This window comes from Phascolarctos cinereus, unplaced genomic scaffold (assembly GCF_003287225.1).
Source record: "Phascolarctos cinereus isolate Bilbo 61053 unplaced genomic scaffold, phaCin_HiC Scaffold_3;HRSCAF=262, whole genome shotgun sequence".
In the NCBI taxonomy this organism is placed as follows: domain Eukaryota; kingdom Metazoa; phylum Chordata; class Mammalia; order Diprotodontia; family Phascolarctidae; genus Phascolarctos; species Phascolarctos cinereus.
The window spans coordinates 72,103,231-72,225,126 of NW_027555736.1; the positions used below are offsets into that span (position 1 = coordinate 72,103,231).

At 41.4% G+C, this 121,896-nt stretch overlaps 2 protein-coding genes across 2 annotated transcripts; one reads left to right on the top strand and one right to left on the bottom strand.

Annotated features, from left to right (window-relative positions):
- The first annotated feature begins 13,187 nt into the window (after positions 1-13,187).
- Positions 13,188-44,412, top strand: GOT1 (glutamic-oxaloacetic transaminase 1). The gene is made up of 9 exons (XM_020996758.2): positions 13,188-13,630; positions 25,708-25,889; positions 29,471-29,594; positions 30,013-30,125; positions 30,473-30,577; positions 31,233-31,383; positions 31,515-31,680; positions 33,039-33,181; positions 40,090-44,412. The coding sequence occupies exons 1-9, from the start codon at positions 13,372-13,374 to the stop codon at positions 40,227-40,229; spliced, it is 1,383 nt and encodes a 460-aa protein (XP_020852417.1). The 5' UTR covers positions 13,188-13,371; the 3' UTR covers positions 40,230-44,412.
- A 7,373-nt stretch (positions 44,413-51,785) lies between these two features.
- CNNM1 (cyclin and CBS domain divalent metal cation transport mediator 1) lies at positions 51,786-121,675 on the bottom strand. Its single transcript, XM_078150931.1, is given in 14 exon segments — positions 51,786-54,239; positions 56,711-56,833; positions 59,590-59,739; positions 59,903-60,084; positions 73,912-74,101; positions 83,184-83,246; positions 87,692-87,739; positions 87,982-88,081; positions 96,215-96,384; positions 97,329-97,469; positions 103,116-103,259; positions 119,925-120,552; positions 120,554-121,141; positions 121,143-121,675. Coding segments are annotated over 14 exon segments (2,976 nt in total). The 5' UTR covers positions 121,512-121,675; the 3' UTR covers positions 51,786-54,159.
- Between the last annotated feature and the right edge of the window lie 221 nt (positions 121,676-121,896).

The window sequence follows — 121,896 nt, forward strand, 5'->3', positions numbered from 1 at the left end:
AATTCTAGAGCGTGAAGGGATATTAGAGATCACCCAGTCCTCAGTTCTCCAACTCTTGTGTCCTCAGGCCCCCTTTACACTATTAAAATTATTAAGGAACCCCCCTCCCCCAAGAGCTTTTGTTTATTTTGGTTATGTCTATCTGTGTTTACCATTGTCTGGAATGAAACCCAGAGAGACAGTTACTAGGTATTACTAATCAATTTATTAATTAGGCTAGCCAATAATCAATAAGTATGATGGTCATTGTTTTCTCCAGGCAACCCAAGATCCCAAGTGAGACTCTAAGACACCTTAAATCAAGTGTGTTCCTTCTGAGGGGAAGTCCCCTGACAAGTAAGACTTGACCCTGATTGATGCACATTTAATGAAGAGGTGGCCTAAAAGTCTTATTCTGTTCCTCCTGCTGAGAATGTGGTTTGATCAGAGACTCAGCAGCCTCTAGCAGTTTGGGCCTCCCACCAGGTTCTCTCTGGTTTGTCTTCTCCTTCATAAGCTAAACTCCAATGAAGGGGAGCAAGGACAGGAGTTCTTTTCTCCCATCCCCCCACCCCAAGGGAGAGACTAGATTCTATTTATACCCCAAACAGAATTTGGAATTGTGGTGAGTCATTTTGTTGATCAGAGTTATTAACTCTTTCATAGTTAATCATCATTACAACATTGCTGTTACTGTGTGAATTGTTCTGGTTCTGTTCACTTCACTTTGCATCATTTCATATAAGTCTTTTTTCTGAAATCATCCCCTTCATCAGAACATTATATATAAATATAGATATATGTATGTGTGTATATATGTATGCATGTGTTTTAAGTCTTTTTCCAGACTCCTGAGAAAAGCCCCTTGGATGATAGGTCAAGTACAAAAAGGCTTTTCTTAGTAAAATGGATTGAGTGATACCCAATCTTTTTTCAAGAATATTTGGCAGAATTCCCCAATTGATAAATGGCCAAAGGATATGAACAGACAGTTCTCAGACGAAGAAATTAAAGCCATCTATAATCATATGAAAAAATGCTCTAAATCATTATTGATTAGAGAAATACAAATCAAAACAACTCTGAGGTACCACATCACACCTATCAGATTGGCCAACATGACAAAACAGGAAAATGATAAATGTTGGAGAAGATGTGGGAAAATTGGAACACTAATACATTGTTGGTGGAGTTGCGAAATCATCCAACCATTTTGGAGAACAATTTGGAACTATGCCCAAAGGGCTATAAAAATGTGCATACCCTTTGACCCAGCAATAGCACTTCTAGGGCTATATCCGAAAGAGATCATACAAATAGGAAAAGGACCCACATGGACAAAAATATTCATAGCAGCTCTTTTTGTGGTGGCAAAGAATTGGAAATTGAGAGGGTGCCCATCAATTGGGGAATGGCTGAGCAAGTTGTGGTATATGAATGTAATGGAATACTATTGTGCTATAGGAAATGATGAACATGCTGACTTCAGAAAAACCTGGAAAGACTTTATATGGTCTGATGCTGAGTGAAGTGAGCAGAACCAAGAGGACTTTGTGCACAATAACAGCCACGTTATACAATGACTAAGAATATTAAACTGAACCCTTCTCAGCATTACGAGGATCTAAGACATCTCCAGAGGCCTCATGATGGAAAATGCTGTCCACATCCAAAGAAAGAACTATGGAAGTCCAATCGTTATCACTTATTTTTACCTTCTGTTGAGTTTTGTTTCATCTTACTGATGGTTCATCCTATTGGTTTTAATTTTTACTTACAACTTCACTAATGTGAAAATATGTTTAATGGGTATGTAAATATAAAGCCTATGTCAGATTATGCACCGTCTTGGGGAAGGTGGGGGGGAGGAAAAGGGAGAAAAATTTTCAACTCAAAAGCATATGGAAAAAAAAAAAAATAAAAAAAGATAAAAATAAATAAAAATAAAATGAAGGTATTGGGGGAAAAAAAGAATATTTGGCAGAGAGGATTCTGGGAAGATGGCAGGGTAGGTCAGAAAATTTCAAGCTCAAGATTTTCCTCCACAAAAGAGATAAAAGAGTGCCTCCGGATGAACACAGAGCCATGAAAACAAATAAGAGTAAGGGGCAGAAATGGGGTCCTTCTGAAACCAATAGGAGAAGATCTGAAGAAAAGTCCTAGATGAGATTTCTTCCCTATGAGGAGTAAATACCTCCAGTCTAGGGTTCACTTTAACAAAAAGCAGCAAGCCCTGGGGTTAGCTGAGTTGGGAGGCAGGAACCTTTACCCCCAGGATAGTGAGAGGAGTTGGGCATCTGACCTGGCGATCCAGGGAACCTCTGCTGATAAGGAATGCCAGACATAGCTGTTCTTCAAGAGAGGCCCAAGGGAGAAGGAACCAGCACACACCCAAGTGACTGCAGAAGCAATGGGATGGGACACTCCTGGCTATGTGCACTCACTGGAGGTGGGAGGTCTTGGTTTGGGTTCAAGGTCAGAAGAAAGAATTGAAAAGGATTAGAGGTACCATCTCACATACCTCAGGACTAGAGGTCATTACAAAAACTAAATTATTGCCAAAAAAAAAAAGCACAGGCAAAGGAGAAAGAATCCAACCATAGAGAAATACTATGTGAATAGAGAAGATCAGGGTTCATCTTCAGGGGAGGATACAGAAGCAAAGAAACCCTCTTCTACCCCAAAGATTAATGTAAAATGGTCACCTGCCCCAAAAGAATTCATAGAAAAACTTAAAAAAGACTTTAAAAATCAAATGAGAGAGATTGAAGAAAAACTGAAAAGAAAAATAAGAATAATACATGAAGATTATGAAAAGAAAGTCAATTAGAAAAGGAGATCCAGAATCTTAAGGAACAAAATGAGTCCTTGAAAGTCAGAATCAGGCAAGGGGGAAGCCACAGAAGTTATAAGAGATGAAGAAATAAAAAATAAAATATAAAGAATGAAAAAAAAGAAGAGAATGTGAAATGCCTCATAAGAAAAACGAAGGATATAGAGAACAGATCAAAAAGAGAAACAAGAATAATTGGACTACCTGAAAGGTCTGATCAGGAAAAGAATCTTGATACAATAATACAAGAAATAATTAAAGAAAACTGTCAGGGGCAGCTAGGTGGCACAGTGCATAGAGCACCAACTCTGGAGTCAGGAGGTCAAATCTGGCCTCAGACACTTGACACTTACTAGCTGTGTGACCCTAGGAAAAAAAAGAAAGAAAAAGAAAATTGTCCTGAAGCATTAGAACAAGACAGGAAAGTAGAAATAGAAAAAATCCATCAATCACTGCCTGAAAGAGAGATCCTACAAAGAACATTCACAGTCACATTCCAAAACCTCCAGATCAAGGGCAAACTATTACGAGCAACAAGAAAAAAACAATTTACATATGGTGGTACCACAATTAGAATCACACAAGACCTAACAGTGGTGACCCTAAAAGATCAAAGGTCTTGGAACATATATATCGAAGAGCAAAAGAACAGGGCTTCCGGCCAAAAATATCATACCCAGCAAAGCTAAGCATAACTATGAATGAAAAAAATGGACATTTGCTCAATTGTTAGACTTTCAAGTCTTTGTTAAAAAAAAATCCTGAACTCAATAGAATTAACATACAAGAGCCAAGAGAAATATAAGGTACATACCAATGACCAATCACAAGGGACTAAATAAGGTTAGAATGTTTACCTTTTATGTATGAAAAATGTAAAACCTATGTCTAAAATTGTTACTGGTAATTAGGCAATGTATAAGGAAGATTAGGGTAGACCTGAGTATGATATGACTTCTAAAAGTAAAACCATTCAAGTACAGCTAAAAGACTAATAATCTTTTACAAATGAGGTGCAAGAGGAAGAACCAATACAGAGGAATTAGATGGGGGTGGAGTGCTGTTGGTTCTGGAAACCTACTCTTATGGGGAATGGGTTGAAGAGGTGAAAATACATATACATTTAGAAGAATATAAAAGTCTTCTAAATTTAGAAAGAAATAAAACCCTAAGGAAGGGGGGAGAGGATAAAGGAGGGATCTTTAGAGAAGAGGGTATGGGAATAGGTTAAAAGGGGGATATAGAAGGGAGTTTAGATTTAGGGGAATGGGAGAATAAGGGATGGATTGCTGGAGTAAGTTAAGTAACAATGATGGGGTATCACCCCAAGTCGAGACCTTCATTCCTCACCCCAAAAAGAACTTGGGTCCCATTTGTCTATAGGCCCCAGAAAATCCTTAAACTTTCTTTGACCCCACTCTGGTCTCAAATGTACCTGAGGCTATACTCCAGTCAACTGGCCTTTCCTCATTGACTCTCCCTATCTGCCTTTGAAAACCTAATGAAGTTTAGTCTTTGATCCCACCGTTGATCTCATCCAGACCCCATTCAAACCTCTTCCTTCCAGTTCCCTTCATTATCTATTCAACCTCCCAGACATTCCCATTGGAACTCTCCCTAAACTCATCTCAGCTTCAGTATCTTTCTCCCAGCCTCTCCTCTGAACACCCAAAATTACTTGAGTATATGTAAGATCTACCCTGGCCTCCATTTAAACACTGAGATTTCTTCATGCCCCTCATCCTTACAGGCGTCATTAATGTTCAGATTCCTTAAGAGTCTGGCATGTATGGCCCATCCCTAATAAACTTTGTCTCTGGCTGAAAGAAGATTTGGGCCAAATTCATTCAGGCAAGGCCTGCCGTGCCATGATTTTGGGGTCCTAGAACCCCAAGAATCTAGACTTCATGAACAAGAGGGTAAGATAGCAGGTAGAAGTAAAGTAGATGAGTTAGGAGAGATAGGGGGAAAAAAGATATGCACAAACATAAAAACAAAGATTAGAAGTAGAATCTCTTAGGGAAAGTATATGTTTATATATGCATGTATATCTATATATATAAGTATATGTATATATCAATACCTATATATAAATATATCCAATGCTCAACTGTAGCCTTGGAGTGGTGGGTAGGGGGGAGGGAGGGGGAAGAAAAGAACAAAGTAAAAAGTGTATAGCAGAGAACAAAAGAAAACCTATGAGGAAGCAAAGATGGGCAGCTTTCAACATAATGCACATTATTTAATATATAGGCTTTCTTAAAATGAAAAGTTATTGTTATATATTTTTGAATCCTTTCCTATGTTCTGCTGTGCACATGACTTTTTTTCCTTATTTTATATTTGTTTATAATGGTTCTTTTCTTTTCTTATTATGTATTTAAGTTTTAGCATTTGTCTAAAATTAAAAAAAATTTAAGAAAAAAAATTTGTCTTCTTCATATCTTTAGACTCTCTAATCACTTGAAATGATAGGATCTAGGACCAACTCCTCTTTAGGGAAAGAATTAAGATGTCAGTGATAGGGAAGAAGGGAATGGGACAGACTCGTGTTTTATGACAGTCTTCTGGCATAAGGGAGCCCCTCCTAGGAGGACACAGGGTTCCTCTATTGACACTTGCTTTTTACAAGTGGGCTTACAGTGCCATACTCCCCCAGTGTAGATGTGGTTATCAATAGGTTAAGTCCTCGGCTCGGTACCCAGTTGAAGTCAAAGGAATAGCCCTTGTGCCAGCCAGAGATGTTGGGAAGAACAACCCCTTACAGAGTGCAGAAGCTGAGAATAACATGTAAAACAATGGGAATCAGTTCAATGCAAACTTTTATTGCAAGAATGGGGAAGAGGAAGAAAGGGAGAAAGAAAATGGTACCTAACATACATTCTGCCTATACTACCCGCTAACATAAAGTATAACTTAAGGGCATTCAGCAGAAAGAGAATACTTCAGTGGGGAAGATATACTCCAAAGTGCCCCTCTGAGAGTGGGGCTCTTATACTCTGATTTTGGGTGGGTCCCAATGGAGCTGGCCAATTTGCATATTGGGGGTCAGAGCAAAATATTATTTGAGGGGTTTGTTATCAGGAAGAAAAACAAGCTGGTGGTAAACAAAATATTTGGAGGACACATCTGTGTTAACGTTTAAAAATATTATTCTCAGTATTTTTCCCTAAATATGTTCTATAAGCTTACACCTCCTGTAAGAAGAGACCATCATGGTGGCCTCAAGGCCCATGAGGCCTAATCTTATAACAGTGGCTTCCATGTATAGATTCTACAAGCTACAACTTCCCTTAAGGGGAGTCCAATCTTGTAACAATGTGGTTAGTCAATTATTCTTGAATATTAACCCAAACTGTCATCTTTAACATACTGTGATCTTTTCCTTGTTCAGATTCCTATAAATGTTACTTGAAATCTTCCTGGGACAGAGTCAGATGGAGGATGTGGGGATCTATAACAGTGTCATCCCTCCCTTTCTCTAAGCTGTAAATACTTAAGTGTTCAATTAAATTAAACTCTTTCTGGCAGATTTGAGCCCAATTTTATAAATATTTTTCCTTCAGCAGGTATTAAGTACTAGAGACAGGATTCAAATCAAGTCTTCTGACTCCAAATCCAGGCCCTTTCTACTATGCCATGCTAGAAAATTTTGTTAGCTTGGTCCCAAAGAATATTAATAACTGCAGCTTTTTTCTTTTCCCCCAATTCTGCTTGTCATTTTCCTTAGAAAATATTTCCTTAAGTTCAAATTCAAGTCAGGTTCTCCAGAGATGCAAAGTAAATCCTCTCATAACTTCAGTAGTTTGGTCACTCGGCATATCTATGTGATCTTTGGGTGTTGGCCACAGCTTCAGTTACCAAAGGCGAATGGCATATGAAGAATGACTGTGATTTTGGTTGACAAAGGTAGCACCCTCCCACCTACCCCCCAACCTTTGGAACGTTGAGCTCATGAGCTATAATTCAGCACCTGCCCTTTTCCTTTCGTAAGCCTATAAAGTTCACAGTGTTATTTGCACTTCAAATCTTTGGCTACAACTTGTAGTTCTCCGTGGAGGCAAACATAAAACTGTTGCTGAAATGTTTTTGGCAGGACCCCCAGTCCTGAAAATCAAAAGTCAAAGTTTTCCACAAGAAATTATGACTAACACATATATGGAAACATAAACATGTATTTGCCAACATGGATTACACACATTACTAACCTATATACAGTTATACACTACGGTTTATTTCCTGATCTGCAGGTCAATGAGTTAATCAAAAACCATAAACACTTTCTATTGTTGTTTTGGGTTTTTTTGTCCTTCCTTCTCAAAGAAGACCATGACATCAGGAAGATGCTGCCATGACTTGCAAGTAAATTGGATTTGAGTGAGAGGGCTGTTCAAAATCACCAGCCTCACTTTCTCTGTCAGAACCATCTAGATCCAGCGGCAAGATATAGATCAGGAGCTCTGAAGATGGCCCAGGATGCAGTGGGGAGACCTTGGCCTTTTTAAGCTAAGGTCTTTCCCAGTTCTCACTTTGACCAAGGCAAAGCCCAGTCACTGATCAGGCCTGTTTAAGTGAGTCAAGGGATAGTCCCATTAACTAAAAAAAAACAAACTGGGAGCAGAAGACCCTCAGGGTTTCTGGCCAAAAGAGAAACAATTAATACATTCACTCTGACACATCTGGGCCTCCCAAAAATAACCATTAAGTGGTGCTTGGGCAGGGATGTATTGTTGGCCGATCAATGAAAACCCAAATGATTTGGTTTAAGGCATGGTCTTTAAGAAAGTCTAGCCAGTAAACCCAAAGATATCAAGGTAGGATTCAGCCAGCAAAATTTACCTCCCTTTGGGCAGAGCACCCTCAGATAAGGGCATGATACCCCATGTGGAAGGAGGAGAGGAGAGCAGGAGCTTCATTGCTCAACTGTAACTGGCCAGTTCAGTCCCCTGTGGGGTAGCTAGGGCTACTCACAGATTGTGATCTGTCCTTGGTTCTCAAAGCATCAGGAAGATGATGCCATGACTTGCAAGTGAATTGGATTTGAGTGAGGTTGGTGACTTTGCACAGCCCTCCCTCACTCAAATCCAATTCGCTTTCTATGTATCATTTATACAAAGCCATAAATTAAATATTTCCTGCCCTCAAAAATCTACATTTAATAGGAGAAAACAGGAGCATCAGTGATTCAACTTTTTTTCCCCCAAAGGCATGGTATTATTCTTGGCAGGGAGGAACTGCTGCTCGTTATGGGAGAGTTGAGGGACTTGTCCATGCATATATGCTTAGTCTCATACATTTTGGGGAGGACTCTGTGAATGCCCCTTGAGAACCACAAAGTATCTATCAAAGAAGTATCAAGTATGGAACACTGGGCCTGGAGTCAGGAAGACCTGAGTTCAAATCTAGCCTCAGACACTTAACCTCTGTCTGCCTGTTTTCTCAACTATAAAATGGGGATTTGAATAGCACTTGTTTCTTGGATTGTTGTGAGGATCAAATGAGATAATATCTGTAAAGCATTTAGCACAGTACAGTAATAATACCAGTAGTGTTGAGGTTTAAGGGTGCTGGGACCCCGAAATAGCGACACACGGACCCTGCCCGAATGAATTTGACTGAAACTGTCTTTCAGCCAAAGACAAGGTTTATTGAAGTTTGAGAGATTGGATGTAGGCCAGTGGATAGGATTATAGCCTCTGGCAAACACCACAGACTTACTTGATCAAGTGGGAAAATTCAAGGAGAGTTCAAGGTGGGGTTTTCCAGAGCCTGTACCCTGTCATTCCCCCCTCAAACAAATGGGACCTAAATTCTTTTGGAGTAAAGAGCAAAGGTCTCGACTTAGGCCCCATATTCCAACAGTAGTAGTAGTAGTAGTAGTAGTAGTAGTAGTAGTAGTAGTAGTAGTAGTAGTAGTAGTAGTAGTAGTAGTAGTAATCATAATATAATAGCTAACATTTATATAGTGCTTACTCCGCATCAGGCATTGTGCTAAGCACTTCACAACCATTACCTCATTTGATCCTCACAACAACCCTGGGAAGTAGCTGCTATTATTATCCCTATTTTACAGAAGAAGAAACTGAGGCAGACAGAGGTGAAGTGATTTACTCAGGGTCACACAATTAGTAAGTGCCTGGGGAGAAATTTGAACTCAGGTTTTCTTCCCTGCAGGCCCACACTCTATTGACCTGCTCCACCTAGCTGCCTCAAAAAAGAAACAAATTATACTGAAATATAGTTATCAAAATATTTTTTCAAAACAAGTTAACAGACCCCAGATGACGAGCCCCTGCTCTGGTTCAACCTTCTCACTTTACAGATGAGGGAATTTAGGTGGATGGAAGTAAAATGATTTGCCTTAAAGTCCTTTCCCTTCCCCCACCCCTACCCAAAGAGGTGAAGGTGAGAAGGGAATATACTATTGGGAGAAGGAGAAAGGGAAAAGTAGAATGGGTAAATTATCTCACATAAAACAGACAAGAAAAGGCTCTTACAGTGGAGGGGAAGTGGGGGAAGGTGAGAGGGAATGAGTGAATCTTATTCTCAGAGGATTTGGCTTAAGGAAGAAATAACATACACACTCAATTGGGTATAGAAATCTATCTTACCCTATAGGAAAATAGGGGGAAAGGGATAAGAGAGCAGGGGGACAATAGAGGGGAGGGCAGATTGGGGGAGGGGATAATCAGAAGCAAACACTTCTGAGGAGGGACAGGGTCAAAAGAGAGAATAGAATAAACTGGAGGCAGGATAGGATGAAAGGAAATATAGCTTTCCACAGCAAGACTACTATGGAAGCATTTTGCATGACTATACAAGTATAACCTGTATTGAGTTGTTTGCCTTCTCAATGAGGGCGGGTGGGGAAGGGAGGGAGGGAGAAAATTTGGAAGCCAAAGTTTTAAAAACAAATGTTAAAAAATTGTTTTCACATGCAACTGGGAAATAAGATATACAGGCAATGGGATATAGAAATCTATCCTGCCCTATAGGAAAAGAGAAGGGGAAGGGTATAAGGAAAGGGAGGGGAGGAAATAGAAGGGAGGGCAGATTAGGGGAAAGGGTATTCAGAATGCATGCTGTCTTGAGGCTGAGGGAGGGACAAGATGAGGAGAAAATTTGGAACTCAAAATCTTGTGGAAGTGAATGTTGAAAACAAAAATAAATAAATTAATGAATCTTTTTTAAAAGAGAGAGAGAGAGAGAGAGAGAGAGAGAGAGAGAGAGAGAGAGAGAGAAGGGAATATACTCCAGACTTTGCGGACAGTCTCTGCAAAGACATGGATTGAATGTCATCTGTGAGGCACAGCATGAATAAGAAATATGACTGGAAAGCTGTGTTAGAATTAAATCATGACTGGCTCTAAATGTCAGCCGAGTCAGTGTCTGATCCTAGGAGAAGCACCAGCCTGCAATGCCAATCTATCTGTAATTGAAACAGTAGACAAGTCTTTGGCTTGCCTGAGGATCAGAGGGTTTAAGTGACTTGCCCTTGGTCAGGATCCAAACCCTGGTCTCCTGATTTCAAATTCACAGCAGTATAGTTGAAAGGATGAGACAGCCTGCCTGGACACAAATCCTACTTTTACTGTCTGATCTGTAATATGGAGGTGTCATCTGTGAGAAATCTACAGTACAACAGAATTGTAATGTAGTGAAGCACTTTAAAATATACACTATTATTATGAGAGAAAAGGCAGCTAGGTAGTATAGTGGATTAAGCTTTGGACTCAAAGTCAGGGAAAGCTTAGTTCAAATCCTGCCCCAGACAAATACTAGCTGTGTGACCCTGGGCAAGTCACTTAAATGCTCTCTGCCTCAGTTTTCTCATCTATAAAATGGGGATAAGAATAGCACCTACTTCGAAGGGTTGTTGTGACAATCAAATGAACTAATATCTCTAAAATGTTTTATAAACTTTAAAGCACATAAAAGTTATATATTATTAGTAGTTATTAAGAGATGTCAGAGAATGGCAAAAGCCAAAAGTTTCCTTAGTCTTTGGGATCTGTGTTGGACAAGCTGGCTTTTAAGGTTTCTTCCAGTTACATGTCCTAAGATCCTTCTTGTAACTTTTCCAGAGAAGAAAAACACCACCATGCGGAAAGGACCAATGCATTTGAAGTCAGATAACCTGGATCTGAATCTTGGCTCTGTCATTTATTACCCACATGACCTTAGGCAAGTCACTTCTTTTTTTTTTTTAAAGCAATTGGGGTTAAGTGACTTGCTCAGGGTCACACAGCTAGTAAGTGTCAAGTGTTTGGTCTGAGGCCGCATTTGAACTCAGGTCCTAATGACTTCAGGGCCAGCGCTCTATCCACTGCACCACCTAGCTGCCCCGAAGTCACTTCTCTTTGTGTATGGTTATCTTCTGTAAAATGAGGGGGTGGAATAAGATAACCTCTAAATTTTCTTCTAGTCCCATTTCCTATGCTCTTTCTAGGAACTCTGCCAGAGAACAAAAGTCAATACCAATTTATAAACTCTGAGTTTAAAGCCCGCCTGACACTTATTAGCTTTATGACCCTGGGTAAGTCACAACTTCCATCCACCTCAAGTTCCTCTTCTGTAAAATGAGGATAACAACAGCACCAAACTCACAAGGTTGTTGTGAAGAGCAAATGAAATAATGTATGCAAAGCATACTTTGTAAATGCTATTATAACAATAATTATTATAATTATTACTATTGCAAGGAACAATGATTTGGAGTCAGATGACCTGAATCTGAATCATGGCTTTGTCAGTTTTCAGAGGAAGAAATCCAAGGTACCAATAACCATATGAAAAATACTCTGAATCACTAATAGAGAAATGAAAATGAAAGTAAATAGGAGGTTCCTTGAGGTATTCATCAGATTGCCAAAGCTGACAAAAGGGTAACATGCCAAATGCTGGAGGGACTGTGGGAAAACAGGTAAATTAATGTACTACTGCTGGAGCCATGAAGTAGCCTAGCCATTCTGGAAACAATTTGGAATTATGACTAAAAAGCTATTAAATTGTGAATACCCTTTGACCCAACCATACCACTGTTAGTTTTATATCCCCAAAGAGAGCAAAGAAAGAAGAAAGGCACCCATATGCACAAAAATATTTATAGCAGCTCTTTCGTGGTGGCAAAGAACTGGAAACTGAAGGGATGCCCATCAAACAGAAAATGTGGCTAAATAAGTTATGGTGCATGTATGGGATGGAATACTATTGTGCTGTAAGAATGATGAAGGGGACACTTTCAGAGAATGTGGGAAGACTTGTATGAACTGAGACAGAGTGGGAAAAGCAGAAGCAGGAGAACGATTCATTTAACAAGAACAATGTAATTAAGACAAACCACTTTGAAAGACTTGGGATCTCCCATCCATCTAATAGAACCAACCACAATTCCCAGGCACAGAAGTAGAATCATGCAGCCCGCCTACTGATAGAAGGAATGGACTCAAGTGTATGGATGCATGTGTTTTTGTTTTGGACTTGGCCAATGTGACCCAGGAGCTGGTGGAGTACAAGGCCTGGAGTCAGGCTCATCTTTGTGTGTTCAAATCTAGCCTCCAACAGTTACTGCCTGTGTGACCCTGAGCAAGTCCACTCGGTTTGCCTTAGTTTCCTCATCTGTAAAATAAGCTGGAGAAGGAAATGGCAATCCACTCCAATATCTTTGCCAAGAAAACCTCAAATGGGGTCACGAAGAGTCAGACTCGAATGTTTTAATGTAGATATTTGTTTTGCTCAACTATACATATTTGTAACCAGCCTTGTTTCTCTTGTCTTCTCAGTGGAGGAGGACATGGGAGGGGGAGGAGGTTGAAGGGAAGTTTCTGAAAATAAAAATTAATTTAATCTTTAAAAAAATCTTAGCCCTGGCACGACCTTTCTGTGCCTCGGTTTCCTCATTTAGAAAACGAGGGGTTTGGCCAAGCTGGTTCCTAATGTCCCACCCAGGGCTAAATGACCTTTCATTCCCCGGCACGGACTTCATGTGCCATAGCAGACATTCGCTGTAGCCCGCGGACGACGGCGCAAGAAGGGGACGTGCCCAAGGTCGCCGGCCCCCGCGAGCCCCGAAGTCCTGGGCCCCTTTTACTGGACCGTAAGCGTGCTGCCCGCAGCGGGCGAAGTCGGCCAGCAGCTGCTCCCCCGCCGGGCTGGGAATGCCAGACCCTGCCCCAGATCTCCCCTCCAAGGTCAAGCACGCCTCCAGCGAGACGCCCACACAAACGCTCGCTCCCTGCCGGGGTTCTGGCGGCGCATCACACAAACCCTACCCTCTCACGCTCGCCTTCCACCCCGCAGCCCCGACTATGTCGTCATCGCCGCCGGGCATGACGTTTGCAGCTATAGGAGAATCTTGCTGCCACTCGGCACCAGCTCCCGCGCGCACCTAAGCCGGCTAGGGCTCCTCCTCCCCTCCCGACTTCCCAGTAATTGGCCGCGATCGGGTTGGCGCAGGTGATCGGCCCTCCCCGGAGAGCCGCTCGCGACTGGCTGAGTGAAGGCGCGGGTTCCCGCCTCCCCCTCTACCATTGGACCGCGGCTTGCACCGCCCAGGCCCAATGGCTGAACGCGACAGTCTCCTCCCCACCAAGCCGTCTGCGCAGCGTCTTGGGCACGATAAACCTTCTGTCAAGGACTTCAGGATCGGAACAGGACCTGGAGCCGGAGGATTCCGAGCCCTTGTCGCCGCCCTCGGCCTCGCCATGCCGTCTTCCATCTTCGCCGATGTGCCCCAGGCGCAGCCAGTGCTCGTCTTCAAGCTCACCGCAGACTTCCGGGAGGACCCAGACCCCCGCAAGGTCAACCTCGGAGTGGGAGGTGAGGATGCTGCGGGGGCGGCCGGGGGGAAGCATCGCCCCATCCCGCAGCGCCTCGCAGCTGGGCCTGGGGTCCGGCCCTCCTGTTTGTAAGGGAAACAAACTGAGGCGGGAAAAGGGAAAGGATAAAGAGGGAGCCCTACTGAATGGGAATGCAGCCCCCGACACATCCGCCCTCGGAGGGACCTTGATCCTGAAAGGGGGGAGGGTCAAGGCTCAACCCCGACCGCGGTAGTCGCCGCCCGGGCCCCGGCTGGAAGCTGGGTGCGTCTTACTGTACTCCTGCTGCCCCACCAGGGTTTTGGCTTAAGGAAGAGCCCTGGATTTGGAGTCCTTGGGTCCGGCTGGGTGACCTTTTCCTTCCTCTGATATTAGCATAATAATACCCTCATTTTCTCGGGATCGAAAGGGAGTGGGCTCTGGAAATGTTGATGCAGAATGTCCGCGTGGATTGTGGCGGCCCATTCCGCCGGCACTCGTTTACCGGGAGAATGCCTCTTGTGTTCTGGTGACCTTGAGCAAACTCACTTTGCAAATAAGGGCCAAGGACACCCTCCTGGTGTCTGAGAGACTTGGTGAGCTGACTGCGGCCAGCGGAATGACCTCCTTGAGTTGCAGCGTCCGTCCTTGCGTGTGAAAATGAAAAAGGTGGCCGTGATGGCCTCCGAGGTCCCTTCTTGCTGTAACGCGACGTGATTTATTTGCTATTTCAGCATCACCACGTGGATGTTTGAGCTTTCGTAGGTAGTTTCTTGCCCTGTCTGTCCAAAAGGCTGCCAAGTAGAGGGAGAAGTAACCTGTGGGAAGAAACACAGATTAATAGGGTTGGAGATGCGAGGGAAGAAAAGTGGCTCAAGCCAAGGGTGACTCGAAGGAGGGTTGGTTTTTCTCATTGTAGCCGTTCTTTGTACAATACAGAAATGCCACCTGTACACAAGGAGGATCCGTTTTAGGGATAAGAGATGGCCAGAGACAAAATGCTTTATCGGACAGTAGAGGGGAGGAAGTGTTTGTTTGAATTATCCTGAATGGTGGTGGCATAATCATCTGCAGACAGTTCTTTGCCTAACCCTATAATACATACATTCTGCTGTGATTTTTTTCTATTCTAGAGAAATGATGTTCGTCTGAGGCAGGGGTGGGAAGCCTGCGGCTTCAAGGCCAATGTGGCCTTCTAGGTCCTGGGGGTGGCCTTTTGACCGAGTCCACGTTTGGATTCAGTCAGAGGGCCGCACTTGAGGACCTAGGGGGCAACATATGGCCTTGAGGCCGAAAGTTTCCCACCCCTGATCTAAGGATAATCCTCTTTAAAAAAAAAACACCTTATAGGAAGTTATTTGGGTTTTTCTTCATATTATAACATATTAATTTCTTTGGTTCTAAAGTTGTAAGGCAAAACAGTTATCTCAGTGTTTCTTGTTGATGTGGAATAGATAGATTCTGCCTTTTCTAGTCTGAAACCCTTGAGTTAGGGTCTGATAATAGTGGTGGGCACATCTGTTTTTGTAATAAGAAAAAAAGCTGTTGGGACTGAGCTTTGTTGTGATGTCTTTGTAATGTTCATTTTAGGGGACAGCTAGGTGGTGCAGTGGATAAAGCACTGGCCCTGGAGTCAGGAGGACCTGAGTTCAAAATAGGCCTCAGACCAAACACTTGACACTTACTAGCTGTGTGACCCTGGGCAAGTCACTTAACGCCAATTGCCTTAAAAAAAATTTTTTTTTAAAAAGAATTTCAAGTAGCTCTCTTTTTCCAAAGTTTTCAGAAACATTTTATCTGCTGAGGGGGCAAGTTGGGGACTCCCAGTGTGGAAATTCCTTCCACCATGCAGACCTGCCGCTTCTCTTAGCATTGCCTGGCTGCCCTGAGAGGTTTATCAGTTTACCTGTGGTCACAGAGCCTTGTCAGAGGCAGAACTGAAACCCAGCTTTTACTGACTTCAAGAACAGGCCTCTCTCCACTTCATCATTAGGATTCAGAAGCAAAGAATCTTAGGTTCCCAAGACCATCTAGTCTCATTTTGCAGATGAGGAAACAGACCTAAAGAGGGAAAGTGAACTGGCCCCAAAGTCACATTCAACAGCGTTACAGTGGCATTTTTAGCATGTCATGTGAAGTTTTCAGAGGCATTTAGATTCTGGGTGCTAAAACTATTCATTACCAAATCTTCACTCAGGGCAGCACCACTGTCTTAGTGATCTAACTGGTTGCATTAGTAGCCTGTACACGGCCTCTTTGCATCATTGCATCTGTGGATTATTGTCTATTTGTTTATTTGTACTTTGCTACTATACTTTCATAGGCCTGAGAATGTAAGTTTAACAATTTCCTTTATGGAGAACTTACAACTGTGTAAGCAAATTGCTTCAAGGGAAACCCAGGGGAGATGCCCAGCCCATTCTACTGTAATTGTTTGCTTATTATTGTAAATTTGTCAATGATTAATGCAGTATAGTTCCAAGAACCCCTACTACCTAGTCTTTGAATCAGAACGACTGCATTTGAATTCTAGTTACTAGGCCTACTTACTTGACTGTGCAAGTAGTTATGAATCTCTCTGGGGACTTAGGAGTCCCCTAATTTGTAAAATGAGAATAATAATACTACGCCACTCATGTTGGGGGTGGGGGGTGCTATGTAAATCTTGTTTGGCAGATTGGTCTATAGTGGATAGAGTGCTGGGCCAGGAGTCAGGAAGACTCAACTTCCTTAGTTTAAATCCTATATCATACACTTAGTAGCTGTATGACCCTGGGCAAGTCACTTAACCTTGTTTGCCTCAGTTTCTTCATCTGCAAAATGAGTTGGAGAAGGAAATGGCAAACCACTCTAGTATCTTTGCCAAGAAAACCCCAAATGGGGTTACAAAGACTCAGACATCACTGAAAAAAAATGACTGAACGTCAATAAATCTTTTTTTGTGTGCAAGTCACAAAAGAATTTTATTAGGAAAAGTATTTCCTGCAATTGACTACTAGATAATTAATCCTATTTAACTAAAGGATTTAGTTTTTAATGTACAGATCCATTAAAAAATGACCCTTTTATTTTCCAAAGCAAATTGCTTTTGTTTTATTCTTCATGGCAGATGAGAAATGGTTTTACTTCTTTCCATTTAAATATTCAAGAGAAGTTCTAAGAAATATACTTCCTCTTCCTCTTCTACCAGCCCCTCACCCCCCACCCCCAACTGTCTAGGATTAATGAAATATTGCCTTGTCTTTTAAAGTTAACATCTGATATGGAAACATGGGAAACAAACTATAAGCTTTAACACTAATTAAAATGAAACCTATATTAAATATTGTTTAAATATTAAACAGTAAACTTTTTTTTCTTTTACTTTAAATATTGACATCTTAGTTTGTCATTAATGGGATCCTGAAAAGACCTCGGCCTGGATCACTCAACGCTAACCAAATCTTAACAGTGCCATTTAAATGACCTATTGTTGTTATAATCTATTTAGCCAAACTCATTCTTGTACTCAAATAGTTTCTTTCCCCAGATATTTGCTTCTTGCCGAGATACTTCAAAATTTGACCTTTTAGTTTATTGCTAAAGGGAATTTATGATAAGGAAACTCCCTTAAATAAAATAGTCTTAGATTTAGAGATCTGCCTGGGGGTCCTGAGGGATTGAGTGTTTTTCCCTGTATTGTCCTGCCAGCATGTGCCTGAGGCAGATTTGAAACTTGGTTATTGAGTTAATGAAGTTTCGTTTCCATTTTTTTTTTGATGTAAATAGTGTTTTATTTTTTCCAATTATACATAAAGACAATTTTAACATTCACTTTTTATGAGATTTTGGATCTCTCTCCTTGACCCTCCCCTAGATGGTAAGCAATCTGATAGAGGTAATAAATAGTTTGTAAGGGCCGCCTATTATGTGTAGGCTCTGTGCTAAGCACTGAGGATACAGAGAAAGGTAAAAGACAGCCCTTGCTCTCAAAGAGCCCACAATCTAATGGGGAGGCAACGTGCACGCAAACTATACACAAACAAGCTATCTCCAGGATAAATTGGAGATAATCAAACTAGGAAGGCATTAGCCTTAAGGGGATCTAGAGAGGTTTCCTGCAGAGGATGGGATTTTAGTTGGGATTTGAAAGAGGCCAGGAGAGTTTGGAGGCAGAGATGAAGAGGGTGAGCATTCCAGCCACTGGATGGCCAGAGAAAATGCCTGAAGTCGGGAGGTCTTGTTGGAGGAGCAACAAGAAAGTCAGTGTCAACTGTACCAAAGAATATATTTGGGGTACAAAGTGTGAGAAGATGGGAAAAGTTCTTCCTGACCTACCTCTCATCATAAGTTAAAGAAATCTTAAATACGTATAGTGTAAGAATGCAGTATTCTTAAAACCCTAGTGTTTGTTGGGTCATAACCATGTAAGAAGGATCGTGAGAATTATTTAATTTTCTGTGATCTTCCCTTAGTTTATATTCAGCGTAGTTCTGAGTTGTCCCTCTGAGGGGGAGTAGATAGAACAGGAAAGGAGTAGGTTGGGACTTGCATGTCTTTGTGGGTACCCTTGAGCTAATTCATCCTCTGGGCCTTGTTTACTGCCTCCTTTGGACTCTCCTGGTCTTAACAGGGTGTCTTAGTTTATAAAGTCCTGCAAAGCTAAGATCCCTGAGACAAATCTACCAGGGGGCCAGGAACAACTGACCACAGATACTCAATTTCACTGGTACAACTGCCTCTTATTGAAACCCTTTAGCTCTTTGTTAAAGTCATTAGGCAAAGGGCCCTGATAATAGGGTCAGACCTGCATATATGTGGGCCACAGTTTGTGTGGGAAAAAGAGGAATCAGCAAAAGGTAGCATTAGTCAGTTTTCCACGTGCAAATTTGTATTCACTCTCAAAAAATGCAAAAGGTTTTTTAGGGCACACTGAATGTACTAGAGATTAAGTAACCATAGCCATTTCTAGATTTCTCTACAAAAAGAGAAAATTTCTTATTTTACTCTTCTTTTGGACTCAACCATGTTATTCAATTTATCATCCATTTTATTCGCCAGTCTTGGCTCTGAATGAGTTTGGCCTGCTTCCAGAAATGAAATCTACTCTACAAAGATTGAAGACTTGCTATCACCACACAGGAATGCCCTCCAAGCTCTTAAGGAGAGCTCCAAAAATAGAATGAATGGTAGCAGCTTCATTGCGGTAAATATGTACCTTCCTTACAGTGAACCACACTATTGGCATTTTTTAAAAATCAAGCATCTTATTTTAAAGTTATACTTCACAAATTAACCTTTCTATTTTTGATAGGGGTACTAGATTGGTAACTGGTCCATTGAATGAATGAAGAAAAAGGTCTTCAGGTATTTTACCATGCAACAAGTATATAAAAGTGAGGCAGTACAGGCCAGCTAATTGGTGGAGATAGCATATACAGCACATATAGATTGTACACAGTAGCAGCTGGGAAGGGAATTTTGATCTGGGAAGTTAAAGGGAGGGTGAGAGGAGCCATATTACAGTTGATTGTCAGGCATGGTGTGTCTCTCAGTTTCAGTCAGCATTTGACTTCCGTAATAACTTTGTAGATAAAATGATGAAATATGGACTAGGTGAATGGGCTGTTGGATGGTTTCATGGATCAGCTTGGTATAACAGAAAGAACGATGGACTTGTGTGTTGTTGTAAGCAAAGTACTTTGTAAACCATAAAAGTGCTCTGTAACTATGAACTGCTGTTCTTATTATTTACCTTCTCAAAGAGTGTTGACTAGTGCCTTGGTGTCAACTTAATGCAGCTCTGGTGGAATTCCACAGGGACTTTGGGCCTATTCTTTTCCTTTTCCTCTCTTATCAGTATGTTTACTTTCATTAGTCAGCGAGAGAAAACACTTCCAAGCAAAAAGGCTCTTAATGGAGTAATGTGGTTTCCAAAAAATAGCAATAGAACATTGCCACTCTAAATCTGGGTCATGCTGTCCCACCACCAGAGACACATACCTATCACTGGGAACAGTGTACTCACCTAAGGAACATGCACAGAGGAGTAAACATGCCCCTGGCTGGGCATACATTTGGGGGAAGGAGGTCACACAGGTAGGGAACAGATTGGTACATTCAGGGAAAGGCAACTTGTGCCTCCCATGCTGTAGGCCCTATTCTTTTCAACATTTTAATCAATAATTTGGACAAAGGCATGCTTCTAACTGTGCTGGTAACAGAACTGGGGAGAAGAGCTAATTGGATAGGTGATAGCATAATGATTCAGAGTGGTTCTAACAGGCTGAAACCCTGGCTTGGGTTGAGTGAATTGAAATTTAATAGGGATAAGTATAAAAGACTTCATTTAGGTTAAAAAAAAATCGGTTGTATAAGTACAAGGTAGGACATGCATGACTACTCAGCTGTTCATTTGAAAAAGATTTGAGGGGTTTATTTCATCACCAGCTTAATGTGAATCAGACTATAATGCAGCTACTAGGAAAGCTGATGCAATCTTAGGCCACTGCATCTAGATCATGGGGAACAGTAGTCCCTTTGTCTTTCGTGCTGCTCAGTGCACATCTGGAACATTGGCCTCAGTTCTGGGGGCTGTACCTGAAGAGTGACATTGCTGAACCAGAGGTGGAAGATTGGGATGATAAGGAGATCTGGAAGAAGACAAGAGCAAGGGGAACAGGATGACTGGTTTTTAGGTATCAGAAAGGGAGTCACACAGGAGGATGGTGTGTGCTTGGGTTCTGTATTGCTGTAGATGTCAGAATTAAGGACAGAAGTTATGGGGGGGACATTCTCAAATTATATTTAAAAGAATTTTTTCTTATAATTACAGTTGTCTTAACAGTGCAATAAGCAACTTCATAGAGCCTTAGGACTAGAAGGAACCTTGTTCAGTAGTTTCATTTGTGTCCAAGTCTTCATGACCCCTTTTCTTGGCAAAGATGCTGGAGTGTTTTGCCCTTTTCTTCTCCAGCTCATTTTACAGATGAGGAAGTGAGGCAGATAGGGTTAAGTGACTCGCCTAGGGTCACACAGCTAGTGACTGAGGCCAGATTTGAACTCTGGAAGAGGAGACTTCCTGACTCCAGGCCTGGTGCTCTGTGCACTATGGCGCCACCTGTCTGCCTAAGAAAGAACCTTAGACCAGAGGTTATCTAATTCACCCCCTTCATTTTTACAAATAAGGAAACTGAGCCTCAGAGAACTTGAATGACTTACCCAAGGTCACACAGGTTGTAGGTAGTGTGAAAAGCTTCTAAAACTTAGAGGTAGCTTGGTGCACTGAAAAGTAGCTGGACTTGTAGTCAGAGAACCTGGGTAACCCTGCCTCTACCACTTATACTTTTGTGACCTTGGGAAAATCACTTCTAAAATAAGGGCTTGGACTAGATGACCTCTGCAATCCCTTCTAGCTCTGGTCTTGTCCATCACACTCCATCATGTGAGGTAATGGACTATCGCCTTTAAGGCCTCACAAGCAGCCACTAGAGTACCATTTGTTAGGATGCTCCAAAAAAGATCCTGGCTGTCATCCAACTCTAAGATATGGTCATAGATTGTATAAATCATAACTGTCACAACTACTCTGGAAAGTAAAGTAATAAGCAGGAATTTGCCCTAAGGCAAAGATGATGAAATAAATGTAATTTAAATTAACAAATAAATAGCCAAGGATCAACAGACACTGGAATATAAGAAAATGCAGCAGGACCAGAACTGTTTGTGGCAGTGAAGCTGTTGCTGTCTGAGAGGTTGTGACCCCTCAAAGACTGAAGTACATGATGGGTCATCTGGAATGAATTCACAGACTCAAGCATTCTTTAAGTCAAGTTGGCAAAAAGTTTATTGTTACGCTTTTCAGCGGGCAAGGATTCTTAAGGATCCTGCAACCTTAGAGTGGTACAGTTAAAGTTTATATAGGATAAAATACAATAAAACATGTGCCAAATATGCTAATTAGATGATTCAGGTGAGATTAGGGAGTGGTTAAGGAGGGGTCAGTTCTTAAAAGAACATGCACTTCTTATACCTACTGCTCAGGCATTTTACCCAGAGTTCACTAGGAAAAGCCCACAAGGGGGGGCCAAATGGAGGTGTGGTTTTAGGCCTGCTAAGTCACTAAGTTAACTAGAGTTCAGGGGTAACTGAGAGTTGTCCAGTCTGCCACCAATCAATGTCTTGTTTGACAATATAGATGTAGGGAGTACCCGTATGTGTTAAGTCTAGAATACAGTTAATGAGGAGCGCAGGATGTAGATAATGAGGTAGGGCGGTAGTATAGATAGTCCAGTGCGTAAGAATGTCTTTATGACCCAGTACAAAGCCAGTTTTTTAAACTAGTAATTCCTTTAGGTGCTGTTTGAAACTGTACCTGGGAAAGAGAGAAGGGTCTTGCTGGGGCCCACTCATGAGTAATTGCTAGGCACAGTGTCTTTGGGCTAGGGAGAAACTGTCAGGGATAGTGTTTCTGAGGCTAGGGAGAAATTGGGGTCCAAGTACAAGCACCCCATCAAAGCTTTGGATAATTGAATAATGCTTCATTGGAGGGTTTTTGCCAAAGGGCTTTGCTCATGATTGATTCTAGCAGGTGCTAGCTGTGTATGGCCAACAGAGTTGGTCATTGGCCTTCTGAACCTTCTCTGCCCCCACCTGCTGTTTTCATATTCATAGGAACAAAATCCACCCCAAAAAGGTAGCAATCTTTTTCTGAAAATTGGAAAGCTTTCATTTCAGCGAGGGTACGCCTGAACTATTTTATCATATTCATGCATATTTTCTCTATTCACCCCAAGTAGGTAACATGTCTGGTGACTTATTATCATCTATACCTCAGAGTAGTCATGGGAAATTTCTAATATATTTGGAAGAGAGTATGGAAGTGAAGATTTCTCTTATTAAAAGAGTTCCAGGTAGTTGTATTAGGCTCAGACAGGGGGTAAGAGCAAAGATAACCAGTGGAGAGTCTTTGTGCTCTGACAGTATCCTCATAAATCCCCACAAGCAAGGCCAGGACTTCGGAAGCCACTTTGGCTGCAGATCTGGTTGGGGCTGGTTTTGTTTACAGGTGGGGTGGGGTTTAGCGCAACCTGATTGAGAGTAAGTGCCGCCAGGACTAGGAATGCCAGGACGTAACCAGAATCCCTGACATTGCTAGGATTGTGCTTTCTCTCTGTGTCAGTGTGGCCTTTGGACGGAGAAGGTAATATCACATCTGATGTTAACAATATTCCTGTCAGTAGCTTCCCATAGTACCTGGCACAGAGTAGGTCCTTCAGAAATACTTGTTGACTGATGCCTCTGCAATAAAATGCAGACTGTCATTTAAGGCAACTCACAATCTGGCTACCTTTCTAAACTTTTTTCATATTACTACCTACAATGTACTCTACCTTCTCACCATGTTGCAAGAGTGATTTTCCCCTAAAGGTGTTCTTTGGGCCCACCTCCGAAGTGCCCTTCACCCAACTAGCCTATAGTGCTTTCTTTCTTCTAGATATTCCCTAGGGCACTTTACTACTTATCTGTGAACTTTTAACCTTCCTTCTGTAGAATATAAGCCCCCTGAGAACTGGAAGGAGCTTCTTTGTCTTTCTGTGTCCTTATACCCCTTAAGAGATAAGAATTGAATGGCTTTGCTTGTCCCTCAGACTCTTGCCTGACTTTCTGTGCTTTTGGTGTCCATTAAGGCAGAGGTGTGGAACCTGCAGCCTTCAGGCCACTTGTGGCCCTCAGAGTCTTCAAGTGTGACCTTTTGACTGAATCCAAACTTCACAGATTCTGTCCAAGGGTCACACTTGAGGAACTAGAGGGCCACTTGTGGCCTTAAGGTTCCCCACCCCTGCACCAAGGCTTAGTGACTAAGCCTTTGGACCTTGGTTCTGTCAGGTGGAATGAGCGAGTTTCATTAAGCTGCCCTTAATTTCTTAGGTGTTTGGGTAACATCAATTATATGTGGCTTTTGAGGGTTAAAGGGGTTGGTATAGTATTGATTAATCCGTGGTACAAATGCAGCCTGGAGGAGAAATGGGAGTTATATGGTTAGAGCGGTTCAGGAGTCTTTTCCTTTTGTCGTGGGTACTCAGCTCTAAGGAGGGTTTCTTACTTAATGACAAAAAAATTATCCAATGTCATTGATAGTATTCCTGCCAATCATACTTAGCAACACACTGAAACATTTTTAAAAACTGATTTATTACTGTGCTCAGAGCATAGGCCCATGGTATAAAAGATCCAGTGGGCTGGGAGCAGCAGTTTGAGCAACATTATATAGGTCTCAGGTACATCTGCAAGATGAATACCATGGAATTTGACCTGGGATCAAAGGGGAAGGCAAAGATTTGCACATCAAAGAACAGAGAGCAGAAAGGGAAGATCTTTATCAGGTAAAATTATGAAAAGGAATAACTATTGTAGATGAAACTGGAATCTGTAGACTAACCATTGACACTGGAGCTGTCACTAGTTCCTTGACATCATAATTAAATAGAGGTAGTAAAGCTGATCCAGAAATTCTGGCATCCTAACCATTTAATCACCTGAGCTAAACTTTTGAGGTCTCACCTAAATTCTTCAGGCTCCAGCTAGTAATGTGATCTGCTGTTTTAGGCAAATGGAGGTAATAAAGCCAAGCCAGAAAGATTTTCTTAAGACACTAACTTGCCTCAGCCTGGAAGTACATGTAATAGGGGTAGGTGGGAATGAATGGTATGAATTCTTGGAGCGTTCAGACTTTGGCCACTCCTCAGGTGGAATTAGGTTTGCTGAAGACTCAAAGAGGGGAAACTTGAGTTGAGCCTTAGGGGAAGTTGGAGGTTCAAAGAAGGAATACATTTTTGTCATGAGAGACAGCCTGTCCAAATGAATGGAGGTGAAAGATGGCATATTTGTTTTGGGAACAGCAAAATAGGCTAGTTTAGTTGGAACAAGAGTGAATGAAGGGGAGTAACGTGAAATAAATCTAGAAAGGTAGATTGAGAGAGTATTGGTATATTGTAAAGGATTTTATATGCCATGCTGAAGAATCCATTTAACTTAGAAGTAATGGGGAGCCACTGAAGAATCTTGATTAGGAAAGTGGTGTGGTTTGGTCTAAGATTATTTTAACTGCTATATGGATGATGGATCAGAGAGGTAAAGAAAGGAAATAGGGAAACCAATTAAAAAGCTATCGGAATAGTCCTTATGAGAGGTTACGATGGCCTAAATGAGGGTAGTGACTGTGTGAGTGGAGAGGAAGGTAGGTGCAAGATTTGTTTCATAGGTACAATCAACAAGACCAGTAACTCCTTGGATGTGGTGGTTTGAGGGAGAGAGGAATTGAGAATGATTCTGCGGTTGCCAAGCACCATACCTGGAAGAATTGTGATATCCTCAAAAACATGTCGCAAAGTTTGGAGGAGGGGTGGGCAGCCTTAGGGGACTGGGCAAGGGGAGAGGAGGGAAAACGTCTTCTTTTTTCACATTTTAAGATGCCTATGGGATATCCAGGAGATTTCTGTTCATGCACAAGTTGGGCTATTTTGAGACAGCCCTTCCAACTCTGCAGTTCAGTGATTCTAGGAGTTTTTGTACATTGACCCTTACTTGAAGGAGCAGTTGATGGCAGTAGCAGCTAGCTACCTGTTTTTGAAATGTAGGTGTATTCCTAAGTTATCTTTGGTTATTAACTAGTAATGTGTACTCTAGAGAAATGAGATACTGCTTCTTCTACCCCTTTCTGCATTCGCATATAAATTTGTAGGAGCAGAGTGTATCTGGTGCCTGAATTTTTCCCTATATAGGCAAATTTCTTAGGCACATTTGGCCCAGTTTGAGAACATTGATTTTGACCGCTAGATATAAGGAGAAGTTAACTGGATATGAGGGGCTAGATAATATACAGAAGGAGAAAAGACTGATTTTTAATGATAGGAATGAAACATCAAGAATGTAAACCCATCCCAATGACACTATGGCCTCAGCAGAATGCATAAGGTTTCTTTATGGTGATCACTTTACTGTAGGACTTTATTAATGGTTTTCTGTACTGTATTGGAGAAGGAGGCAATAAGCCTCTTTGTCGTGCCAAATTTTCATACAAAGGGGGATTCTAGTAAGATACTCCTCTCTGTCTTGCAGCATATCGCACAGATGATTGCCAGCCCTGGGTTTTGCCAGTAGTGAGAAAGGTGGAACATCAGATTGCTAGCAATGACGCTCTAAACCATGAATACTTGCCTATCTTGGGATTGCCAGAATTCCGGAGCAATGCTTCCCGCATTGCTCTTGGGGATGACAGCCCAGCTATCAAGGAGAAGCGGGTAAGTTCTGGGTAAGGAATCATTTATCCTTTAACAGCTTGTGCAGGAAATTCACATAAGTGATACTTGGAAGTAAACCAAATGCTAATGATAAGCAAGACCAGGTCAATAACTGCAGGCTGCTCACTGTGTAGAAAGCATGTCCCTGCTATACGTTCTTGGCTGACTAACACTGTATGTGCATTAACTTGGACTATACCACTGCCTTCTGATTTTGCAAACATCCAGTTCCATTTGGTCACCTAGCTGTTAATTCCAACACGTTAGAAAGTTCCTAATCAAACAAGTATCAGACGGTCCCTATTTTGTGTTTACTGTGCCGAGCACTGACGGCTAGCTAGGCGGTGCAGTGGAGAGAGTGCTAAGCCTGGAATCAGGAGGACTCATCTTTCCGAGGTTCACATCTGGCCTCACACACTCACTAGTTGTGTGACCCTGGGTAAAGTCACTTAACCTTGTTTGCCTTAGTTTCTTCATCTGTAAAATGAGCTATAGAAGGAAATGAAAAACCACTCCAGTTTCTTTGCCAAATGTCACAAAGAGTCAAGACGTGGCTGGAAACGACTGCATAGCAACAAATGTGACTTTACGAGTTCCAAAGTGGAAGAAATCTGCAAGAGCTGATTAAAAAAGACTTAATACCAGTGGAACTCGAGGGCCTGTGAGGATGGGCAAAATATAAGAGATGAAACAGGATCTGGGTTCGAATCCCGTCTTTGATGGCTGTTGTATGACTAGCTGCAATTGTTGATGACAATCTGCTTTTCTGGATGGAGTTTCCGTGCTAGGCATTTCTCATGCTGACAAAATAACAAATCCAGGGCGCGCCCCCCCCCCCAAATGAATGAATGAATGAACAAATAAAAGATTTGTATAGAAAAAGAGAGAGCATTTCCAGTGAGGGGAACAGGACAAATTAAGTCAAGAAAGCAGAACTAAACATAGAATAATTGTGGGATAATGTACTACTGTCTTTTGCCTAACTGGAGTTTATAGAGCATGTTATCGAGGTAGTTTGGGGAAATAAGTTTGGGCAGGTAGAGTAGTGCCAAGCCTTGGGAGGAGCTTTGTTTTTATAACCCTGGTGCCTGGTCCTGTGCCTTGCACATAGTAGCCACTTAAATGTTTGTTGAAGTAAATTTACTAAAGAATTATTAATTGAAGATTTTAATTGAAAAGGATTGTTAAATGGGTTTGACAGTACATATAGAGTACACTGGAGCGTGGGTGTACAGCTCAGAGGCTTTTGCAATAATCTAGTTATACCTGTTGCCATTTCTGGGCTGCCCTTAACTTTTCTGTGTGGGGGGGAAGGGAAGGGTTGGGAAGAGTTGCCAGTTCTGGGCATGGAGTACCTACAATGCAGCATCTAGCTTTTTCCAGGTCAGACTTAGGAATCCTGCATTTGAAGCACCAACATGCTCAGCACTCTCTAATTCCCTTCTTGATAGGCAGTTGTCCACAGAGTAATAAGCAAAATTTCAGGGTAGCTCTGCTTTCCTTCTTTAAGAATCTGGTGAGCTCTGAGGAAGGAGGGTGCTTGGGAACCAAGGTCAGTGAGGATATTTTGCATTTCTTATTAGGAGTATTGGCTTAGTTTAAATGTGATTTATTTGTCTCATGGGTACAAGACAATACAAGTAAAAGCTAGTAGTGCGTGATGGATAAGATAGGGAGGTTGTTACATAACGTCACTGTCTGAGAAGCACGAGAAACCTACAGAACCAGATTGGGGATTAGGCATCTTGGCTCTTCTGCTGCTGCAGTGACTGAGCTGCTGAGTAGGTTTAGAGAAATCACTTCTATCAGGTATGGGGCATCAGCCAAGAAGTAAATACCTATTGAGGGACACCAGCCAGATTGTTTTCATAGCCTGAATTTGAAAGCAACATTTTCATTGTAAGAAGAAATCAGAGATTGTATGATTTGAAAACACGTATCAGGTTAAGACTGTGGCTATTGCCAACAGCAGATTCTTCTGCTAAGTATATTAAATAGACATAGAGCTGGTGTTGCTGTTTCGGTCCATTGGGGTCAGTGAAAATTAGTGAAAGGGGAACAAGCTGCGTGGTTTTTGTTAGTATCTGTATACTTTTCAATACAGGCCTATCAAGGGTCAGCTTATCTTAGTGGAGAGGGGCTCATTACTAGCTTAGCCACAGGGTAATTAATTTTTTCAGCCACAGCAATAAAGCCTTAATTAGACGATAGCAATTTAAGATATATACGTGCACACACACATCAATATAAGAATTTATGGGCTCAGACCCATGTTTTGGGTCATTCACTTTTTCCTGGTTTGTCTTTCTGGTTTTTCAATATCTTTCATTTTTATAACACCTATATTTTCTCTTCTCCCAGACCCATCATCCCTTATTGCAAAAAAAAAAAGGTCAGCAAAACTACCTTACACATAAAAAAAGTCTCCAGCTTACAGTATTTCACACTCATAGGCCCCTACAGTACTTCACACTCATAGATAGTTTTCTCATGCTTATTGTAATTACGGCAGTAATTGTTTCTTACAGAACATTAATGATCTGTTATATTCCATGCGCCCCAGCTTGTTAACTATTTTCCAGTCAATGGGCATCTACTTTGTTTGCAGTTTTTTGGTACTATAAAAAAAGTACTGCTATAAATATATTCTTGTATATGAGGTCTGTCATTTTGTCATTAGCCTCCTTGGGGTCATGCCTATCAGTGTAATCTCCAGGTCAAGGGATATGGACGTTTTAGTCACTTCACATAATTCCAGACTGTTTTCCAAAAGATTGGACCAATTCATAGATCCACCGGCAGTGCATTAATGTGTCAGTCTTTCTGTAAGCTCTTCAAGATTCTCTTTTGTCATCTTTGCCAATTTGCTAGGTGTTAGATGAAACCTCATAGTTGTTTTCATTTATATTTCTATTAGTGATCTGGAGAATTCTTTTGCATGGTTGTTAATAATTTGCAATCCTTTTGAGAACTGTGTGTTCATATTCTTTGACCACTTATCATTTGGAGGGTGGCTTTGGCTCTGTGTATGTTCATACACATTTAATTTGCAAATACTCTAATTCAGGCTTGTTAGCTTAAAACATTAGGTAGATTTAATTCTTAATCTGTAGTATTCTACCAATAAAGATAGACTTAGGCAGCAGAGCTTTTTCCTTTCTCTGCTAAACAGTTATTGGTATTCTGGCATCTCAGAATTAAAGGATCCAAGCATCAATAGGAAAATGTGTGTGTGTGCATGTGTGAGGATGCTCAATCTGAAAACTAATCCACCCTATATTTCACTGAACTAATGTGACTTATGATGTGACTCTTAAGAGGAGATGAAGCTGATCAGAGGGAAGGATTAAATGAGTATAACATATGGTGTCAGAATATCTCTGAAAAATATGGGACACATTAGTACAAGATGGATCAGTCTGACAAGTTGAAACCATTTCGTTTTATGTGTTTTCTAAGGAATTGAGAAATCTTGGTTCAGATTCTGCAGCAGAGAAACATCCCACAGAGATTTTGAGTCTCTGGAAAATATGAATAGAACTTCACTACCCCCAACCACTGATCATCTTTCTCTGTTTCAGATAGGAAGCGTGCAGACTTTGGGGGGAACGGGCGCCCTTCGAGTTGGAGCCGAGTTCTTACGCAAGTGGTACAATGGAACAAACAATGCAGCCACTCCTGTCTATGTGTCTTCTCCAACCTGGGGTGAGTTTTTCCTTGTCTGGGAAGGATGAAAAGAGAGAACAGGAAACAATGATCCTTTTGACTTCCTTATTGATCACAGAGAGAATATCAACAAAACCTTGAGTTGAGTTGTGGGTTATATGTGAGTAACCTGATACTAGACTTCAGATTTCACCAAGAATAAATGGTAAAAATGTGAAATCAGAATATTGGACAGGCAGGTAACTTGGTAGCTGGATATACCACTACAGTAAATTGCAATTGCAGTTATAATGTAACTAGTAGAATTTATATCAAAAATTCTTATAAATGACCTTGTCCCAGGAAGTCTCATAATAAGAAAGAAGTCTTTAAGATCCCTAAGAAAAGGTCTGTATGTATTGTGGGATTTTAAATTATAGCAAGTAGTGAATGAAACACTCTAACTTTATATTTTCAGAAAATCATAATGGTGTATTTGGTGCTGCTGGGTTTACGGACATCCGAACATATCATTACTGGGATGCAGCTAAGAGAGGGCTTGACCTTCAGGGCCTGCTGCAAGATATGGAGGTGGGAGACTTATTTATTCATTCACTCATACACATTTATCTATCTATCTATCTATCTGTCTATCTACCTATCTCTCTATGTCTTATCTACTACATAATGGAAAGTTACTGGGAGCCCTGTGGCATTAGGAAGGCTTTCTAGGAGGAAGAAGGGAGTCTTGTCTTTGGGTTGAGTAGGGCTGAGCCACTTTCCTCAAATGAGGTGGTGTTTTCTGGGGTTTAATTACAAGTATGGAACGAATCCAGCTTCCTCATTTCTTTCATTGGCTTACCAAGCCAGTACTGATTCTACTTCCTGATATTTCCTGTTGATGCCAGTCAGAACTGATGTATATTACTTTTCCTCAGAATGCTCCAGAGTTCTCTATCTTTGTCCTTCATGCCTGTGCACATAACCCCACTGGCACTGATCCAACTCCAGAGCAGTGGGAGAAGATTGCTTCTGTCATGAAGGTAAGTGCCACTTTCAGACATCTGTCCATGATGCTGTTGATAACGACCAGATACCTTTTTAATGCATGTACTGGTATGATTCCAGAACCCACTTGATTGATGGCACAAAGGCATCAGTCAATCCAGAGAATCATCTCTCTCAGTAAGATCCATCTTAATGTTTTTAAAACCTTGCTGTACTGATGCAGTCGGCATTAAATATCAGCATTGAGGGATACGCCTTGTGCACTAAAGTTGGGCTTGGGATCATCTCCTTAAGAGCTCCTGAGAAATACAGTGTTAAAATGTGTTGACTAAGAGCTAGCCAACTGGGATTCTCTGAAGAGAATCAATTGCAAGAGCACAGAGGATTTCCCCTTTAGTGTTCTCATGTTCCGATGTATGTGGTGGGATGATCCTCTGGTTTGAATATGTTCTTATGTGCTAGGGCCCTCTCCCATATTGTCCATGGGCCTGTCCAGCTCCTGAGTTCTGGCTTGCTACTCTGCTCATAGATGAACAGAGGGCACCAGTTATAGCTATAGGAGTTTAGGGAAAGAAATTGATAATCTGTAAACATAGTCAGGTGCTCATTCTGAGAAGATAGGTTGTTTTGGTTGGGCAAATTAAGACTAGGGCAAGTTCCCGTTTTCTAACTCTCCTTCCCACCTTGCAGCGCCGATTTCTGTTCCCTTTCTTCGACTCAGCCTATCAAGGTTTTGCATCTGGGGACCTAGACAAGGATGCCTGGGCTGTCCGCTATTTTGTGAATGAGGGCTTTGAGCTCTTCTGTGCTCAGTCCTTCTCCAAGAACTTCGGGCTCTACAGTGAGTGCCCCCCTAAAGAAACACCGTTAGCACGCTGGGCCTGTATCACACAAGTGTCTTGGCTGGGTTGGAAGCTTTTGTGTGGGGGAAGGATCATTGGATTTAGAGTTGATAAATGTCTCTCTCTTTAGATGAGCGGGTGGGGAACCTGACCGTGGTTGGGAAAGATGGTGATAACGTCCTACGTGTCCTTTCCCAGATGGAGAAGATTGTGCGTGTCTTGTGGTCCAACCCTCCTGCTCAAGGAGCTCGGATAGTGGCCACTACCCTTTCCAGCCCTGAGCACTTTACCATGTGGTAAGGTTCCCAGGTAGAAATAAGAGAATTAGAGAACATGGGGCTTCTTTATACATAACCTATCCCATTACATAAATTAGATGATTTATGTTAATAAGTAATAACCAGACAAATAGTTATTAGTATTAAGGATTCATTTATCAAGTATTTATTGCCTACTGTTAATACATGTAAGGTATTAAGTGCCTGGTTGAGGGTAAGGTTGGGGTGGGGAACAAAGATGTTTACATGCTTCTTGCTCTCAAGGAGCTGTGTCTTTCAGCATTTCTGTGGACCTGAGAATCTCTTAGGAAGCTGAAGCAGGGGGATGGGCTGATCAAACTCTCAAATTCCCTTTCATCCTAAAATCCAGTGTTCTAGAGAATAGAGGATACATGGGGCATCCTAGTACTTCATTTCCTACAAAATAGACTTCTTGACTCTCATCTTGTTTGGCTCAACATCCAAAAGGGATATGTTTTGAACAAACATGTAACTGAATTTTTAAAAAGTGAAAATATTACCTAAGTCAAATATTTGTTGTTGTTCAGTGGTGTCTGGCTCTTTGGGACCCCACTTAGAGTTTTCTTGGCAAAGATACTGGAGTAGTTTGTCTTTTCTTTCTCCAGCTCATTTTACAGGTGAGGAAACTGAGGCAAACAGGGTTAAGTGACTTGCCCAGGGTCACACAGCTAGTAAGTGTCTGAGGTTTGATTTGAACTTAGGTCTTCTTGGCTCTAGGCTCAGTGCTGTATCCATTGCACCACTTAGCTGCCAAGTCAAATATTAATTACTACGAGGTTAATATAGGCACTTGGCTGTGGGACCTAGTGGGAAGAACTTTTGGTGGTCTACCGACTTGGCCAGTTGAGAAATAAAATGTTCTAATATCTCGTGGTATTCCACTACCCCTGGTAGCAACATTGATTTGCTCTTTTGATCTATGCTTGGTCTATCCATACTGTCGTCATGGAGTTGAGAAGTCAGGAAGAAACCCTTAGTGGACCAGAACATCTAGTTGTATCACATGAGAGTGATAATACATAGAATTTTTACAAAGTAATTAAATGACCAAATGCTTCTTAGCTTGATTAGTGCCCACTGTGAGATACAGGGTATTAAATCTTAAGACTACGCTAAGACTTTTGAGACACCTTATACAACCATTTTATGGAGTCAATAGTTGTCAACATTTCCTGTTTAATCAGGTCTGTTTTTAATCCATTGCATAAATTAAAGCATTATCTTTACAATAAAGCGGACCAATCCTCCTCTGAACCCATTTTTAATGTTTGCTAGCTAATTTTTAGTTGGTAGGAGTGTCTAAAATGTTTCCTTTTAATCTAGATAATAATTTACTTCATTTCTCACTCTTACAGGAAAGAAAATGTTAAGACAATGGCTGACCGAATTCTGTCAATGAGAGCCGAACTCAGATCTCGCCTGGAAGCCCTCGGCACCCCAGGAACCTGGAATCACATCACGGAACAGATTGGAATGTTCAGTTTCACAGGGTTAACCAGTAAGTACAAGGCAAGCCGCCTCCTGGGTTGTCCATTTGTAACCCTCGATCTCTGAAGTTGACTTTATAGGAAATAAGTTTGCTAAGCCGCTGTTGTAACCTACCTCCTCCAGCTTTGTTCCTTACTAACCTTTATTCATCTCCTCCAATTTCCTTTCCATTTCTTTTTATGCACACTTGTCCTTTATTCCAGTACTCCTTCCATCATAGCCTCATATAATTCATCTCCAATAGACTGCCTTTTTAATTGATCATCAACTAAGCTGTTAAAGCAGCCTAGTTGGTCAGTGTAGGTAAACTCTAGGGAACTCAGTGACCTAGAACAAGTACAGTTTTCTCATTGTTTGCTGCTTAAGTCTTTTGACAGCCATGAGGGTTCCAGTAGCCTGAGTTGGTATCTTAGCAGCTGACAGATGGTTGGGCTTTTTTTAACCATGTGGGCTTGGAATAGGTATAAGCACAGGATATAAGCAAATTAGGAAGGATATCAGATTTCACTTCTAACTTTCAGGCTAAAGTCTAATGTTGAACCCTTGTACGTGCTTCCCATTATCTTTTAGCTTCACCACATTTCTCTATAAGATTTGTTTGGAGAAAAAAATTTCATGATGGAGCTTCACTGGTCATAGAGATTTTTAAAAAATCACCTTTTGAGATATGGTAGAAGACTTAACCATTTAAAAACATAACAATCAGTTTTATGGAATTTTTGTCAACTAGCAGGTAGAAAGAGATCTCTTTAAGTCCTAGAGATTCATGATAAGAAGGAAAGAGTTAGGAGAGCTAATATTTACTTGCCCTAGAGGCACTCACAAAGTGTTATAGTGAAAAGAAACTTGGACTTGGGAATTGGAAAGACCTTTGCCACTTAGCAGCAATATGATCCTAGGCAAGTTCTGTACTATATCTGGGCCTTTGTGATCCTGGGAAAGCAGTTTCACCTCTCTTAAGACTGTTGCTTCATTTTGATATTTTCATTGTTGTGAGAAAGGTGCTTTGTGAACCTTAAAACACTAAAAATGAGCCATTAATATTGGAGGCAGGGTAGTATTATGAAAAGGTGCTGGGCTTGGAGTCACAAGACTGAGGTTAGATTTCTGGCTTTGCTACTGATTTCCTGTGTGACTTTAGACAAGCCACTCATACAACTTTAGTTTACTAATCTATAAAATGAAGTGGTTAGACTATCTCTACCGTCCCTTCCTGGCTCTAAAATCCTATGATCCTTTTAGCAATAATAATAATAATGATAAATGAGATTTTGTAGAAAGGGCTTCATAAGGTATTATAGAAACCTCAGTTCTATTATAAGTAATGATAACAAGCATTTCTAAGGGTGATGGGGTGTGGCTGCCAGTGTTAATAGTTTACTGGGAGATAATGGATTCAAGGGAAGGGGAGTATTGCTAGATGACGTTTCAATTTAAAGGCATAGGATAAACTTTAAAAAAAGCAAAAGACAACTATTTTATTGTTATAGATCACAGGAAGTACTTGGATCTTGAGCCCACTAATACTTTATATGCTTCAGATAAGCATCTGTTAAGTATAGTAGTTACCTATTTTCAGGGTTCTCTTTTCATTTGAAAATTAGGGAGACAGAGAAAATGCAAGTTATTTCATTAATATTTGTGCTTACAAAACCAAGGTAGAATTTTTATTATCTGTTTCAGCAGATTCCATCATTGTTTACCTTTCCAAAAAATTATATTTTTTAAATTTATTTACTTTTCTAAAAAATTTCTAATAATTTTCTTTAAAAAAAAAAAGGGCTTTTTTTCTTCCAAAAATAGTAGTTGCATCTAATTACTTAGAACTATACCTCCTAGGGTACAGTGTCACATTGCTTTGTGTGTATAAAGCGAGTACTAAAATCCAGGTCTTCTAACTCCTAGTCCAGTGCCATTTTTCTACACTATATCACTTAGAAGCTTGATGTGACTTTTTCACATTTTTATTTTCTAAGAAGAATCATAAAGCCTTATATTGAGCTGGAAGAGACCTTGGAATTCAACCTTATTTTGTAGATTAAAAAAAGAACAAGTCAGGGAGCGTAACATGCCCAAGGTCACGTGGTATTTAATGGCAGAACCAGGATTTGAAATCAGGCCTTCTGAGTCCAGAGCCAGCATTCTTTCCATTATGCCAGGAAGTATCAATGGAAATGTCTTTGATTCTTACTTGTGCTTAATTTCCTTCTAATTATTCAAACAAAACAAGAAATAAAAATAAAAATTCACACATATTTTACCAAAGACATTGAAGGAAATAATTCTACCTTTAAAAATGACATCTGTATTGTTGAATATTTTTGTCACTACTTGCCCTTGGAGGCATTTTGGGTCCCAGCTGTTATTCTGCATATAAATGATAGTTAAACAGATAAATGGAATTCTGCTGGTCCTTAATTTCACGTGATAATTTATAAATGACATTTTATAGTCTCCTGTTTCAATTAGTCTTCATTTTTCTGTGTTTTAATCAAGCAGTTATTGAATATAGAAATTAGGCCTTTTGCTATCAGATCTTCAGCAACTCTGGCCTGTGAATTCTGCACTCAAAAACATTAGTTTATTCAAATGCAAATCTAGGAAATACATTGGGGTGAAGCAAAGGAGCTATTGGAAGTATTTTATCCTAAAGTGAGGTGGCCTGCCACTGTCTTAATGAGCATAAAACCAGAACTCTCCTAAAATAGCTTCTGTTGTTTTGAATCTCTTACTTAAGATTTTATAGAGTTTTTACAGAATTATCAGAATTCATTTTTAATATCTAGGGTCCAACTTAAATTTAACTTGTGAAAGACATTAAGCAGTTATACAGCTAAATAGGAAGATCAGTTCAATTGTAATAAATTTCCTAATAAAAGAGGCTTCTTTGGGTCAGAGAAGCTTATGGCTGACTACATCTCAAGAGTTCTGGGAAAACCTGAGGAGGCTTGGGGAGTTTGTTACGGGAGAGAGGACCTAGTAGTTGTAGCTGTATCTGTTGATACAATTCTCTTTGCTGGCTAATAACTACATTGCATCTTATAATAAGGAAGAAACTTCACCTTTATGTTTTCTGGAAGACAAAGCCTAAGGTCAAGTAAGCTTTGGGCCATTTTCAGAACTAGCTAAAGTGCAGTGGAGGCAGTCTCCATCTTAAAAATAGCTTTAGGGGCAGCTGAGTGGTGCAGTGGATAGAGCACCAGCCCTGGAACCAGGAGGACCCTAGTTCAAATCCAGCCTCAGACACAACATTTAGCTGTGTGACTCTAGGCAAGTCACTTAACCTCAGTTGCCTTGCCCCCCCCCAAAAAAAATAGCCTTGTATTCTAAAAGCTAACTTGGAAGTCAAATGTTTTGAATCAGCTCATTTTTTTCCTATATGCAGGTACTTAGCAGTGGTGACTTGGTTCCTAGGCTGTCCTACAAAAACTGGTTTAACCCAAAGTGTGGCTCTGTAATGGTGGAAAATTGTTATAAGACTAGTAAATGCACTACTTTCTGACCCATTTTGATTAATAGATGGAGGTTTTTTGGTGAGTCTAAAGGGTATTTATGACTATTTCTAGGGTGACTAGAGGTTGATGGTACTGCCTCTCAGGTCTTAATTCCTTTCTCCTTGAGGCAGGTGTGATCTTTAGCACTAATTTTATGCTTATGGCCACAAAGAAGGTAGTTTAGGGCTCACAAACGGAATGAAGAAAGGGACAAAAAGGAAAGAGTATTTAGTAACTTAGGCAAGAGTTAGAAATGTGGGTGGATAGAAGGATTGCCTGACTGTGTAGCTAACTTTTCTGTGAGCGATAAAGACAACAGAAAAGTGAGGAAATTAATGGTGGGTTAGAAAGAGCCACTGCATCATCATCATCATCATCAGAACATTTAGGTAGCACTTCATAAATAATATCTGATTTTTATTGAGAACTTCACAAAGAAAAAATCATGCCAAATAAACCTTATTCCCCTGTTTTTTAAAACAAGATTACTTAACTGGTAAATCTGAAATAAGCTGTAGCTAGAGTTTATCCAAATTTTAGCAAAGCATTTATTAGAGTATTTCATGTCATAGGAATAGGGACTAAACTTGTGATTTATTTTATATAGAGAATTTTTTAAAAAAAGGAAATTACCTCTAGTGCTGTAGGTTGTCAACTTTTCTGCAACATAGAGTCTTAGAGAGCTTCCTAAAGCTTGGGAGGGTGGGATGGTTAAGTGACTTGCCCAGGGTTACACAGCCAGTATATGTCAGAGGCAGGTCTTGAATCTCGGCCTTTCTGGCACTGTGCCACAATGCCTCTCATATCCTATCTCATCTTATATTTGTGCAAAAGAGAAGAAGTCATGGGACTAGATGATAATAATACATTTAGATGGCAATAGAACTACTTGAATGACCACACAAATGTCAACTTGGCAGGAGATCTCCAGTGAAGTGTCCCAAGAGTAAATACTTGGCCTTGTGTTTTCTAACAGTTTTATCAGGGACTTTGGTAAAGCCTAAATCATGTGCTTTTCAGATTTGCAGATGACACAAATCTGGGAGGGATAATACGTGCAAAAAAAAAAATTTGTTCCACCCCTTTTTGTGTTAGCAAAAAATTGGAAACATAAGTAGATTCCCATCTATAAGGGAATGGCTGAACACATAATATATTAATGTGATGGAATATTATTGCTCTGTATTAAACAATGAATACAAAGAATTCAGATAAGCTAGTATGAACTGATGAAGAAAAGAATAAAGCTAAATAGTTCCAAGAAAATAATCTGCTCAGATAATCCAATAATGTAAAGGAAAACAACATGAAAGATAGCAGAACTACAGTGCAGTGACTTCCGATGACTGAGGAGTAAACCTATTTCCCTCCCCTCAGTAGCAAAATGATGGACTATAGATATGGGGATGAGACATTTTATCAAATGTGGTCAGTGTATTAGCTTTGATTAACTACTTTTTGGGAGGAAATGAAAAGTGTTATAAAAAGGCATCAAAACATGTTTGTTTTTTAAAGCTGGGAGAGGTAGCTGTTCAAAAAGATGTTGATATAGACTAGAGTGTTGGGCAGAATCTAATAAGATAAAATGTAGTAGGGACACATTTGAAGTCTTACACTTGGATTGGGGAAGTCAACTTCACAAGTACAAGATGGGGGAGGCACTACTAGATACACAGTTCGGGCTTGCTAGAACCTTATACTGTAATAGGCAACTAAAAGTTATAGCTAGAATCAGTTTGAAGTGCTGTTACTGCTATACAGGCAGATAGAATGTAAGCTGCAGGGGGGCAGGCATTTTTTCCTTTTATTTTGTGCCTCCGTGCAAAAAAAAAAAAGCAAATTTTTAAGCATTTTTTAAAAATTTTGAGGGCAGCTAGATGGCACAGTGGATAGAACACCGGCCCTGAAGTCAGGAGGACCTGAGTTCAAATCCAGTCTCAGACCAGACACTTGACACTTAGTAGCTGTGTGACCCAGGGCAAGTCACTTAACCCCAATTGCCTAAAAAATAAATAAAAAGAAGATAATTTAAAAGTTTGAGGTGCAGCTAGGTGGTGCAGTAGATAGAGCACTGGCCCTGAAGTCAGGAGGACCCGAGTTCAAATCTGGCCTTAGATACATAACACTTACTAGCTGTGTGACTCTAGGCAAGTCACTTAACCCCAATTGCCTTTAAAAAAATTTTTAATATTAAATAAAATTTTAAAAAATTTTGAGTTCTAAGTTCTCTTCCTCCATCTGCCCTCTTCCCCACCCACTAAGAAGGCAAGGAATATGATAGTCATTACACATGTGAAATCATGCAAATCATATTTTTATATTAGCCATGTGACTTGAAAAAGCAAGAAAAATAAAATGAGAAAATTATACTTCAGTTTGCACTCAGAGTTCATCAGTTCTCTTTCTGAAGTGGATAGCATTTTTCATCATGAGTCCTTCTTTATTTGTCTTGGATTATTGTGTTGATCAGAGTAGCTACATCTTTTGCAGTCAGTCATCATTACAATACTGCTGTTATTGTGTACCCTGTTCTGGTTCTGCTCACTTTACTTCACGTCATCAGTTAGTGTAGGTCTCCCCAGGTTTTTCTGAAACCATGTAGCACAGTGGTATTCCATCACAATTATAGACTACAATTTGTTCAGCCATTCTTCAGTGGATGGGCATCACCTCAAGTTCCAATTCTTTGCCATTACAAAAATAGCTGCTATAAATATTTTTGTATGCATTGGTCCTTTTCTTTTTTCTTTGATCTCTTTGGGATACAGACCTAGTCGTGGTATTGCTGGGTCAGATGGTAGCACGGTTTCATAGCCCTTTGGCTACAGTTCCAAGTTGTTTTCCAAAATGGTTGGACCAGTTCATAACTCCAGCACTCACTCATTTATTAGTGTAGCTGTTTTCCCACATCCCCTCCAGCATTTATCTTTTCTGATAGGTGTGAGATGGTACCTCAGAGTTGTTTTAATTTGCATTTCTCTAATCAATAGTCATTTAGAACATTTTTTATATAACTAAATAGCTTTGATTTCTTTTTCTGAAAACTGCCTGTTCGTATCCCTTGATCATTTATCAATTGGGGAATGGCTCTCATTTTTATAAATTTGACTCAGTTCTCTATGTTTTTGAGAATCAAGGCTCCATCAGAGAAACTTATTGTAAAAATTTCTTGCTGTAAAAATATTCATTGTCTACAGTACTTTTTAGCAAAATGTAGTTTCCTGGGGGTAAAAATTAACAAAAGGCTACTTCCTCAGAGACTAATGCCTTCAGTTTTTCTTATATAAATTGAATAGATTATGTCCTTTGTCATTTGGTATCTCTGCTGGAGAATGGAGGAAGGAAAAATGACAATGTCCTAAATACTCGGCTTCTTTTGTGAACCAACTTACTATTTTAACTATGAGTTTTGTCTTTTCAACAGCTAAGCAAGTGGAATATCTGATTAATGAAAAGCATATCTACCTACTGCCAAGTGGCCGGATCAACATGTGTGGCCTGACCACAAAGAATCTGGATTATGTGGCTACCTCCATCCATGAAGCCATCACTAAAGTCCAGTGAAGAAGCACCAGCCCAACCAGTACCACCAAAGCTGCTGTTTATTATGTGTGTGTATCCCCTGCTTGTACAAACCCATTATCTATATAGTGTAATAGTGACAATCAAAGGACTGAAATGACTACAGTGGCGGGATACCAATGTTTGGAGTTGACATGATTTGAGATTGCTCAGGATTAGGGCCCTTCTGCTGACCCATGCAAAATGAACAGTCTTTGATTTAAAGGTTAAAAAAAGAAGAAGAAACTCCCATATTATTTTTATCATTATGTGAGTTAAGCATGTTGACCCACCCTCCCCCAATTAGTGTGTACATAGTTCATTTGCTTCTGTGTGAGTGTTGTAAAGGATAGATCATATCATATCATTTATTCTTGGAGCAAAACCAAACCCCAAAGATCAAGTTAGCAGAAGAGCTATATGATTGTAGCCATCGGCAGTGCCATTAAAAAAAAAAACAACCACCAACCTCTTATCTCTGCAAAGGCTTTCTTTCTGTTTCTTTTCCTGTTGTTTTCTCCCCTTGGTTATTCCTGCACCTTAAGCTCTGATGCCTTGGTGGTTTTCCAAGGTGAAAGGAGTGTTTCTCCCCTTTGTCTCATAGTACCGCTACATCCTTAAACTATGTCAAGACCCAGCACACTAAACTATGGTAGCCTTGTCAATTTCAACTGATACAAGTATGATTTCCTTGTGCAAATTAAGATACTGAAACCAAAAGAAGAAATGCTATCTTTCAGTGTGACCATGTTGGGGCATCTAGAGAAGGGAACCCTTTTTCCATTGACAGCCAACATGTTTCTCCCAGAGACTATGGCACCACTTCTTATCATTGACTCAAACCCAATTATAGCTACCTAACCTATAGTCCAATACCATAATTACATCAGACTCCATAAATCTCAGTAAGTCTAATCTTCTAACTGATAAACCTTCTAATTCTAGGGAATTATAGGATTTGGAATGAGTGGAGTTCTTGGAGAGCCAAATTACCCTTATTTTATAGATGAGGGTGTCCGGTTCCAGAGGTGAAGTGAAGGCCATGGTCATATATACCTAGTAAATAGTAGAACCAGTGTTCAAAACCAGGTCTTCTGACTCCAAATAAAGTGTTTTTCTCTGAAGATAACTGTCCTCCCCCACCACTTTCCTTTTCTCCTCATCCTCTGCTTTAGGCTAAACATTTACAGTTCTTTTAAACTTTTCTCAAAGGATGTGGTTTCTAGACAACTCACTAGATGGGTCATACTAATTTATCAGTGTTCCTCCTAAAATATGACACCCAGAACACAGTATTCCCAATGTAGTCTCATCAGTGCAGAATACTGTAATTACCTGATTTTATATCATCTATGAATTCAGCCTGAGTATGTTTTGGTTTACTTTTCCCCCCAGGCACATCAAGCTGACTACTCACCTAGATTGCCTCTATCTTTTTCAGTTGAATTTTTTTCAAATTATATCCTCCCCCATTCTGCATTCATGTATTTTTTTTTTCATTTCTGAAAAACTTTTAATTCTCAAATATTGTTCTTTAAAGCAGTGCAATTTTACACATGACATAATTATTTTCTTAAAGTCAAAATGGAAGACCTTACACTTTAACTCTTAAAATTTTTATCCTCTGCATTTTAGTTTGGCATTTCTACCTGTTGTGATCAATTTAAATCTTGTTTTTTATTATTTCCCTACCTAATAAGTATATCTTTTAGAACTTCATAATGTTGGTAAAATTAATTCTACACCATAAACTCCTTGTGTGTAGGGATTATGACATGTATCTCTGTATCACCTTCAAAACTTAGCACAGCATAATGCACACCATCTTTTATTTCTCCTCTTCCCTATTGACAAGCTTCTTGAAGGAGTTGTCTGCACTTATTGACTCTTACTTGTCTATCATGTACTCAACTTCTGAACCTCTTGTAATCTGGCTTCTGGTCCTACCACTAGTGAGCTCTTAAATCCAGTGGTCTTTTCTCAGTCTTTATTGAGGTTTTGGCTGCTTCTGGCACCATCCTTCGCTTGGCTTCTATGATATAGCTTTCTCCCAGTTCTCTTCCTATGTGGAACCTTGAGCTACCTCTCCCTAAATGTGGGAATAAGGACAATAATAACAGACGTTTATGTAGCACTTAAAAGTTTGCAAAGCACTTTACAGAAATTATCATGTGAGATCAGTAGTAGTGAAAGATGGACTTCCATTATCATCAGTATTCAGTATTGTACTAGAAATGGCTAGCAATAGCAATAAGAGAAGAAAAAGATACTGAAGGTATCAAAGTAGGCAGTGAAGTGATAAAACTATCTGTTTTTGCAGACAATGAGATTAGGGTATGCTTGGAAAATCCTAGAAATTCAACTAAAAAGTTAATGGAAGCAATTTTAGCAAGGTAGCAGGATATAAACCAAACCCACATAAATCATTATTTTTATATATTACCAACAAAGCCCTTCAAGAAGAGATAGTTCATTTAAAATAACCATAGGAAATATAAAATACCTGGGAGTATATCTGCCAAGACAAACCCAGAAACTAGATGAACATAATCATAAAAAACTTTTTATACAAATAGTCAGATTTAAATAATCTAAATAATATTGTTCATGGGTAAACTGAGCCAATATAATAAAAATGACAATTCTACCTAAACTAATCAACATTCAGTGCCATCCCAATTAAGTTACCAAAAAAAATTTTATTGAGCTAGAAAAAATAATTCCTTTGGAAGAACAAAAGGTCAATAATATCAAGGGAATTAATGGGAAAAAAAAGTAAAGGAAGGAGGTCTAGCAGTACCAACTTTTAAACTTCTTATAAAGTGCTAATTATCAAAACTATCTGGTACTGGCCAAGAAGTAGAAAGGTGGTTCAGTGGAAGAGAGTAGATATATAGTACTCAGTAGTAAATGATTGTAGTAACCATATATTTGATACATTTTAGGTTTGGGGATAAGAATTCAGTGTTTGGTTAAAAAAAATTGTTGGGAAAACTGGAAAGCAGTCTGCCAGAAACTAGGTGTATATAGACCAATATCTCATCATATATTAAGGTCAAAATGGATACATGACCTACCCATAAAGGGAGATATAAGTAAATTAGAAGAACATGGAACGTAATACTTATCAGATTTATGGATGGAACAATTCATGAATAAACAAGAGAGCATTGTGAGATGTAAAATGGATAATTTTGATTACATTAAATTAAAAGGGTTTTGTACAAATAAAACTAATATAACCAAGATTAGGAAGGAAGTAGAAAGTTGGAGGGGAAATTAGTTTCTCAGATTAAGGTCTCTTCTCAAATACATAGAGAACTTTGTCAGCTTCATAAGAATATGAGTCATTCCCCAATTGATAAATGGTCAAAGGATATGAGCAGGCAGTTTTTGGGAGAAATCAAAGCCATACATACTCATGAAAAAATGTTCTAAATCATTATTGATTAGAGAAATTAAAATATGTTTGAGATACCATCTCACACTTATCAGATTGGCTAAACTGATAGAAGGGGAAAATGACATGTTGGAAGGGATGTGGAAAAATTGGGACACTAGTAGATTTTTGGTGAAACTGACTGATGCATTTTGGAGAGCCATCTGGAATTAGGCCTAAAGAGTCAAAACTGTGTATACCCTTTAACCCAGCATTACCACTATTAGATCTGTTTCCCAAGGTGTTCAAGGAAAAAGGAAAAGAACCTATATGTTCTAAAATATTTATAGTAACACTCTTTGTAGTGGCAAAGAACTAGAAATTGAGGGGATGCCCATCAAATGGGGAATGGCTGAACAAATTGTATATAATGATTAAATGCTATTGTGCTGTAAGACATGATGAGCAAGTTGATTTTAGAAAAACATGGAAAGACTTGCATGAAATAATGAAAAATGAAACAAGCAGAACCAAGAGAATGTATACAATAATAGCAGTATTCGCAGAATAACTGAATGACTAATCTATTCTGAGCAATAAGAATATTAAAATCAACTGCAAAAGACCTATGAAGGAAGATGCCATCTACCTCCAGAGAAAGAATCTATATATGAAAGTGTGTAATGTATGGTTTCACATATATGTCTGTGTCAAATGTTGGCCTTCTCTAGTGGTTGGGAGGAAGAAGGGAGACAAGTCAGAACTCAAAATGTAACAAAAAATAAATAAATGTGAGCCTCACAACAACTCTGTGAGGAGGTGGTTATTACAGGTAATAAAATTCTCCATTTTATAGATGAAACACTCAGGTTAAATGACTTCCCCATAATCATATAGCTGGTGAGGAAGGTGGCATTTGTACTCAGTTCTCTGTTCTAAGACCACCCCCTTTTCCACTATAATGGGTGGATAAGTGACAAAGGCCCACGTCTTCTTTCCTCTGTCTTCCTTGGTGATCTCCTTTGTTGTTGTGAGTTCAAAATCCTTTCTAATTAGATGATGTCATAACCACTTTAGTAGCACATTGCCAATTGCCTCCTGGATGGCCCATGGATATCTTGGTTTCAACATAGTGATGTTAACATTTACATAGTGTTTTAAGGTTTGCAAAGTGCTTTGTACAGCATTTCATTTGATCTTTGTATTTACTTTGTGAAGTAGATGATGCTATTATCCACATTTTACAGATGAGGGAGCTAAGACTGAGAAAAGTTAAGTGACTTGGTTAGGATCACATAGCTAAGTCAGAGATAGGATCTGAACTTAGTGCTTCCTGGCTCTAAGCCCAGTACTCCATCCATCATGTCACCTAGCTGTCTAAGTGCCCAAACATTTCCAAAATGGAACCACCCATCTTCCAGCTTTATTAGTTCCTTCCAGTCACCCAGGTTCATAGCCTCACTGTCATCTTGGGCTCTTCCTTTGTCTCCAATTGTCATACCTAATAATTTGCCAAATCTTGATTTTAGCTATGTAACATCTCAATACTTCCTTTTTTGTGGCCACCATCCTTGTTCATACCTTTATCACCTCTTACTTCGACCATTATAATTGCAATTTTATTGGCTTTCTTGCCTTCAAGCTTTCTGTCAAAGTAATCTTCGGAAGGCCAATAGGTTGGACCGTGCCACTACCTGGCTTAAAACCCTTCAGCTTCTCATTGCCTCTAGGATAAACTGTGAATTGGTATCTAAAGCCCTCCGTAAACTGGTTCCAACTTACCTTTTCAGTTTTACTTCACATTCACTTTAAAATTTTCTGTGTCAAACACCTGGACTTGTAGCCATTCTTTAAACTCAATTCCATCCCAAGACTCCATGCATTTACACAAACTTCTGCCTCTCATAATCCTCATTATCCTTATTTAAGGCTCAGCTTAGGCATTATTCCTTCTATAAATCCTTTCCTGACATCCTTAGTGATTAGTGTACTCTCCTCCCTTAAGTAAACTTGTATTTACTTACCTTTGTATACATGTAAATTCCCTAGTAAGAATGTAAGTTTCTTGAGGGCATAGACTGCTGCTTCATTTTTGTCTTTCTATTACTAATCCCTTAGACATATTAGACATTTGTTTAAGATAAATGAGCTTAATTGAAAAACTTGAACGAATCACCAGAGAACTTTGTCGAGGTTGATAGTTCTATTAATAAACGTTGGAGTAGGGTTAGCGATTAAACTACCCAGCAAACCCACGTTCCACCATTTTGCCTCCAAAGATATTGCACTTGAATGAAATCAAAATTTACTGTCTTTAGCGGTAGCCTGATGTACTAATCAGTCCCAGTAACCCTATCTAAAAAGAAAATGAAGTTATTTGATGACTTATTTTGAATGAACCCATGCTGGCTCCATCATTTTCTGTTTGTATACATTCCTTTTTAATAACATAGTCGATAGAGCTTGCCACCATCTAGAATTGGCATCAGACATACTTATCTGTAGTTTGTCTCTGTTTTTTGTCCTGTTTTGAAAATTAGCAACACTTGCTTTCTCCAGTCTTCTAGTATTTCTCCCATTCTTCATGATTTCTCATAATACTTTGGTTACATCTAGCTGCAGGTTCTTTCAGGTATTCAGATTTACTATGTTTAGGCCTAGAAGTTTGAACTCTAAATGTCATAAAGTGGCCAGGTGATTTATCCACTATCCAGTCACCTTTCTCAGCCTTTAGTTTTGATTTTTAGTTTTGTTTTTTTTCCTACTTATCCAGATTAAAGATTGTTTTCCTTGCTGAAGAATATGGAAGCAAAATAGTAGTTACATAATTGTGCCCTCACTCCATTTGAGAATGCTACATAAACTTCCTCCCAATAGCCAATCCTTTCCCCTGTGTCTTCTCTTATTGTCTATAGCATCTCTACAAGTCCAGACTTAGCTCATTGGTCCTTGAGCTTGGAGCTTACTTACATCATCTTTAGGGGTTCATGCTACTCTTGCATTGGTCTTAGGCTATAAGCCCCTCTTTCCATTTCTTAAAGAGTGCCTTTTTAGAAGTTTGAGGTCATACGAGAACTCTCCATGTAGCTATATTAGTTTCTTTAGATTTTCCTTTTTTTTTTTTTGGCATTAGGATTATTCACAATTGAAGTTAGAACTTTTTTTTTTTTGAGCCCACCTATCCCTTTCAGGGACAGTTAGGTGGTGCCATGGATAGAGTGTTGGACTTATATCCTGGAAGACCTGTGTTCAAATTCTGCCTCAGATACTGTCTGGGCAAATCACAACCTCTAAACCTCAGTTTCCTCATCTCTAAAATGGGGGTGATAACACCTACCTCACAAGGTTGTTGTGAAGAGCAAACAAGTACTTTGCAAATCTTAAATGTGCTGTATAAATGCTATTATTTTAAGCAGAATTCCCTTTTAGAGACGTTGGCCATTGGATCAATTTCTGTGAATTGCTGGCCACCTGCTTTTTTAAAGTTGAGGGTACACACCTAACTACATCCAGTATTCTCTTCCTTCACAGTTACAAATTTCAAGGAGATAGAATCACTTCATCCTAGAAGTCCCATTCCTTTCATGACACCAACCTTAATGGTCTGAATTTTAGAGTTCATTTCTCCTCTTAACCTATTGATGGACCTTTTCAAATTTGGCTTGAACATATATTCTGTACTTGAAGCTCTGACTTGGGAGAACTTGCCAGAGCTTCCTGGTCCATTGTCCTAAACTTGGAGTACTCAAGGTCACCTTTCCCCCTGACCGAGTATTGGGATAGGACTTAAGTGATTTCTGCACCCGAGTGCCTTATGCAGTACATTGTTTTTCTTCATAGAATCTATTTGTAATGTGCCAGATAGGATCTTCCCATTCTTGTTTACCATGTTTGCACATGATACAAAGCTAAAAAGGATAGCTAATATGCTGGATTTCAGAATCAGGATCCAATAAAGATCTCAGCAGGCAAGATTACTGGTCCATATATTTAAAAAGATTAAATTTAGTAAACATAAAAGTCTTTAACTTTTTTTTCCCCAAAAGCATTTTCACAAGCACAAGATGGGGAAGGTATAGATCTAGATTGCAGTTTGGCTGAAAAGGATCTGGAGGTCTTAGTGTCCTTGCAAGGTCAATATGAATCTAGAATATGATAGAGCCACCAGAAACCCTAATGTAGTCTTAGGCTACATTCAGAAAGCATAATGTCCCAGGACCAAGGGAGGGCAACAGTCCTGCTGTATTCCTCCCTGGCCAGACTACTTCTAGACTATTGGGTTCTGTTTGGGGCATCATGTCTTTGGTCAGACACTGATAAGCTGGAGAGAAGCGAGAGGAAGGCAACCAAGATGGTAAAGGTTCTCAAGAAAATGGCGCATAAAGATTGGTAGAAAATTGGACACTCTGGGTTTTCATGACACTCTTCCCTCCGATTCTATTCCTTCTGTCTCCTTTGCTGACTCATCCATGTTATGTCCCCAAGTCTGGGTGTTCCTTGGGGTTCTCTGTCCTAGGCTCGCCTCCCTCTATATACTCTTGCTTAGTAACTCATCATCTCTGGTCGCTTTAACTATCATCTCTTTGAAGATGACTCAGATCTGTATATTCAGCCCCAGTCCCTGCTAAGCTGCAGTACTGCGCCATCGTTTTCCTATTGAACATTGCAAACTGGATGCCATCTCAAATTCAACATGCCCAAAACAGAACTTATCTTCTAAACTTCCCATTTTCTGGTAAAGGCACCACTGTCCAGTCTCCCAGGTTTGTAACCTTGACATCATCCTTGACTCCTCATTCTTCCAAACCCCAACACATTGAAACTGTTTCCTAATATTGCCATTTCTACCTCCACAATTTCTTGTATCCAATCTTTCAACTAGATTATTACATCAGCTTCCTTAATGGTCTCCCTGCCTCGTTCTTGTACCATTCTAGTCCATCCCAAATGCCGTTGCCAAAATAATCCTTCTTAAGCATAGATCTAACCATGTGATTTCCCACTCTTTCAACAACTGTTGCTTCCTATTGCAGCTGGGATAAAATATAAACCCCTCATTTCAGTTTTAAAGCCAACTTGCCCAACCTGTTTTTTCCGGCCTTGTTGGACATTATTCTCCTTTCCACATTCTACAGTTTGGCCAAATCAGCCTTCTCTGTTCCTCAGACTCCACTTTCTGTCTTTGTACTTTAGCATTATCTAATTTCCACATGCCTGGAAAGCTCTCCCTCCTTTTCCTTTAAGACACAGCTCAGGCAAAATCTGCATGAAGCCTTTCCTAATTCCTCCAACTGCTAATGCTCTTTACCTAAACTACGTGTATTGGAACTATTTTTATATTTATTGATAGTGATACATATATATATATATATGTATACATACATACACATATAAATATGGCACGTGTCGTGTATGTATGCAGGTACATGTGTTTCTCTCCCCTATTATAATATAAGCTCCTTGGGAGTACGGATTGTTTCATTCCTTATACTTGTACCCCTAATGCCTAGTACAGTGCCTGGTACATTGTAGATGCTTAAATGCTTGTTGATTGATTGATTGAAAAAAAAATTGCAGTAGAAAAGTCTTCCTTGATAGGACCCATGATAGCTATTTTCAAGACTTTTAAAGTTTGCCCTGTGGGAGAAGGGTTAAGCTTCTTCTCTTTGCCCAGCGTTCAGTACTAGGAGTAATGAGTAGACATATAGCAGGGCAGGCATAGGCTTGTGGGAAACCATTTTCTATCAATTATAGTTATCCACGAGTGGGGCAGCCTGCCTTTGAATGTTTGAAGGCTGGATGGCCACCTGTTGGATATGTTTTAGAGGGGTTCTTATTCAGATATAGATTGGAAAATGCCTAGGTCTCTGAGGTCCCTTCTTATTTGGAGATCCTCATTCTGTCTGTTCTATGTATTTTTCTTTGTATTTTTTTTTGGGGGGGAGGCCAGGCAATTGAGTGACTTGAGTGAGGTTAAGTGACTTGCCCAGGGTCACACAGCTAGTAAGTGTCAAGTGTTTGGTCTGAGGCTGGATTTGAACTCAGGTACTCCTGACTGCAAGGCCAGAGCTCTATCCACTGCACCACCTAGCTGCACCTGTTCTATTTATTTTTATCTAATATGTAAGGTGTGTTCCAAGAAACCAAATCCTGTTCTTTTTCACTACATAGCCAGCAGTTCCCTTCCTATAAGGTCATGACCATCTGACGGAAGAAAAGAGCTGGGTCTCCAAGTGCTTTTTTCTCCAGGACTTCTCATTTGCTCGTTCCAGGTTCTTTCTGATTGACCAAGTGGTGGTCATTGTGCTTGATGAATTAGGTTCTCAGCCCCATCTTGGGTAATGGCTCGAGAAAGACAATACATTTCCTGATATCAGTAGCTGGCCTAGATCTGATCACCTCTGTGCACTCAGTGAGGTCACCCTGAGATTGTTGGGGAATTTCTCAACCCAGAAAGTCTAAGGCCCTCTTGGGGAATAATTACTCCAATCTTGGTCCATTTGGGTGGAGGTCACTCAATCAAAAGCAAAGCTAAAATATAAGAAAATGGGTTTTCATAGTGTGACCAGCTGGCGGACCACTTGGATGGCAATGACTAAGCCAAGAAAGAATGCTTGTGTAGACTGTTGCACAGTTCTGGGTGACATTATATGGGAAAATGAAAAGTTTTAATTGGCCTACAAAGTGGTGAAGTTCTGTTACTTTATTTGGGAAGTTGAGTAATAGGGACAGGATGTCAGGTGATTTGGGGGAGGATGTGCTAACCTTGGTGCTGTAATGTTAGTTAACCCTGGGGCTTTCAGGAGTTCCCCAAGATCAGGTCCATTAGAATGGGGATATTTTCTTTGCAGTTAATCTCATCAGAACGTCCTGGTAGGGCAGGGAATGTCTAAGATAGTAGAGGTCTCCCTCAGGATAGAAACCCAGGGGGTTTCTCCTGTGCTTGACAGCTAAGAGGGTCTCTTACACAGCCACACAGTTCCATTCTTTGATCTCTGAGGTTCTTTTCTTCTTGAGAGATGTTTTGCCCAGACTCCTAATATCCAAGCTCATCTACTTCTACAAAGTATCCTATGTTTCTCTTGAGGTTAGCTGCAAGATTCCTTAGGTTTGCTAGTCACTGTGTCTGTTGGGTTAGTGTCTTACAAAGCAGACAGGACCAGAATCATTACTCATAGAGAGGAACCTCATCCCTAGGATATCCAGGGGTGGTGCTTTTATTTCTCTGCTGTGTCCCGTCTCCCTACTTTTAACAATGGTTTGGATTTCCCTCTGTTCCCTTGTAATCTTTTTCTTTCTGGATTGCTTTTTGTATCCTGAGAAGCCCTGGTACCCCCTAATAAATCAGAGTGTTAAGAAGTATTTTTCACTTTTTCACCCAACTGGTGACCATCTCACGAAGGAAGACAAGCTTAGTCCTTACCTTACAAGTCACTTGATTCCCGCTTTATGCATCCTTTGTGGCTCTTCCACTCAGCTGGGGCCCTTGGGAATCCTTTTTCAGCTGGATTGGCCAGGACAAGTTCTCCCCTTCTCTTTCTCCTTCCCCCTTCAACTCTCCTTCCTTTTCCCTCCCCTCCTTTTCATCTCCTTCAAACCTCCCTATCTCTTCTCTCCCCAATCCTTCCCTCTTCCCCCATTCTTGTCCTGTCCTTCTTTCCCTCCCTTCCCTTCCCTTCCCTCTCCCTAGGTAACTAACCCAGTAGAGTATTAGCAATTAGGACAATGAGCAGGTGTTAAACCTCACCTAACAATGGCAAACGGAGCAGGCAAAGACTCCATCCAGCCTTAATTGAAGAGGTGGATGGATCCATTCTAGCATTCTCAGGTGTCCTTAGAACTAGAGTTAGAGTAGCTGTGTGTGCTCCCTACTGGCAGCTTCAGATCCAAAGTCATTCAAAAATCATATGTAGGAACTTGATGCAACTTGACTTGTTCTAGGAGGGCCAGAGCATGGAATTGCTTTAGGAAAGCACTACTCTAAGAACTTCAGGCATAATCCCCTTGTGGGATATTGGGAGCACCCAAATCACTTTGTTGTTTGGGAATTTTGTTTAAATGTACACACAACGGACATTCCAGGTCTTCCTGTATACTGCAGTCATGGACTTTGCCCACCAGTGTGGCCTACTCTTGAGGTTACATAGATTATAGGGAAGCATAATCAGCTACAACTCAGGGAAGGCATTTCCATTTTATTTAAAAACTATTTACAATTTATTTGACCCTTCATAAATACTTCATCTAAAATCTTCGCACAGAGTACTTTTACCTGAAGAAAAATGAACTGTTGGCTGGGGAGTTGGAGATGAGGAATGAGGTCAGAGGAGGGGATTGATGACAGGCTTTCCCTCTGATCTCGTCAGTGGAGTAGAAGCATAGCCAAGAGCTGGGACCCAAGGCCTGATTGGTGAAGGGAAGGAGGGAGTGAGGAGCCAGGTGGATGGTGTGTGAAGGGAAGAATTTGTGGCCTAGATCTAGGTCCCTCTGGCCCATGCATGAAACATAAGAAGAATGGGTAAATAGCTGCTCTGACTCAAACCTCCTGACAGACCTAAACAAGGTCTTCTAGTCCTGGCCAGTGAAAGCTCTGGGATAATTATTAGACACTACATGTATTCTTATGAGGCAAGAGGGTTTATTCGAGGTCATGCACCACTGGGCTGCCAGCCATGCTTGGAAGGAAAAGATCAATGCCACATTGCGTAGGGCCATAGCTCACACATTGAGGCTCCTAACTCTCCTTCACCTCACTTAGAGGTGAGGCTTTCATGACACCCACTGCACTGGGAAATTGGTCCTGGTTTGGGGGAAGAGAGAGGGAGTCTGGCAGTAAACAGGCTTGTGACCTCTCTGGCATTTTCCAGGAGTCCCTTTCCCAAACTCTCCCTCAAAGCTGATGAAATCCTTTCCTTCATTTTGCCTTATGGTTTCTGAGGTCTTCACAGTGGCACATTTATTTGGGTGAACTAGCACTCTTTAAAAATGCACATACTCAGGGCTACTTACAAGCACTTTACATTTTAGTATGAACTAGGTAAATCTGATTGGTGTCCTCTTAGCACTCAGCTGAGATCATCTGAGGGATGAGAAGTTTTGAGTGGATGGGTGGTGTGGGAAAAGAAGTAAGGAGAGGTAATTCTGGAAAATGGAGCACTTAGGGAGGGCTAGTGTTGGCGAAGAACTTAAGGAGGGGGTAAACTTTGGGCACCTTAAGGGCACCAGGCCCCAGGGCAACAATTAGGAAGGAGATGGGCCAGAACAGAAGAAGGGGACCAAAGACAAAAGACCTCTTTATAGGCACACTTATTTCTGACCTGGGATGCCAGGGCATACCAAGATATAGTCTTTGCACCGCCATATGGCTATTTCTGAAAACTGCCCTTCCTCAGCATCCCTTGAGAAAGAGCAGAAAATGATCGAAGTTACTAAGCTGGCCAGCCAGTCTAGCAGTAAAAGGAGGAGGAGGAGGAGGAGGAGGAGGGAAATAAAAGAAAGGACAGTGCGAGAAGCAATTCTCCAACATTCTTGGGGATGCACACTGCAATTCCTTGAGAAAGAAACATACCTATGGGTCATTGTCTTTGACTGACCTGGCACTCTTTGGTTTCTCAAATAGCAAAACTCATTCCCATAACTGTTTACAAGTTTCTAGCTACTTTCCTTAAAGGCTGAAATTTCACCACTTGGCTTCCACCTGGGATTCGGCCAGTCCACATAAGCCTGTCTCCCAGCACAGGCCTACAAACTGATTGGTGACTGCTGGGTGCTACACCAGGTATACAGAAGGGGTGGCCCAGTCCCAGCCCTCTATTCCTAGGAGCAAATAGTTATTCAAGGATCCTTCTCTACCATGGCCCAAACCAGCTTGGATACACACATATCTCTACCACCAGAATCCTTCATAAGCAGGAAATGGACCACTGGAAGAGGTTTTAAGTACTCGAAGACTATATTGAAATATATAAATATAAATATATATACACACATATACACATGCACATATGTGTATATATATTATATGTATACATAAAATTTATTCAAATAATGCTTTGAAACCTCATCTACACCCTCTCCTGGGCCAATTCTCTCACCTGCCTTTCCAGCCCCTGACCTACCTGGAGCTGAGTCATGTGCAGATGTTTCAACTGGGTCAACAATGGCTTTCTTTCCTAGAGAAAGGGCCGATGAAGTGAAAACAGATGGCCTAACCTAGCATCAGGGGATCCCAAAGATCCACCAGGGAACTGGAAAAGAAGGGTCGCGAAGGGAGTGCTGGTAAGCTGTGGTCGCTTCTTCATGGTGTCAGAACCATTTCCATAATATTCCATTCAAGGCACTGGTTTCCTTTATAAAACAGCAAGGCTCTGAGCCAGAATGGAGGTGAGAGGAAATATTTGCTGAAATTGACATCTAGGAAACATGGAGGAAAAAAACATGGTGCCTTATTGCCTTTGGCAGGTCTCTGGGGATGGAGGAGATGATAGAAGGACGGTCTTTCCCAAAGCATGTGGAAATCCATCCACCCACCTAATGTTCAAGCATCACTTCCTGTCATGTGATTAGAGGTGTTAAATTGGAATTCTCCTCTGGGGTCCTTTCCCCATCTGGCGACCTCTTCCTTTTCCCAACACCTGAAAAGATATTACAAGATTCAGGATCCATTTGTGAAGCATTTCAAAACCTTATTTTAAAAGAATCCATATTTACATTCCATAATACATTCCACTTCCCTCAGAAGATAAATAAAAGAAGTGAAAAAAATGGCAGGTTGGACTAGAGTGAAATAATCCTAACTTGGGGGGGGGGGAAGTTAAATTCCAGTTCAGTGAAATAAGGAAGCAATCATCACATTTGCCATTATAAGTATTTTGGAAGGGGGATGGGGGGGTTCTTCTTAGGATTAAGAAGGTGCTTCTCTCTGAAGAGGAGGAGGACAAAATGAAATGACCCCTAGTTCAAGAAATGGCAGCTGCTCATCACTGAAATGAAATTTCATGGGCGAACTTAAAGCCCATGGAGTACCTTATAATACCTACTTCCCTCCCAATTAGACTGTAAGCTCCTTGTGGGCAGGGATTATTTGTCTTTCTGTACCTGCTGAGGTTAGCACAGTGCCTGGCACATAGGAAGCTTGCTGAATTGACTCTCCCTTGGAGACCATTTCCCTGTTCTCAGCCTTCACATTCCATGTTGCCTTTTTAGGGTAATTGCTCTAACACATATCTTGCTAAACCAAGAGTCCCTTGTGTTAGTGGGAGCAGCTGAGACTCGTGCCTAGTTGCCAGGAGTCTGCCCAATTAGCAGTATCGATAGGGACAGTAACTGGACCAGACATTTCATTGGGAAAGGGAACTCCTACCAGTGTTAGCACATTCTCTGCAACATATAGCGTTACCAAGTTGCTCCAGTCACCTAGAAGTTATGTATCTTGCCCAGGGTCATATGGCCAGGGTGTATCAGGGCCAGAACTAGAACCCAGGTCTTCCTAACTCTCAGGCAAACTCTATCCACTATGACATACTGTGGGAACAATAAAGTAAGATTCTTGAGGAAACAAAAGTAAGAGCTCTACTGAAAAAAATCAATTTGGGTCAAGGGTAGCTTGCTTTATACAATGGACAGAGTGCTGGATTTGAAGTCAGAGGGGGATCTGAGTTCAGATGTGATCTCTGCCATTTATTGATGGAATCCTAATAAAGCTGCCCCCAGTACAAACATTCTGACTTCCTTATGGGCCTCACTAAACAGTAGGCATGTCCTGATTTGACCACATAATCTAGCTTTAACTACACTGCAGGCCCCTGACTCAATCATAGGCCTCATTGAAGAGCAGGCCCATTGCCCCTACCTAGCCACCTCCCACCCCCCACCGACTCAGTATCCTAACTCCTTAAAAATGCCTCACTGCCTTAGCAGAACAACAGATGTGTCTATGAACTCACATTTCTCACAGAAACAGCAAGTGTGTCCATGTGCTAGCTAGCCACTGCCCCCAGACCCATTCCTCATATTTCCCATGGAAACAGCAGGTGTGTCCACACACTCAACCACAACCACATCCATCTAATCTCAGACAGGACCACAATAGTCAACCAATCAGAAGCAGCAGCACCACCAGGATGCCCAAGCAGGATGTGGACCCCAAAACAGTAGAAGAGACTTTCCCTAAGTAGGCATTTGTGCTGTGCTAGCAAAAGCTGTCCTTTAGGTGAACTTATGATGTAGAGAGGCTTATTATAATATCATTATCATACATACTTGCCCCCCAAATGGGTTATTCTGTATGCATTGTGGGCAACTGCAAGCGAAGTTCCACTGAGGCTGGGACCCCTCCCCTATTACCTAATCCCTTAACAGACCCCTCCTGTCTTTTTCATATTCATAATTTCTGTTACCTAATTGCATCTTTACCCTATAAAAATCCACCCTCTTAGAACTCAGACACTTGGAGGCATCATTCCCAATAAATGCCTATATTTGATTAGAGGTGGTCTGACTCTGAACTCTTTGAGACGACCTCACAACACACCACAACACCACAACATTACTACCTGTGTGATCTTGGGCAGATTATTTAACCTCTCTGGGCCTCAATATCTGTATCCATAAAATGGGATGATTGGACTACATGACCTTTAAAGTCTCTCCCAGCTCTAAAACTGTAATCATCATTTATAGGAATGGACTGTATTTAACCTTGGTTTTTACTTTATGTTGAATTTATTTCTTTTAGTTTGCTTGGCAAATTGGTTAATGAATCCTGGGTACTTACTGAATGAGATACTTCCCCAATGGAACAGCAATAGTCCTGAGCCCACTGGTGAAAATAATGGTCCTAGTTCTGGCCCACTCAAAGTCATCCAATGATTCCATCTTTTTTTTTTTTTGTCGAGGCAATAGGAGTTAAGTGACTTGCCCAGAGTCACACAGCTAGTAAATGTTATGTGTCTGAGACTGGATTTGAACTCAGGTCCTCCTGACTCCATGGCCGGTGTTCTATCCACTGCACCACCTAGCTGCCCCCAATGATTCCATCTTGAAGACAGCACCTCCTGGGCTTTCTCTGCCTAGAAACTTTCCAGATGGGTGGGGATCTACTCACTTAAAGTTCTCAGCAACTTCTTGCCCAGCGTCTCCTCAAAGTCACTGCTGGAGGGGCTGGTCACACTCCCCAGGTTGGGGTCGTCTGAGTCCAAGATGAGATTACAACATTCACTGTCTGTTTCTAAGAAATGAGGAGGGAGGAGGAAAAATGGGAAATAACTTTAGGATGGCAGATTTAGTGCTGGAAGCAATCAATCTTAGACAGCAGCCACTACAACCCCCTGCCTTCTTTATGAGGAAATGGCCCAGATGGATGAAGCGGCTAAGGTTACATAATTAGTAAATAGCAAGGATGAGTTTCTACTGTACTCCGCTGATTGTCTTTCCCACCAAACCCACTCCACTCTGGGAACCAAACAAAATCACCTGGCTCTCTTCTGGTCTTAGCCAGGTAGGTACTTATGACCTGGAGGAATGCACCTCAGGGTTCACCTTAAAATATAAAGGTCCCCATGCTGTGGATTGGGGTCAGTTTCAAAATATGAGGGAGATGAAATCAGGTTCATGAGCTGAATCCTAGGAGCTTAGGCACTGGGGTTAGGAGTTCTAATAACAATGGGCAGATTTGGTGGGCACCCACCCCCAGAGAAACTGACACAACACTCATCCCATTAAGTATAGGAAAATGACTGGCCAGAATAATCTCTGTCAGCAGTGAAGGAAACAAGGTCGCCTGTTGTGAATCTACAGGGCTGACCTGTGGGTTGGGTTGAATTATTCTGAAGGAGAAAACTTTTGCAGATTCTTTCCTGTACTCTCAAAAACTTTAACATCAATGAAAGCAGGGTCTTGCTTAAACTTTCTATGTCCCCAGGGCATAGCAATAGTCTGTAGCCTGGTAAATGTTTACTGAATTAGCTAAGTGATTATGTAGCTGCAATATGCGTGGAATACCAAACCCTGCCATTGAATCAGGACTTCCTGTTTTGCTGAGAGGGAACCTGGGATTAGAAGAATGAACCAAAGATTTTGATCTAAAGAGTCCAGATGGAAGATTTCTGGATGGGTGCCATTTTCCTGGGGGTCCCTAAGACCCTTTCAAGGGGGTCAATGGGATAAAAATGTTTTGTAATAGTACTATGTCCAATATGGTAAATATCAATAGATATAACACACATAAACACAAACTCTTTGGTGGGGGGGGCTCAATAATTAAGAGTATAAAGGGGTCCTGAGACCCCTGAGTCCTACAAGCTTGGGAACCATGAATAGACCACCTCACCTAGAAGGGCTAGGTTAGGGTTGGGGTTGGACAATTCTAGTTAAGGAACTCAGGTCCTCCTGACTCCATGGCCGTGTTCTATCCACTGCACCACCTAGCTGCCCCCAATGATTCCATCTTGAAGACAGCACCTCCTGGGCTTTCTCTGCCTAGAAACTTTCCAGATGGGTGGGGATCTACTCACTTAAAGTTCTCAGCAACTTCTTGCCCAGCGTCTCCTCAAAGTCACTGCTGGAGAGGCTGGTCACACTCCCCAGGTTGGGGTCGTCTGAGTCCAAGATGAGATTACATGTAGTCCAATCATCCCATTTTATGGATACAGATATGTATATATCTATATATGTGTGTATAGGTGCGTATGTGTGTGTCTGTGTGTGTGTGTGTGTGTGTGTATATATATATATATGTATATATATATACATATATATATATACATATGTATGTATGTATTTTTTCTGAAGCCTGCTCTTTTCTCCTTACCATGCTGATGTATAGTCAGCAACATGGTGAAAATCAATATTATTTTTCTACTTGCACAGCATAAGTTGTTATGTGGACCAAGTAGATAACTGAAGAACCTCTCACTTGAATTATTCCGATTTATTTTATAAACTATTATACTTACCTCTTCCTGATGTATTATTTCTGAATATATGTATGTGCATATATAGACATGTATACATGTGCATATGTATATTTAGGTAGTGTAACACTATACATATATCTACATGCTGTTTTCCCTTCTAAATAATCTGGTGGTCTGGATCTGTGTAAGGGGCGAGAATGTCAAGGAGGAGGTGGACTTTGGGCCAGATACAGTGGTGGTATTGACATCACTGATCAAAAGTGGCTGAGGGGCCAGGCAGGTCTAGGAGGCCTAGTCTCAGGTTAGGGTTCTGTGATTACGGTGATTTACAAAGTAGAAGTGGAAGCCCTATGGGTACAAGTCCCCCGGGTGCATTGCAGTCAGAGGAGCTAGTGTCTGGAAGGTTAATTCTGGGTGGACAGCACCTTTAAGAGCCTGAAGAAGGTCCAGGGCTGGGCAGGTCAGGATAATGACCACCTACAGCACCTGCAGAATTAAGGGAAGTGAACTTCTCCCCTGGGCATCAGAATCAAGCTCCCCTGGGCATCAGAATCAAGTCAAATCCGAATGCTCCCTTTGCTCAGCCTCACTGGCCACTCTCCTACTAACAGGTGAGCATTCCCATATTCCTTTTGCGGTAGAAAGACCCCCAGGTTCCAACCACCACTCTGCCACTTAGTAGCCAGGCAGTATAGATCGGATAGAATGCTGGATTTAGGAGACAGGAAGACCTGAATTTAAATCCTGCCCCTGACACTAACTAGCTGCGTGACCTCAGGCAAATCAGTTAGCTTCTCTCGGCCTCAGTTTCTCCATCTTCAAAATGGGAATGAAAACAGCATCTACCCCACCAGGTTGTTGTGATAATCAAATGAGGTAGCATATGTAAAGTGAATAGGAAACCTTAAAACACCATATGAAATGTTAGTTATTATGACTGGCACCTAAGAAAGCCATTTTGTCAGAGCCTTGGTTTTCTCCCCTGTAAAATGGGGGAGAACAGGGTACATAGAAGATCTCCAAGCGCCCTTCCCATTCTAAAATCCTACGAACTGCAGCCCCGTCTGACCTGGTCTGGGTGGAAGAGCAGCGGCCGGGAGCACAAACTGAGGGCTTCTGCACTCCTCCTCGGCATTTACTTCCTCCTGAACGAAGGAGATCTCTTCCATCTTCAGGTACACTGCTTCACTAGGGCTCTTCAAAGCATCTGTCCGGCTGCCTGTAAAAGACACCAAGCTGCTGCATTGATCGGGAGTGGTCCAGAGGACCTGCTTGAGGCCCAGGACCACAGTGACAGACTGGCAGCCAGAGAGACTGGAGGCTCTTAATTCCTTGGCAGTCTCCTACAGATACTGCTCCCATGACCTGCTCCATTAACTTACACTGAAGGCTGTTCCTGTCATTGAGAAGGGTGATGGCAGGGTCATCCTTAGGGGTCTGTGGGGTTCCACGAGAAGTTGGTGCCTTGGTGGAATCTCCATCAGCAAAGGCCTCCATGTCCGGAGACTGAGGGGAGCTGTCCATGTGGCAAGCAGTGAGTGCGTTCTGATACTGTTCGAGTGATCTAAGAGAAAGCAGAGAGAGGGACAGACAGTTCAGGATGGGCTAATCAGACCTCAACCTATGGAGCCCATCACCGGTGTAAGCAACCATTGCATCCCAGGCCAAGAGGCAGCACCATTTTGAATATCTACCACCTGGCCTCTGGACTACACAATGGTTTGAGGAACACCCAGATGAGCCGGGACACCCTGTTCAAAAATATCTCTTCAATTGGTAACAAATTCTTCCTGGGCTAGCAGCCAAGTCTAAAGCAAGCCTTAAAATACGCATATATTTTCTGAGTCTGGTAACTCAATGCTGCTATCAGCCTTTAATACTTTCATGCTAATTAACTAGACAAGCACTAAGGTAATAAGAAAAATTCTAAAAAGAAGAAAAAGGATCCTGAGAGCTGGCTTCAAGGGACTCTCCTCTGGAGGAGAGATTAGACTTTTCTGTTTGGCCACAGAAGGCCAAGCCAAGAGAAACAGGTAGCCACTGCCAATAGATAAATTTAGATTTTATAAAGGAAAACTTCCTAACAATTTGGAATATCAAAGAGTGGAATGTCTTCCCTTGAGAAAAGCAGGATTCTCACTCACTAAAAGTCTTCAAGCAAAGGCCAGATGACCACTTGTATTATCATACAACATATCAATCAATCAATCAATGTTGATTGATTGATAAATATTATATAACTGTTCAGGTTATGGGTTAGACCAGTGGGCCCCTGAAATTCTTTCCAGCTCTGAGATTGTGTGATAAGTAAATATTTTTTAATAAGTAAATTGTAATAGAAGAGTTAATGGGGCAGGGGGAGTCCTAAAAATAAGCTGATCTTCCCCACCAGTGACACCATCTGGGAAAGGTTAACCTGCAGCTGCAGTGAGGTGGGGGATGGGAGAGGGATGTGCTTTGGCAGACGAGGTATAATATAATAACAACTAGCATTTCTATAGGGCTTTGAGGTTTACTTTAAAAAGATGATCTCATTTATCTTCATAACAACTTAGGAAGGTTGGTGCTATTATTGTCCCTGTTTTACAGATGAGAACATTGAGGCAGACAGAGGTGAAGTGGCTTGCTTAGGGTCACACAGCTAGTAAGTCTCTGAGCCCAGATTTGAACTCCAACTCCAGTGTTTTAGCCACAGAGCCACCTAGATTCCCTAGGTGAATGAATAATATGTCATAATAATGATGACTATGAAGGACTTATGAAGAGAGGTCGACTGAACAGAGGATGGAAAGATGCAGAAAACAAACTTCCCCACTTCACATTCTTGTCAAGGGCTCTGTTCTATTAGACTAAAGACTGAGTAGAAATTTGCTCAAGATACAGCCAGGGCTCTGGCCTTTCAAACTCTCTTGGAGTAGCAATTGGAGAAATTCTTGTCTACAATAGTTCAGTCTTAGATAGAAAGGAAGTAGATAATGATTCACAGGGGAACAGGAAGTCACCTGGGTTTGGAGAAACCAGAAAATCCTTTCTATGTGTCTTAAGGAAGACCACGCCTAGGCCCTGGCTATTTCTTCCCTTTACTTACTTGGGAAAAGACTTGACCAGAAATTTAACTTCAAACAATTTCCAGGTCACACTGGGCTCTCTAATACAGTTTTAGGGATCTACATGGTTCTTAAATGTAGATCCACAGTAGATTTCAAGAGGTCAGTGAATTTGGATGGAAAAAAAATTACATCTTAATTTTCATTAACCTCTAACTGAAATATAGTATTTCCTTCAATGATGAGTTAAAAAAAAATACACACCACATTATTGTGAGAAGGCGTCCCTGGGCTTCACAAGACTGTCAAAGGAGTCCGTGGGACACAAAAGTTGAAAATCCTTGATATAGGCTGACCACCCCATTTTACAGATGAGGAAACAAGAGTCCCAGAGGGGAACTGATTTGCTTAAAGTCATGCAGAAAGTTAATGGAACAGCTAGGCCTTGGGATCCAGATCTCAATGCCCAGTCCACTATACCACAGCTGCCTCAGATGATAAATTTAAGCTCTGAAGTCTTCAAGAGGCCTGGAAATTTTGCTGTTTAGGAATTATGGTGTTAGAGGGAAAATAGCTACAAAGGAATTCATCTGAAATCTTTTTTCTTTTAAGTAAGAAAATCCTATGGGATCAGCAGTTTTTGCTGTATTGGATTTCTATGGCCCCATATTTATGAGCTCCGGAAAAGAAAAAAAATGTTTTGACGCTGAAGAACAAAATTTTTTTTTTCTGAGCCTATGAAAAAAGAGACTCATTTTCTTTGCTATGTGCAAGGTCTGGCTAAGTACTAAGGCTTGGTGTTATGTCAAGAAAGGCTCCAAAGAATCTTTACCCAGAAGTCGTATTTTAGTTCTGCCTGGGCTGTTGATGAATTATCATAATCCAGAATCTGTTTTTAGGTTGGGGGATATAGGTGCTCTGAAGGATGCAGTAAGCAAAGGATGATGGGTAAGTGGGAGGGGTGATCTATGCCTGCTGGGGATAGTATTTTGGCTTCTCCAAAGTATATAGTTCAGCACATTTGATGTTGAATTTCCAGAGGCACCCAAAGCATCCTGTACATTGGACACAATTTTGCTTACAATAGACCCTTCTGATGCATAAACAAGATGGAGGTGGGCTCCAGAATGAGCTTGAAGGCAAGGGTGTGTTTGGATATTCATTAACCTGTGGAAGTATTTCTTTCCTCTTTCTTCTCTATCCCCTGAAACACGTGGGAGTTTTGCTGGACTGAAAGACCAATGTGATTTAGCAGTGAAGCATGGAGGCCATCTTGGATGGCTAGCACCATCTTAGACTGAATCAAGAGAGGCAAGTTTTTCAGAAATAAGGAGGTGATAGTCCCACTTTACTCTGCCCCAGTCTTACCCCACCACATTTAGAGTTGTAACATTAAATCAAAAACCCCACCATTAAATCAGGAGACTTCCTATTTTGATGAGAGGAAACCTAGGATTGGGAGAATAAACCAATGAACTGGTTCATTGGGTGTCACAGTTTAGAGAGAACACTGATTAGATGGAGATCATTCAGAGGAAGGCAGCCGAAGTCATGGTAGGCCTCAAGTTCATGCTCCAAGAGTCTCTGTGAAAGGAATTGGGATGTCTAGACTCTTCTCTCAATGGAGATCTTTCAAGTAAAGGCTGGACCGCCATTTGCCAGGCACGTTGTGGAGGGAAACCTTTTTCAGGAATAGGTTGAATACATGGCCATTGAGATCCCTTTTAGCTCTGAGAGTCTGATTCTGATCTTTCATCTAAGTCATCACTTAACCATAAAGCACCCAGGCCCCACCTAGTCTGTGGCATGTGTCACCCTCACCACACCCCCTGCAACAGCCTTGTTTTGGGATATCATTTTGGTCTCTCTCTGTCTGACAAAAACAACAAAAAACCAATAACCTCACAGACACAAAGAAATTCCAGGGCTGGAAGGGCCCTTTAGCGATTGGACCTAGTCAAACTCTTCTAATTTTTACAGATAAGGAAACTGAGGCTTCTACAGGGGAAATGACTGGATCAAAAAGATCAAAAATGGTACCGTGGGGAGTCAAAACCAATATGGCCCCCTTCAGGTTATCATCCCATAGCTACAAAACTATGATATAACACATATTTACATAGAGTTTTATAATTAAAAAACCACACATCTTCCTTCTTTCCAACCACCCTTCCAACAGAAAGAACACAACATGGCCACTGCCCTATAATTATGCCTCCAGCTGTCTCTGTCACTGTGCAAGTATCAGCCTCCCTGTTTCGCAAATAAGAACACTGAGAACCCAAGTCATATCAGAGCTATGATTCAAACCCAGGTCTTTCCTAACTCCAAGGGCAGCATTCTTTTTCTATTATGTCCCTTTGCCTTGCAGATTTTTTTTAAACTTGGAATTTTTCTTGTAACTTATTTTTAACACATAGTTTCTTTCTTCCCTTTGCAGTTTTTTGGGGTGCAATTTTTGAGGTGTAATATTTCCAGATGCAAATGGAAACAATAATGGAACAATGCCGGGCACATACTGGGCACTTAATAAATGTTTACTGATCAATTAAAGTAATGCTTATGTCACAATGCAAATCTTGAGACATTTTAAAGAGAGACCGGGAATATGAGTGATGCAAGGCTTTCAGCTAGGTGGGAAGCAGTTCCTAGCATTTGTTTAACAATGTGGCACTTCTTATCCAAGATGTTGACTATTATTTGGCACTAATTAGCTGTGTGATTACAGATAAATAACCTCTCGGAGCCTTAGGGCTTCATGATTCTACTAGATTTCTCTGGGCAAAACTGAGGTCACACTCTTGAAAAGTGGCAAGCATTAAGTCACCCTTGGGAACGCCTTTGCGCTTGCACTTCAAAATTCTTTGGGGCTGGTTCCAGTGAAAGGACTTTCCTGAGTCAGAAAATGACAGACACTGGGTTTCAGCTGTTTCAGGAGACTAGGTGTGGTCTTTCCTAGTTAGCTCCTAGGGATTTTCTGGTTCATCCAAATCTGAGTGGTTTCTTAGTCTCCTGTGAGTCACTGGCTGATTTCCTGCTGTCTCCATCTCTGGCTGAGACCTCCTGTCAGGCCAGAGCCCCAGCCTCATCCCTGAGCAAACATAGGCTCTGGGAGTCTCTAATTGCACAAGTCCTGGTTAGGGAAAAGTTGAATCACTTTCCTGTTCAACAAATTTGGAACAACTGTTTCTAAGGATAATGTTCAGATATTTTGAATGTGCATGACTTTGCTAGCAAGCAAAGCTTCAGGGAAACACAAGGAAGACCTTTCCCTATACCCACAGCTGCCTGAGTGGGTAGCGATACTCTAGGCCCAGAATCCTCCCCAGACTCTACAGCCACACCACATGCCTTTCCCTGACTTCTTCATTTGGGTTCATAGAACAACTGAAATTAGGAAACAGTGCAGAATGACTGGACGGGGCCCAAGGTCAAGGGAGGGGGCCAGGGCACAACAAAGATTAGAGCTGAAGGTGCCCCATTAGCCACAGTCACTTCCAGGTTATACATGGATCCCCTGTTCCGTAGAGCTGAATTTTCAGCCCTTACCACCAATTTTGCCATTCCTTTCTTCTCTTCTGCTTGTATTGTATTTGCTCAGACCCAAACCCTTGAAAAGGGCAGCTAGGTAGCAGAGTGGATAGGAAGACCTGAATTCAAATTTGGCCTCAGACCCTTAGTAGCTGCATGACCCTGGACAAGTCACTTACCCCTGCTTGCCTCAGTTTCCTCATCTGTAAAATGAACTGGAGAAAGAAATGGCAAACCGGTCCAGTATCTTTGCCAAGAAGACCCCAAATGGGTTCTAAAAAAAAGTCAGACACTACTGAACAGCAGCAATAAACTCTTGAGAAAGGAACACACAAGGTGGGAAGGCCATCCATGGCCTTTAATCAATTCAACACGGCCACAGGAAGAACAATGAATACTTTGGGAAGCATCTTTTATGAGACAATGGGAGGCAGCATGGTGCATGAAAAGAGCTCTGGATTTGGACCAGTGAACCTCAGTTCAAATCCCCACTGTACCAGGTGGTATGCTCAGTATGACTTCAATAAAATTACTTCATCTTTCTGGGCCTCACTTTCCTCATCTGCAAAATGGGAGGGGAGTAGACTTGTTGGCCTCAAAGGTCTCTAGCAGCTCTAAATCTCTGCTCCTACGAATTCTTCCTAGGGAAATGCAGTGAATCTCCTTGGACCTCAGTGACTTCATCTCTAAAACAGGAGGCTTGGTCCAGAACTCTAGATAATCTCCAAGGGTCTTTCTAGCTCCCCAAGTCTGATACTTGGGGGTAAATAAATCTGCATGCAATGTTTTTGCACCTGCAATGAGATCATAGGAGCCTTAATTTAGATCTGGAAAAAATCTCAGAGGCCATCTCATTCAGTCCCCTCATTTAACTGATGAGGAAACTGAGACTAGGGAGTTGAAGTGACTTGTCTAAGGTCACACAGGTAGTAGGAAGTGTCAGCAGCAGGCTTTGAACCAAGGTCTTTTGATGTTAGAAGCAGTGCTCTTTTCTACTATACTATATCAGGGTAAAAGGATGCTTTGTAAACAGGTTTAAATTTTTCAACTCTGGTGAAATCTCTTATCAAAGAATAGCAGAGATGAAAGGGACGTCAAGAATCGTCTATCTCAACCCCGCCATTTTACAGAGAAGGCAACTGAGAAGCCAAGCGACTTGCCAACAGTTGAACAGCTATATATGTAAACAGTAACAATGTGGCTAGGTGGTCCAGTGGATAGAGTGTCGGGCCTGGAATCAGAAAGCCTCATCTTCATGAGTTCAAATCCAGCCTTACTAACTTACTTACTAACTGTGTGACCCTGGGAAAGTCACTTCACCCTGTTTGCCTCAGTGTCTTCATCTGTAAAATGAGCTGGAGAAGGTGAGTTATATTTTTATAGCCCTTTTCCAAAATGCTTCATATGCTTTATCTCAGGTATGTTGACTTGTAGGTCAGCATTCTTTCCCCTCTACTGTATCACCTTCCTTGGTCTTTACCAATTTGTATTCCCCCCACTCCTTTTCTCTTTGTTATTTTCTGTTTATTCTTATTGAAACAAAGGCTATTTTTACGTGGGATACTTTAGGAAAGCCTAGAAGGACCTCTTCACTCAAAACAGCTGCCAAACTCATTATTCCTCTATCAGAAAAGGCCATACTCTTCCACAGAGCTTGTAGCCTTGTGAAGGATACAGATACAGTGGCAAGGGAGAAATGGAGTTGATGCCCACCTAGCCAGCCAGAGCAGACAAATCAGCTCTCTGAAACATACTGGCTGTGTGACCCTGGGCAAGTCACTTAACCTCTCAGTGTTTTGGGAAACTCTCTAAGACTCTGCTTTGCAGAGAAGGTGCCAGCTTGCACTGGTAGAAGGAGTTCCCTCCCCTGGGAGTTCCGTATACCAATGGAATCATAGGTCCCTTCTCTGTCTCTACTAATTATGCCACGAGGCCTTAACAGATTAGTTGGAATTTAGGGTTAAGGAACTGAAAGCCTCTTCTAAAATGTTACCAAGTGGGACACAGGACTAGTAATTTTGATGTCAAGAAGGCCCGGTCTAGAGACATTTGGAGCCTGGAGTCCTATGGAGGACTCGAGTGGAGCACCAAAGCAGGGCACCCTGACCAAAAGAGGCAGCCTGTGCATCTAGAAGATAAAAGGATGATGAAGACAAGTCTTCCTTACTTTAATTCAGCTCAAAAAATATGATTGACTATCTACGATGTTCAATCTTCAAAATTCACCAAGACCTCCAAAAGTGGGACAGACTTTCAGGGAAAGCTGGCATTCATATTTGGGGGACCCTGATAGATCTGGGAATGTGGTTCCCCCTACCGGGTGAGCACCACCACTCAGATAATTATTAGGAGGTGGAATACCAGAATTTAACAGCTGGTCATCCCTATGTCCTTTTGTACTGGACTCTTTCTGGTACCTTTACTATTCCTTTCCCAGTAAAAGCATCCAAGGTGTGGCTGTCCATGCTACCAACCTACCTGGCCACATCAGGCTGCCCTCCATAATCCCACTTAGGTAGCCTTTCTCAACCTCTTTAGGGGAGGTGACTCAAACGAGACTCAGTGCTCCAACTACTGCTTTATAGTGTTGGGGTCACCTTCACCTGGTTGGCACCTCTGGACATCTATAAGACAGAAAAGAAGTCTGGTACACGGGCATTGGACCAAAGCTCATAATCAAAACTTGCTTCCAAAATGGAACCAACTGATTTCTCCACTTTCCACAAGTGAAGAAGCCTTTCCCTGGTGCCTCCCTGAAGTGCATAATTTAAAGTACATTTCCTGACCACTAGATTGCCAAACTAAGTATGGTTCAATTTTAGTCTTCGTTCAAAAAAATGACAAACTTTTAATTTGGACCAGGCTTACAAACAACGGGGGGGGAGGAGAACAGCTAGCTCTGGGTCCTGCTATTTATGTAGCTCAAGTATTGTTTTTTTTCTCTTTCTACTTTATAATGGTCAAACCAAAGTTAAGCAATTAAATCTGAACTACTCTTCCTGTGAGGCCTAGATGTCTAAATTGTCAATGACACGCTATGATTAGGGTAGAGTTTTTAGAGGGAGGAGTGGTGTCCCTTTTCATAATACCATGGATGTGGGGGGAAGGGTGACGGCATGCTGGTGGAGGTGGGGGGAGGCTTTTGAAAGGTAAATGCTTGATGGAGAAAATGAAGAAAAAGGGAAGACAAGAAAGAAGAGTAAGGGGAAGAGATGAGGGGGGAAAAAAAGGAGAGCTGGAAGAGGGGAGGGAAGGAAAAGGAAGGAAAGAGGAGAAGAGGGGAAAGGAGGAGAGGTAGTGAAGGGGAGAGGAGGGGACAACAGGACATAAAGGACTTGTATAAGACCTTGTTCAGGGCTGGGACTGACCAATAGATGTGATTGGTTATACAGGCAGGGTGGGGCAGGGGGACCTTGGAGATTACTGCTGCAAAGTGTTTTTTTCCCAGAGTTACCCAACCAGGCTTTCCCACCCCAATTTATTTCCAACAAACAGAAACAGTTCCTGCTTCCTTTTCTCTTTCCACAGAAGCAAATAGTAACTAAGCAAACCATTGCATTTTGTTGGGGGCTACAGGACTGCTGTTATTTCGCAACTAATAACAACAAAGAGGAATTTTCAGGAAATTTAGTTTGACAGCTAGAAAGACCAGAGACTAATCTTAAATCTTTGGAAAAAATAATCTTATTAAGCTTGAATACCTTCTTTATATTGTCTGTTAGCATATAACTTTAAGGTTGCAGCTTTCAAGGTGTTTAATCAGCCCTATAATATAATAAATATATTATATATTGATATATAATCAAATAGACACTACATTGTAAATAATAATAAGTAGTAAATAAATACACCCTGTAATAAAAACACACCCTACAATATTAAGTCTTCTTATACTAGGTGGTGATAAAATGATAAGTTTAAGGTCCTATGGTTTAAACACAAGAGTTTTTTTTATTTGTTTGTTTTCTTTTTTTGGCTAGGCAAACATACCTTTTATCCCTTTTTTCATAAATAATATATCTCTTCATCAAAAGACCTAAACAGCAGTAACCAATAGGCAATTAAAGATATAAAGCAGGGATTGGCAAACGGAGTGTGCGTATGTGTGTTTATGTATACACATATGTACATGTGTAGTATATAATACAATAAAACTTTATTCAAAAATATAAAAACCATTCTGAGCTCAGAGGTTGTACAGAAAGAGGCTGGGGGTCAGATTTGGTGTTTGCACCATAGTCTGCCCACCCCTGAAAACTATAGAGCTATCTTTTAAAATTATATAAATATCTAAGTGCTCTTTTGTAAATTACTCGTTAATCTTCAACTCAATCACAGCTTAATCTAATGGTATTCTTTGTCCCAGGCAAGGATCTTGCCCCTTCCAGGGGCACCATTGGGACTTCTGGGCATTTGGGTATCATGAGTCCTTGCAGCTAGCTCTCTTAGCAATTCACTATGGCCATCCCAGCTTACAGAATCATTCTGGGGACCACCCTCTTTCACTCTCTTCTGCTGTCATTATTCACAGGTTCTCTCAGAGTCCTCATTCCTCCCTTCTACGGGGAAAAGGAAGAGAAATGAAGGAGCCACCTAGAGATGGAAGCAATGTTCTGTTTCATCCCTAAGGGAGAATAAAAAGCACAGTCTCCAGCACACAGTAAGTGCTTAATAAATACTTGTTGATATGACTTGACTAAAACATCCTTTCATCCAATGGTTACTGCCTGTGGTAGCTGCTTGCCAGATAGAACTTGAATCTACCAAAAGGTAATATTTTTTGGCAATAGTATGAGCTCACAAGCTACTTTCTTTTGCAAAGCATTATTATAAATCTCATAATAAAATAGAGCATTTCAAATGAAACATTTAAACAAGGTTTTTGAATGCAGATGTAACTGGTCTCTGCTTTTCTAAGTTCCTACACACGTGATACTTTGTCTTAGATTCCTCAGTGGAAGAAAATGTTTTAGTTATCTAGCTATGTATGTGCAGTGGAAGGGTGGCCCTAAGATTTGAAAAGAGGACAATGACCTTCATTATGGGCCTATGACTCAGTAAACATGGATTCTATTCTATCAGAGCTCTTCCAATACTTCACTTGTCTTAAGTAAAGTTAATAAAGGTAAACTGAAGTACATACTCTCAGCAAAATCAGTTTATTACAGTGATGCATAGAACTGTTAACAAAGCAGGTCAGACTGATCACCTTAACTGATCACCTCAATAAAGCCAGCAACCCCAATGAGAAGGAAGGAGCCCTCTTCATTGACACACAAGAAAGAAGGGGTCTTAGTAGTTATGGAACATTATGACTGGCCATGGGCTGGCATTCAGGTGAGGCTAATCACACCCCTCTCTGACAATTAAGAAATGTTCATTGTTTTTAGGGTACCCATCTGCATCTTGCAAACTTTGCTAGGGGATCAGAACTACCAGACTTACTGTCTCCTAGGAAGAGATAAAATCTCCCCTAAATTCATAAGGACTGTCAAGGACAGAGGACATATCTTTTGGGGATGGTACCAAGCTAACTTGTGGAGCTTAAAGATGACAATCAGATATTCTAACAGTATCCCTAGGGCTACTGGTGTGAGATAAAAACTTTTCTTTTAATTATATTTTTAAACTAACTCAAGGAAAGTTGAATTCTTGAGCTTAACTCAAGAATACAGCAATGCGGCTTTAGGCAGATGTAGACTCAGTTATAAAATTAATACATCATAGAATCAATTATATTGTAGAATCAAGACAAGCAGAAACTCAAGGTGATATTAATTTTGATCTTTTCCTACTAAAGATACCTGGGCTTTTTGTACTTCCATTTCATTGTCTGCAAAATGAGACTTATGCCAATACTACCTTCCTTCCCACCCTTCTTTGCATGCTACAGGTGAGGGCTCGAGGTAATATGCATAGGCCTTTCAAAAATTCACTAAGAAAGACACTTAGCTAAGAGTTATTTTTAGATTCTCTGGTTAGCATTTTTTTCCTAAGGATCCATAGTGTCTCCCCATGATGGACCTTATGGATCAAGTCACTGTACTTGCTGCTCTTTGAGGAACCACTGAATTCCTACTCCCCACTTCATGTTGCTCAAGACACCTCTTGGCTTACAGTACCAAGTGCACACCCAAAAATGTCTCCACAAACATAGGATGCTCTACTCCAAGCGGCAGCCAAACTCTACCATGATCACCTCCTGATCACCAACAATGGTGAAGGAGGGAAAAATGGACAAAACCCTCAAATAATCCAAAGACTTCTTGCCTTTGCTCCCAACTTCCCTTGCTGCCAAAACTTTTACCATCACTGCTAACAAATAAAAAGAATTGGCAACTCAGATCTTAGCATCTTTCATTTCTCTTATTCAACTCTGATGAAGGTTTGTATTAACAGTGAAATGGTTCCAGGGTGGAGAGGACAGTTTTGGAGAATTACCTCATGAAAAAGCAGATGCATTATGTAATTCAATTAAATCTGTAATTTTTAAGTGCTTTCATGTCTATATGCTAGCTTCCACACCCACTTTTTGAGGGTCTCAATGGTTGAAGCAATGGTGTGATGGAAATAGCACTGGTTTGGGAGTCTGAGGTCCTGGGTTCAGTTTCCAGCTCTCCTTCCTGCTAGTTGCCTGATTGCAGACAAGTCGTTTTATTTACCCTTCTGGGTCTCAGTTTCCTCACCAGTAAAATGACTGGCTTGGATTAGATGACCAGCTCTAAGTCGATGTTCCTTCGTTCTGCTACATGTACCTTGTTTGTTTTCATAATACTCCTCCTCTAACCTTCCCCCATACACAATGTAGTTTGAATAACTGATTGTGGTTTTAATATGATGTTTCCCAGGTGCCCAGAGACATGCCCAAGAGACCACTCTCCTTTGTAAAACATTAGATATTGTCCCTTTGCTGCAACAGTGCAAGGATATTTTTTTCTTCTCTGTGATTCCAAAATGCCTCCTTTGAAACCCTAGTATGGTGAGCACAGTAGTGAAGGCTACCATGTAAGTGAGCACCCTTGAGATAATCTGTTGCTCTCAGCCAAACTGGTTCAAAAGGGCAGCCAGGCACAGTGATAATGATGTTACTGTTGCTGCTGCTGCTAGCCAAAATAACTTGTATTTATAAAGCACTTTGCAGTTGCAAAGGGCTTTGACATCATTAGCTCATTTGATTCTCACGATAACCCTGGCAGCCAGCTGGCAAAAATCTTCAGTATGCTGAAGAGAAAGTAATGGCCAGGAAAGGTTAAGTGGTTTGCCCTAGGATAGATGGCTAATAAAGAGGCTAGAGCCTTCCTTTCTAAGGTTATTTTCCATCTCTCTGAATGTAACTTTTATGTTATTTATTTATTACCGAATTATTTACATACTCTCTCCCATACTCAGTTGTAAGATCCTTGAGGGCAAGGACTATTTGTGCCTTTCTTCAGATCACCAGTGCTTAGCATGGTATTTGGCACATGGCAAGTGCTTAATAAATGTTCATTGATCGATTGATTGATAGTGGATCCAAGGTTCAAGCTCAGATCTTCAGATTCCAGTGCTTTTCGCCCTACACTATGCCCAGATCAGCAAGAGATTTTAAGCAATTTGCAGAATATAAGTGCAAGGAAGTTGAGGGGGGTGGGGAAGGTGTTGGGGGAAGAAGGAGAAGGAGAAGGGACTAGGAGGAGAAAAAGGATATTTACTGAGAAGTTTTTATGTCAACACCAACTTAAATAAAGGACATGATAAGCCTTGTTTTTCTCTAATTATACACATAGCTGTGTGGTAATCTGTTTTGTGTGACATTTGAAGAATACTTTTCCCCCATCATATCCTGCTGACGTGGAGTAATATAGGATAATAAAAAAGGTTTTTGGGCAAATATAGTCAACTTCTTTTTTAGGTTATAAATCTTAAGCCATTCTGATTGTGAAATCATAATACCTTCTCTTCCATACACATGGCCCCAAAAGCATCTGCTTTTATTATTATTATTGATATTATTATGGTTATTTTGTCCAGATTTGTTATTTAATTGGTATAGGTATTAAATATATATAAGATCCTTGAGGGCAGGGACTATTTTTGCCTTTCTTCAGATTCCCAGTGCTTAGCATGGTACTTGGCACATACTAAGTGCTTAATAAATGTTTGTTCATTGATTGATTGATAGTGGATCCAAGATTCAAGCTCATATTCAATATTTAACTGGCATATTTAAATTGGTTTTCCAGTGGGGAACCTTCCTTTGTCAATGCGTGTCAACACCTACTCTGCAACTTACAGTCTTAGAGAGTTACCTATGACCCAAGGAAGTTAATGACTTGTCATGGGTCATACAGGTTGTATATATTAGAGACATAACTCAAACCCAGATCTTCCTGATGCTAAAGCTGGCCTTCTATCACATGGCCTCTCTTTAAATTTATAATATCGAAGGAACACACACAAGCAAAACCAAACCATGTTGACTGTGCAACCAAAAGTTTGGAATTCTGTTGTCCCCCAGGAAAAAACTGTTTTATCTTGCTCTGTGCCTCAGTTTCTCCATGTGGAAGAAAGAGAAAAGAGACCTACCTTATGAGAATGCTGCTGGGTTAAACATGAGGAATAATGAAGGTTAATGAAAAAATGTCTTCATGAAGATCAGAAAATGACCACCTCCTAGCTCATTGCTGGAATGTGGATTGCTTCTCTGACACTTATTGACTACTGTAGGGTAACACAGCCTAGGGGGCGATCCTTCACTGCTGGATTGTCCTCTCTGGCTCTGGGCAGCTGCCTAGCCTCGTGGGGTCTGTGCAAAGTGGAGGGGGCCAGGCGACAGGAATGGAAAGCCCTCCTGGAGGGTTACCTTCACAAACTGCACATCACTGAGGATGTGGACTGAGTAGTCAGGCGTGTAGAGGCTGTTGCTGCTGTACAGCTGGGTGGTGCTGCCCCCATAGTCACTGCGCTCTCGGTTTGGAGACTCAGAGCGGTTCAACCCACTGCAGCGAGAAGGGGATCGGTTTACTGCAGATATTGACAAAGGAGGAGAAAGAGGAGGAAGAAGAGGAGAGGGTGAAGGAAGAAGGGGGAGAAAAGATGGAGGTGGGGTAGGGTGGAGGGAAAGGGGTGGAAAATGGAAAAGAGACAAAGAGAGGCGTTTACTGAGTACCTCTGGACTTTTAAGCAATGGTCACACTGGGTAGTGCTAATATGCCCCTTGTACTTTCCAATCTTGGGGGAAGTGTCAGATTAGTTATACAAGGGGTCAATAGCCTTAGAGAGGAATCTCCTGACACAAACAACTGAATGGGTAAATATTCTTTTCCTTTTTTCATGCTCCTTTCCTTTACAACTTCTAATTTTATTTTTTTAGGCAATTGGGGTTAAGTGACTTGCCCAGGATCACACAGCTAGTAAGTGTCAAGTGTTTGATCTGAGGCCAGATTTGAACTTCAGGACCGGTACTCTCTCCACTACACCACCTAGCTGCCCCTACAGCTTCTAAAGAGAAGAAGTTGGGGCATTTTGTCAGGAAGGATGCTTAGGCTGTCCACAGGACTGCAACCATCCTTTGCTGGTTTCATGTAGCTGCAAAGAAGGACCAGAATAAGAAGATGAAAGACCGTACTGGGAGTGCTAATTGCCTTACAGGACCAAGCAATTTATTTATTAACTGGAATGAATCTTATACCAAGTGCGGCACTGAGGTTCTCACAGACCCATCATTCCCAGCATACAGGATTGCCAACTTCCCAGTGACTGATCATTTGGTTATGGTTACCCACAGGCCTCCTGTTCTAATCGCCTGGTTTCACTGGCTCCTAACTTTCCAGAAGATCTCCATAAGTTTCCTATGCAAAGATGAGTTTGTTGGGGGTGGGGGATAGGCACTGGACCTGTGATCTCACCAGTATAGGGAATTCCTTGGTATAGAAACCTCATGGACCAATACCAGTCAGCACCATCTGTACAACTTCTAAGACAGAAAGCTGCCTAGAGAGCTGAGAACTTAAGTGATATGCCCAGGATCATGCAGTCAATATGTTGTCAGGTGCAGGACTTGAACTCAGGTCTTGGCTCTAAGACCAACTCTCTACCCACTAGTTACACTGCCTCTCTTGCTGGGGAACTCCAAGAAAAAGGGGCAGCAGGGTGGCCCAGTGAATAGAGCACATGACTTGGAGTCTGGGTGACCTGTGTTCCAATCTTGCCTCAGACCCTTACTAACTGTGTGACCCTAGGCAAGTCACTTAATCCTGATTGCCTCCAAAAACCAAAAACAAACAAAAAAATAAAGGAAAAGAAAATATAGTCAGTTGGTTTCAAAACTAGCTTCTTTGATCTAAGTCTTCATTGTACTTACCATCGCAAAGTCACCCAGAAGATGACAATAATTATAATACCTAGCATTTATGTATCATTTTAAGGTTTGCAAAATACTTTACAAATATCTCATTTACTGTCTCATGAGATAGGTAGGTGCCATTATTATTCCCATTTCATAGGAGATGAACCTGTGGCAGTCAGAGGTAAAGTGATTTGCCCAGGGTCATACAGCTAGTAAGTGTCTGAGGCAAAACTGGAACTTGGATCACTCAGAATCTAAGCCGTGTTCTATCCATTGCCCCTTCTATAGGGTTGACTTCTGCAGGTGGCTCTCAGATTTCCTCAACTATGAACTTTTACAAATATTACCCTGATGCCTCAAGATAACACAGAGGTGACCCTGATTTCTCCAAGGCTAGGCGAGCAGAGCACAAGCTCTGACTACGCACCTGCTGAAGGCTCTGCCGTCCAAGGCCCAGACTATTTGACTTAAGGGAATCTCGTCACCAGAAAGTTGGCCACAACCAATCTAGTTTTTTAGCCATAGATACTTAGGAGGACTGTCTACTGTGGCGAAAGAGGGCTTACAATCTGCCTCAGTAGGGACCTCATGAAAGTGCTGACGTGTAAAGCAAACCACACAAGGTACAGACAAGCCTTTCCCCATTTCCATCTGAAGTCTATCCTTGAGCTCTCCCCAAAGGACTGTCAAGGAGGAGGGGGCAGCAGCTAATGGTAGCACTTACAATGAGGGGCATTTATAATGTGGACGAAGGAGCAGAGCAATCAGAATCTTGTGGACTCTGGTTCTAGCTGTATTGATGAGAATTCTTGGGGAATTTAATTCCTGTACTCCAACCCACCAAACTATGAGTGAGGGTGGTCATCATCCAATTAAAATGTATATTGTATTGAGCACCTACCATGTATAGGGGTTAGCCCCTTGATGAAAAGGATTTGAATCCATTTGACAAAACATGCACCAGAAATAATAGTAAAGTGCAGTCTGAGTCCCTTTCTTAACCACACTTTTACACTCACTAACTGAGACACATGTCATTTAAAGGCATCAGCTCTAAAGGCTTGGACCCAATGGAAAATAAGCAGGTCATTCTCCTAATAGCCAAGAGGATCTAGAGTAAATATCTTGGGGCAAAACTGGGTTCCTACAGCCATGAGGGCTTCAGGGCCTGAATGGTTCATGGGTAAAGACCTAGGATTTCCCTGAGATGTGACTTAGAAACTTCCAAAGAGGGCTGTCCCTGGCAATCAGGAAATTATCACGGGCCTTTGTTATTGTCATGTCCAACTCTTTGTGACTCTATTTGGGGTTTTCTTGGCAAAGATACTGGATTGGTTTGCCATTTTCTTCCCCTTCTCATTTTACAGATGAGGAAACTGAGGCAAACAGGGTGAAGTGACCCACCTAGGGTCACACAGCTCATAAGTGTCTGAGGCCCTATTTGAACTCAGGAAGATGAGTCTTCCTGACTCCAGGCCCAGCACTCTGTGCACTATGGCGCCACGTATCTGCACGGTCACTGGCCTAGGAGCTTGGATGAAGGTCAGTCCTGTAAATATTTCCCAGACCTTAATGGATTTTTCTCTCTCACTGGATGAAGGTAAGCTAGATGTTTCTTCTAAGGCTTAATTTCCTCTCCCTATCTCCCACTTCCTCCTCTTGTAATCCTTGATTTCCTTCAAGACTCAGCTAGAACACCACCTAATGCATGGAAGCTTTTCTGTTGGCTGTTAGAGCCTTCCCCTCCAAGATTACCTGGCAGCTGCTTTGTATACACCTCTAAATGGGCAGAGGCAGCAGGGTTTAGTGAAGAGAGGGCTGGCTTTGAAGCCAGAGAAACTTGGCACAACCTCGCACTGGTCTACGCTCACTCTAAGGCTACTAAGTGTCAGAGGAGGTGCTGATTTTCCTTAGCAGGGGGAGTTCCTCATCTGGGAGTACCTATACTAGCGAAATCATTTCTGTCCTTGTACCTCCAGCATCTAACACAGTGCTTGGAATATAATAGGTACTTATTAATAAGAGCTAGAAAATACATACATATGTAAACACATGTATATATGTATATGTGTGTGTATGTTCTTATTTGATCTCACAACTGCCCTGTGAGGTAGGGCTATTATTATCCCCATTTTATAGATGAGGAAACTGAGTCCAAAAGAGGTTGTGTCTTGCCCAAGGTTACACAGCTAGTAAAGGTTTGAGGCAGGATTCAAACTCATTTCCCTGGCTCCAAGTAGCTGCCTAATATATGAGAGGCTCATCACCAGACTTGAAGAAGGGTAATGATGTGTTCAGCCACAACAGCTGTTAACAACCATCTACAGAATTATGGAGGAGCCACCAGCCGCCCCAGAGGAAATCCCCCAAACCAATGATATCCTGCTCCCCAAAGGGCTGGGTACAACTACTTCTCACCTGCTTAACTTAGTGATGATTGTAAGGACTGAGGAGAAAGCAGCTCATTGGTTGTTAAGAACCCTTTTAGATTTAATTAGATTCAGAGCTCAAAAGGTCACTCAGGTAGGAAGTGCCTGAGATAGTATTTGAACCTGGATCCTCTGACTTGGAAGTCAGTATTCTTTCCACTGTCCCATGCCGCCTCTCTAATAAGAGAGGGGACTGGGATGTCGGAGGGCATTTTCAAGGATGACACCAAAATCACAGCTCGTATTAATGGCAGAGGCATTCAGCAGAAAAAACATTTACTGCTTCATTTTCTTCTCTGCTCCCCAGTCGAGACTGGTTCAACAAGGACCCGTGTTTATGTCTCCCCCTAACTCAGTCTAGTGTAATTGTGGAAAGCAGGGCAGTGTGTCCGGGAGAAGCCTCTCTTTCAGGGTGGTATCTGGATCTAAAACACTAGGCTCAGCTGAAGGGTCCTGACCCCAACTGATATGTACACAGCCAATGAGGAAGGAGGGTGTGTTAGGGTCAGCGCCTTCAGAAACCCCTCCATCTGCTTGATAACCTCTGGCTTTTGCTATGTTAATATGTGACTCACCCAACCATAGGTTAGGAAGGGCATTGTTGCTCCTTTACCTCCTGGCTCATAATACGAGAGATGTAGTATTTCCTTTTTCTGCGAAGGGATGGAGTTGAACAGGCTGATCTCCCATATCCCTTCTGGCTCTAAAAGAACTCCTTCTGCTTGCTTCTGTGGCTACCACTGGTTCCATCTCTTTACTCCCTGGTAAACAGGTGGTCACTCTATTCCCTACCATCTCCTACCACCTCCCCCTAAAAGGTTTTCTGCCCTGTGACCCTGGGAGGTAGGACTGGCACATTGTGGAACCAGAGATCAGGGTGATGTTACAACCCAAGTCACATGTGGTGGATGGGCAGCAGCACCCACCTCTAGTTACAAAACAAAATTCAACAGACTGTTGACTTGTCAGCAATATCATAGAGGGGACCCTTGGTCAGGTTTGGGTTGGACTATATCAGAAATTCTTAACCTGGCATCCATTAACTTACTTTTAAAAAGATATTTTGATAATTACATTTCTGTATTATTGATTTTCCTTGAAGTTCTATGGATTTTATTTTATGCATTTAAAATATGATTCTGAGAAAGGATTCATAGGTCTAGGCAGACTTCCAAAAAGATCTGTAACACAAAATTGGTTAAGTATCAGTGGTTTCTGAGTTTCCTTCTAACTTTTGGACTTTGTAAGAGTGATGCAGGGCATGGACTGATCAAATCTCTGAGATCAGAAGGCCATCTCTCTCTCTCTCTCTCTCTCTCTCTCTCTCTCTCTCTCTCTCTCTCTCTCTCTCTCTCTCTCTCTCTGCAATGGGGTTAAGTGGCTTGCCCAGGGTCATACAGCTAGTAAGTGTTAAGTGTCTGAGGCTAAATTTGAACCAAGGTCCTCCTGACTCCAGGGCCGGTGCTCTATCCTCTGTGCCATCTAGCTGCCCCTCTTTTTTTTCTTTTTCTTTTTTTAAAGGCGTAATTGCTATCAACTTTTCTTTGGTAGGGAAATTATTTTTAAGAAAAAAAATGCTCCTTCCGATGAGACTGAGCTCCAGCTAGTCTGAATTCTGTGTAAAAGCCTGTTTTGTTTCCAGTCTGACATTCCTCACTAGATAGAACACTGATGACTGCATTCTAAGTAAGTGTGTGCATATACTTATGGACTTCTGAGCAAGGGACATGGAAATGCTTTTAATAAAAAGAAGAAATTAGTAACAGATCAATATCATGAGCATGGCAAACAAGTTCACCTTTTTTGTTCCCTTTGGTATTTCCTAAGAACACAGAGGCACAGAGTGAGGAAATACAGGATGGAGTGAAAGCCTAGTACATTCCAAGGAGGATGGAATAGAACCCTGGTCAAAGGATATCCAAGTCTGAGAGCCCTACCTATTATAAGCAGCTAGGGCTAAGTTGGTGCACATGACCTGCTATCTCACACCTTAATGCTGGAAGGGAACTACAGGGAACTTGTTATATAAAGTAGGAAAGGGAATACTACCTGACTAAAGGGGAGTGGGGTGGGATCAAAAATCATGACCGGCACAATTGGTATATGGGCATGGATGAGAATTCTTCAGTGTTTCAGAAGGCCTCCCCATCACAGTAACAGGTAGGACCTCTAAGATCCCACAGCAATTATGACTCTTGCTTTAGTTGTAGCACTGGTATCTACAAGCTAGGAATCAGTAAAAATGAAGAAATGATGGCTCCTCCCAACTGTCCTGAGTATAGAATCAGTGAGTACCAAAGCTTGATTGGTACAGAGGTGGTACTTTCCTTTAGTGTACATGGATAAGGATGTGAAGTGGAAGTCTGGCATGATGTCCATTTGTCATCCCTGCTGGATCCTCAGAAGTGGAGCCCATGACCTATTAGTGATCACAACTGCTGACAAAAATTGTAGAGGGGATTCTTGGGTCAGGAAACGGTTGGACTAGATGATCTCTGAGTTTCCTTCTAACTGAGATAGGAACAGAGACAGAGTCAGAGAGATAGAAAGAGATAGAAACAGATGGAAAGAGGGAGAAGAAAGGAAAAGAGATATGGGGGAAGCAGAGAGACAGAGAGAGAGACAGAGACAAACAGAGACAGAGACAAAGAATGAATTGAATTTGGCTATTGTCATTGAGCTATGCCTTCTCTTTGCCAAAATGATTGGGACTGCATATAGCTACATGACCCTGAAATAGCAAAAGTTAGAATTTTAGGACCTATTATTTGGTAGCACAAATATGCAGAACTGGAAAAAGAATCTGCCAAAACCTTTCTAAAGCAACTTCTGGCCATAATCTAAATCCTTCAAGTTGATCCCAGTTATGACCCAGATCAAATTGTTCACATGCCAATGTTCACTCTGGTAGAACTGATGAAAACAGGAACATTTCCACTGACTATATTTCACAAAAGAAAAAAAAACCACATTTGTTTTAGCCGGCTCATGTACTCAGAGAAAGTGCTAATTAGTAACACTTTATCTGAGGATTTCAAAGCACTGAATCCAGTCTTGGGAGAAAAGATCTAGTCCCGAAAGGTGTTAACTTGTCCACAATCATATGGTTATTATGGACCAGAAACAAGCCTTGAACCCAGGTATCCAAAAAGAAACTTAATATTCAGTTTTCTGCTTCTCCTGAAAGTTCTGTTTTTGTTTTGTTTCCATAAGGCTCTGTATCAGTGAAGGACTCACATCTGTCACAGATAGATACTCTTCAGGACAGGAAAAGAAAGGGTAAATGGCTAGGAGGGGCAATGACATTGCAGAAGGCTGTGGGGCCCATATAACTCTAGCAGGGGCATGAGAATGTCTGATCTTAATGGCTTTCCAAAAATATTTGTAAATTTTTACATCACTCTACACCATTCTTTCTTAACTCAAACTCTTAAAGAGAAACGAGCATTATGAACAACACAGGCAACATTGTATGGTGTAACATTCTCTGATGTGGCCATGAATGTCCCCATTCCACTTCCCACTTCCTTCTGACATCAACTCAGCTGCACTTAGCAATAGTCCAAGAAGTGGAAAAGATGGTTGAGAGTGCTGGATTCTTATACTATATGTGAGCAGGAGATTCATATAGGAGGAGAGTTCATTTTAAAAAAGAAATGCTGTGCATATGTCAACCCACCTTGCAAAGGGAAATAGCAAATGAAAACATAAGATGACATTTCCAGAGTGCTGTCAGTCAAAGAGGGAGCCCAAATGGGAAGGAGACCTTTTTTTAATATAATCTATTGTTGGCCTCAGGTAGAAACATAGCAAGAGGGGTGATCAATTAGTAGCTTTAGTAGGGATGGCTGGCTAAAACGAGGCAACAGGAAGGAAGGTTGGTAGGAAGAAAGAATAGCACTCCCACATTTCCTCCTGTTTTTCTTCAGTTACTCTCATCATTCTTTACTTCTGTTACATAGAGTGGGGGGAAAACAATTCATCCTGCTCCAACTGGATATCTCTCATTTCTTTCCATGTCTAAACTTCTAAGATCCAAGTTAGGGATGAAGAATGGGGATGAAAAAAATGAGAAGGGAACTCACGGACATGCATCAGCCAGCTGTTAGCGAAGAGATCTGTACAAATAAGAACCTGTGATTTGGAGCCCCTGCCTAACCCTGATTGACTGTGAAGCTTAAACAGGAAAATGATGATCAAACAGAATGTCTAGAGAATGTTTTAGTTAATCAAATTTTCCGGTTACCTGACAGTTAAGCAGACAATCCTTTCAATTTCAGTCCTTGTTGATGAAAATTCTAATCTCTGAGTTCACTTGTCTAATTTTTCAGTATTCAGTATTTGGTGTTCTACGGTGTTCAGTGACCTCCCTCACTAATGTCTGAGATTCTTTCAGGGACTCCAGGGCATCCTTCTGGGTGTTACTGATAATCATAGGGCCTCTGGAGATATAGAGGATTTAGAGATTGGGCTGAATATTGAGTAATCCCTGGGCATACTCTGGAATCTGAAAGTTTGTTTATCATTTGCTTCTTCACCGCCCGCCACCCCACCCCCCCAAAACAAAAAGTCCAGTCCATTAAGATTTCTGATGAACTGGATTCTGGCTAATCAAAGTTTTACTGAACCGTGTACTTATCTCAGGTTTTACCTTATTTGCAAAAAAAGTGATAAGCATAATAATGTTTAATTATTTTATAGGAGACATGGAATTAATTGGAAAAGTTGCTCTAAGGTTTTTGTTTTCTTTTTGGTCTGCACCTATGATTTTATTGCTTCAGGGAACTGCTAAACTTCCTTCATCATTATGAATTAGCAACTCACCTGAGACAAGAGCTTCATTCTGGCATAACTTAAGGCAAGAGATACTCTGTGAATACAGAGGCTTGCCTGACAGGCTGAATGATTTATCCACAGTTACATAGCCAGTAGGTATTACAAGCAAGTCTTGGACACAGGTTCTCCTGACTCCATATCCATTATGCCAGGTTACCTAGAGTAGCTTCTCTAGGACTTTGTATGTGTATTTCACATATGTACTCCATGGAGTTAAGTTCTTGAACAACGTCATTATATTGGTAAATCCTGGGCTACATCATACTGGTAAATTCTGAGTTGCACATGTAAATTATTATGCTTTCGCACATGTGAGTATGTAACATTCTATGGTGTGGCCATAAATGTACTCAATCCAGACACTGGACCCACTTCCTATTCTGGCATAGAGATATAGACCAGCTCCTCATGCAGTGCAGGGCAGGCAGGGCAACCACCGCCTTTCAGTCCCCTACGTTCCACAGCGTCCCCTGAGACAGCCATGCACGATTACCTGGGGAGCCTGCCAAGGATTCCCCTCTGCTGAAGGCGAAGGTACGGGACACTGAGACAGGCACTAGAGAGGCAGTGGTCAAGGAGATGTGGGTAGAAGAAAGGAAAGATAAACACAAGGAAAAAAACAAAGGAAGAGGAAAAAGTGTAAGACAGTCTGTTCCTGGAACTTCACAACATTACATTACTCTGTTTGAAGTAAGCCTGTGTCTGGATCCACCGATGACTCACCCTCAGCTAGAACCAATCTGCCCCTAAACAGAGAAATGGAGAGGGGATTGCCATGGGAGCCCAGTGATTAGAGCTAGGTCTGCTACTACCATATTTTTAAATGAAGCCTTTGGCTTCTAGGTAAGCAAATAGGCAGTCTTCAATGATGTAAATAATCTGGGTGATTAAAGTGGAAATACCAACTATAAAAAAGATAATGTCCTAATGGAAGAAATCTATAAGTAGAATCCTCTCTGAGGTCCCAATTCTGGGGCAGCTCAGACCTTAGCACCTTGACACTGAATTCTAGCTACCACACAAGTACTTCACTTCTTTTCCTAACTGAGGAAGCTCATACCATTTCTTAGAGTCTGTAGGAATAAAACAGTTATTGAAGATGGTTCCATTAAATATATAAAACAAACACTTTTTGCAGCCCAATCAAGCTAGACAAAACACACGCCAGGCAAGTATCACCAAACGAACCCCTAGTTCAATTAAGTTAAGCTAGAAGAGACCCTAAGACTCCTCTAGCCTGGCTACTGAGAAGGCTCTAACCTAGGCCACAGTTTACCTGGTCTGGGGGGAAGGAAGCTGCTCTCTATTAGGCTCTTATCTTAACTAATTATTCTTGGTAACTTGGTGCCAAACTCAGTTGTTTCTAAGTTTCTGAAGGGCTAAACATGCCCAGTGCCCCCTTCTAAATTTTGACCCATTGGAGGCAGAGCCCTGATCACCTTGCCCTAGTTATATCTGGTACCCATGCTTTTGCAAGTAGTAACTTATGTGGGAAATATATTAAGTAGTTGTACCCTCCTTGTACCTGAACTAGGAGCCTCTCCCCATGGATAACAGTGCTATTTAATGAATAATGAAGGCTAGAGGCTGGGGTGGGGGAGCAATTCTGTTGCAGCCTTAATTCTATGCATCTACTTCCCAACAGGCATAAGAGGACTCCTTGTCCTCCCCTGCTCCACTCTTCTCTCCCCGTTTCATTTCTCCCTTCTTTCCCACCAAATTAAAGTGGGTCAAGGGAACCTAACTCGAGGCCTTTCCAGGAGTAGACTGGACATTAGCTACAGGTGAGCACACATTGAAACTGACAACCTCTACTTGCCAGAGCACTTAACCAGAGGCGAGTTAATCTTGAAGTCCTTCGTTTCCACGCTTGCAGCAACATTAAGGCTGCTTCAGGGGACAGGAGGGATGCAGTTAACATCAGAGTAACCAACATCTGAGATACTAAGTAGTATCTGATGGGGAAGCCAACTTCACAAATGGACTCAATGGTCTCCAAGATCCTTTCTGGCTCTGCTCTATGAACCTATGATCTTATTAAGGTCATCATTGCACTATAAGCTGGCTTCCCAAAGGTAGAGGAGTCTTAGAAAGTCTGCCCTACAACTATCAAGAAAAGTGAAGTTCCTTATCAAGCCTGATTTTTTATGATGGCCATAGGGCAAACTGTCCTGCCACCTCGTCATATTTCCTCCTTACCCTCATTGGCTGGTATAGTTTCAATCTAGTCATGAGTCATAACATAGGAAACTAGGCAAATCAAGGGCTCATATCTCAGTTCAAAATGCGCTATGGTCCAACCAAAGCCCTTCCCATTTGGTTCACACTTGGCTTGTGAAGGGAGATGGCTTTGTTAGATCATATTCGCAGTGGATGCTTCCTTCTAAGCAGCTACCCCATAAGTAGGTTATCACCAGCTTTGTAAGCATTTCATTCACTGGGTGGAGACAGAGAACAGTAATTTTCCTCTTCACTGGCTTGTAGGGTTTTTTTCCCCCTAAAGGATTATATAAAGGGCTTTTGGTTTTGTTTTCGTGGGTTATACATTTGCCCAAATCAGTGGTGCATTGCTACTTGCTGGGATTTCACTGAGAAGATGCAAAGTAACCTGTCACACCAACACGACAGTGCCTTCAACAGTGCCTGAAACTTTCATTCAGTCATGCAGTGCTGAGGATTATGCTCTTGCCTCACTCACCATTGTTGCTGAAGAGGACCAAGATGACAATACGATTTTGATACTGGGGTGAATGTATAGAGTGTCCAACTGTGGCTGATGAGACCAACATGAGCTCAGATAGCTTCTCCTGCCTCACTAAACGAGTGGGACGATACTTTAAAAACTTTTAAAATGGGACAAAACTTTTAAAAACATAAGACAAATGAAAGGAGGATACTAGATGTATTATAGCTTTTCTCACATGTTTTTGAGAGAATGAAAGTGGTCTGGGTTGATGGGAAGAGAGAGGATTCTGAACTAGTCTTCAGTTGCTCCTACCTAGTCTAGCATTGGGAGTGGAATAGTTTTGGGAACACCTCCTTACAGCTCATTAGATTTCTTTTCTTTTTTCCTTCTTTCTTTTTTTTTAGGCCACTGGGGTTAAGTGACTTGCCCAGGGTCACGAAGCTAGTAAGTGTCAAGTATTTGGTCTAAGGCCAGATTTGAACTCTGGTCCTCCTGACTTCAGGGGCAGCGCTCTATCCACTGCACCACCTAGCTGCCCCACTCATTAGATTTCTGAAGGTCACTCTTCCCTAAATTCCATAGGTCTTCAATGGGAAGTGACCTGTGGATATTCACGCTAGGGGAACAAAGTTCTTGTCATCTCTTCCTGACTCGGCAGGTCTCCCTGAGCCACTTACCACCCATTACAACCACATTAATGAAACTAAGGTGTCAATCATTCAACTCATAGAGGACTGGGAGTACTGTGGTGTAGCTCCCACTGGAACACGACCACACCCAGATGGCACTGATAGCTTTCACTGTGTTCCTACTTAATGATTCCGCCTCCCTCAGCTGAAGATTTCTCCAACAACAGTTAAGCTTAACGACCCTCACCTACCAAATTAAACAAGACTGAAGGGTTCTGTCCTCATTTTAGGGATCTGCTGCATCTAGAGCTCTGCCATCAGCTAAGGATGTGCCTATGGGAAATTCAATTGCCTTTCTATTTCTGTTATGGCTGTGAAGTAAAACTATATAGCAAATGATTCTGTGAAAATTCAGTTTCCTGATGCAGAGTAAGAGACATAAATTCTGAATCTCCCTGATGCAGTATGAGCTAGTTAGGGCCCTATGTTGGGACTGTAGTTCCAGCTGGGCTGTTGACTTTCTGTATGACTTCAGATGAATCACTTTTTCAATTTCTTCCTGTGGAGTAGGTTACATTACCCTGATTATTAATAGTAATGTAAAAGTGATGTAATTCATAGCAATGTAAACACACACAGAGGAATACACTCACCAGGAAATATGATAATCCAGTGCTTTGGGATCTTTTGATGGAAGTATAAAAACAAAGTGCTATTCTACTTTTTAATGTAAAAAAAAAAGCAAAGGAAAGGAAGAAAATGTCTTCCCTAGATATATACATGGCTACAATGAGAGTCAATGGCCTAAAGTAACACAAAATTTAGACTAGGGAACCCAAGAGCACACAAGAGAAGAATATCTCCTGGATCACGTATGCCATATCCATGCACCTACGTCCAAATGGAAGAACTAAGTGGAAGAAAGCAGGCCAACAGTACGAGAGAAGACAAGCAGCCACCATGTTATTTGCAGCTTAGCAGCAATCAGCCTCCTATCAGCAACGCCCAGACTACGTGCACTTCCCAATAGATGGCGCATTACGACTTACACGGATTTCCCTGAGAAGCAAAGTGATCTGTCACACCAACTCAACAGTGACTTCCACAGAGTCCCTTCACTAGTTCTTACCAAGGTCCAAGATTAATGAACACATTAATGGCCTCTAGTGGTCTTCAAGTAAAAGCCTAACTTATGAGGAATCACAGATTTAGAGGTAGAAGAAACTTTACAAGTCATTCAAATAAACCTCCTCATTTTATAGCTGAGGAAACTGAGGCCAAGAGAGATTAAGTGACTTGTCCAGGGTCACACAGGACCCTCATTCAAACCCAGGTTTTTGGACTCCAATACTCTTTTCACTACACCAACCATCTCCCCATCTAGTACAAAAAGAAAAACTTTAGCCTTTTTTTTTTAGTAAGAAGCATGAATATAACCTGACTCTTTGGTACTTGAAAATAAATAACAATAATTCCGCCCTTCAATATTTCAGTGGTACGTAGATAAGCAGGAAGCATTTTAGTCACACAGAAAGTAAGCAAAAGCTGCCCAGCAACAGGAGGACAAGACAATTTGTGTTCATTCCAAGCTTGGGGCCTGAACTGCTCAGTCCATGGCCCACGTGCAATGTATCTGAGGCAGGCGCATATCACCATATGTGAGAAGAGGAATCAAGAGATACATACAAAAGACGGAGGATCCAGCCAGACTTCCAACCTTTCGCACATCATTATCTGAGGAAAGAAGCAGAAATGTAGTCACTGGTAACTCAGAATACACATCTTCCTACTGAATCGTACCTCTCTCTTATCCCTAGCTCCACTTAGAGCCACAAAAACTGAGAAAATATACTGAGGATTAGGATACCGTGGGGCAGAGAAGAAGATGGGGATAAACTCAAGAGTCAAAGCCCTAGGTCGTCCCTGGCTTCAGACCCTTTTATGCTGAACAGACCATGGTGGGGTAAGTGAGGTACCTGAACACACAGTGGTCATGATAGCTGGCACACCATAGTAAGTGAAGGCTCCATTCTCAAAGCGAAGACCTTCTTTACCAACTTCCACTTCTACTTTACCCTAGGGAGAGAAAAAAGGACATTTCTTCTATCTTGTCGGTCGCAGCCTAGATGAGTTACTAGACAGAGAAGCACCTGATTTAACTAACATTAAGCAGATTCAGTGTTTCTTGCATAGACGTGAGCTCAAATAGACAGATGTCAACCAGGTGCTTACTATGTGCAGAGTCTAAGTTCTAGGCAGTTGCCAGACTACTGTACTAGGTGCTGGAGGGACATGCAAAATTGAGATAAAGCACAGTACCTGACTTCATCGAGCTTATAGTCTAAGAAGAGGAAAAGACATATAGATAATTATCATACATGATGATGATGAGAGTAAAATTAACAGCTGATTTTATATAGATTTTGAGGTTTACAAAGTGTTTAATATATATTATCTAAATGGTCATCACAACAAGCCTGTAAGGTAGGTGCTGTTAGTAGCTCCATTTTACAGATGTGAAAACTGAGGTTGAATGATTTGCTTAAGGTCAAACAGTGTCAGAGGCAGAATTCAAACCCAAGCCTTCCTTACTCCAAGTCCATGCTATCCACTATGCCAGGTACTTAATCTACGCACAGCAGTGCAGCATTCCAAATTGCCTAGGTCTGAGTGTGTTGTCCCAGTGAATCACAGCGAGTTATACATTGCATCCCAAAAATCTTAGTGTGGTTTTGATTTTTGCTAACTTCAGAAACATAAATGCTATGAACTTACCAAAAATGTTATTTGAGAGTTCACTTATTTAAATTTCTTTTATACTTATTTGGGTTTGTGAATTTTGAATGATGTATTTTAAATTTTAATTTTCACAAGACAGCGCAACTTGTCATTACGCATTTTGGGTATGACAATTTCTGCAGTGGTTTGGTAGAGGAGGGCCTCATGCTTGGCCACCTCAGTCATCTGACCTAACGCCATTAAACTTTTTTTCCATCAGGGGCTCACACCAAAACTTTCTAGTGTGCATCAAAACATCATTCTTTGGATTGTCTCACCTAATGAAAGCTTTTATGAGGTTAAAAAACTCACTAGAGTGATATATAGCACAAGACTGTGGTTATGTTGAATTTTTAATAATAAACACAATAAAAATTAAACTTTGAATGATTAGCTTCTCAAATGTTATTTTTTTGTAAGTCTGCAGCATTTATACATCTAGGTTATTAAAGGTTGACCCAGGTTAAAACTGCACTAAGACTTTTGGGACATCTTGCATATTATATGCTATCTGCAGCCAGGTCATCACTAAGGCACCACCAGAGATTCGTGTCTGTATGTTATTTTGACACAGAGGAACTGAATATCGTCCTAGAGTCTTGTCTAAGTCTGGCTCAGTTTAGTGTGGATTTTGTTTTATTATTTGAAAGTGGATATATTTCTTATTAACTCATTTATTTATTAAATGGTTAATATTTGTAAGGCACCTTCAGCACAGTACCTGGCATGTAATAGGCACCCTATATATGCTTATTCCCTTTCTCCCCTTCTTATTACACATTGTTGTTCAGTCATTCATTATGTCCAATTCTTCAGGACCTCATGGACCATACTGTTTATGGAGTTTTCTTGGCAAAGATACTGGAGTGGTTTGCTATTTCCTGCTCCAGTGGTTTAAGGCAAATAGAGGTTTAGTGATTTGCCCAAGGTCACACAGCTAGCAACTGTCTGAGGCTGGATTTAAAATCAGGTCTTCTTGACCCCAGGCTCTTATTATGTCTAGATAATGCTTTAGAGGTCTTTAAAGAATTGGAACCCTTTAGAATACACCTCTTCAGTGGAGAAGAGGGAGATAGTAGTTAAAAGCGGATTTAAGAAGATTATAGGGGCAGCTAGGTGGCACAGTGGATAGAGCATTGGCCCTGGAGTCAGGAGGACCTGAGTTCAAATGTGACCTCAGACACATAACACTTACTAGCTGTGCGACCCTGGGCAAGTCACTTTACCCCACTGCTTAGCAAATAAATAAACAAATAAAATCCATTAAAAAAAGAGAAGATTATAGTTCTGGGATGGAGATTGATCATAATAGAATGATAGTATACTATCTCACTACAATTATGACTCTTGTTAATGTAATCTTATTCTTCTCACCTTTTATAAAAGTGTTTAGATAGAAACTGTTGTGGGACAAGTCTCTATTTTGCTATTATTCCTTTATGTTCCATGTTCCACAGAGTATTGTATAGGCATATTAAAAACTTGCTTTTTGCAGCTGAATAAAATTATCAGAACATAAGCTTATCCTCTGGAGGTTCACTGAAAACATCCTTGGTACAACTCCAATAGCAGATAGGATACAGGGGATGACATGGACCTCATCCTATCCCTATGTGGTTTTTATCTCCCCAGCCAAGTCTCTATACTTTGAAAACTCTTTATTCTATAAATCTTGGAGAATATGAATGTTATCTATTAAAATGCTATTTTTAAGCTTTTATGCATCAATGCTATATCCAGGAGATTGTGGACAACTCTTCAGTCTGCTGTGATCATGATCTAGTTCCGGTATAGTTTGTCATTTGAGTTCTCCAAGATATTTCAATGCCTGTATAGACTTATTGTCTATCTGTCCATAGAAGATAGCAAGCTTCTGATGTTGTATAACTCAAGCAACACCAGGTCATGTTTTGCTGGGTAGTCCACAGGTGTTAAAGTGTTGCAGCCTGCAGTTATATACACAGTCTCTACCATCTTTTTTGCACAATCTGCATAGGTCATTAAGCCTGGGGTCCCTAAAGTTAATCCTTCTGTAATTTCTTATGGCAATGATTTGGACCCCTGATTGCTATCATAAAACCCTTTTATTTAAACAAGCAAATATGCATGAGTCAGACATTTTTGGAAGCTTCTTTGTCAATATATTATGGACTGAGTTCATGTAATAAACACTGCCCATGGAGGGCCTTTTAATTCTACTCTCGGATCATAATTGTTTCATGGGCGCCATCTGGAGGTAATTTATTTTTGATTACATTTGGCAAATCCATTGCTATCACTTTGTGTGATAAAGTTATAATTATCATTATTATTAACAATTAGGTTAATACAATCTAGAAAGGCAGTGTGGAGTACTGGTTAGAGGTCAGGCCTGAGAATTAGGGGTACCTGAGTTTGAGTCTTTCCTCTTACAAACCCTAGTTGTTTAACCATAGGCAAGTCACTTAACCTCAGTGCCCCTCACAACTCTCTAAGACTCTTAAGTTATAGACAGTGGCCAGTCCACAGCCCTGGAAGGAATTTCCATATCCTAATAAAATCACACATCAAGACCTTCCCCCCTCCAAAAAAAAATAAGCTTAACTAAACTGAAAATATACTTGAATAGTAGGGCAACAACAGATTCTAGGAACTGTCAGAATCTTGTCTAGAATTGGGCAAGGAGCGTTCAGGTCAAGAAGTCATGGAGTGAATGACACTGGCTTACAGATCTATGATTTTAAGAGAAATAAGTTCTTAAGAAGTTTGTTGAAAGGAGAACAGTTTTAGTATCACTTGAAAAATAAAAATATGGTAGTAAAAATTAATTCATAGAAAACCCAACAAAACTTGGGTTTTCCTATGAATTAATTTTTACTACTATATTTTTTGCTATGAATAAAGAAACCATTAAACTTCTTTTAATAAATTTAAAGAGACTTTTTCTAATTCATGTCTTCTCTTCATGTCTAATTCAAAGAAATTCTCAAGTGACATGGGTTGCTTAGCTACAGGTATCCAAACATTTGGCTCTTGTGAGTACCTGGAGAGGCTGTAGCAACAATATTCTTAAGTTAGCAAGTCAAAAGAAAACTCACACAAACAAACAATAATGACACCATGCATGTCACATTATGGGATTGCATTGCTGAGATGGATGCTCCACTGGTGGGCCTACAGATGAACAGGGCCATTCCAGGCTCACCTCTTTAAAAGTCTTCTAGATCTTTGGCATTCATTTATCCAATCCCTGGAATGATCACAGAGATGACATGGGGTTGGGCCAACTTGTTTGCTGTTGCTGATAACTTCTCTATTGGTAGCTACAACTATCTATCTATCTATCTATCTATCTATCTATCTATCTATCTATCTATCTATCTATCCTTACTTTATAATACTATGTTATTGTCCAGTCATTTCAGTTGTGTCCAACTCTTTATGACTCCATTTGAGTTTTCTTGGCAAAGATACTGGAACGGTTTGCTATTTCCTTCTGTAAGCTCATTTCACAGATGAGGAAACTGAGGCAAACAATGCTAAGTGACTTGTCCAAAGTCATAAAGTTAGTGTCTGAGGCCAGATTTGAACTGGAGAAGACGAGTCTTCCTGACTCCAGGCCTAGCACTCTATCTACAGTGTCACCTATCTGCCCCTGTGCAGTGCTATAATATCACCCTAATGTCAATGTAAAGCAAAGCAATAGTGATTACATACTATTCCTTTTATTTGTAAGAGAAGATACAATTAATAATTCCATTATAACATGCTGCTAAAGATTAAAGTAGGGCTTTCCTACTTTAAAGGCAGAGAAACTAACTTGAGACATTTGCCAAAGGTCTCAGGCATCTTTGGTCCAGAGCTAAAAGGGACCTTAGAAAGACCATCTGCTTCAGCCTCTTCATTTCATGGATGGGGAAACTGAGGACCAGAGAGCTTATGTCACTTGCCTAAGGTCACAAGGTGAAGTCAGAATTTAAACCAAACCTTCCGGAGCCAAAATGAAATGCATACTTTCACAGCTACTGGAAAGGATGTGTCACTGGCCTCCTATGGCCCCACTGACCATCCCTCTAATTTTCTAAACCAAACTACTCCTCCCCAGCTACTTACCACCCTATGTGTGTCATCTCCCTCTTTAGAATATGGAATCCTTGAAGGCAGGGACTGTCTCAGTTTTTGTATTTGTATCTCCAGTATTTTGCAAAATGTTTGGTATATAGAAGGTGCTTTATAAATTTTCCCCCCATTCTGTAACTCTGACTCCAAATCTAGCACTTTTCACTGAATCACAAAACCTCCTTTCCCTTCATGCCAAGTGAGTGGCTACAAGGGATTTTTCTGATTATGAAACCTTCAAAAGTTTCTACTGGTTTGACAAATAAAGTATACACACCCCAATCCCAACATCCAAGGCCCTCCATGATATGGCTATCCCGTCCTATCTCATACAAATCCCCCTTACATACTCTGTGTTTCAGTCAAACTGAACTACTCACCACCCTCCTTTCCTATCTTGTCCCTTCCTTTCTGTGTTTTGGATCAGCTTGTCTTCCAGGCCCAGAATGTAGTCTTCACACTGCCTCCCCCAATCTCTGTCAAAATGCCTCCTCAAGGGCCATCTCACCCATGAATTCTTCCCTGACCCTTCACCTTATACCCTTTCCCCCTACCCATTCACCACAGGGTGAATACATTTCTCCCTCCTCAGATTTCCCACAATACTCTGCCTGGTCATCTCCTCTGCATTTACCTCACTCTCCCTTCCATCATGGTTATTTGTATATACATCTTTCCCTTCTTTACACTGCGAGCTCCTTTGAGATTGGGGACTTTGTTTTATCTATCCTTGCATTTCCAACATCGAACACAGTGCTTGGCATATTTAATAAATGTTGAATGAGTGAACTCTTAAACCTATATGCTATATCTCTGAGCATTCAGACATGATACAAGGACTCCTGACTTCAGGAAATTATCCCTTTTATACACTGTCCTCTCTCACTTGAATGCAATCTCCTTGAGGCTGGGGACTGTCCTGCTTGCTTGTTTTTCTATCCCCAGTGCTCCTTAGCATAGTACCTGATGCATAGTAGGTGCTTAAGGGATGATGTACATGTGTCTGTACATCCATCTCTTCATCCATTATCTATCATATGTCTGAAATTCTATCATCTATCTGCATATGTCTGTCTATCATCTATCTGTCCATCTGTCTGTCTATCTATATCAGGAAACTGAACTATCATGGAAGTGGTGGACACTGACACAATTCAGTGGGTGTCATGAGAAAAAACTCTTTCATCCTCGGCTCCACCCATACCTACTTTTAGCCCCACTCAATGGGACCACACTTATAAAGAGATTGCATCGATTACCCAGGATCAATGCCGAGTCATTTTCACCCCATGCTCTGGATTGATATAATCATACAGAATTGGCCATCTAGTTCAACTCCCTTCTTTTACAGATGATGACGCTGAGGTCTAGGAAGTATGAGTGACTGGTCCAAGGTTAGCTAGTTGGTAGTAACAGTGCTTTAAGGTTTGCAAAGCATTTTACAAATATATCATTTTGTCCTTACAACAACTCTAGGCTATAGGTGCTATTATTATCCCCATTTTACAGATGAGGAAACTGAGGCAGATAGGTTAAGTGACTTGCCCAAGATCACACAGCTGTCAAGTACCCAAGACTAGATTTGAACTCTGGACTTTCTAACTCCAAGTCCAATGCTCTATCCACCGCACCAGCTAGCTGACTACTAGTAGCACAGCCCTGGCTAGAAACTAGGCCTCTTGATTACCATCTGGTGGTCTTCCCCACTATACCCTGTTTTGAATCCCACTCCCTCAGTGCCTTGCTAGGTGACCGGCTGGGTCATCTGAAAACTGAATCCAATTAATACCATATTGTAACACTGCATTATTTCTAAGAAACAGTAGCCTCCAACCCTTTCATTCAAAGGAGTGGCTAATATGGTCAACTCAGATACAGCAGCAAGACTAGTAGGGAGATGTTGTCTGGTGTGGAGAGCGCCTTGTGGCATTGTCTAACCATCTGCTTGACTATAAGTCTACTGCTGTCCAACAGCACTAAGTTCACGTCAGGCCTCTGTTCTCTGGCTCTACATCACTGGAACAGAGAATAAAGGCTGTCAGAGGCCATTCTGATCAGTATGAAAGGATTATAAGAATTTTTTGTTAGTATCCCCAAACTGGAAACCGGTAGAAATGGTGAAATATTCATGCAATAGAATATTATTGTCCTACAGCAAATGATGAATATAAAGACATCAGAAAAGCTGGGTAAACAGAGAAGAAAAGAATATACCAGAAGGCTTTGTGATCATTATGACCATCCTTGGCCCCAGAGAAGAGATGAGCGAGTAAGCGCTAGATGGCCTCTGAGGTCCCTTCCAGCTCTGAATCTGTGAATCGATGAACCTCCCTCCATTTCTGTTGTGGTTGTTTTTGCTGCTGTAGAAGGGGGAGACTATGGGTATGGAATATTCCATATACTATGTGGAAATGTATTTTTTAAAATATAATTGTGAAACTAGAAATATTATGGAAATAGTATTCTCCAGCCTATAACCCTTTCCAGGCCTTTCTCTTGGAAAAGTAAGAAGAACAAAGCCCCTAGTTTTTTCCTATGAAATGGAGTAAGGGTTATAATCAAACTTCTTTTGTTTAGATGAAATTGCCCCTAGTGATTGGTGCCAGGACCCAACTGGGGAGACTACCTTTTCTTTTGAAAATCAAGGTTAAGATATTGATCACAGGAAAGAACTCCTAAGGGGAAGTGGTCCAGGAAAAAAAGAAATTCCAAACTATTTGGGAATATTATTACATGTTAACAAATTATCACCTTTTTCTTTGTTTAAGATTTCTACAAATGTTACCTCAAAATTGTCTTGGAGCAGAAACATGTCGGAAGGCATAAGAAAATACTGCTATTCTGAATCTCTCTCTCTCTCTCTCTCTCTCTCTCTCTCTCTCTCTCTCTCTCTCTTTTCTTTTTTTTTTTTCTCTCTCTCTCTCTTTCTCCCTCCCCCTCTTTGTCTCTCTGTATGTGTCAGAAATAACTCAGAATTAGAATAATGTTAAAATTGTATTTAGCAGACCGGTGCCTAGACACAGAATAGAGTATTAACTTTTTTCTTCAACAGCTGTCAGGCATGGGGAAGGTATCAGCTAATTCTGCTGAACTGCCTTTTCTCTATCATTTTTCTCTCTGTTAAAAGTGAGGGAAATATGTTTGGACAGTGAGAATGTAACATAAAAACAAAATTTTAAAAAATAACATTAAAAACCAAATACTGGCTGAACTGAATTAAATTCTGCCCTATGTAAGGCACAATCATTGCTGCTGAGCCTGAAGGGCTCCCCTCATTCACTGATTACTCTATAGGAATGGGGGGGGCCTCCTTTGCGTTCTTGGTCTACTCACCTGCAAAAGGAGCACAAAATAGTCCACAGGACGGTTGCGTTGGTAAAGATAGTGCTCGGGTGCTTTCTTGTTCTTTTCATCAAATTTCAGCTCTTGGATCACGTTGGGATGTTTCAGGAGCCGAAGCAGGATCTTCTCCGAAAGGTACAGAGACTTAAAGGGTTCCACTTCTGGAAGAAAGGAAGCTGGGCTGAATTCAGCATGAGTGGGGCAGAGACATCCCATTTGGCCCAGCACTGATCCCAGGAGTCAGGGCTAACAGTTTCAGCACTATTGGGTATGGACTGCACAACAAGCCCGTACAACCACAGTCCTGTTTCTTTGGTTCTTGACAGGCCAGCCACAGGAGCACTGGACCCTAAACTAATATGTATGTGCAGATCTTCCTAGACATTCACTTTGTGGTATATGACAAGCTGGAAATATGGGTCCCTAGGTTATGACCACAGAAGAAATAGGCCACCTTAGCAAAAAAAAAAAAAGATGAGTGTCACTATCAAAAGACCTCCTGGAACTCATCTGTTAGTGTAGAATCAGGAAGACCTCAATTCAAATCCGGCCTCAAGCATTTACTATCTGTGTGACCCTAGCCAAGTCAGTTAACCTCACTCAGCCTTAGTTTCCTCATCTGTAAAATGGGGATAATAATAAACCCCACCTTCCAAGTTTGTTGTAAGGATAAAATTAGGTAATATTTGTAAAACGCTTTGCAAACCTTGTAAATTATAGCCATTATTATCATCATCATCATCATCAATTATTATTACTAGCTAGGTGTACAGCTGTGTTATTCCAAATTCTGTGGAAGAGCTGCAAGTATTCTCAGCACCTTTTAAATTTGATGCCCCTGGACAAAGTTCCAGCCACCCCACCCTAGTTATGCTTTCAGTAGTTTCTGTTCCAGCAGCTACCCATGGCATTTTGACTCAAGTCTAGCAGCTCTAATCACCAAACTACACTACCCCTTGTGTGACTGGCCAAGGAGCATAATGAATGAGCACACATTATTATTAGAATTGGCAGCCCCTTTCTGCTAATTACTGTGGCTCATCCCAAAGCAGCCTTTGATGTGGAGAACTCAGAGGGACCTGGCACTCCAGAGAGACAGACATACCTGTGGCCATAAATCGATGTGTTGCCAACAGAAGCTGTGGAGATATCTTCACTTTCATTTCAGAGTCTGAAAGCTTGAAAAGGGAGAAATCATGTCTCTTCCTCTCCCGATGAGGGACCTGCTGCTTTTTCCGATTGTCTGCTAAAGAACCACAAGGAGACAAAGGATGGGTATACCAGCATACAGGGCAAACTACAGCTATCTCACCAACAGGTGCAGTCCTTGAGAAGTTGCATACAAACCTCTTGCAATGGAAAATAGACAAATGAAATTACTCTACCATATTTAGGCGCAGTGGGAAAAGCACAGAAGTAGGAGGTAGAGGGCCTTAGTTGAATCTTGCCTCTGGCACTTTATAGCTATATGAGCCTAGGCAAGTCACATCATCTCTGGGCTTCAGGCTCCTCATCTATAAAATAAGGAAGTTCAACCACATGTCTATAAGATCCTTTGTAGCTCTAAACCTCTTATTTCTTTGGGTACAAAATGGGATAAAAGATGGGAAAGGAACCCAAAGCCTATGTGATTTCTTATAACAGGTTCACCATCAGGTACAAGGAGGTCAACTTTAGAAACTAGTTACTTCCCATCTCCTAAAAAGATCTTTCAGTCATACCCTATATGGTATTTTGTGAGCTTCCCTTAACTCAGAGGAAAAGGTATCAGGCCTAGCTGAGGCTCACCCACTATAGATGATGCGGATTTGAGGAGCAGATATCTCCCAACAATCCTCTGCTACAGCTGTTTTCTAGACCCTCCTCTGATTCTGGTGTCCTCAGCCTTGGTTCCTTGACCTTTGCCAAACAAATGCTTTTGACCTGAACCTTTCAGTACACTGCCCTGGGATTCCCTTTTTACATCAAATGGATTGAATCCTTGCCAAGACCCTGGCTTGGAAAGGGGGAATATAGTAAGTTGAATCAGTCTGGGGTACCCCACACTCATATTTCCCTCTATGTCACTATTGTGGGTTAACTTCCTGTCCAGACCATGACTTGAACTTGAGCTTCCTATGACTGACCCTTACTTTTGATTTTAGAGGTTGATACCCCCAATACTGCTATCAGGGCCATCTTCTCCCAGACTGTGCACTTGTAATAAATGCTTCAACGACAACAACTACTACCACTACTACCACTACTACTTCTTCTTCTTCTTCTTCTTCTTCTTCTTCTTCTTCTTCTTCTTCTTCTTCTTCTTCTTCTTCTTCTTCCTCCTCCTCCTCCTCCTCCTCCTCTCCTCTCCTCCTCCTCCTCCTCCTCCTCCTCCTCCTCCTCTCTCCTCCTCCTCTCCTCCTCCCTCCTTCTTCTTCTTCTTCTTCTTCTTCTTCTTCTTCTTCTTCTTCTTCTTCTCCTCCTCCTCCTCCTCCTCCTCTTCCTCCTCCTCCTCCTCCTCCTCTTCCTCCTCTTTCTTTTTCCATCACCCTGGTTCTTTTCCTAAAATACAAGTCTAAAGGCAAGTTGATAGCAGAGCTGAGATTGGAGAAACCAATACCTAGATAGGTTCCTCCCTCCTGGGAAGGAAATTCACAACTCAGGGTCTATTATACCTCCATCCCTGCCTTTATATACACCAGATGGAAAGCCAGACAGTAGAACACAGGCTCTACCATAACAGGGTAGCCTTCACTTAGGTAGCTGCCTAAAGTACAACTCAAGAGAGCAAGGTATGGATATACTGTGAGAGCCTTTTTTCTACTACTTTGTATAAGTACACATATTTTTAGTTCTGGAAAACTCTGCTCTCTATGGCACGTAGAGATTGTTTAAAAAATAGTAATGGTAAGTTGCACCTTTTTCAGGGAAGGTTTCTAGTCTCAGGTGAGAAAAGTGGGCCTGGGGTAACAATTTCAAGCCTCACATTCAAATGCCTCATCCTAGCTCTGGCCATAAAGGGTCATTCTATAAATCTGAGGGTAGGGGGTGGGGGGGTGCCTCACCTTGCCGCTTAGAATCCAGAGAACATTAGAGGACAATCTCAGGGCACTGGTTCTAATAAGACTCTAGCAGAAAAAAAGCCAATTTCATTAATGCTGTCTTGGTCCCCTTGCTTTTCCCTGAATATTGCTTCCCTGCAGAAATTCCTACCCCAACAGAATTCAACATTAAGAATGGAGAGAAGCCAGTCATGATGTAGATGGCCTTTGAATTCTGGCACCACCACCACCTGCTAGGAGCCCCAAACCTGCCATTGTGTAATTAGATCACTGGAAGTTAGAGGGGCAGCTCAGTGGTGCAGGATAGAGCACTGGCCTAGAGTCAGGAAGACCTGAGTTCAAATCAGGCTCAGATACTTAGTGGTTGTGTGACCCTGGGCAAGTCAGTTAATTTCTTTTTGCTTCAGTTTCCTGATCTGTAAAATGAGGATAATAACAGCACCTGCCTCCCAGGGCTGTTGTCAGGATCAAATGAGATATCTGTAAAGTATTCAGCACAGTGCCTGGCACATAGTAAGTGCTATATAAATGTTAGCTCTTGTTAACTATTATTATTACTTAGAGTCCCTGTAGTCAGCCTAGACTAAGGGTTCTAAATCTATTTTGTGTCATGGACCCCCTTTGGCAATATTTAGCAAAACCTTTGGCAACCTTCTCAGGATAAGGTTTTTTTATAATTTAAAAAATTTTTAAATTTATTTATTTTCAGTTTTCAACATTCAGTTCCATAAGCTTTTGAGTTTTAAATTTTCTCCACCTCCCTCCCTTCCCTCTTTTCCAAGACAGCATGCAATCTGATATAGGCTCTACACATACATTCTTATTAAACATGTTTTCACATTAGTCATGTTGTAAAGAAGAATCAGAATGAATGGAAGGAACCATGAGAAAGAAGAAACAAAACAAAACAAAACAAAAAAAAGAGAGCAAATAGCATGCTTCCATCTGCATTCACAGTCCACGGTTTTTTCTCTGGACGTGGATAACATTTTCCATTATGAGTCTTCTGGAGTTGTCTTAGATCCTTGTATTGCTGAGAAGAGCTGTCTATCAAAATCAGCCATCACACAGAGTGGCTGTTACTGTGTCCAATGTTCTCCTGGTTCTGCTCACTTAACTCAGCATCAGTTCATATAAATCCTCCCAGGTTTTTCTGAAGTCTGCCTGCTCATCATTTCTTATAGCATAATAGTATTCCATTACATCCATAAACCACAACTTGTTCAACTCCTCCCCAATTGATGGACATCCCCTCAATTTCCAATTCTTGGCCACCACAAAAAGAGCTGCTGTAAATATTTTTGTACATATAGGTCTTTTCCCCATTTTTATGATCTTTTTGAAGTACAGTCCTAGAAGTGGTATTGCTGGGTCAATCAGAATAAGGTTTTTAAATGTACAAAATAAAACAGAGATTACAAAGGAAACCAATTTTTTTTTACCATTAGAAAATGGCATAATTACACAACCAGAGAATGTAGAAGACTCTCTACCTGAAATCATACTGAAATACAGCTTTCAAAATAGTTTTTAAAAAGTTTACAGCCCCCAGGTTAAGAACCCATAACCTAGACCTTGAACCAGTGGCAGATTAAAATGGACTCCTCTGCTCCTCCCAACAATACTACATTTTTTCCCCTAGCTGATTCTCCTTCTACATACACTGTGTCCTTGGGAAACAACTTCAGGTTGTTTTGAAGTTAAAAATAAAACCTAAGCTTGTGGGTTCCCAGAAGAAGCCACTTCCCCTATCACTCCTAAAGCCTCAGAATCTTACAACAATCTAGCCACAATTAGAGGTGGTTGAGGGCATTTGTCAATATCAGCAGTAGGAGGCATTACCCAAGGTCATCTATGAATGGGTCACTCCCTCCTAGAAAGGAAATTTACAGCCAAGGGTCTATTCCCCTCCACCCCTGCCTTCACACACCCCAGAGGGGAAAGGAGACAGGAGGACTAAGTCTTTGTCATAACAGTCTAGCCAGGAGCCATCAGAGAATGTAGAAGACCCCCGACCTTGTGACTGGGGGCTTTCATTGGCCACAGATGTGTCATTAGATGTGCTAGGTTGCTCACCATTCTCCTCTGAGGACAGGAAACACAGAAACAAGCTCAACCATCCCCACAATCCATAGAAGCTCGACTAGACAGAGTATTACCTTATGGTTCTCAACAATGCTTGTTCCATACCAGTCATAGGAATACAGACTAAAAGTTGGAAGGAATCTTAGAGATTATTGAGGCCAACTCCATCATTTGACAGATGAAGAAGCTAATACCCAGAAAGGAGGAGTGAATTACCCAAGGTCATACAGATAGCAGAGTCAAGATTTGAACTCAGGTCCTCAGACTCCAAATCCACTCTTTTCCACTGTTTCAAGTTACCTGCTTTGTGAGGAATCCTGCAAGCAAGCCCCAGACCCTGGGTAAGAAACATCCTCACACATCTCTTATCTCGCCACACAGAGCGAAAAGACAAGCACCCATAGGGCTTCCCTGGTGCCCAGCCTTTCCTCACCTTCTTTCATTCGCTCTCTCCTTTCATGCTGGAAGTCACAGGCACCAAAACCAGTGATTCTTCTTCCATGTTCTAACACTTCTAATACCCTGGACAGTTTCAACCTGCTATATTCTCAACTCTTCCAGCAATTAGCTTACATAAATCCAATCCAACAAGCTCTCAACACAGTGCCTGGCACATAGTAGGTGCTTAATCAGTGTTTACTGATTGATGTGTTTGGTGCCTGCTCTGTGTTAGGCACTGTGGTGCAGAATTTTGATCACTTGCTCTGAGATGGTGAGGACTGGAGGACAGAAGTGTAGACTGTTCCTACACATGTAGCGGCACCTGTGTCTCTTCTCCTCATAGCCCTACAGCAGCTTAACATCTAGGCAATGTGGAGCCAGTACTCACACACCAGCAAGGTCTTTACTCAGAACAAGCACTCAAAGGAGGTCTCCACTGGAGCTGTCCCACAGCTGTTCCGGACATCACTGTAGTTCTGAGCAGCTGCATTCAGTGGCATGATGGGAAATGCTTAACAACTGGCTCTTCGGGAAATTTTACAAAATGTACTCACAACAGATTATTAAGTTCAATCTTCATTATTAACATTTTCTTCATCATTTTCCTAAGTTTGAACAATCAACAAAACAAGAAACCAAGTCCTGATCACTGCTGACTTCAAGTCCAGGGCCCTATTCACTAATTCCACGCTGTCCCAATGTCTAAAAAGGGAACTCACTAATCCTCAATATGCCATAGAGGTGATTTACACAATATATTTTACTGATGCTTTTTGTTTTTAGATCACAGTCATTTCTAGAGTAATCCACCCCTTACCCCCTCTCGCCTCCCCCACAACTGAATACTTCCTTAAAACAAACCCTCCTCTTCAAAAACAAACAAACAAACAAACAAACAAATAAATAAATAAATAAAGCAAAACCAAATAATTCAGTGACCATGTCTGACAATGCATACAGCATTCTGCCTCCAAGGTCCTTCATCTCTCTGATGAAAGAAGGGAGGTATATTTTGTTATATATCATCTAGGACCAATTACTCAAAGCTTGGTTTCCTTTTAGTATTCTTTTCATTTACTTTATTGGTAGTCATTGAGTATATTGTTCAAAGGTGATTATTATTATATTACATTAACGACACCTCAGAGGAAGATTCAAATTGGGCCAGGATCTGCTTCAGAAACATGGCCAATATAGCCATGTGGACATTGTCCAAAGTTGAAGAAATAATCCAGGCTGACACTTTTTTCAAATTGACTCCCTTTTCACGGAGGTTCCAAAGGGACTAATAGAAAATCGAGATAAAAGCAACATTCAGCACTTACTATACAGGTCAGTTTCATCCAGAATCTCTGATTTGATGATCTCCTCTATGATATCCTCTAGAGTAACGATGCCCATCACCTCGTAAAAGGGATCTCCTTCTCCCTCATTATTCACCCTCTGGACGATGGCTAGATGAGATTTTCCTGTTGAGGCAAAGAAATTCAAAATGGAGGCACATCGATTTAAGGCTCCAGGAGAGTTGCTTAAATCATCCTGCTGTCAAGAAGTAGCATACAGTTTGTACTTTGGTCAGCTGCTCACCAGGCTTTTATTTTTTGTTTTTATTAAGTGCCTACCATGGGCCAGCCACAGGGCTAAACTCTGGGGACTCAAAGAAAGACAAAAACCAGTCCCTGACCCCAAGGAGCTCATTTACATTACAAACATTTACAGATTATCCTTCTTCACCCCCCACTCCAGGACAAGTCTCTAGTAATAAAGTGAAGCAATTATGTAAAACTAACAATACAATAACCTCATCTGAAAATGCATGCAACATTTCACTTCTGTAGCTGCAAAAAACAAAACAAAACAAAAACAAAAAACAAACAAAAACCAAATGATCCTATGCTTTGGTGCTCATTGAAGTCCTGATCTGAAATAAATGATCATATGTATTAACCCATTTTGAATCCTCTTTGCCTATCGTAGTTTTCATGGAAGTTATTCTTTCCTATCTTCTTCCACACAGCGTGATGCAATGCAATGAGTGCTAGATTTGCCACCCAACGGCATGGATTTAGGTAGGAGTCAAACCTTTTAAACTCTTGACTCTAGGTCCAACAACCTTTCCAGTTGAAGTTCAGCATTCTTTATACTAAATCTTTTTGCTTCTAAGAAAAGGTCAAAGGGTATGGCCCTGAAGTCAGGAGGACCTCAGTTCAAATCTGACCTCAGACTAAACACTTGATGCTAGCTGTGTGACCCTGGGCAAGTCACTTACCCCCAATTGCCTTAAAAAAATAAATAAATAAAAAGAAAAGGTCAAGAGACCAGTATTCTGTTCATCATGTTTGTAATATCTGGGTTCCCTGAGAACATGACTACAATTAGCTTTGCTTTTCCCTTCCATCTAGACTCATTACCCTTTCAAAAATACAAGTCTAGTGACAGGTATTGGCAACAGTGCTGAACGCAGGGATAGAAGCAGGCAGTGGTTTATGGTGCAAAACTTGGTGGAAACTTATTTTTTTAATATTGATTTTTTAAAATAAACACACAATTTTTAATGCTAAAAAAGTTTCATGTCAGAAACAATAAGGAAAAAATTAAGGCATGAATTGAGAGCTCTAAAAGAAGATATGCTATGACTTTTGATGCCAGCATCTCTGTACCTACATTATTCTTTATGGTATAGTAGAAAGAGCACTGGATCTCTGGGTTCGAATGCTAGCTCTGCCACTTGCTGTCTGAGGGATCTCAGGGAAGTCAGTGAACCTCTCTGGAGCCTCAGTTTCTTCATCTATGAAATGGGATGATTGGGCTAGACACATTCTAAGGTTCCCTTCCAGCTCTGAATCAGTGGTCTCCTTTATCTCCTTTACTAGACTTTAAGCTTTAAAGAAACAGTAACTATGATTCCTTTGCATCCCTAGATTCTAACATAGGCCCTTGCACATAGTAGGTGTTCAGTAAATGTCTCATGAACTGAAACATTCTGTCAAAAAAATCAGAAAGTGATTTTCCTTAGTGATTTTTTTAAAAAAATGTCATACTTCTATGGAGGAGGCAGAAAGGGAGGACGATGGGAAAAGGTGACATTTCATTGGGAGGAATGAATTCTGCATAAAAACCAAAGATTCAAAAATAATAAATCAGTTTATTTAGAACATTAGTCCTGGCTCATGCAGTCTGTTGTACAAAGGTCCAGGGAGTGGGCGAACAGCGTGTAGAGTCACAGGCTACCCCAAATGTAGTGTAAGAGTTCCATCTGGTGGCAATCTCTGGTGATGGCAATGGGGAAATAAATGATGGTCCCCATACATCTGAGTGCTACACTTGGGTCTATGTCGACTGGATTTGGGAAGGTTCTAGGATCATGAACTGTAGCCCTTGGACCCACAATTCCTTCGATCCTTTACTGAAGTTTTAACTAGCTTGCCAGATACATTTTACGGGTATTTAGAAATAGAACATGTTGGTGTCACATGGGTCCTAATTTTGCAAGCGTCTTCATTTTCCTTTGGGTAGATGCTTTAAAACACAAATTATTGATTCTCCTATCTATAACATTTGTATCTTCATCTTTAATGGCAATAATGGGGGAAGTGGCTTGAATCCTGACTGTGCCCTTTTCTCTCTCCTTTCTTGGGATGGTCTGAGAAATTAGCTCTTGAAGCAGAAAGATTTATAGGTATGGAGGGGAACAGTGGTTCTTCTAGCTGTGTGGAAACCAGCAGAATTTCAAAAAAACTTCTCCAAGAATATAACTGCATTGATTTCAGCTTCCCCCACATAATGACTGAGAGTATCCCCGGAAAAGAGGGCTGCTCTTTAAATAATTTAGAACCACATAAAGCTGGGGCAGTGGCCCAAGAATCACTTTTTTCATTTCAGCAAGATCTTTTTAGTTAACAATGTATCTATAATTAAAGCTACCTTTGGCATAGGACCATGAAATGGAAAGCACCATGATTTTATGATTGTAAGCCTATTTAGACTTCCCTATACCTAATTTTTCCTGAGACAGGCTATCTGTGCTCTAGATAGGTCCCTTCCTCTACATGGCACCCCCTCCTTTTTCTGGAACCTCCTTGGCTCAGAAACTTCCATGATGAAAACTTTTATCTCCCATGTACCTGGCTAGATATGAGAGGTGGGGAACCAAAGATTTTCACCTGAATTAAACCCTAGATTCCTCTATATCTCTGAACTGTTCCTCCAGAACAGGCAGCCCCTGACATGGAATGATAATACACTGGACAGTCCCATCATTAAACCCAAGACGGATGCCAATCCTCTAGTGATATCCATGTTGTAGCCATTCTCTGTTCCTTGTCCATCCTTTGGACATATCAGATGTTTCCATGGTTTGGGGATGAGTACTACCCCTAATGCCTTTCCCTCATTGTCCTGGCCTCCATTTACAAGTTTCCAATCTTTGGTATCTACTGTTAAGTCACATATCCCTTCCTAAATGTGCCATATAAAAGCCTATTGTTCTGCATTGAATGGCTGGCCTAATTCTACAATGCAATTTAATTAGACAAGCATTTATTAAGTACCCATTATGTGCCAGGCACTGTGATGGGTGCTAGGAACACAAAGAAAAAAAAAAACTCAGCCCCTGACAGTCAAGGACTTTAAAATCTACTACTGACTCCTAAGCCTAAAATACTCTGTGCTGGGTCCTCTTCTCTTTTCTCTTTATAATTTCTCTCTTAAAACGCTCTCATCAGTTCCCATTCCTTCAATTTTCTTCTCTGCACACAATTGCCATATGTGTCTATCTAATCTCTCTGCTAAACTTCAGTCCTAGCAGGGTCTGTCTTTAAGTCCCAGGATAATAGCTACTTCATAGAAATGGTGTACTCCCAGGAAACTCCAAGGATCTGGTTTTGATTGAGGGGCGAGTCAAGAGTTAGCTAGTCTTTGCCAGTCATTTCTTATTTTGGCTCCAATGGTTCATTTAAAATGCTCTCTAGACACATCCTCAGACCATTGTGACAAAAGGCTCTTCTCTGGCACCAGAGAATTTCAAGTGAGTTAAGAGAGTGACTTTCTTTCACTGCTTTGGAGGAGCTGAATGAGACATTGTCACTCTGACCCAGAATCCAATGTGAAAACTGGCCACAGTATTATACTAGTCTCTCTTGTACATTTAAATGGTCTTCCTGTTTATTTTTCTTTTTACTGTGTTGTGCTGATAGATGTACCTATTATTCATTCATCTGATACAAGATGGGGTGGGCAAATCCCTGAGCTAAGGATGCTGGGAACAGTCATGCCTCTGTTAGAAACAAGAAACATCCAATGGGAAGGCCCACCCCACCTCAATAAATCCTCTTACCCCTGGAGAAAAAAACCAGGCCCTGTTAGGTATCAATTCTGCTCAATTCTAGCAACTGTGTTGTTTCTGCACTCTGTTGCTCTGTGAATTCCAGGACCAAAGCTTATGGGGATTCAGGCTTCAAGGTTTGTGGTTCTAAAGATGAAGGAGTCTCACAGAATCCGTAGCTAACCTTCAATATCAGCCCAAGAGCCACTTGCACATAAAGCCTTTCCTGATGCCCTCACTCCAAATAGGTTTGTATTTATTTATATGTGTGCCTACTTCCCTAACAGAATGCGAGCTTCTTGAGGGTAGGGACTTTCTTCATATTCCCAATACCCAGCACATAGTAGATTGTTGTTGTTAATTCAGTCATATCCAATTCTTCCTGACCCCATTTGAGGCTTTCTTGGCAAAGATACTGGAGTGGTTTGCCATTTCCTTCTCCAGCTCATTTGACAGATGAGGAAACTGAGGCAAACAGGATTAATCAATTTGCCCAGGGTCCCACAGCTAAGTGTCTGAGGCCACATTTGAATTCAGGTCTTCCTGACTCCAAGCCTGGCACGCTAACCACTATGCCATCTAGCTGTCCAACTCATGGAAGGTACTTGTTATAAATACTACTGTGTGACCTACAAATCAATTAACAAGACTAATTCATTAAATACAAACTTAAATTGCTTGGCTAGAGTCTCAGGAGTCCGGAAGACTGCCTGAGAGATTCAAGGCCCAGCGCTGTACCTATTTATGGTTTCCCGTAATGGAGGGAGACTAAAGAATGTCCCACGTCACAAAATGCATCTTTGAGCACAGTGGCCATGGGCTCACAAACTGTCAGCAATGAGAAGGGTTCTTGGGGATCATTTAGTTCAATGCTTTCATTTCGCAGATGAGGAAATCAAGGTCAACAGAAGTGATGTGTTCTCTTTAAAGTCACACAGACAGTTGACTGGAGAGCTGAATCTATTTCTCCTGACTCCTACTTGAAAGTTCTTCCCACTCTCCATCTTGCCCCCTCACTATAATCTAAGCCAATTAAAATCACCATTCAGATTCAATTAGTTTTTCCTTTTAAAAACTCTTTTCTTGTTGAATGAGGTCTTCTGTTGAGACAGTGAAGAGAACACTGGGTCTGTAGTTCAAGGACTTGGTCTTGGGTTCTAATTTCAGCTTAACTGCCTTCTTTCAGTGTGCCCTTAAGCAAATCACTTCTCTAAGATAAATTCCCTCATTTGTAAAAATGAGAGGATTAGACTGAGTCAGAGGTTCTTCACCTGGGGTCTATAAGCTTGTTTTGAAAAAAAAATAGTAACAATATTTCAATATGATTTGTTTCTTTTTGAGGAAGCTAGGTGGGGCAGATCAATAGAATTGGGCCTCAGATACTTACTATGTTGAGCAAATCACTTAACTTCTATTTGCCTCACTTTCCTCAGCTGCAAAATGGAGATAATAATAGCACTAACCTTACAGGGTTGTTGTGAGAATGAAATGAGATAATATTTATAAAAATGCACAGCACATTGCCTGGCACACAGTAGGTGCTATATAAATGTTTATTCTCTTCTCTGATCACTTTCCACTTTTATATTATGTATTTTATTTTATGCAATTAAAATATTTTGAATAGGATTTGTAGACTTCACCAGACTGACATAAAATGACAAAAAAGGGTTAATTTTCTAACTAACCCCTGAATTAGTAATCTCTAAAGTTCTTTCAAGCTCTAAAACTATAGGTCTATGACCCTGAAATTCAGAAAGAGATGTAGACTTCATCTATTTTTAAAAAGAAATGTTACCAGTAGGCATCCCTTCTCTTATCTGTTCAATTAATAACCTCTAACATATAGTAGTTTAAGATTCACATAGTACTTTATATACAGTATCTTATTTGATTCTCACAATAACCCTGTAAGGCATAGATGCTGTTATAATTCCCATTTTATGGATAAGGAAACTGAGACTGATGGAAGTTAAGTGACTTGCCCAAATAGCCACATAGCTGTTAAGTTTCTGAGGCAGGATTCAAATTTCTTTTAGTCTTTCTGACTCCAAATCTGGTACTCTAGCCACTGAGTCATACAGGTATCCACTGGTACTCTCTATTATCGACCTAGAACTGTGTGCATAGTTCCTTCCTATACAGTATCTTAACAAAAAGAACACTGGACTTGGCCTTAGAAGATCTGGATTCAAGGGCAACTAACTATGGACTATTAATATGTGACCCTGAACAAGAAATGTCACCTCAGTATTCTTATCTGTGATATAAATGTATGAATGATATTATACATATATATATATTATATATATATATATACACACACACACACACACACACACACACACACACATATATTTTGCTAAGCATTTACTGTGTATTACCAGGGATGGGGAACCTGTGGCCTTGAGGCCATATGGTAGCCCTCTAGGTCCTCATATGTGGCCCTTTGACTGAATCCAAGATTTGTTCTGTGAAGTTTGGTTTCAGTCTAGGTGTGACCTAGAGGGCTACATGTGGTCTTGAGGCTGCAGGCTCCCCACCCCTGTTCACTAAGCACTATGCTAAGCGTATAATTACAAATAGAAAAAGTGAGAGTCCCTGCTCTCAAGGAGCTCTAACATGAGAGGGTTAGACTTATATGGTCTCTCAGGTCTCTTACATCTTGTGACTTTGGAGCTCTGTCTAAAATTAGCTGATCATAGAATATCAGAGTCCAACCTCTTTACTTTACAGAGACAAAAAATGAGGTTCAAATGTATTACCACCTCTTCCCCCATTGGTGCTTTCTTCTTTATTTTTAAAATAGCTTGTGTGTGTGTGTGTGTGTGTGTGTGTGTGTGTCTGTACACATGTGTGTTGGAGCAGGGAATGAAATGGTTAACCTCTAAGGGCACTTCTAGGTTTCTTCTCTCTGCTGTTACTCTCATATTCTAGCCATGAATTTGTCTTATCACACTTTTAAACTTTAAAGTTTAATCAGTCACGTCATGACTTACCTTCTAATTCCTTTTTCTTCAAAGTTTTTAATTAGCCTTCTTGCTCTACATTCTTATTATAGTACAACTAATTATTGATTATCTATGTTAATTCTTCTACTATATATTACAGCACAGAGAACAATTAACTCACCAAAATAGCTAATTTTGAATAGAGAGAAGAGAACTAATTTGCTTCTGATATTAACCATAAATAACTAGATTAGAAGGGATATTGAAAGTTCATCTACTGTTAATTTCAATTACATGAAATTGAAAAGTTTTTACATGAACAAAATCAATGCAACTAGAATAATAAGGAAATTACTGATGGTAGAAAATCTTTGCACCCCATGTCTATGTTAAGGATCTCATTTATATATACACACATATAAACACACATACATATATACATATATGATAAAAATTTCTATATGAATATAAGGATTTCATCTATATACTATTTTATATATGCATGTGGATGAGATCCTTATTCTAGATATGTGATGCAAAGATTATATATAATACACCTATACCTTATATTTAATATATATGGAATTAACATAAATACAAAATACCAAGAACCATCTTCAATAGTTAAGTAGTCAAAGGATATGAACAAACACTTCTCAAAAAAAGAATTATGGCTATTAACCAGTGTATCCGGAATGGAGCTGATCAGTGGACCCCTGATCCACTGAGTTCTCAACTCACTTTATGAAATTAGAAAAGGTAATGGGCAGGTAATAGGAACAAGAAAGTACAAAGTTTGGTACCTTCTAGATTTTCAGTTGTTGCATTTTTAAGATGCAAGGGGCAGGCAAGAGAGGTAATAAATGCAAGGGTGCAAGGTATTCTGGGTTGCCCCCTCAACCTGCACTTGCCCCTTAAAAGCTGCAAAGTCACTCAGAATCTGAAAAGGGAAAAATGTTATACTTCTGTCACGGGGCAGACTATTCTGCCAACTATGCCAAATGTAAGGAGGAAGATCTGTTTGCCCTAATTATGCCAGTTGTAGGGTGGCATATCCTCTGAGAGAATACTGAGATACCAAAGAAAGAGGGGCTCATACTGACTTGGTTATTAATGGGTTTTATTAGGGTTAATTAGGTTAATTGGGGGAGTTTATTCACAAAAGGCCAGTTGTCCTCTTGCTCTCCTGGCAGCAGCAGGACAAAGTGACATCATGGATCTCCGCACCAACTGTAGGCCAGGTCAGCTATTATATAGAAACAGAACAAAGAAGGCATAGTGCCAAGATGGCCCAGGGTCACATGCAAGTTTCCCTATGGTATAGCTGGAGCTTCTTTTGCTATTTACATTTACTAAAGTAGTTTCATTTTTCTGTGGAGTCATAGCTCATGTTCTCACTCTGGCCTAACCCTGTACAGCTTCTGTTATTTGTACCTCACATCCTGTAATTTCAAGTGAGTTGGGAAGGACTCAATTATTCAGGGATTCCCCAATCAACTCTTCACTATAAAACTATATGAAAGATTGCTGCAGGTCACTAATAATACCAGAAATGCATAACAAAACAAATGCAGAAAGACAGGTACATTAATACATTGTGGGTGGAACTCGGAATTGACACAACCATTCTGGAAAATAATTTGCAGTATGCTAAGAAGTTTACTCAAATGGCCTTCGATCCAGAAATCTTACTATTAGGCACATACCCTAATGAAGTAAGAGACAGAAAGGTCCCAAATGCACTAAATTATTCATAACAGTACTTTCTGTGGCAGCAAAGAAGTATGAACAAAGTAGGTGCTCACCAATTGGGGAATGGCTGAATAAACTGTAGTACATGAACGTAATGCAGTATTATCACCTTGTAAGAAATTATGACTATAAAGAATTCAGAAAAGCATGGGAAGATATATGAACTGATTTAGAGTGAATAAACAGGGCAGCTAGGTGGCACAGTGGGTAGTGTGCTGGACCTGGAATCAGGAGGACTCATCTTCCTGAATTCAAATCTCTCCTTAGACACTTATTAGCTGTGTGACCTGAGGCAAGTCATGTAACCCTGTTTGCTTCAATTTCCTCATCTATAAAATGAGCTGGAGAAGGAAATGGAAAACCACTCCAGTATCTTTGCCAAGAAAACCCCAAACAGCATCATGAAGAGTCAGATACAACTGAACTAAAAACGTATCATTTTTATGATGTCTCAGCCTACAGAAAGTTCATGTTGCACTCAGACAACTGGCATCAAAGTAAACTATTGTGAAGGATTTACCACTTAGGAAACAGAACATCAGAGCTACTAAATCCGTTATTTTACACATGGAGGAAAAGCATGTGAGCTAATCTGTGACTTTCCCTGCAAGGAGAGGCAGTGTTTGGCCCTGCAGCCTCTTCTTCCATTGGTGGTTCTGGAACCTCCATTTTGAGGAAAGTGCCCAGGCCTGCCATGTTTACTCCATTTCTCTCTGGGCTCCACTCTTGACTCTTTGCCCATACATGTGCCTTCCCCCTCCCCTTTTCTGTGTTGTCTTCCCCATTAGAATGTGCTACAGATGGAAAAAAAAAAGAATGTAAGCTCCTTGAGGACAGGGACTATCTTCCTTTTTTATACAAGTCTTGGTACATTAAGATTTTGGGGACACCCTGTATTTATATTCCCAGGAATACAGTACCAGGCACATTGTAAGTACTTGATAAATGCTTGTAGCCTTGGCTAGACTTGTAAAATAAGAGGGCTGGCCTTTGAGGAGCCTTCCAGCTCTAAGTCTACAATCCCGGCATCTGTGGGCAGGATTCAAACCTAGATCTTCCAACATCAAGTCCAGCCTTCTGTCCTGTACATCACAGTCCCTCCCCAAGTAATAGGTGAGAGAGGGGTTACTCTGAGTAGATCAGGGGTACAATGGTACTTGTATCTTGCTATTGCAACAGCAATGCTGTGTTACAGCCTCTTACATCTTGGTAAAGTTCTATGAACTCTCCAACTGCATTGGAATAGCAGGTAAATTGTGTGTGTGTGTGTGTGTGTGTGTGTGTATGTGTGAGACAGAGAGAGAGACAGAGAGACAGAGAGATACACAGAGAGAGACAGAGTGAAAAGAGAGAGAAAGAGACAGAGAGAGACCAGAGAGAGAGATGGGACTGTATATCCAGTTTAAAGAATTACTCTGCCTTGCCCTGTAGAAGGAAAAGAAAGATACAAATGTTATCCTGATAATCCTCTAACAGTCTGTCTTAAAGAATAAAAACACACCCATCCCTTTCTACTCTTGTTAGGTTGTACTTTTTAGTCATTTCCCTCCTTCATGTGTTCATCATCTGAAGGAGAGTTCTTAAGTCACTACACAAAAGCAGAAAACCCCTCTAACCCTACCATCAAGGAAACCATGGTTACCAGCATTACCAAGACTTGAAAAAATTATTATGACTCATTGGAGAGAAGTATAACTAGCTCTAACCATCAATGTCTCTGGGCAGGGCTATAAAGCATTCCCCAGCAATGTCCCACTTGTCCAGGCAGGGTCACTCACAGCCCCAAATTGAGAAGTAGGGGACAGATCTCTGAGCACACACAAACAGTTGTCAAAAGCCGCCAGTAGCAGCAGCCTGCCCTTAAGCTCTACCACCAAATCTACACTTACATACAATATTGAACAGGCTTATTTGTCTGATTTCCTAGCCCACAGCTAATTGGAAGCAGCAAGATTCAAGTGAGGTGGGGAGTGGTAGACAGGCAGACCCCCAGGCAGCAGCAAGAAGTGTCAGCTTTTAGGCTGATAGGCAGAAAGACTTAATAGGAGATGAAGAACTGGGCTGCACTATGGTGCAGCATAGGAATGGATATCCAAAATGATGACCCCTAGTTATCAGGAAAAGAGTAATTATATTCCCCATCCTCTGTCCAAGAAGTCAGAGATGTGTATAATCTGTTTTGGCAAGATTTCCTTGTCACACAGTGAATATAAACAAAGTTTGGTCCTTGAAGAGGCAAATTTTAGTCATCTAGAAAATACATTATAGTAGAATACCTTATCTCACTTTATTTCTCAAGATGTTGGATAAAGAAGGTATTAGAAAAATTGCTTTGGCATTTTCAACAGAGCTCACTTCCTGCTACCTTTATGCTTCTGCCAGAGGGAAAAGAATAGAAAATATTGGAGTTCTGGTGGTGGAGTGGGGAGGGCGATTTTGGAGGGGGTATTACTCGAATAATTGCTATACTGAATGGTCTTAGTCACAGAACACAAGAAGTCATCTAATCTAACCTCCAATTTTACAAATCAGTAAACTGAGGCCCAGAGAGGGGAAATGACTTCCAGGGAAAGGGTTATTTGCTCCAATCCAGTCCTATCTCTCAAGCATTTATTAAGTGCCTTCTGAATGCAAGGCAATCCGCTACGTGATTTGGGAAACAAAGACAAAATAGAAACACCATCCTGCCCTCAAGGAGTTTATATTCTACTTGGGGGAGATTATAAACAGTAGAACAAAAAAGTAAGAAGATAACCTGGTTAAATGTACAAATCTGCAAAACTGCATCTTATGGCCAGGCTAGCTTGAGGACAGTTACTTGACACTGTTTTTAAATGTTACTCTTTCTACAAAAAGATGGCATTAATATCATAGGATTCTAAACCAACAGTCCCTTAGGGATCATCTAATCCAATTCCTTTATTTTACAGAGGAAAAAAATGAGGACCAGAGAGATTAAGTGCTTAAGATTATCCATTATTCTTCCATACCAGCATCCAAAAGGCCTTTGACCTCATAACATATTACTCTGAATGCAGTGGATAAAATGTCTCATTACATTTAAGCCTAGCCAAAAGTCTGAGAAAGTCTGACTTTGCACAGAGTAGGTGCATTATAGATGTTTGTTGGACAAATGAATGAATGACAAAGTGATCTCAGTGTTCCATTCTTAGCTCTAAATTTGTCTCTGCATCTAAGACTCAGTTCCTCTACTGTCCTTACAGAATTCTTTTTCTCCTGAAAGTGCCAAACCACTGAAGGCAGAAGTAATTTCCAAAAATTACATACCATGCCTAAGTAGAGGCACATGGAAGATGCTAGGCCTTGATAATCTCAATGTACTTTTTCCCCTAATACTTTAAAAATTTCGTTTGATTCTGTGCAACAGCCCATGATGCAAGGATTGAGGATGACTAATTAGATTTCCTGGAGAAACACAGGATATGCCTCCCATTACAATAAAGACTGATCAAGAGTGCTGCCTCTATGGCTAAGAATTGGAAATTGAAGCGATGCCCATCAATTGAGGAATGGCTGAACAAGCTGTGGAATATGATTATTATGGAATATAATTGTGCTATAAGAAATGACAAGCAGAATGATTTCAGAAAAACCAGGAAAGATATACATGAATTGATACAAAGTAAAGTGAGCAGAACCAGAAGAACATTGTACACAGTAACAGCAACATTGTACAATGAAGAACTGGGAATGACTTGACTATTCTCAACAAAATGATGCAAGACAATTCCAAAGGACTCATGATGAAAAATGCTGTCTGCCTCCAAATACTATCCTCTAGAGAAAGAACTGATGTTGTCTGAATACAGACTGAAGCTTGCTTTCTTTTTCTTTCTTTCTTTCTTTCTTTCTTTCTTTCTTTCTTTCTTTCTTTCTTTCTTTCTTTCTTTCTTTCTTTCTTTCTTTCTTTTTCTTCCTTCCTTCTTTCTTTCTTTCTTTTTCTTTCTTTCTTTCTTTCTTTCTTTCTTTCTTTCTTTCTCAAGTTTTCTTGCACAAAATGACTAACTTGGAAATGTTTTACATGATTGCACATATATAACCTATATCAGATTGCTTACCATCTGGGGGGAGGAAAGAGGAGGGGAAGGAGGGAGGAATAGAATTTGGTACTCAAAACTTAAAGAAAAGAATGTTAAAATTGCTTTTACATGTAATTAGAGGGAAATAAAATATTATTAAAATGTTTTCTATTAAAAAGAAAAAAGAATTCTACGTACATATGTTCCTATCAAGGTCAGCCTCACTGGACCACAAAGATATCCAGCAAAGGATTAGAGTGCTCCCATTTGTAGATACAGTAAGGATCTTTGGCATTTGATTTTCCCTACTCCTAAATCCTTCCATGATCAACTCTTCATGTTACAGAATCAGAAAATCTTATAGAGTTAGAAGGGACTGTGGATGTCTTCTTTTTAGGGCAGGTCTTCTTAAATTGGGTTCCATGAACTAAAAAGATTATGATGTAGCTGTATTTCAATAAAATTGGCTTCCATTGTAATCCTGGATCTATATTTATGCATTTGGAAACATGATTCTGAGAAGTGCTTTGTCAGCTCCACAAAAAAAGGTTAAGAACCATGAATCTAGAGTAACCCTCCGCTCACTTAGTACTTAAAAGGGACTGGGATGTAGAAGATACAGAGGAAAGAATACTGGACTTGGTATCAGGAGATCTGGGTTTGAAGCCAACTGAAATACAGGGATGGAAAAACCTTGTGAGCAAGACACACCTTCTCAAGGACTTCCAGATCCTCATCTGTAAAATGGGGATAAGCATGAAACTCCTCTACAATATCTAAATTATTTTGTTGAAATGAATTTTTGTGAATATTATCACATGGCTAGAAGTCACTCAGAAGGAGGTATCTAGCAGAGGTCTATGCTATTTAGCAATTTTATTGATGACTTAGGGCAGCTAGGTGGTAGAGTGGATAGAGCACTGGGCCTAGAATAAGGAAGACATCTTCCTGAATTCAAATCTGGCCTCAGACAGTTACTAGCTGTGTGACCCTAGGCAAATCACTCAACCCTGTTTGCCTCAGTTCCTCACCTGTAAAAAATGAGCTGGAGAAGGAAATGGCCTATCACTTCAAAATCTTTGCCAAGAAAACCCCAAATGGGGTCATGAACAGTTGGACATGACTAAAAGACTGAACAACTGATGACTTGGATGAAGGCAGAGATGGTATACTGATCAGATTTGCAGATGGCACAGTGCTTGGAAGACTAGCTAACATGCTGGATGATAAAGTTAGAATCCACAAAAGAGTTCAACAGTTTAGAACATTGGCCTGAGTCTGATAATATGAAATTCAAGTATGGATAAATGTAACTTCTTACACTTGGGTTCAAAAAATCAACCGTACAGATTCAAAATGGGAAAAACAAGACTAGGGGGTAGTTTAAAAAAAAGATCTAAGGGTTTGAATGAACTGGAAGCTCAACATAGGTCAACAGGTCTTCGGGTCTAGGATAATCAAGAAACTCTAACGTGATCCTGGGCTGCTTTAAAAGAGGCGCAGTGACCACACTGGGGAGATGACTGTACTCTTCACCACATCTGAAGCACCATGTTCAGTTCTGCATGCCTCATTCTACAAAGATCAGAATTTAGAAGAGGGCAATAGTCATGGTGAGTGGCCCTAAGATCATACCACAGGAGAACTGTCTGAAGGAACTAGGGGAGAGGGCTGTTAGCCTGGAGAAAAGAAGGCTTGGGGGCCTTTGATCAGTGCTTCCAAGTATCTGAAAGGCTGTCATATAGAAAGAGGAAATGCCATATAGAAAGACCCAGGGAGCAGAACCAGGGAAGGACAAAGAAGAAGGTACAAAGAAGAGTCTGGTGTATGGAAAAACTCCTTAACCATTAAAACTATCCAAATTGTAATGAGCTGCCTCAGGAAGCTCCCAGCTCTTCCTTGTCAGAAGTCTTCAAGCAAAGGCTAGATGGCCAAGCATTGAGTATGTTGCAGAGGTATTCTTGTTCAGGTATTGGTTAGACTTAGATGTTGCTGACATCCCTTCTCACTATGAAATTCTATGTGTAGAAATCCTAGGCTACAAGTCCTGAAAATGAAGCATCTTTTGCTGTTCAGTTGCCTTAGACTGTTTTCTGACTTTCTGTGATCTTGCTTGCAGTTTTCTTGGAAAAGATACTGGAATGGTGAGGCATACAGGGTGAAGTGACTTGCCCAGGGTCACAAAGCTAGTAAGTGTCTGAGGCAGGATTTGAACTCAAGAAAATGAATCTTTCTGACTCCATGACTGGCACTCTATCCACTGCACCATCTAGCTGCCCAAAAGCATCTTAGCAGTGAATTATCAAAGAAAAGACAGCTTAGAACTCAACCAAACAGGTCTCCCATGGGGTGTTTGGGTAGGATTTTATTTAGATGGTCAAGACATTTGAAGTGGGAAGAAGTGAGAAAACTGAAGGGCAACCACAAAAGGAGAGCAGGAGAGCATGACTCAGCCCTCCTACCCCCACCCACACTGTAACCAGCATATAACCTGAAAAACAGTGACTGAGCTGGGGACCAGAGTCAGAGAACTGTGCTTTTATATTATATTCACTTGATACAGTAACCCATTGTTACCAGAACAAAGTCCCATTACTAAAGTCCAGCTAAAGGACAGAGCAATTACTCTACTATAAAGAAGACTTCTTTGGAAGAGTATTCACTGTGATTTGAATCTATACTGCCTGTCACTGGATTTCTTCACTGCCAATAGACTGCTAACAGAAGTTGCCTTTGGATGCCTTTCTGGATTTGGTTAAGGCAATCTGTCATGGGGATTTCACTAAGGTCTATTCACAAGGCCAAGAGAAGAGATATGAAACTCAGGATAAATAATACCTGTACTATCTAGCTGACTAGATCATTGTGAGAACTAACTGGGATGATGTATGTAATAGTGCTCTGTGAAAAGAACTGCAGAAATGCCTCAGTTTCCTCACTTCAGCAACTCTTCATTTCCCACCAGCTCTACTCCTTGGACTAGACGTCATCAAGCCCCTGAGCTGGTTACTTCCCCCCTCCCCTCCCTTTTCAACTTCTTTTTGTGTATTGTTTTCCTCTCTTAGATTGTAAGCTCCCGGAGGGTAAGGTCTATCTTTCTTTTTCTCATTTTTATCTCCAGTGCTTAGCATAGTTGGTAGGCAACTTAATAAATGTTTATTTGCTGAATAACTGACCTGTAGTATGGGAATAAAAATACCATCTTGATTTACCTCACACGGTTGTTGTAAGGTCCAGATGGGATAATTTATGTAGATTGCTTTGCACACTTTAAAGCACTATATAAATATCAATGGTTATTGTTACTGCTATAATTATATAGTTATTGTTGTTATCATCATGATCAGTCCATAGCTACACTGCTGTTGCCCCAGGCAACTAATTCTTTCCTGGCTCTTCTGAAATGCCCAATTCTCTTCTTCTTGAAGCTCTAAAGCAGCCTTTGACAATAAGGCAGACAGAAATTTATTCTCAACATAATTAAGCTCAGGCAGTAAGGACAGGTGTGGGAGGAATCTGAGTGAAGAGTATTCCTTATGTAATACAAGGAAAGAGACTATGTTAGGCTTTGGAAGATAGGAGGATGCAAGGCAAGGAGGGAACAGCAGAAAGGGCTTGGGATTTGAAGTGAGAGAATTTGGGATCAAATCCCAGCTCTACTATTTTGTGCAGAGTGTGACTTTGGGGAAATTACAGCCTCTCTGGGCCTCACTTTCCTTACCTGTAAAATGAAGGATCTGGGTCCTTTGATCTCTAAGGTCTCTTCCAGTACTAAATCTATGATGTTAAACACTGGAAGATGCGAAGATGAGGGACGATCTCAAACTTAGATACAAGGGGAACCAGAGAGGCCCATTCAGCTTGATGGAGCAGTATTAAGAGAACACAGTGGAACCATGAGGTTGGGGGGAAGGGGCAAAAGTTTGGAAGGGGCTAGAAGATGCTCTGTTGGACAGACTGAAGGGAATGTACTTGGGGAAGCAGCGAACCCATACAGCCCTAGGACAGGCGACCTTTTGGGCCCAGGGAGACAATGCTAGAGATCAGGGGATGGGGGGGGATTCTCACCCTTCTTAAACTCCTCCAGCACCATGTCCAGCCGAGTGTCATTGAAGACGCAGTGAAGGGGCCGGTTGTAGAAGCGAGTGACAGTAAGGAGTGGGGTACAGTCGTCAGGGTCTACAAAAGCCAAGTCCTTAACAAATAGGATGTCCACGATGTTGTGCCTCTGGTCGCCTTCATACACTGGGATGCGCGTGTAGCCGCTTCGCAGGATCTCGGAGACGGTGGAGAAATCTAGCACGGCATCCGAGCGGAGCATGAAACAGTCCCCCAGAGGGGTCAGCACCTCCTCCACCACCTTGGTCCGCAGCTCCAGGGCGCCCTGGATCATGTTCAACTCTTCCTTGACCAAATCGTTGTAAGGGTCTGCGGCCCTCAGCGTCTCCAGTAGTTTCTCTCGGGTGTAGAAGGTGCTGATCTCCTGGCGCAGTGCCCAGTCCAGCAAGCGGCCGAGCGGATAGCACACCGGGAAGGCAACAGCCATTAAGAGCCGGGTCAGGCAGACACTGTGGGAAGCGATGGCCAGCCCGTGACGGGAACACACGGAGTACGGGCAGATCTCGGCGCCCAGAAACACTGCGCCGGTGCACAGCAGCGTGGGCAGCCAGGGAAAGTGACTTCCCCCCGCCCCAGTCTTCTTCCCCTTCATCCCCGACACTCGGAGGCAGCGAGGTGCACAGCCAGCCAGCCAGGGCTGCGTTGGCTCCGGCCTGCCCCAGTAGCAGGGTGCACAGCAGATGCGTCCCGCGGCCCCGCACCGCCTGCACCCGGCGCGCCTGCTCCTGCTCAGCCGCCGAGCCGCTGTTCCTCAGCACCCGTAACTCCACCGGGTCCAGAGAGAGTAGGCTCAGGCGCAGGCCGCTGAAGAGGGCCGACAAGGCAAGCAGCAGGACTGCCCCTAAAGCCCGCAGCCAGACCGGGGGCAGCAGCTCCCCGCCCGGGCCATACAGCCTCGGCCTGACTCGCAGCAGAAAGCCGCCAGCCGCGCCGTGGTGGTGCCAAGCGCGCCCGTCCCAGGCGCACAACGAAAAGAGCTTCCCGCGGCCTCCTGAGCTGGCCCCCTCCGCCTCCCCCTTGCGCAGCTCTCGCACCCGCACCTCGACCAGAGCCGAGCCTGCTGCGCCGCCCGGCCGCAGCGGACCCAGGACCTCCACGTCCGATGCCCAGCCGCTCTGCTCGCGGCACCTCTGAGGCCCCGGGGGTCGGCTCGGGAGGGCGCTGGGGGGCCACGACACCACTTCCGGGGGGCTCTTCGATAAACACGAGCCTCGGGGCCCAGTCGCTGGTGTCATTCTCCCCCGAGAAGCGGGTCGGGGCAGGGAGCAGCGCCGCGCTCGTCGCTGCGCCCGGCTGAAAATAGACCCGCAATAGAAAACTGGTCCCCTCGGCAGCGCGCAGGGTGCCCCCCTCCAGGGAGACGCGGCCTCCCGCGGTGTCCTCGGGCCTCAGCCCCAGCAGCCAAGCGGCTGAGGCCGGAGGTTGAGGGGACAGGGAGAAAAACAACAAGAACACTGCACCCCGGCTGCAGCAGCACCGAAGACTGGCACCAGCCACCACTGCCGCCGCCGCCGCCGCCGCCGCCGCCGCCGCCATCCTGCACCCGGCCCGGGCGCACGTGATACTGCAGTGAGGGGAGCACCGACCGGGAGGAGGAGCCGGGAGCTGGGAACCCGGCCCCAAACGGGTCACCACGTGTGCGCTTCTCTGGTAGGAGGCGGTGGTGGCCTCCTCCCCGACCCCCCTCCCCCGGGGCGATGCCCAAGTCCACCTGGCACAGCTTCAAGGGTGGTCTCTGCACTGCTTGTGGGCGCCGATCTCCGTGGACCAAGTAGGGGCCACCCCAAAAGCGAAAGGTAGTTGAATGTGCAACCTAGTGTAAAGAGTGTGTGTGTGTGTGTGTGTGTGTGTGTGTGTGTGTGTGTGTGTGTGTGTGTGTGTGTTAGAATTGTCTGAGGTATTTGTTCAGCCCCTGGCCTCT

Bases quoted from the DNA above. Each gene is read 5' to 3' on its own strand.
- GOT1 (XM_020996758.2), top strand. From the start codon at position 13,372: ATGGCTGAACGCGACAGTCTCCTCCCCACCAAGCCGTCTGCGCAGCGT. The intron at 13,631-25,707 runs GTGAGGATGCTG...TCTGTCTTGCAG, and splicing joins GGTCAACCTCGGAGTGGGAG to CATATCGCACAGATGATTGC. The intron at 29,595-30,012 runs GTGAGTTTTTCC...TTATATTTTCAG, and splicing joins TGTGTCTTCTCCAACCTGGG to AAAATCATAATGGTGTATTT.